Genomic DNA, 144179 nt, shown 5'->3' with positions numbered 1-144179 from the left:
CTGACCGCCTCGATTCCACCTCTGGTTCTTTAAATAGCCGCAGGGGGAGTGGGGGCACCGTCACCTACCCCCACTTCGGCCTCCTCATGACCTTCTTCTACCTCGTGCCCTTCGTCTTCCCCGTGCCAGCGCCTTGATAACCCACAAGTATAGGGGATCGCAACAGTTTTCGAGGGTAGAGTATTCAACCCAAATTTTTTGATTCGACACAAGGGGAAGCCATAGAATATTCTTGAGTATTAGCAATTGAGTTGTCAATTCAACCACACCTGAAAGACTTAGTATCTGCAGCAAAGTATCAGTAGCAGAGTAGTGTGATAGAAATAGTAGCAACAGTAACAGTACCAGCAGTGACAGCAGTAGCGATAGAGTAACAGTAGCAGAAGTGACAACAGTAGAGGCAAAGTAACAGTAGCAGCAGTGACAGCAGTAGCGGCAAAGTAACATAGCAAGGATCAGTAGGAAAAACTCGTAGGCATTGGATCAGTGATGGATAATTATGCCGGATGATATTCATCATGCAACAGTTATAACACAGAGAGATATGTAACTAGCTCCAGTTCGTCAATGTACTGTAGGCATGCATTCCGTATATAGTCATACGTGCTTAGGGAAAAGAACTTGCATGACATCTATTGTCCATCCCTCCCGTGGCAGCGGGGTCCTAATGGAAACTACGGGATATTAAGGTTCTCCTTTTAATAGAGAACCGGAACAACGCATTAGCTCTTAGTGAATACATGAACTCCTCATACTATGGTCATCTCCGGGAGTGGTTCCGGCTATTGTCACTCCGGGGTTGCCGGGTCATAACACATAGTAGGTGACTACAACTTGCAAGATAGGATCAAGAACACACATATATTGGCGAGAACATAATAGGTTCAGATCTGAAATCATGGCACCCGGGCCCTAGTGACAAGCATTAAGCATGGCAAAGTAGTAGCAACATAAATCTCAGAACATAGTGGATACTAGGGATCAATCCCCGTCAAAACTAACTCGATTACATGATAGATCTCATCCAACCCATCACCGTCCAGCAAGCCTACGATGAGATTACTCACGAACGGTGAAGAGCATCATGGAATTGGCGATGAATGAAGGTTGGTGATGACGATGGCGACGATCTCCCCTCTCCGGAGCCCAGAACGGACTCCAGATCTGCCCTCCAGAGGAAGAACAGGTGGTGGCGGCGCCTCCGTGTCGTAAAACGCGATGAACTCTTCTCCTTGATTTTTTTCTGGACGAAAGGGACTAAATAGAGCTGGAATTGGAGGCGGTGGAGCTCTGAGGGCCCCACAAGCCGGCTAGGCACGACCAGCGGGGCCCGCGCCTGGTGGGCTTGTGGGCTCCTTGCTCCACCCTCCGGTTGATTCTTGCGCCAGTATTTTTTATATATTCCACAAATAATCCTCATAAATTTCCAGTTCATTATGAGAACTTTTATTTCTGTGCAAAAACAACACCATGGCAATTCTGGTGAAAACAGCGTTAGTCCGGGTTAGTTCCATTCAAATCATGGAAATTAGAGTCCAAAACAAGGGCAAAAGAGTTTGGAAAAGTAGATACGACGGAGACGTATCAACTCCCCCAAGCTTAAAGCCTTGCTTGTCCTCAAGCAATTTAGTTGACAAACTGAAAGAGACAAAAGAAAAACTTTTACGAACTCTGTTTGATCTTGTTGTTGCAATTATGTCTAACTCATATTTAGATTTTCAGCAAGATCATAAGCTAACCACATAAGCAATGACATTTAGGTCTCAAGAGGAACTCATATCAATGGCATAATCAACTAGCGAGCAATAATTATAAGTTTCAAACGTCAACACTTCAATCAAAACAATCATGAAGCAATATGAACAGATGGTATCTCGCTAGCTCTTTCTGAGACCGCAAAACATAAATGCAGAGCACTTTCAAAGACCAAGGGCTGACTGAACATTGTAATTCATGGCAAAGAAGATCCAGTCACAGTCATACTCAATAACAATTAAAAGCAAAGCATAAGGATGACAAAGGTTCTCTCTAATTGGTGCTTTTATAAGAAGAGGATGACTCAACAAAAACATAAATAGACAGGCCCTTCGCAGAGGGAAGCATTGATTTGCAGAGGTGCCAGAGCTCAAGCTTTTAAGAGAGAGATAATAATTTTGGCTGGCATGCTTTCATTGTCAACGCAATGACCAAGAGTTTTCACCATCTTCCATGCTACACATACTATAGGCGGTTCCCAAACAGAAAAGTAAAGTTTTGACTCCCCCACCACCGATCAATCACACTCCACGACTAGCCGAATACTCGGGTGCCGTCCATACCAACAACAATCCAGGGGAGGTTTTTTTTGCAATTATATTTTCGATTTGAGCATGGAACTGGACATTCCAATTATCGTCCCCTTTCTCGTGAGTGATAGTGAATAAACACATATTGAGGATAACACGCCTAGCATGGAAGATAGTGATCGCCCCTTGTCACCACATGAGCGGTTCGGGCATGCAAAACAAATTATTTCTTGAAGGTTTAGAGAGTGGCACATGCAAATTTACTTGGAACGACAGGTAGATACCGCATATAGGTAGGTATGATGGACTCATATGGAAAAACTTTGGGTTTATGGAAGTGGATGCACAACAGTATTCCCGCTTAGTACAAGTGAAGGCTAGCAAAAGACTGGGAAGCGACCAACTAGAGAGCGACAACAGTCATCAAAAGGCATTGAGATTAACCAACATTGAGTACAAGCATGAGTAGGACATAAATCACCATGAACATGAATATCATAGAGGCTATGTTGATTTTGTTTCAACTACATGCGTAAACATGCGCCAAGTCAAGCCACTTGAATCATTCAAAGGAGGATACCATCCTATCATACTACATCATAATCATCTGAAAATTCATGTTGGCATCCAAGACAAACCATTATAAGCTCCTAGCTAATTAAGCTTGGCATCAGAAACTATGATCTCTAAGTTGTCATTGCAAACATGTTTCTCTCACAACAAAGCTGAATTAGGAACGATGAGTTAGTCATATTTAGAAAAACAAAATAGATCGAGTTCATACCAACTTTTCTAGGCTCAGTCACTTCATCATATATCGTCATTATTGCCTTTCATTTGCACGACCGAATGATGTGAACAAAAGTAAGAGTGCTCGTGCATTGGACTAAGCTGGAATCTGCAAGCAAAGAAAAAGGAGAAGACAAAGTAATATGGATCTTTGACAGATAAACAGATGTGCATGCGAGAACCACTAAACATTGTAACCATGGTCTTCTACCTTGACCCAAAGAAAAAGAAAACTATTTACACGGGAAAGCTCCCAACAAGCAAAAGAAGAACGAGAAATCTTTTTGGGTTTTCTCAAACTAGACAAACACACGAGAAGAAAACGAGAAAAAGAAATAAACTAGCATGGATGATACAGTGGCAAAGTGTGAACACCGACTATCAAAGTGAAAGTGTGAGCAAGAATATAAAGTCGGTGAGAAACACGTTCTCCCCCAAGCTTAGGATTTTGGGCTAAGTTGGTCTACTCCCATGGATGGTCCGGGCAATACCCAAAATCATAATGGGGGTTGTACGGGAGCGCTGCAGCTACCGCCTGAATAGCTGCCTCACGGAGGCGAGCAGCCTTTGCCTCCCTCTCATACTCCTCTGCCTCTCCTCTGGTTATGTAATATCTCCATTTTACCTGAAAGTCAAAGAAGGCAGGAGCAGGAAGGGTAATATGGAAAACACGCTGTCGGTTAAATATTAACCGGTATAGGAGGGATTCATTATCCCTCTCAAGGAACTGATAGCGTGTCATAGCGGCGCGATCAAGGAAAGTTGTATGGAGCGGGGGATCTCCTTCGCGGATGGGTACTCCAAGAAAATTTGCTACGCGAGTGGCATAGATCCCACCAAAGAAATCCCCTTCATTAGCATTATTATTCAGCCTCCTTGCTATTATAGCTCCCACGTTGAAACTTTTATCACCCGTTACTGCACTCTTAAGAATACTAAGGTCAGGTGCGCAAAGGTGGCAATGCTCGATCTTGCCGTTAATGCATCTACCTATGAAGAGGGCAACGTAATGCAAGGTAGGAAAACGAATGCTCCCCATGGTAGCCTGCGTAATATCTCTAGTTTCTCCAATAGTTATACTAGAGAAAAAAAATCTCTAACCGAAGATTTAGGAGGATCATTGAGACTACCCCAATCAGGTATCTTGCTAATTCTATTAAAATCCTCTAAATCCATGGTATAAGATTTGTCATAGAGATCAAATAATACAGATGTGTGACGGCTAGCTGAAAATTTGAATCTACGAACAAAAGAGGCAGTGAGAGTAGTATACTATTCACATTTATCGGAGATGAATTCTTCAAGTCCAACATTGTGAACAAGTGTATCAAACTTGTCTTTGAAACCTACATCAATCATGAATTCATCAGAAGGCCATTCACATGGTTGTAACTGTGCGTTCCTCGGTTGGTAAGGATCGGGTTCCCGAATCGCGAGGCGGGGACCCCTCTTGCCTGAGGAACCACCATGATAGTTTCTCCTGAACATCTTCCTTTTCTGAAATTTTCAGTGACTCAAAGAAAAAGTGAACAAGGCTCAACTAAACTCATAGCAACTACTCCTACAAGTGCCAAGAGCCATATCACACATCAAAACTACTTGGGACCAGATAAAATTAGCATGCAAAGCACAAGAACAGGGTCACCAAGGCAGCAAAAATACGCGACGTATAAGGCACTAGAGCAAAAACTAATTGGACCAATGGAGGAGTCACATACCAAGGAGCAATTTCCCCCAAAACAGTTTGGTGAATGGGGCTTTGCACGAGGAGATCGAAAATCGCAGCAAGAAGAGCAAGAACACGGGTTTGAGCTGTGAAACCATTTTTTCTCGAGGTAGGAGAAGGAGATGGGAGCTGGAATAAGTGGAGGGGGGACACGTGGGCCCCACAAGCTGTTGGGGAACGTAGCATAAATTCAAAATTTTCCTACGCCATATTCAGATCTTCCTATGGAGAGACCAGCAACGAGAGAGGGGTAAGAGCATCTTCATACCTTTGAAGATCACTAAGCGGAAGCGTTGCTAGAATGCGGTTGATGGAGTCGTACTCGCGGCGATTCAGATCGCGGTGTGATTCCGATCTAGTGCCGAACTACGGCACCTCCGCGTTCAACACACGTGCAGCCCGGTGACGTCTCCCGCACCTTGATCCAGCAAGGAGGAGGGAGAGGTTGGGGAAGAACTCCAGCAGCACGACGGCGTGGTGTCGATGGAGAGACGAGGTCTCCCGGCAGGGCTTCGCCAAGCACCGGCAGAGAGGAGGAGAAAGAAGGGCAGGGCTACGCCGAGGGAGAGGGAGAAGTCTATCTCCCAAGGGCCAAAATACCTCTCTATTTATATGAGGAGGGGGAGGGGGGTGCACCACCCCTAGGGTTCCCCCCTAGGTGGTGCGGCAACCACCAGATGGGAAGGGGCGGCGGCCAGGGCAGGGAAAGGGGGGGGTGCGCCCTAGGTGGGCCTTGGGCCTCCCCTGCGCCTAGGGTTCCCCCCTTCCCCTTCTCTGGTGCGCATGGGCTGGGTGGGGGGTGCACCAGGCCACCTAGGGGCTGGTTCCCTTCCCCACTTAGCCCATCTATCCTCCCGGGGTCGTTGTCCCCCTTCGGTGGACCTCCGGGGCCACCTCCGGTGGTCCCGGTACGTTACCGGTGATGCCTAAAACACTTCCGGTGTCCGAAACCATCCGTCCTATTCCGTAGCTCCTCGTGACGTCCGGGATCTCATCCGGGACTCCGAACAACTTTCGGTAACCTCGTATAACAATTCCCTATAACCCTAGCGTCATCGAACCTTAAGTGTGTAGACCCTACGGGTTCGGGAGACAGGCACACATGACCGAGACACCTCTCCGGCCAATAACCATCAGCGGGGTCTGGATACCCATGGTGGCTCCCACTTGCTCCACGATGATCTTATCGGATGAACCACGATGTCAAGAATTCAATCAATCCCGTATACAATTCCCTTTGTCTGTCGGTGTAGAACTTGCCCGAGATTCGATCGTCGGTATACCTATACCTTGTTCAATCTCGTTACCGGTAAGTCTCTCTACTCGTTCCGCAACACGTCATCGTGTGACTAACTCCTTAGTCACATTGAGCTCATGATGATGTTCTACCGAGTGGGCCCAGAGATACCTCTCCGTCACACGGAGTGACAAATCCCGATCTTGATTCGTACCAACCCAACAGACACTTTCAGAGGTACCCGTAGTGCACCTTTATAGTCACCCAGTTATGTTGTGACGTTGGATACACCCAAAGCACTCCTATGGTATCCGGGAGTTGCACAATCTCACGGTCGAAGGAAAAGACACTTGAGATTAGAAAAGCTTTAGCATACAAACAATACGATCTAGTGCTATGCTTAGGATTGGGTCTTGTCCATCACATCATTCTCCTAATGATGTGATCCCGTTATCAATGACATCTAATGCCCATGATCAGGAAACCATGATCATCTATTGACTAACGAGCTAGCCAACTAGAGGCTTGCTAGGGACACATTATGATCTATTTATTCACACATGTATTACGGTTTCCTGTTAATACAATTATAGAATGAACAATAGACTATTATCATGAACAAGGAAATATGATAATAAACATTTTATTATTGCCTCTAGGGCATATTTCCAACACAAGCCTGGTAGGCGCGGCCAAGGGGGTTCCCGCGCCTCCAGGGCTTGTGGCCCACTGGTGCATCCCCCTGACTAGCTCTCTGTCTCAGAATTTTTCAAAAATTCTGGAAAAAATCATACTTGATTTTCACGGCATTCGGGGAACTTTTATTTTCGGGACACTTTTCTATGGGACGCAAAAACAGAAAACAGGAAAAACTAAAGCTAAATCTATCATTTTTCTTCTAAGCAACCGAAGGTGAAAGCTTGGAACAAAGGGTTGTGACTCCTCGATTCATCCATCCCATGGTCATCGAAAGAAATCCGTCAATGAGGTTGATCAAGTCTCCTTGACAAACTTTTTCGAATCGCGTGAAAAAAAGAACGGAGAATTTTCGAATAGTCACTAGGTTACCTCAATGGGGATGTGCATATCCGCAACAAGTAAATCATACTTCATCTTAACAGTAGGTATAGGGCATTCAAAGCTCCCAATAAGAATCGATGAAGTTTTTTCAATAGCATTGATGCAATGTACTCGATATTGTTTCTTCGGAAAGTGCACCGTATGCTCATTACCGTTGACATGGAAAGTGACATTGCCTTTGTTGCAATCAATAACAGCCCCTGCAGTGTTTAATAAGGGTCTTCCAAGGATGACCGCCATGGCATCATCCTCGGGAATATCCAGGATAACAAAGTCCATTCAGATAGTAACGTTAGCAACCACAACAGGCACATCCTCGCAAATCCTGATAGGGAAAGCAGTTGATTTGTGTGCCATTTGCAAGGAGATTTCAGTGGGTGTCAACTTATCCAGTTCAAGTCTATGATAAAGAGAGAGAGGCATCACACTAACACCGGCTCCAAGGTCGCATAAAGCAGTTCTAACGTAGTTTCCTTTAATGGAGCAAGGTGTAGTGGGCACTCCGGGATCACCTAGTTTCTTAGGAGTTCCACCCTTGAAGGTATAATTAGCGATCATGGTGGAAATCTCAACCTCGGGTATCCTCCTCTTATTAGTCACAATATCCTTCATGTACTTAGCATACAGAGACATTTTGAGCATATCTGTCAAACGCATTTGCAGAAAGACAGGTCTAATCATTTCAACAAATCGCTCAAAATCCTCATCATCCTTTTTCTTGGATGGTTCGGGAGGAAAGGGCATGGGTTTCTGAACCCATGGTTCCCTTTCTTTACCATGCTTCCTAGCAATGAAATCATTCTTATCGTATCTATTATTCTTAGGCTGTGGGTTATCAAGATCAACACAAGGTTCAATCTCCACATCCTTATCATTGCTAAGTTGAGCAACAACATGGACATCACTATCGATATTATCATTAGGCTCATGTTCATCACCAGATTGCGTTTCAGCATCAGAAACAGAGACATCGTTTGGATTCTCAGGTCTAACAGCAACGGGGTTGCTAGCGTGCAAGTTCCTATCATCTTTCTTCTTCTTCCTAGGATGACTAGGTGCATCAGTGCTAACTCCTTGAGAATCTTGTTCAATTCTCTTAGGATGACCCTCAGGATACAAAGGTTCCTGGGTCATTCTACCGCCTCTAGTGACGACTCTGACAAAATTTTCATTCAACTCATTGAGCAAGTCATTCTGAGCCTTAAGTACTTGTTCTACCTGAGTAGTAACTATAGAGGCATGTTTACTCAAGAGCTTAAGATCATTGACGTTTCTGTCCACACAAGCACTTAAATGACTAAGCATTCGAGCATTCTGTTCCAATTGTTTGCTAACATAATTATTGAAACTTTGTTGTTTGGCAACAAAGTTATCAAATTCATCCAGGCATAAGCTAGCAGGTTTATCAAAAGGAATATCACTGTCACTGAATCTACGAAGAGAATTTACCTCTACTACCTGTACCGGGTTATCAAGACCATGGATCTCTTCGATAGGTGGTAGATTTTTGACATCTTTAGATTTAATGCCTTTCTCTTTCATAGATTTCTTAGCTTCTTGCATATCTTCAGGACTGAGGAATAGGATACCTCTTTTCTTAGGAGTTGGCTTCGGAGGAGGTTCAGGAATAGTCCAAGGGTTCTCATTGCACAAGATATTATTCAATTGAATCTCAGCTTGTTCCACAGTTCGTTCCCTAAAAACACAACCAGCACAACTATCTATGTGGTTCTTAGAAGCATCGGTTAGTCCATTATAGAAGATATCAAGTATTTCATTCTTTTCAAGAGGGTGATCAGGAAAAGCATTCAGTAGCTGGACAAGCCTCCCCCAAGCTTGTGGGAGACTCTCTTCTTGAACTTGCGCAAAGCTGTGTATTTCCTGCAAGGCAGCTTGCTTCTTATGGGCAGGGAAATATTTTTCAGAGAAGTAGTAGATCATATGTTGGGGACTACGCACACAACCAGGAGCAAGAGAAGTGAACCAAGTCTTAGCATCATCCTTTAGCGAGAAAGGAAACATCTTAAGGATATAGTAGTGGCGGATCTTTTCCTCACTCGTGAATAGGGTGGCTATATCGTGCAGTTTGGTAAGATGTGCTACAACCGTTTCAGACTCTTAACCGTGAAAAGGATCAAATTCGACGAGAGTGATTAATTCAGGGTCGACAGAGAATTCATAATCCTTATCGATCACAAAGATAGGCAAAGTAGCAAAGTTTGGGTCATATTTCATCCTAGCGTTCAGAGATTTTTCTTTCCACTTGCGCAGTAAATTCTCAACATCATAGCTATCCTTACAAGCAAGAAAGTCCTCAGGCATCTCTCCCTTCATAACATAACCCTCAGGCATATCAGGCAATTCATATCTAGGAGAGCTAGTTCTAACGGGCGAAATAGCAGGTTCTACTTCAATAATCTCAGCAGTTTCAGAAGTATCATCACATCTAGCAGCAACTCTAGCAATTTGTGCATCAAGGAATGCACCTAGTGGCAAAGCAGTATCAAGAAAAGCATCATCACAAGCATCATGGACAGCAAAAGTAGCATCATCAAGCACAAGCGACATATCAAAATTTGTAGTAGGAGGTGGTGTCGCAAACTTACTCATAACCGAAGGTGAATCAAGTGCAGAGCTAGATGGCAGTTCCTTACCTGTCCTCGTAGTTGAGGGGAAGACTTTAGTTTTTGGATCTCTCGGATTCCTCATAGTGATCAACAAACGTAAATCCCAAGTGACTCAGAGAATAGAGCTATGCCTCCCCGGCAACGGCGCCAGAAAATAGTCTTGATAACCACAAGTATAGGGGATCGCAACAGTTTTCGAGGGTAGAGTATTCAATCCAAATTTGTTGATTCGACACAAGGGGAAGCCAAAGAATATTCTCGAGTATTAGCAGTTGAGTTGTCAACTCAACCACACCTGAAAGACTTAGTATCTGCAGCAAAGTATCAGTAGCACAATAGTGTGATAACAACAAAAGCAATAGTAACAGTAGCAGCAGTGACAGCAGTAGCGACGGAGTAACAGTAGCAGTAGTGACAGCAGTAGCGGCAAAGTAACAGTAGCAGCAGTGACAGTAGTAGCGGCAAAGTAATGTAGCAAGGACCAGTAGGAAAAACTCGTAGGCATTGGATCGGTGATGGATTATTATGCCGGATGATATTCATCATGCAATAGTTATAACACGGAGAGATATGTAACTAGCTCCAATTCGTCAATGTAATGTAGGCATGCATTTCGTATATAGTCATACATGCTTAGGGAAAAGAACTTGCATGACATCTATTGTTCATCCCTCCCGTGGCAGCGGGGTCCTAATGGAAACTACGGGATATTAAGGTTCTCCCTTTAATAGAGAACCGGAACAACGCATTAGCACTTAGTGAATACATGAACTCATCATACTATGGTCATCTCCGGGATTGGTTCCGGCTATTGTCACTCCGGGGTTGCCGGGTCATAACACATAGTAGGTGACTACAACTTGCAAGATAGGATCAAGAACACACATATATTGGCGAGAACATAATAGGTTCGGATCTGAAATCATGGCACTCGGGCCCTAGTGACAAGCATTAAGCATGGCAAAGTAGTAGCAACATAAATCTCAGAACATAGTGGATACTAGGGATCAATCCCCATCAAAACTAACTCGATTACATGATAGATCTCATCCAACCCATCACCGTCCAGCAAGCCTATGATGAGATTACTCACGAACAGTGAAGATCATCATGGAATTGGCGATGAAGGAAGGTTGGTGATGACGATGGCACGATCTCCCCTCTCCGGAGCCCAGAAGGGACTCAAGATCTGCCCTCCAGAGGAAGAACAGGTGGTGGCGGCGCCTCCGTGTTGTAAAACGCGATGAACTCTTCTCCTTGATTTTTTTTCGGGCGAAAGGGACTAAACAGAGCTGGAGTTGGAGGCGGTGGAGCTCTGAGGGCCCCACAAGCTTGCTAGGCGCGGCTAGGGGGGCCGCGCCTGGTTGGCTTGTGGGCTCCTCGCTACACCCCTCCGATTGATTCTTGGGCCATTATTTTTTATATATTCCTCAAAAAATCCTCGTAAATTTCCAGGTCATTCCGAGAACTTTTATTTCTGCGCAAAAACAACACCATGGCAATTCTGCTGAAAACAATGTTAGTCCGGGTTAGTTCCATTCAAATCATGCAAATTAGAGTCCAAAACAAGGGCAAAAGAGTTTGGAAAAGTAGATACGATGGAGACGTATCACGCCTCGAGCACCTCACCGGCCCTCAAAGCTCCATCGCCAGCCGTGGGTTCCTCGGCGTCTTCGAACCAACCGAAGGCGCCAAGCTCTGCACGTCCATCTCAGGCGTCGTTCTCCTCTCCGAGATAAACACATTTCCCCATTAGGGTTAGAGTGAGAACGCCATTGCTCCTGCAAGTTAGCTTTGAAATGCAACGAACATCCTTTTTTGCTCCGGATCTGCTTCATATTCTTGCGGTAGATCTTTGCAGTAGCAAATCATGGTAACCTCATTGCATCTCTCCGCCACTTTAAGTTTTTACTCCGTAGATCCAGATAATAGTACTGCCGCATCTTTGTGTTCATAGCCTTCGCCATTTATCAAGTATTATCCTTTTAATTTGATATGCCCGTAGTCTTTAATTCAGTACCCAGTTTTAGAAACATGTTTGTCCTCCTCCAGGGAATATCCCTAAGGAAAAAGACCTTTGAGAGTCACCGCTCAGTTCTTTCCACCATAGCGAGTTAGATTATCACCATCGCCACGCCCTTTGCTCGTTCGAGGGGCGAGTCGCAATACCTTAAAGATACTTCATAAATCGCCCAACTGGCAAGTTAGAATGCCGTCACATCCATATTTTGTCACCTAATGGCGCACAAAGTCCTTCACACACACATCGTAGATCCCAAACTAGCGAGTTACCGTACTTCATGGTCCCCACTGAACCGCCTTGTTTCATCTCTCTCTCTTTTCGTAGTCATGGTCGTTGTTTCGAAATGCGATTGGTTACCAACCAAGATTGATGATGTTGTTCTTGAGAAATTTGTTAAGTCGGGTCACCTCGACAGTAAGGAAGTCATCGGTTGGCGAACCGCCCCAGGCGAGTTGATCCCCAACTCTGTCGAAGGAGAAGTAGTCATTTTCACCGACTATCTTGAACGAGGTTTTAAACCTCCCGGGTCAAAGTTTTTCAGAGACACTCTGCATTTCCTTAACGTTCATCCTCAAGACCTGGGACCCAATTCCATCAGCAATCTCTGCCAGTTTCAAGTGCTTTGCGAGGTATACCTGCAAAGAGAGCCCACAATTCCTTTGTTCTGGAACTTCTTTCATTTGAATCGCCAGACTGAATTCTCTAACGGACCCAATCATGAACTCAGAGGGGTCAACATCCAAAGACGCCGTGAGCGTCGGTTTCCATCAGTCCTTCTACCCAGCCATCCCAAAGGCTGGGCCGAGTCATGGTTTTATTATCGCGACACCTCTCCCCCTGGAGAGAACCCACTTCCGGGTTATAGAGAAGATCGCCTGTCCATGGATTTCAAGCTGCCCGAGAAGCTCATAGAAGAAGAAGAATCATAATTCATTCCCATCTTCTCCGAGTTATGGTCCTTGACCAATAACGGGCTCATTGGGATTGATTTGTTCTGTTGCTGGGTGGAATGGAACATTCTTCCTCTGAGTCACCGAGATGGATTGATGTGTGAATACGATGGTAGCGTGGATCATCCGCAATGCTTCCACCACAAAAACTCGCAGAGAGGGACATTGTTGGGATAATTAAGAAGCTAACCGACGAGTCTTTGGAAGACTGTGCCAAAATTGGGCTCAAGGCCTTCTGCCGCTCCAACCCGGCTCCGTTGGTAAGAATCTGAGCCGCCTTCCTTCACCTTATAAATACACGTGCCAACGCTCCGGGTTTGAAATTTTCTTCTGTCCATCAGAAAGATGATCCCTTTTGGCGAAGGGGTCCAAAAGTGACAGCCCAAAAAAACACCAAACCACCACCAAATAATAAGAAGAAAGCAAGCAAGGGAAAAGCCGTCATCAAAGATTCATCCATTGTCGGCGAGTCACAAGCTGTCGAAGAACAGTCAGAGGTAAAACTTCCCCTTTACTTATCATCTTTATATTCCGACTCATGCTTATACCATGTGTCTTTATGCGTAGGGAGACGACAACGAGAGGCAAGATGATGCGGTTGAGGTAATTTCTATTTCTTCCGACTCAACTTCCTCTTCACCTAGGCCAGCCAGGCGGATCTGTGGGAAAGTTCCCATGTCTCGCCCAGATGCTTATATGGAACCTGATTTCCTTTTGAAGAAGGCGAGATATACTCCCAAGCGCAAAACTCGGAGCCGCTCTGGCGACTTAATTTCCAGGTTGCCTGAGAAGACAACCGGTCGGAAGCGCACAAGCGAGGTATACTTTTCTTTAAACAAACTCTTCCTTGTGGAAAATACTATTCTCAACTCCCTCAGTCTTCAAACTTTTACTCTTTCAGACTTCTCCTCCTTCATCTGGAGACTCAGCGATGTCAGCTCTTCCGCCAATGATTCGTGTACAAGGGTGAGCTCCTTTATTAACTCTTTCTCTTCCCAATAATGATATTTGCCCTAATCTTGGTGCCTTCATCTCAGAGCACAATCAAAGAAAAGAAAGACTGACGACTCATCTTCTGCTCCTAAGACGTCTGAGGTCTTAGGCATGTTCCTGTGGATGATATCCCTGACGTCCGGGAAGACTCGCCAGGCATCTTAAAGGAAACTGCTGACAAGGTTAACCCGTCGAGCCCTCTCAAGGCGACTGAGGATCCAGATGCCGTCATAATCACTGGTACTGGCTACTGCCAACATGTGGTGGCGGTTTTATCTAAGCACACCTCAAAGGAATCCCATCCTTTCACCGAACAAGATGTTAGTAAGTTGAAACTTCCCCAGTATGAGAAGCTGGAATTTGATCAACTCTGCTCTGGCTTCGCAAGTCATCTGGAAACGAGTTATGAAATGAACAAAAGCTTGACTCACGTGATGAAAGTTAAACATGAGGTACGTCTATTATGTATTCTCTTCCACCCATTGGCCTTCCGATAGACTAGTCTTTGCTTAATGAAAGAATTTTTGTTGAAATGTCTGTCAGACCCGGATCTGTCCATAGCCCCCAAGGGCCGGATCATCTTTTAAAAGATGAGCCGGGTCTTGTATATAGTTTAAAATCTTCAACCTGTAGCCCCCAAGGGCCGGGTCATCTTTTGAAAGATGAGCCGGGTCTTGTATTAAGAAAAAATCTTCAGCCTGTAGCCCCCAAGGGTCGGGTCATCTTTTGAAAGATGAGCCGGGTCTTGTATTGAGAAAAATATTTCAACTTGTAGCCCCCAAGGGCCGGGTCATCTTTTGAAAGATGAGCCGGGTCTTGAATTTTGTATGACTTCGAATAGAATCATACATTAGCCCCCAAGTGTGAGGAATATTGCTTGCAATAGTTTTGAAACTTGTCTCCCCAAATTTTGTTTTGCAGGAATCTGTGACCCAGACTGAGTGAGCTTTAGCTGAATTAAGGAATAATCTAGCCGAACAGCAAAATGCACGGTCTCAGTCTGAGAAGAAATATCACTTGGTTCTGGCTGAACTAGAAAGAATGAAAGCTGATCACCAGAAACTAGAAAAGAAAGCCAAAGCCGACCAAGCCGCCATCCTGAAGCGGGCTGAGCAAGGCGAGGGAAAACTGGAAGCCGCCCAACAAGAGCTCTCCGGCTTGAAAAAGCACATCTCCAACATGACTCTAGCCATGTTTGGTAAGTATTAAACCTCTTCATCGAAAAATCAGTCTAGTTTCTTGAGGCTAACAAACACGGATGTATCCTTTGTAGGTCCACGAGCCACCAATATCCAAGATGACTCCATGCTGAAACGAAAGGCTATGTATACCTTCACCGAGTAGTTATATACAGGGAGCGTGCTGACGATTAAAGCAGTGATGGGCAGCAAAGAGCCAGTTAAATCCATCAAGAACATGCTCAGCTACCTGTCCACGTTGCCTCCTAAAATAGAGGAGCTGAAGAGATCAACCGCCCGGAAGGGAACCCTGAATACCCTAAGCTGGTGTTTGGCCTATGCTCCGGAGCTGAAACTAGAAGAGGTAACTGTTGGCTATCCTGAACTGAAACACGATGGGTCGGAGTTCATCGAAGAGGACTACCACCGAGTAATCAAGGAATCCCGCTTTGCGGCGACTCATCTGGCAGCCGGCTTGGATTTAAACAAATACCAAGCCACATATGATGATAAGAACAAGAAGGTGACTCCTCCCTTGTACGAAATTATTAGCTTGGCTCCTCGCCGGCCAAAGAATCCCTTTGACCTTGACGTAGATCTATCCATCTTCCTTAATGATGAAGATGAGTTCGTCGCCTTATCCAAGTGTAATGGGAAACTGGGCGACTTACAAATTGAAGGTGGAGAGAGCTCAAGGCAAGGTGATCCGGAGGCGGCTTGAGTCTTCTCAAGATGTAATCAGCGCCTTTAAAAGACAATCTGATCTTGTCTTTATCGGGGGATGACGCCCGACTTGGCCGTGTGAGCCATGTAATAGTTTGTTATGTTTTGTAGGGAAACAATCTGTCACCCGCGCCTTCTGCTCAACATTCCTGGATAACTTATCCTTTTAGTGTATCATGAATCGCCCTTTAAAATTCTTCGGCTTGATAAGCGAGGAAGTTTCGCTGTTTGACATAAAAGCCTTCAACCCATGTGTCAGGAAAAACATAAGCCGACTCAGTGAGTTATGGCAGAAGATAAACCAGTCCCCTGGGTTATGGCAAATCGTAGTTAAAAAACTAACCCAATGAGTTGTGGCGAGTTATGAACAAAAGCAGACTTAATGATATTATGAAACCTTGTGGTCGTGCCATCAAGAAATAAAATTCGTCGGCTCAATGATCTGCGACAGGACAAGACGAGTTTGCAAAACTCTAGTGTTACCCCGAGAAGGCTTTTGCAACAGCCCATATTGTTTAGACCGGCTGATCAGGCGCGAGTCAAGCTTCAGTGAAGCAGGTTCAGTGAACCAATGGTTTCTCTGTTTTTCATGTGTGGCTCCGGCCGGTACCTTTTATGTTTTCACCAAGGCGAGTTCAGGGTTCAAATGACGGATTGACTCGCCCAGAGTACATAGGTCCATGTAGCGACTTGTCCAACACATAGTCCAGTATAACTATTTGTAATGCGGTAATTTTTCGCTAGCCAAGAGGGTATTCAGGCTGAACTCAGTGAGTGGAAGCCCCCAAGTGACCTATGATTTAGGAAAAGGCGGGCATAGGATTGCAGAAGCGTGTACGTTCTTACTGCAAAACGACTTGGGAACTTGTAGCCCCCAAGTAAGCCGGCTTAATTATCAAAATCATATAAGGCGCCTATGTTTGAACCGTGCAACGTGCCGAATGATCCTCTTTGGCTTACCACGGCCTAGTTTTGAAATAAGTGCAGCATGGCGACTTATGCTCTTTGGCCCTGATAGCGTCCATGTTTGGATGACTCATAGAACAATAAAGACTCATGCTTTCCAGAAGCTGAAACGGCAAAGGACCCCGAAGTTCGTGGGTGCCGGCTTTATTGCTTTTATAAATAATGGATTACAATTTCTGAAATTTGGAAAAAAGAAGGGAGCCCATGGCTCTAGGTGTAGTAAGGCCGCAGGTGGGCTATATTCCAGGGGTGAGTTGTCTCAACCTCTGTGGTTGGCTGATCTGGGCGAAGATCCACCAAGTAGTATGAGCCGTTTCGAAGATTCTTGCTGATAACAAACTGCCCTTCCCATGGAGGTGATAGCTTGTGCATACCAGTGTGATCTTGAATCAACCGAAGCACTAAGTCGCCCTCTTGAAAAGTCCGGCTCTTGACACGGCGGCTGTGGTAGCGTCGAAAGTCTTGTTGGTAGATCGCCGACCGTGATGCGGCCAAGTCACGCTCTTCCTCCAAAGCATCCAATGAGTCTTGTCATGCCAGCTCGTTGTCTTGTTACACATAGGCGGCGACTCGTGGTGAATCGTGTCTGATGTCGCTTGGCAACATCGCCTCTGCCCCATAGACCAGAAAGAAAGGAGTAGAACCTGTGGAGCTATTTGGAGTGGTCCTGATGCTCCATAATACCGAGGGAAATTCTTCCACCCAACATCCTGGAGTACGTTCCAAAGGTACCATGAGCCGGGGCTTGATTCCCCGCAATATTTCCTGATTCTCCCTTTCTGCCATTCCATTAGACTGGGGATGTGCGACTGCAGAAACATCAAGCCGGATATGTTCTCGATTGCAAAACTCTTGCATTGCACCTTTTGATAGATTAGTACCATTTTCAGTAATGATACTATGAGGGTATCCAAATCGGAAAATCAATTTTTTTAAGAATTTGACAGCCGTATGTGCATCACAGCTACTAACGGGCTCCGCCTCAACCCACTTAGTAAACTTGTCAACCACCACCAATAGGTGAGTCTTTTTATTGGACGACATCTTAAAAGGGCCAACCATGTCAAGCCCCCACACTGCAAACGGCCAAGTGATTGGTATCATCCGCAACTCCTGAATCGACACATGCATCTGACGTCCAAATTTCTGGCAACCATCACATCGACGAACTATCTCCTCTGCGTCTGCATGAGCCGTCAGCCAATAGAACCCATGTCTGAAGGCCTTAGAAACCAAAGATCGTGACCCGGCATGATGACCACATTCGCCTGCATGAATCTCATTGAGGATCATACATCCTTCTTCAGGAGATACACACCTTTGAAATACCCCTGAAGTGCTTCGTTTGTGCAACTCGCCGTTGTGTATTGCCATGGATTTGCACCGACGGACGATTTGGCGAGCCAATAATTCATCTATGGGTAACTTTCCTCGGGTGAGATACGCCATATAGGGAGCCTCCCAATTCGGAGTAGCACGAAGAGCCGCCATGAGTTGAGACTCGGGGTCCGGCACCGCCAAGTCTTCCTCTGAAGGCAGTCTCACCAAAGGGTTATGTAATACATCCAAAAAGACATTGGGAGGAACCGGCTTACGCTGTGAACCAAGATGGGAAAGAGCATCCGCTGCTTCGTTAAGTCGTCGGTCGATGTGATCCACTTTATAGCCATGAAAATGGCCCGCTACATCTGACACAGCTCGCCTGTAAGCCGCCATCAAGGGATCTCTTGAATCCCACGTGCCAGAAACCTGTTGTGCCATGAAATCTGAGTCGCCCAAACATCTGACTCACATGAGGTTCCTCTCTTTGGCGAGTCGCAATCCATGGAGCAAAGATTCATACTCTGCTGCATTGTTGGTACATGGGAACATGAGCCGGAGGACATAGGAAAATTTGTCACCCTGAGGCGAAGTTATCACCACGCCAACCCCCGAGCCTTCCAGCTTCCTAGATCCGTCGAAATAGATGGTCCAATAGATATGACCGGGCCTATCCTCTGGGATTTGCAACTCGGTCCAATCATTCATGAAGTCCACTAGTGCTTGAGCTTTAATGGCCGTACGGGGAGTATACCGCACATGATGGGTGATGTCAGCTGTGCTTCCCTGGAAAAGGCGACAGGAATAGTCGTGTCGACGGCACCAGGAATACTTCTGCTGCGGCTACGCCTTAAGGCACTTCCTGGGCAAATATGCAAAGGATTTCCCCCGTGGCCTTGGAGCCTTGCATTGGTGTTCCCTTGAAGCGGAAAGGGTGATGTAGCACAGCGGTGGTAAGTATTTCCCTCAGTTTGAGAACCAAGGTATCAATCCAGTGGAGGAGTATCACAAGATCCTGCACAAACACAAAGAACCTGCTCGCAACGCTATGAAGGGGTTGTCAATCCCTTATAGATTGTTTGCCAAGTGAGAACTGAAAGCAACAAAGTAACAAAGCAAAGTAAAAGCGGAGGTGTAAACGATAGATGTGAATAGACTCGGGGGCTGTAGTGTTTACTAGTGGTTTCTCTCATAAAAGCAAGTAGACGGTGGGTGAACAAATTACTGTCGAGCAATTGATAGAACCGCGCAAAGTCGTGACGATATCTATGGCAATGATTATAACTATAGGCATCACGTCCAAAACAAGTAGACCGATACTGTGTGCATCTACTACTATTACTCCACACGTCGACCGCTATCCAGCATGCATCTAGTGTATTAAGTCCAAAAGAACAGAGTAACGCCTTAAGCAAGATGACATGATGTAGATGGACAATCTCATATCAACGACAGAGCACACCTTGTTACCCTTGATGGCAACTAATTAATGTGTGCCTTGCTGCCCCCACTGTCACTTGGAAAGGTCACCACATGGTGGAACCCAAAACCAAGCACCTCTCCCATTGCAAGAATCATAGATCTAGTTGGCCAAACAAAACACAAGACTCGGAGAGACTTACAAGGATATCAAATCATGCATATAATAAATCAGCAAAGACTCAAATATATATCATAGATAATCTAATAACAAATCCACAATTCATCGGATATCGACAAACACACCGCCAAAGAAGATTACATCGGATAGATCGCCATGAAGATCATGGAGAACTTTGTATTGAAGACCCAAGAGAGAGAAGAATCCATCTAGCTACTAACTACGGACCCGTAGGTCTGAAGTGAACTACTCACGAGTCATTGGAGGGGCGATGATGATGATGAAGAAGCCATCCAACTCCAAAGTCCCCTCCGGCAGGGCGCCGGGAAGGGTCTCCAGATGAGATCTCGCGGAAACGGAAGCTTGCGGCGGCGGAAAAGTATTTTCGAGGCTCCCCTCATTTTTTCTGTATTTTAGGGAATATATAGGTCAAAGATCTAGGTCAGGGGGCTGCCAGGCAGGCCACAAGCCCTGCCACCGCCGCCTTCCCCTGGTGGTGGAGTGGGGGCTTGTGGGCTCCCAGGAGCCCTCCTGGCTTGGCCCACAGGCCCCCTGATCTTCGTTCGTTCGGGAAAAAATCATTTCGGGGATTTTATACCGTTTGGACTCCGTTCCAAAATCAGATCTAAAAAGAGCCAAAAACACAGAAAAAACAGGAACTGGCACTTGGCACTAAATCAATAAGTTAGTTCCAAAAAAGATACAAAAAGTACATAAAACATCCAAAGATGACAAGATAATAGCATGAAACCATCAAAAATTATAGATACGTTTGAGACGTATCAAGCATCCCCAAGCTTAACTCCTGCTCGTCCTCGAGTAGGGAAGTGATAAAGAATGAATTTTTGATGCTTTCATGCTACCTATCATAGATGTCCTTTGTAACTCCTCTTATGTGACGTGAATGTTCAGATCCATTAGATTCAAAACAATAGTTTTCTATTGATGTGGAAACAATAATAATTCAAGCAAACTAGCAAGGTAATCATGAACTTTCAAAATAACAAGGCCAAAAGAAAGTTATCCCTACAAAAGCATATAGTCTCGCTATGCTCTATCATCATTGCACAACGAATTTAAATCATGCACAACCCCGGTATTGGCCAAGTAATTGTTTCACACCTTTACTTTCTCAAATATTTTCAACTCTCACGCAATACATGAGCGTGAGCCATGGTTATAGCACTATAGATGGTGTGGAGTGTACTGGAGGTTGGAAGACAAGAAGGAGAAGATAGTCACATTAACTAGGCATATCAATGAGCCGTGGAGATGCTCATCAATAGATATCAATGTGAATGAGTAGGGATTGCCATACAAATGATGCACTAGAGCTAAGAGTATGTGAAAGCTCTTAAAGAAAACTAGTGGGTGTGCATCCAACTTGCTTGCTCACGAAGACCTAAGGCAATTTTGAGGAAGCCTGTCATTGGAATATACAAGCCAAGTTATACAATGGAAAATTCCCACTAGCTATATGGTGGTGACAAAACGAGAGACTCTCAATCATGAAGATCATGGTGCTTACTATGCACAAGTGTGGAAAAAGTGGTAGCATTGTCCCTTCTCTCTTTTTCTCTCATTTTTTTGGTGGGCTCTTTGGCCTCTTTTTTTTTGGTGGCCTTCTTTGGCCTCTTTTATTTCCTCACATGGGACAATGATCCATTAATGATGATCATCACACTTTCAACTCAAAACTTAGAGCAACGATGACTCTATATGGAATGCCTTCGGTAGTGTACCATGGAAATGATCTAGCATGGCATAGACATCAATGCAAACATCATGCTAGCTATCTTACGATCATGCAATGGCAATGTAGACGTGGTGGCACATGTCATGGTGGTAGTTGCATGGCAATATATCTCTGAATGACTTTGAAAAATCCATAGTAGGTAAGTATGGTGGTTGTTTTGAGGGAGGCTAATGGTGGGTTTTGCGCACCGGTGAAAGTTGCACGACACTAAGAAGATAGTGATGGTGGAAGGTGAAAGTGCATGTAAACCATGGATTCAACATTAGTCATGAAGAACTCATATACTTGTTGCAAACTTTTTATTAGTGATTGAAACAAAGCATTCAACGCATACTCCTAGGGGAAGGGTTGGTAGGTATAAACCATCGCGCGATCCCGACCGCCACACAAAGGATGACAATCAATAGACTAATCATGCTCAGATTTCATCACATGGCGGTTCACCATACGTGCATGCTACGGGAATCACTAACTTCAACACAAGTATTTCTAGATCCACAACACCTTACTAGCATGACTTCAATATTACCATAACCACAACTCAAAACTAATTGAGATGAATCAAACTTCTCTAACTATTCAATGCACATGAAGGTGGAAGTTTTCGTATCCCTTTAGATAACTACCCCTTTTGAGACTACTTTCAAAGCATAGATCAACTACCAAGCCATGCACCACTGTGCTCTAAAAGATATAAGTGAAGCACATAGAGCAAAAGTATCTAGCTCAAAAGATATAAGTGAAGCACATGTGAGCTGAATTGTCTAACAAAATATATAAGTGAAGCTCGACAAAATCACGGTGAGTGCATGTATCTCTATCTAGGTGTGAAGCAAGGATGATTGTGACACAAAAAAAATAAAAGACTCCTACGAAAAAAGATGCTCCAAGCAAAAACACATGACATGTGGTGAATAAAAATATAGCCCCAAGTAACGTTATAGATGGATTGAAGACGAGAGAGGGGATGCCTTCCCGGGGCATCCCCAAGCTTAGGCTTTTACGGCATCCTTGAATCTCTTGGGGTGCCTTGGGCATCCCCAAGCTTGAGCTCTTGCCACTCTTTATCTTTTTGTCCATAAGAACTTCACCCAAAACTTGAAAACTTCACAACACGAAACTTAAACAGAAACTCGTGATAACATTAGTATGAGAAAGCAAACCACCACTTCCTTAGGTACTGTATCAAACTTAAATTCTACTTATGATGATGTTGGGTTACTGTATTTTCAATATTCCATGGCTAATACCCCCCGATACTATCCATCATTTCATCAAAATAAGCAACCAACACAAGAAAAACAGAATCTGTTAACAGCAGACCAGTCTGTAGCAATCTGTATATTTCGTATACCTCTGGTACTTCAAAAATTCTGCAAAATTACGACAGTCTGAAGAATCTGCGTAGCAATCAGCATAAAAAAGAATCAACTCAAAAGATCTTACATAAAAAACATTAAAATTCTTTTCGTGAGCAGAAAGTTTCTGTCTTTTCCAGCATGACCAAACGATCATCCCCAAGACTAATCATAACGGTTTTGCTTGGCACAAACGCAAAATGAAACACAAAAAACACAATCATAAAAGAATTATGGAAGTGTGGAAAACACAAAACAGAAAGAAAAAGGATAGATTCGTTGGGTTGCCTCCCAACAAGCGCTTTTGTTTAACGCCCTTAGCTAGGCATTCAATGATGCTCTCACAAAAGACAAGAATTGAAGCACAACGAGAGCATCCTAAAGCATGTGAAAACCACATCTAAGTCTAACATACTTCCTATGCATAGGCATTTTATAGGAAAACAGATTGTCAAGACGACCAATAGTTGCCAGATGCAAGGAAGAAGAAAGAGACAATAGCAATCTTCACAAAACGAGAGGTAACTTGGTAACATGAAAGTTTCTAACAAAATATTTCCTCTCTCACAGCAATTACATGTGGGGTCATATTCGAATTCAACAATGTAACTATCACATAGGATATTCTTTTCATGATCCACATGTATGCAAAGTTGACGCTCTTCAAAAATAGTGGGATTATCATCAACTAAAGTCATTACTTCTCCAAACCCACTTTCATTATTATTGCAAATATCATATTCATCATGAGGTTTAAATAAATTTTCAAGATCATAAGAAAGATCATGACCCCAATCATGATTATTGCAACAAGTAGTGGACATAGCCAAACTAGTGTTGGAATTTTGCCCTAGAGGCAATAATAAATATAGTTATTATTATAATTCCTGTATCAAGATAATCGTTTATTATCCATGCTATAATTGTATTGAATGAAGACTTATATACATGTGTGGATACATAGACAAAACACTGTCCCTAGCAAGCCTCTAGTTGGCTAGCCAGTTGATCAAAGATAGTCAGTGTCTTCTGATTATGAACAAGGTGTTGTTGCTTGATAACTGGATCACGTCATTAGGAGAATCACGTGATGGACTAGACCCAAACTAATAGACGTAGCATGTTGACCGTGTCATTTTGTTGCTACTGTTTTCTGCATGTCAAGTATTTGTTCCTATGACCATGAGATCATATAACTCACTGACACCGGAGGAATACTTTGTGTGTAACAAACGTTGCAACATAACTAGGTGACTATAAAGATGCTCTACAGGTATCTCCGAAGGTGTTTGTTGAGTTAGTATGGATCGAGACTGGGATTTGTCACTCCGTGTGACGGAGAGGTATCTCGGGGCCCACTCGGTAATACAACATCACACACAAGCCTTGCAAGCAATGTGACTTAGTGTAAGTTACGGGATCTTGTATTATGGAACGAGTAAAGAGACTTGCCGGTAAACGAGATTGAAATAGGTATGCGGATACTAACGATCGAATCTCGGGCAAGTAACATACCGAAGGACAAAGGGAATGACATACGGGATTATATGAATCCTTGGCACTGAGGTTCAAATGATAAGATCTTCGTAGAATATGTAGGATCCAATATGGGCATCCAGGTCCCGCTATTGGATATTGACCGAGGAGTCTCTCGGGTCATGTCTACATAGTTCTCAAACCCGCAGGGTCTGCACACTTAAGGTTCGACGTTGTTTTATGCGTATTTGAGTTATATGGTTGGTTACCGAATGTTGTTCGGAGTCCCGGATGAGATCACGGACGTCACGAGGGTTTCCGGAATGGTCCGGAAACGAAGATTGATATATAGGATGACCTCATTTGATTACCGGAAGGTTTTCGGAGTTACCGGGAATGACGAATGGGTTCCGGGTGTTCACCGGGGGGGGGGGGGGGCAACCCACCCCGGGGAAGCCCATAGGCCTTGGGGCTGGCGCACCAGCCCTTAGTGGGCTGGTGGGACAGCCCAAGAAGGCCCTATGCGCCATAGGAATAAAATCAAAGAGAAAAGAAAAAAAAGAGGAGGTGGGAAAAGGGGGAAGGACTCTCCTTCCAAACCTAGTTGGACTCGGTTTGGAAGGGGAGGGTTGCCCCCCTTGGCTCGGCCAAACACCTTTGGGGTCCTTGGACCCCAAGGCAAGGCTCCCCCTCTTCCCCCTATATATACGGAGGTTTTAGGGCTGATTTGAGACAACTTTGCCACGGCAGCCTTACCACATATCTCCATGGTTTTACCTCTAGATCGCGATTCTGCGGAGCTCGGGCGGAGCCCTGCTGAGACAAGATCACCACCAACCTCCGGAGCGCCGTCACGCTGCCGGAGAAGTCATCTACCTCTCCGTCTCTCTTACTGGATCAAGAAGGCCGAGATCATCGTCGAGTTGTACGTGTGCTGAACGCGGAGGTGCCGTCCGTTCGGCACTAGATCGTGGGACTGATCGCGGGACGGTTCGCGGGCAGATCGAGGGACGTGAGGACGTTCCACTACATCAACCGCGTTCACTAACGCTTCTGCTGTACGGTCTACAAGGGTACGTAGATTGAATATCCCCTCTTGTAGATGGACATCACCATGATAGGTCTTCGTGTGCGTAGGAAATTTTTTGTTTCCCATGCAACGTTCCCCAACAACTAGCATCCCCAAGCTTACGGTTTTGCATATCTTTAGCATGATTGTCACTAATAGAATTTATAGTGAAACCATTGCAATCATGCTTTTCATTCAAGGAGCCCTCGTGAATCAGTTCATAAGTTTCCTCATCACGATTTTCAGATTCACGCATCTCAAGCAAAACTCCATAAAGATAGTCAAGTGCTCTCAACTCACTAGCAATTCGTTCCACATAAGTGGGTCTCTTAAAGAGATTAGCTAGTGGATGAGGATCCATATCACTAGTTTTTCAGCAAGCGAAGATGCAAGCATATTGAAGGCACATGGCACACAAGCGAACAGAAAGCAAGCGAGAGAAAAGGGCGAATGAAAAAGGCAAAGGAGAAAGGCAAATGAAAACGGCAAATGTGAAGTGGGGGAGAGGAAAACGAGAGGCAACTGGCAAAAAAGTAAATGCAGGAGATGAGTTTGTGAGACCCACTTGGATAGATCTTGATCTCTCCTCCCCGGCAACGGCACCAGAAATACTTCTGATGTCAGATGTGCTTCCCTGGCAACGACAACAGGAATAGTCGTGTCGACGGCACCAGGAATCCTTCTGCTGCGGCTACGCCTTAAGGGACTTCCTGGGAAAATATGCAAAGGATTTCCCCCGTGGCCTTGGAGCCTTGCGTTGGTGTTCCCTCGAAGCGGAAAGGGTGATGTAGCACAGCGGTGGTAAGTATTTCCCTCAGTTTGAGAACCAAGTTATCAATCCAGTGGAGGAGTATCACAAGATCCTGCACAAACACAAAGAACCTACTCCCAATGCTATGAAGGGGTTGTCAATCCCTTATAGATTGTTTGCCAAGTGATAACTGAAAGCAACAAAGTAACAAAGCAAAGTAAAAGCGGAGGTGTAAACGATAGATGTGAATAGACCCGGAGCCATTGGTGTTTACTAGTGGCTTCTCTCATGAAAGCAAGTAGACGGTGGGTGAACAAATTATTGTCGAGCATTTGATAGAACCGCGCAAAGTCGTGACGACATCTATGGCAATGATTATATCTATAGGCATCACGTCCAAAACAAGTAGACCGATAGTGTCTGCATCTACTACTATAACTCCACACGTCGACCGCTATCCATCATGCATCTAGTGTATTAAGTCAACGCCTTAAGCAAGATGACATGATGTAGATGGACAATCTCATATCAACGACAGATCCACCTTGTTACCCTTGATGGCAACTACTTAATGTGTGCCTTGCTACCCCTACTGTCATTGGGAAAGGTCACCACATGGTAGAACCCAAAACCAAGCACTTCTCCCATTGCAAGAATCATAGATCTAGTTGGCCAAACAAAACCCAAGACTCTGAGAGACATACAAGGATATCAAATCATGCATATAAGAAATCAGCAAAGACTAAAATATATATCATAGAAGATTACATTGGATAGATATCCATGAAGATCATGGAGAACTTTGTATTGAAGATCCAAGAGAGAGAAGAAGCCATCTAGCTACTAACTACGGACCCATAGGTCTGAAGTGAACTACTCACGAGTCATTGGAGGGGCGATGATGATGATGAACAAGCCCTCCAACTCCAAAGTCCCCTCCGGCAGGGTGCTGGGAAGGGTCACCAGATGAGATCTCGCGGAAAGGAAGCTTGCGGCGGCGGAAAAGTATTTTCGAGGCTCCCCTCATTTTTTTTCCTGTATTTTAGGGAATATATAGGCCAAAGATCTAGGTCAGGGGGCGGCCAGGGAGGCCACAAGGCCTGCCACCGCCGCCTTCCACTGGTGGCAGAGTGGGGGCTTGTGGGCTCCCAGGAGCCCTCCTGGATTAGCCCACATGCCCCTTGATCTTCTATCGTTCGGGAAAAAATCATTTGGGGGGTTTATTCTGTTTGGACTCCGTTCCAAAATCAGATCTGAAAAGAGCCAAAAACACAAAAAAAACAGGAACTGGCACTTGGCACTGAATCAATAAGTTAGTCCCAAAAAAGATATAAAAGGTACATAAAACATCGAAAGATGACAAGATAACAACATGAAACCATCAAAAATTATAGATACGTTTGAGATGTATCAAGCATCCCCAAGCTTAACTCCTGCTTGTCCTCGAGTAGGGAAGTGATAAAGAATGAATTTTTGATGCTTTCATGCTACCTAGCATAGATGTCCTTTGTAACTCCTCTTATGTGACGTGAATGTTCAGATCCATTAGATTCAAAACAATAGTTTGCTATTGACGTGGAAACAATAATAATTCAAGCAAACTAGCAAGGTAATCATGAACTTTCAAAATAACAAGGCCAAAAGAAAGTTATCCCTACAAAAGCATATAGTCTCGCTATGCTCTATCATCATTGCACAACGAATTTAAATCATGCACAATGCCGGTATTGGCCAAGTAATTGTTTCACACCTTTACTTTCTCAAACCTTTTCAACTCTCACGTAATACATGAGCGTGAGCCATGGTTATAGCACTATGGATGGTGTGGAGTGTAGTGGAGGTTGCAAGACAAAAAGGAGAAGATAGTCACATTAACTAGGCATATCAATGAGCTGTGGAGATGCTCACCAATAGATATCAATGTGAATGAGTAGGGATTGCCATACAAATGATGCACTCGAGCGAAGAGTATGTGAAAGCTCTTAAAGAAAACTAGTGGGTGTGCATCCAACTTGCTTGCTCACGAAGATCTAAGGAAATTTTGAGGAAGCCTATCATTGGAATATACAAGCCAAGTTATATAATGAAAATTTCCCACTAGCTATATGGTGGTGACAAAACGAGAGACTCTCAATCATGAAGATCATGGTGCTTACTATGCACAAGTGTGGAAAAAGTGGTAGCATTGTCCCTTCTCTCTTTTTCTCTCATTTTTTTATATTTTTTTTGGTGGGCTCTTTGGCCTCTTTTTTTTGGGTGGGTTTCTTTGGCCTCTTTTATTTCCTCACATGGGCAATGCTCCATTAATTATGATCATCATACTTGCAACTCAAAACTTAGAGCAACGATGACTCTATATGGAATGCCTTCGGAAGTGTACCGTGGCAATGATCTAGCATGGCATAGACATCAATGGAAACATCATGCTGGCTATCTTACAATCATGCAATGGCAATGTAGACGTGGTGGCCCATGTCATGGTGGTAGTTGCATGGTAATATATCTCAGAATGACTTTGAAAAAGCCATAGTAGGTAGGTATGGTGGCTGTTTTGAGGTAGGCTAATGGTGGGTTTTGTGCACCGGCGAAAGTTGCACGGCACTAAGAAGATAGTGATGGTGGAAGGTGAAAGTGCATCTAAAACATGGACTCAACATTAGTCATGAAGAACGCATATACTTGTTGCAAAACTTTTACTAGTGATCGAAACAAAGCATTCAACGCATACTCCTAGGGGAAAGGTTGGTAGGTATAAACCATCGCGCGGTCCCGACCGCCACGCAAAGGATGACAATCAATAGACTGATTATGCTCAGATTTCATCACATAGCAGTTCACCATACGTGCATGCTACGGGAATCACTAACTTCAACACAAGTATTTCTAGATCCACAACACCTTACTAGCATGACTTCAATATTACCATAACCACAACTCAAAACTAATTGAGATGAATCAAACTTCTCTAACTATTCAATGCACATGAAGGTGGAAGTTTTTGTATCCCTTTGGATAACTACCCCTTTTGAGACTACTTTGAAAGCATAGATCAATTACCAAGCCACGCACCGCTGTGCTCTAAAATATATAAGTGAAGCACATAGAGCAAAAGTATATATCTCAAAAGATATAAGTGAAGCACATGTGAGCTGAATTGTCTAACAAAAGATATAAGTGAAGCTCGACAAAATCACGGTGAGTGCATGTCTCTCTCTCTAGGTGTGCAGCAAGGATGATTGCGACACAACAAAAATAAAAGACTCCTACGATACAAGACGCTCCAAGCAAAACACATAACATGTGGTGAATAAAAATATAGCCCCAAGTAACGTTACCGATGGATTGAAGACGAGAGAGGGGATGCCTTCCCGGGGCATCCCCAAGCTTAGGCTCTTACGGCATCCTTGAATCTCTTGGGGTGCCTTGGGCATCCCCAAGCTTGAGCTCTTGCCACTCTTTATCTTTTTGTCCATAAGAACTTCACCCAAAACTTGAAAACTTCACAACACGAAACTTAAACAGAAACTCGTGATAACATTAGTATGAGAAAGCAAACCACCACTTCCTTAGGTACTGTAGCAAGCTTAAATTCTACTTATGCTGATGTTGGGTTACTGTATTTTCAATCTTCCATGGCTAATACCCCCCGATACTATCCACAGTTTCATCAAAATAAGCAACCAACACAACAAAAACAGAATCTGTTAACAGCAGACCAGTCTGTAGCAATCTGTATATTTCGTATACCTCTGGTTTTGCATATCTTTAGCATGATTGTCACTAATAGAATTTATAGTGAAACCATTGCAATCATGCTTTTCATTCAAGGAGCCCTCGTGAATCACTTCATAAGTTTCTTCATCATGATTTTCAGATTCACGCATCTCAAGCAAAACTCGATAAAGAAAGTCAAGTGCTCTCAACTCACTAGCAATTCATTCCACATAAGTGGGTCTCTTAAAGATATTAGCTAGTGGATGAGGATCCATATCACTAGATTTTCAGCAAGCGAAGATGCAAGCATATTGAAGGTACATGGCACACAAGCAAACAGAAAGCAAGCGAGAGAAAAGGGCGAATGAAAAAGGCAAATGAAAAAGGCAAAGGAGAAAGGCAAATGAAAATGGCAAATGTGAAGTGGGGGAGAGGAAAACGAGAGGCAACTTGCAAAAAGTAAATGCAGGAGATGAGTTTGTGAGACCTACTTGGATAGATCTTGATCTCTCCTCCCCGGCAACGGCGCCAGAAATACTTCTGATGTCAGCTGTGCTTCCCTGGCAACGGCAACAGGAATAGTCGTGTCGACGGCACCAGGAATCCTTCTGCTACGGCTACGCCTTAAGGGACTTCCTGGGCAAATATGCAAAGGATTTCCCCCGTGGCCTTGGAGCCTTGCGTTGGTGTTCCTTCGAAGCGGAAAGGGTGATGTAGCACAACGGTGGTAAGTATTTCCCTCAGTTTGAGAACCAAGGTATCAATCCAGTGGAGGAGTATCACAAGATCATGCACAATCACAAAGAACCTGCTCCCAACGCCATGAAGGGGTTGTCAATCCCTTATAGATTGTTTGCCAAGTGAGAACTGAAAGCAACAAAGTAACAAAGCAAAGTAAAAGCGGAGGTGTAAACGATAGATGTGAATAGACCCGGGGGCCGTAGTGTTTACTAGTGGCTTCTCTTATGAAAGCAAGTAGACGGTGGGTGAACAAATTACTGTCGAGCAATTGATAGAACCGCGCAAAGTCGTGACGATATCTATGGCAATGATTATATCTATAGGCATCAAGCCCAAAACAAGTAGACCGATACTGTCTGCATCTACTACTATTACTCCACACGTCGACCGCTATCTAGCATGCATCTAGTGTATTAAGTCCAAAAGAACAGAGTAACGCCTTAAGCAAGATGACATGATGTAGATGGACAATCTCATATCAACGACAGATCCCACCTTATTACCCTTGATGGCAACTACTTAATGTGTGCCTTGCTGCCCCTACTGTCACTGGGAAAGGTCACCACATGGTAGAACCAAAAACCAAGCACTTCTCCCATTGCAAGAATCATAGATCTAGTTGGCCAAACAAAACCCAAGACTCGGAGAGACTTACAAGGATATCAAATCATGCATATAAGAAATCGGCAAAGACTCAAATATATATCATAGATAATCTAAACACAAATCCACAATTCATCGGATCTCGACAAACACACCGCCAAAAAAGATTACATCGGATAGATCTCCATGAAGATCATGGAGAACTTCGAATTGATGATCCAAGAGAGAGAAGAAGCCATCTAGCTACTAACTACGGACCCGTAGGTCTGAAGTGAACTACTCACGAGTCATTGGAGGGGCGATGATGATGATGAAGAAGCCCTCCAACTCCAAAGTCCCCTCCGGCATGGCGCCGGGAAGGGTCTCCAGATGAGATCTCGCGGAAACGGAACTTGCGGCGGCGGAAAAGTATTTTCGAGGCTCCCCTCATTTTTTGCTGTATTTTAGGGAATATATAGGGCAAAGATCTAGGTTAGGGGGCTGCCAGGGAGGCCACAAGCCCTGCCACCGCCGCCTCCCCCCTGGTGGCGGAGTGGGGGCTTGTGGGCTCCCAGGAGCCCTCCTGGCTTAGCCCACATGCCCCCTGATCTTCTTTCGTTCGGGAAAAATCATTTCATGGATTTTATTCCGTTTGGTCTCTGTTCCAAAATCAGATCTGAAAAGAGCCAAAAACATTGAAAAAACAGGAACTGGCACTTGGCACTGAATCAAGAAGTTAGTCCGAAAAAAGATATAAAAGGTACATAAAACATCCAAAGATTACAAGATAACAACATGAAACCATGAAAAAATGTAAATACGTTTGAGACGTATCAATGGGGCCCTAACTCAATGGCCCACTTAGCAATCCGTCCAGTTGTTTCTCGATTTTGTATGATGTCGCCAAGGGGAGCAGAACTGACAACCGTGATGGGATGTTCCTGGAAGTAGTGCTTCAGCTTCCGACTCGCCATAAACACCCCAAAGACCAGCTTCTGCCAACGCAGGTAGCGTTGTTTGGAAAGGGTTAGGACTTCGCTGATAAAATACACTGGTCGTTGGACCGGGTATTTCTTTCCTTCTTCCTTCCGCTCGACAACCACTGCCACGCTAACTGCTTTGGAATTGGCCGCGACGTACACGAGCATAGGCTCCTTATCCGTCGGAGCCGCCAATACTGGCGGGTTAACTAATTGTCGCTTCAAGGCTTCAAAGGCTTCGTTGGCTTCATCTATCCATACGAATTAATCAGTTTTCTTGAGCAGTGATACGTCTCCATCGTATCTACTTTTCTGAACTCTTTTGCCCTTGTTTGGGACTCTAATTTGCATGATTTGAATGGAACTAACCTGGACTGACGCTCTTTTCAGCAGAATTGCCATGGTGTTGTTTTTGTGCAGAAATGAAAGTTCTCGGAACGTCCTGAAAATTTAAGGAGAATATTTCTAGAAAATATGAAAAATACCTGCACAAGGATCCACCGGAGGGGATGGGCCAGTGGGCCACAAGCCCTGTAGCCGCCGCCCCGTGGTGGCGGCTACCAAGCTTGTGGGGCCCACGTGGCTCTGCCGCCCCCAATTCCAGCGCTATTTATTCCCTTTCGTCCGAGAAAAAATCAAGAGAGATGATTTCGTCGCGTTTGCGATACGAAGGCGTCGCCACATCCTGTTCTTCACCTGGAGGGAAGATCTCGAGTCCGTTTTGGGCTCCGGAGAGGGGAAATCGTCGCCATCGTCATCATCAACCTTCTTCCCTCTCCAATTCCATGAAGCTCTTCATCGTTCGTGAGTAATATATTCGTAGGATCGTTGGACGGTGATGAGTAGGATGAGATCTATCATGTAATCGAGTTAGTTTTGACAGGGATTGATCCCTAATATCCACTATGTTCTGAGATTGATGTTGCTACTACTTTGCCATGCTTAATGCTTGTCACTAGGGCCCGAGTGCCATGATTTCAGATCTGAAATTATTATGTTGTCACCAATATATGTGTGTTTTAGATCCGATCTTGAAAGTTGTAGTTACCTACTATGTGTTATAATCCAGCAACCCCGGAGTGACAATAACCGGAACCACTCCTGGTGATGACCATAGTTTGAGGAGTTCATGTGTTCACCAAGTGCTAATGCATTGGTCCGGTTCTTTATTAAAGGGAGAACCTTAATATCCCGTAGTATCCTTTTGGACCCTGCTGCCACGGGACGGATGGACAATAGATGTCATGCAAGTTCTTTTCCCTAAGCACGTATGACGACACACGGAATGCATGCCTATATCACATTGACGAATGGGAGCTAGCCACATATCTCTCCGTGTTATAACTGTTGCATGATGAATGTCATCCAAACAAATCACCGACCCATTGCCTATGAGTTTGTCCCACTCCTGCTGTTACTTGTTTTGCTCTGCTACTGTTACTTGTTTTGCTCTGCTACTGTTACTACTGTTGCTGCTACTGTTACTTGCTGCTGCTGCCACTGCTGTTACTTGCTACTATTGCTACTTGCTACTGCTGTCACTGCTGCTACTCGTTACACTGCTGCTACCTGCTACAATACTTTTTCTCGCACCGTTGCCGGGAAAGAATATTTCCTGTCCACGGGCAACTTCTGGCGCCATTGTTACAACAGTTAGGAATAGTCTGTCGTCAACAGATTGTTTCTGGCACCGTTGTTATCATACTACTTTGCTGTTGATACTTTGCTTGCAGATACTAATCTTTCAGGTGTGGTTGAATCTGACACATTCAGCTGCTAATACTTGAGAATATACTTTCACTTCCCGTCGTGCGAACCAACAAATTTGGGTTGAATTATCTACCCTCGAAAACTACCTCGATCCCACGCGTTGGTGGGCTATTGCAAGACAATTTCTAATTGTTGAGCAATCGAGAACAACATTTTTCTAGCCCTTGTCAGGGATCTGCTAACAACATTTTTCTAGCGCCGTTGCCGGGGAAGGAATTGCTATATTATCTGAGTCACTTGGGATTTATATCTGCTGATCACTATGAAGAATCTGAAAGATCCAAAAACCAAAGTTTTGCCCTCAACTACGAGGGGAGGTAAGGAACTCCATCTAGCTCTGCACTTGATTCACCTTCAGTTATGAGTAAGTTTGCAACACCACCTCCTGCTAGAAATCTTGATATGTCGCCTGTGCTTGATGATGCTTATGATGCTACTACTAGAGATGCTATGCCTGATACTGCTAGAGATGCTATGCCTGATACTGCTAGAGATGTTATGCCTGATACTGCATTGCCTGATGATGCTAGAGATGCTATTTTGCCTAATGATGCTATGCTTGATACTGCTAGAGATACTACTTTGCCTGATATGCCACTAGGGGTATTCCTTGATGCTCATATTGCTAGAGTTACTGCCAATGCTCGTGATGCTTCTGAAACTGTCGGTACTATTGAGATAGAACCTGATTTGCTCCTGCTAGATCTAGCTCTCCTAGATATGAATTTCCTGATATACCCGAGGGTTATGTTATGGAGGGAGAGATAGCTGAGGATTTTCTTGCGTGTAAGGATGCCTATGACGCTGAGAAATTACTTCTTAAGTGGAAGGAAAAATCTCTGAAAGCTAGGATGAAATACGACCCAAAGTTTGCCACTTCACCTATCTTTATCACCGATAAGGATTATGAATTCTCTGTCAACCCTGAGATAATCTCTCTAGTCGAATCTGATCCTTTCCACGGTTATGAGTCTGAGACGGTCGTAGCCCATCTTACCAAACTACACGATATAGCCACCCTTTTCACTAGTGAGGAGAAGATCCGCTACTACTATATCCTTAAGTTGTTTCCTTTCTCGCTAAAGGATGACGCTAAAGCGTGGTTCACTTCTCTTGCTCCTGGATGTGTGAGTAGTCCCCAGGATATGGTCTATTACTTCTGTGAGAAATATTTCACTGCCCATAAGAAGCAAGCTGCCTTGCAAGAAATATACAACTTTGCTCAACTCAAAGAAGAGAGTCTCCCATTAGCTTGGGGGGAGGCTCATCCAGCTACAGAATGCTTTGCCTGATCACCCTTTTAAGAAGAACGAGATACTTGATATCTTCTATAACGGACTTACAGATGCTTCTAGAGACCACCTAGATAGTTGTGCCGGTTGTGTTTTTAGGGAACAAACTATAGAACAAGCTGAGGTCCTTCCGAATAACATCTTGATCAACGATAATGCTTGGACTATTCCCGAACCACCTCCTAAGCCAACTCCTAAGAAAAGAGGTATTCTATTCCTCAGTCCCGAAGATATGCAAGAAGCCAAGAAATCTATGCAAGAGAAAGGCATTAGATCTGAAGATGTCAAAAATCTACCACCTATCGAAGGGATCCATGGTCACGATAACCCGATACAAGTAGTAGAAGTGAATTCTCTGCGTAGGTTTGATGAGAGTGATATTCCTTTTGACAAACCTGCTAGCCTATGCTTTGATGAATTTGACAACTTTGTTGCCAAACAAAAGAGTTTCAATGATTATGTTAGCAGACATTTGGAACAAACTTCTCGTATGCTTAGTCATTTAAGTGCTTGTGTAGACAGAAATGTCAATGATCTGAAGCTTCTGAGGAAACATGCCTCTATGATTACTACTCAGGTAGAACAAGTACTTAAAGCTCAAAATGACTTGCTCAATGAATTGAATGACAACTCTGTCAGAGTCATTACTAGAGGAGGCAAAATGACTCAGGAACCTTTGTATCCTGAAGGCCATCCTAAGAGGATTGATCAAGATTCTCAAGGAATTAATGCTGATACACCCAGTCATCCTAAGAAGAAGAAGGATGATAGAAACTTACATGTCAGTTCACCAAATACTGTCACACCTGAAGAACCAAATGATATTTCTGCGTCTGATGCAGAAACACAATCTGATGATGAACATGAACCTGGTGACAATATGGACAGTGATGTTCATAATGATGCTCAACCTAGAAATGATAAGGATGTGGAGATTGAACCTACGATTAATCCTGATAACACACAACCTAAGAGATATGATAAGAATGACTTCACTGCTAGGAAGCATGGTAAAGAAAGGGAGCCATGGCTTCAGAGACCCATGCCCTTTCCTCCTAAGCCATCCAAGAAAAAGGATGATGAGGATTTTGAGCACTTTATTGAAATGATAAGACCCATCTTTCTGCAGATGCGGTTAATTGATATGCTCAAAATGTCTCCATATGCCAAGTACATGAAAGATATCGTGACTAATAAACGGAAGATACCAGATCTTGAGATCTCCACCATGCTCGCCAATTATACTTTCAAAGGTGGAACTCCTAAGAAACTTGGTGATCCCGGAGTGCCCACTATACCTTGCTCCATTAAAGGAAACTACGTAAGAACTGCCTTATGTGACCTTGGAGCCGGTGTTGGTGTTATGCTGCTCTCTCTTTATCGTAGACTTCAACTGGATAAGTTGACACCCACTGGAATTTCTCTGCAAATGGCCGACAAATCAACTGCTTTCCCTATCGGCATTTGCGAGGATGTGCCTGTTGTCGTTGCTAACACCACCATCTTAAAAAACTTTGTTATCTTGGATATTCCCGAGGAAGATGCCATGGCTATCATCCTCGGAAGACCCTTTTTAAACACTGCAGGGGATGTTATAGATTGCAACAAAGGCAATGTCACTTTCCATGTCAACGGTAATGAGCATACAGTGCATCAATGCTATCAAAAAAACTTCATCGATTCTTATTGGGAGCTTTGAATGCCCTATTCCTCGTGTCAAGATGAAGTATGATTTGCTTGTTGGGGAGATACATATCCCCATTGAGGTGACTTAGTGGCTATTCAAAAATTCTCCGTTCTCTTTTGCGATTTGAGAAGGTTTTGTCATGAGGATTTGATCAACCCCATTGACGAATTTCTTTCGATGGCCATGCAATGGATGAATCAAGGAGTCACATACCTCTGTTTTAAGCTTTCACTTTCTGTTGAGTTTAGTTTTTCCTGCTTTCTGTTTTAGCGTCCCGAAGAAAAATACCCTAAAAATAAAAGTTCTCCGATGGTCCTGAAAATCTAATATCATTTTTTCTGGAATATTTGAAAATTACTGGGACTGAGAGCTGGCCTGGGGGCCACACCAGTGGGCCACAAGCCCTATAGCCGCTGCCCCCCTGGTGGCGGCTACCAAGCTTGTGTGGCCCACAGGGACCCCCTCCACTCATTCCAGCTCCCATCCTCTTCTTCCACCTCCAGAAAAAATCGTTTCGCACCTCAAACCCGTGTTCTTGCTCATTTGGCTGAGATTTTCGATCTCCTTGCTCAAAGCAACATTCTCCGAACTGTTTTGGGGAAATTACTCCTTGGTAAGTGACTCCTCGATTGGTCTAATTAGTTTCTACTCTAGTGATTTATCCTTCGAGTATTCTTGCTACCTTGGTGACCCTGTTCTTGAGCTTGAAATGTTGATTTTAGCTGATCCCAAGTAGTTTTAGCGCTTGATACGGTCTCTAGGCACTAGTAGGAGTAGTTGCTACGAGTTGGGTTAATCCTTACTCACTTTTCTTTCGAAGTCTCTAAAAATTGCAGAATTTTTCACAGTTAGAAAAGGGAAAAGAGGAGGAGGTTCTTGAGAGGCTCATCAAGCCATAACCCCAAGCAGGATGAGAAGAACCACCCCAAGTACGTGGTTTCTCGAGTCACAGAAGTTCGAGCGTGTGAGTGGCCAAGTGATGAATTTTTGTGCGCCGCTGGGCTTTATGAAGACTTTTATTACTTGGTGGAGAACGCAGGTCTTACCGCGTTCGTTGAAGATAAGTGCTCACAATACCTCCTCCTCACCAATATTTTCATTCAAAGCTTCAACTTTTATCCGAGGAAGAATCCTCCCATGGTTGAGTTCATGTTATACGACATCCCCCAGTGCATGACACTATAGGACTTTTGCAATGTATGCAAATTACCTTATGTTGGGGACATTCATGACCCTCGTCCATGGGACTTGGAGGATTTCATAGGTACTATTGCCGTTGGAGAGGAGAGAGGAGTGTCTCGCGCTAGAATTGCTAGCATACATTTTCCTGTGCTTCGGTACTTCTTATTATTTGTGGGAAAATGTTTGATTGGTCATGGGGAGGCTGGATCACTTAGCTCTCCAGACCTTGCGGTTTTGCGCGAAGGCCTTTATAACGATAAGACTTATAGCCTAGGTGCTATAGTAGCTCAGCGGTTGAACACAAACCGTTCCAAGGGTGTCGTCTATGGAGGTATCTATGCTACCCGTCTTGCCAGAAACTTTGAGATACCCGTTAGACTAGGGGAGGAAGGAGAGATGCTTCTTCCTGAGAAATATCTCGATTATGACAACATGGTTCGCCATGATTTTCTGGATAGAGATGCTAGTAGACGGATGATTTATAATCTGGTATTTAGTCAGGGTACTCGAGAGACTATTACTTTGCCTGCTCCTTCTTTGTTCGATCTTCATGCAGGCAGGTACACTATTATGCCCTCGGACATCTACGCATATTGGGGCTTGGCCCAACCACAGGTGCCCGTGCCTGAGCCGCCAGTCGAGTACCAGACGCCAGTTTATCAGTGGGAGCCAGAGGAGCTCACACAGCAATGGCATCCATAGTCCACTCTGGAGTATCCCGGAGCTGGTTATTTCCTGCCTTGGGAGTAGACCAAGCTAGGCCAAAAGCCTAAGCTTGGGGGGGGGTACGTGTTCTCACCGACCTTACATTCATGCTTATGCTTTCATTTTCTTAGTCGGTGTTTACACTTTGCCACTGTATTATCCATGCTAGTTTATTTTTGTTTTCTTGTTTTCTTGTTTTGTGTCCTTTTGAGAAAACCCAAAAAGATTTTCCTTTTCTTCTTTTGCTTGTTAGGAGTTTTCCCGTGTAAATAGTTTTCTTTTTCTTTTGGTCAAGGTAGAAGATATTGGTTACAATGTTTAGTGGCTCTTCATGCATACCTGTTTAGATTTCAAAGAGCCATATTACTTTGTCTTCCCCTTTGTGTTTGCTTGCAGATTCAGCTTAGTCCAATGCATGAGCACTCTTATTATTGTTCACCTCGTTCAATCGTGCAAGTGAAAGGCAACAATGATGATATATTATGAAGTGATTGAGACTGGAAAAGCTGGTATGAACTCTACCTATTTTGTTTTTGTAAATATGACTAGCTTGTAGTCCCAGATTCAGCTTTGTTGTGAGAGAACCATGTTTGCAATGACAACTTAGAGATCCTAGTTTCTGATGCCATGCTTAATTAGTTGAGAGCTTATAATGGTTTGTCTTGAATGCTAACATAGATTTTGAGATGACTATGATGTAGTATGATAGGATGGTATTCTCCTTTGAATGATTCAAGTGGCTTGACTTGGCGCATGTTCATGCATGTAGTTGAAACGAAATCAACATAGCATCTATGATGTTCGTGTTCATAGTGATTTATATCCTGCTCATGCTTGCACTCCATGTTAGTCAAACTCATTGCATCTTGATGACTGTTGCCGCTCTCTAGTTGGTCGCTTCCCAGTCTTTTGCTAGCCTTCACTTGTACTAAGCGGAATACTGCTTGTGCATCCACTTCCATTAAACCCAAAAGTTTTTCCATGAGAGTCCACCATACCTACCTATTTGCGGTATCTACCTGCCGTTCCAAGTAAATTTGCATGTGCCATTCTCTAAACCTTTAAGAAATAATTTGTTTTGCATGCCCGAACCGCTCATGTGGTGACAGGGGGCTATTGGTATCTTCCATGTTAGGCGTGTTATCCTCGACATGTGTTTATTCACTGTCATTCACGAGAAAGGGGCCGGTAATTGGAATGCCCAGTTCCACACTTAAATCAAAAACATAACTGTAAAACAAGACTCCCCCGGATTGATGTTAGTATGGACGGTAGCCGAGGATTCGGCTAGCCGTGGAGTGTGATTCACTACTGGAATTGAGAAATTTGCCATCTGCCATGCCTTTGCCGTCTGCTGACGCATGGCAAAGATCCTCTTTGCCGTCAGCTGGCACAAAGCAGACGACAAAGAGGTTGCTGATAGCAAAGGTTTTATTTGCCGTCGGCCACCTCTTTGCCGTCTGCTTACGCATGGCAAAGGCCCCAGAGGCGGACGGAAAAGAGAACCCAGACGGCAAAGGGGCGCCACCCTAACGGCCGAAGCCCGCCCCACCCCACCCACCCCTTTGCCGTCCGCCTCCCAGCTTCTGCAAACGGCAAAGGGGGGCTCCCCCTAACGGCACCCAGCCCCCACCCCCGCTCCCCTAATGGCACGCTGCACCCCCGCTCCCCTCGATCTCCTGACTCTACAGCGCCGCCGCCACTGCCCACTACAGCGCCGCCGCCACCACCCCCTTCACTGCTCCGGCCCACCGCCGCCGCCCACGACCGGAGCTCCCCGCTCCCCTCCTTCCCGCGTCACTCCTCCCTGCGGCCCTCCTCCCCACGGCCCTCCTCCCCGCCGCCCACCACTGGAGCTCCCCGCTCCCCTCCTCCCCGCAAAGGGGCGCCACCCCCACGGCCGGAGCTCGCCCCCCCTCCTCCCCGCGCACGTCCTCCCCATGCCCCTCCTCCCCGCCGCCCAGGGCCGGAGCTCGCCCTCCCCTGCTCCCACTGCCCTCCTCCCATTGCAGGTAAGTTTTTTTTTTCTTTTTTTCTTTTTTTCCTGTTTTTTCTTTTAAACTAGTAGATAGTATATAGTATAGACACTTTGTTCCCATTGATTATTACACACTTGATACACACTTGATACATTTTGTTCCCATTGTATGTAGTAGTGTTTTAGTGAAAATAATAAACACTTGATACATTTTGTTCCCATTGATTATTATATCGGCAAGTTCATCCTTGAAACAATAAGGCCAGCTCGTGCGGGCCGAGGGAAAAAAAGAACTGAGGGTTATATCGAACTCTTGTGCTCTTTAATAAAAGGCGGCAAAACATTTGATAAATGGCAGTCAAATAGCAGAGGAAGTACACAGAAATTTAGACAATGTATAAAATAAAACTTAGAGAGCCTATACAGTGAATATTGGACAACACCAACACTGAATTTTGTACAACAAAAATACTGAAATTGGGACATCACATACACTGAAATTTACATATGGAAATATGAATGAAATTCTGATAGAAAATAAAAGGGATTATGGACAACATCACATCAACAAGACTTTATTAGTGTCAAGAATGAGCTCACCAGGAGGAGGGGATCCAATTGGCCTGGCGTTTGGCTTTCAGGACTTAAGCTGTGCCATGTAGATCGAGCTTGACGATGTCCTAGACTCGTGGGCGGCACCACCAGCCCCAGAGGAAAGACAACTCGGTGAATCAGGCTAGGTCCCTGACGTTCCCGGTGGCTTCGTACAACAGGTCCTCCTCGGATGGAGCGGCGGGTGCGGCGCGGGATTGTACTTGTGTGCTGGATATGTAGCGTGTGCGTGGCGGCGGCTGCATGTATGTCGGTGCCCACACACTGGGCTTCTTGGACCAGCACCAGATTGATCTGTTGTGGGCTAGAGAGAGGAGCCAGCGATGGATCCATTTGATGGGCTGCGTGCTACCAAGTTGGGCCTTCTACAAAAAAAATGGGCTATAAGCCAATACTTTGTTTAAAAAATCTGGGGCCCCCAAAACTAGGGGCCTTGTGCGGATGCACAGGTTGCACACCCATGGGCCCGGGCCTGTATAGACATATAGTATATAGTATAGACATATAGTATATAGTATAGAAGAAAATAAGAGAATAATAAACTAGAAGAAAAAGGAAGAAGAAGAAGAAGAAGAAGAAGAAAGAGGAAAGGAGGAGAAAGATAAAAGAAAGAAGAAGAAGAGGAGGAGGAGGAGGAGGAGGAGGAGGAGAAAGAAGAAGAAGAAGAATAATATGATGATCAAGAAGAAGAAGAAGAAGAGGAGAGATGAGAAGAAGAAAGAAAAGGACCCCGACCCCCGGCCCACGACCCCCGATGCCCGACGCCACCAACCCCCGATCCTCGACCCCCGACCTCCGACGCCACTGAGAACCGACTCCCGACCCCCGACGCCCGACACCACTGACCCCCGACCCCCGACTCCCGACCCCTGACTCCACTAACCCCCGACCCCCGATGCCCGACGCCATTGACCCTCGACTACAGAAGCCACTGACCCTCGACCCTCGACCCCCAACGCCCGACGCCACTAACCCTCGACTCCCGACGCCACTGACCCTCAACCCCCGACGCCCCTGACCCTCGACCCCCGGCCCCCTACCCCCGACACCATTGACCCCCTACCCCCGACCCCCGACACCTCTTCGGCCTCTTGTTGACCAAAGAGACCCCAACCCCTGACGCGAGTGATCCTCGACCCCCGACAACACTGACCCCCGACCACCGACACAACTAACCACCGACCGCCGACGCCACCGACACCCGACACCACCGACCATCGACGCCACCGACACCCGACACCACCGACCACACGCCACTAAGCCGACGGGGTCATAATTTTGTAAATTATGAGTTAGGTCACATATTTTCCGATTATGTTAATTATAAAAACATCATATTTGTGTTGATCGGGTGAATTTCAATATGCAGTTGTTCGACGGCCTCCACGTTCATTGGACGAGCTCCGCCCTTGCGTTTGTTGGTGAGCACAAATGACTTCACCTCCTACCCCCTTAATTTGCTCTGTCCCGGTCTTCGTGCCGATGAAACTTGCTAGCTATAGGTTTCTTCAATCATGACTATGCGTGACCAGTATGTGTCTCCCGTTCTAAAGGGCGACATCTATAAATATGCATTTCTTTGCATATTTATAACCGCCATCCTTTCGAATTGTCCAACATTATCAATGGACAACCCGAGTATGTGTAGATTGGGTTTGTTTTCCTGTATGCTGTGCTCCGGATCCGATGCGGAATTTCGTCAGTGCCTCCCGTGTTGTTCTCCGGGTACACATCCTCTCTGCTTATTGCCGAGACGTGTATCAGGAGAACAGCGGGGAGGTGCTGCCGAAATTCTGCGTCGCATCTGGAGCAGAGCATGGGAAAACGAACCCAGTCTACACATACTCGGGTGGGATTAGGACCTACCTTTACCTATTAGCGTGTAGGTTGCATGGACGTAATAAAACTGACAAACATGATTAGCGTATGAATATAGATGATGAATTATATATTTATTTCTTGTGCCCCCATAGGTAGCTAGGCAACATGAGTGATCGTGCTTGGATGTACACTGGTCACCCTAGTCAGAAAGACATGACCCATGAATGGTTAACAAAAACTAGGGGGTTTGTGAGAGCCGCATTTGCAAATGGCCAGAATAAAACATGGTGCCCGTGTCCCAACTGCGACAACTCGAAAAAGCAGACAGAGTTTGAAATGGGTGAACACCTGCGGAAGTGGGGTTTTACGCCTAATTATACGGTGTGGACTTTTCATGGTGAGTCTGACCAACGAGCCAGAGCTGAGGTGATTCGTCGTCGCACCGACGAGCATGGTACCGGGATTGAAGACATGGTGCAAGACTTCGATGATGCTCGTGATTCGGACGATGAGATGGAGGAATCTGCAAAGGCCTTCTATGAAATGCTGGAGTCTTCAAAACGTCCTCTCCACGAGCAGACTGAGCTTTGTCAGCTGGATGCCATCGCGCAAGTAATGGCTCTGAAGGCTCAATTCAACCTAGGCAGAGAATGCTATGACGCGATGATGACGATATTTGGACGCTTTCTACCCAAAGGCCATGTACTGCCTGCAAACCTGTACCAGTCAGAGAAAATCCTCCGTGTACTTAAGATGCCCTATGAGAAGATACATGCCTGTGAGAATGGATGTGCCTTATTTAGGCTTGAGTATGCGGCCTTGAACTATTGCCCCATTTGCAATTCTTCCAGGTATATTGTGGTAGACAACGGCATGGGTGAGAAGAATCAGACCAAAATCCCCATTAGTGTTCTTCGATATCTGCCAATCGTACCAAGACTTCAATGTCTTTTCATGGTCGAAGAGACGGCCAGACATATGACATGGCACAAATTGGGCAAAAGAACCGAACTAGATGCGGATGGGAACAAGATGCTGGTACACACTTCAGATGGTTTTGCGTGGAAGCACTTCGATGCATTACATAAGGATAAATTGGAAGATCCAAGGCAACCTAGAGTTGCCATCAGCACGGATGGGTTCAATGTGTATGGTATGACGGCAGCACAATATAGTTGTTGGCCTGTGTTTTTCATTCCACTAAATTTGCCACCCGGAGAGATTATGAAAAGAAAGAACATTTTCCTCACGTTGATAATTCCAGGGCCCAACTATCTGGGGAAGAATATGAATGCGTACATGCAGCCGCTTAAGGATGAGTTGCAAGAAGGCTCGGATAATGGGATCAAGACCTACGACGCGGCTACCAAAACAAATTTAAAAATGCATGTGCGGTACATGTACTCGACGCATGATTATCCGGCGTTTGCGCTATTCACTGGCTGGTGTGTGCATGGAAGGTTCCCGTGCACCACATGCAAGGCAGCTCTTCAGTTTCGTTGGCTGCAGGCTGGTCGCAAGTATTCTTGCTTCGACATGCATAGACAATTCCTGGATCCTGACCATAAGTTCAGAAAAGACAAGAAGAATTTCATCAAAGGTAGAGTTGTCAAAAACACTGCACCAGCTGCGTTGACAGGCCAACAGACCCTTGATGAGTTAAACGCTCTCGAGCGTGATCCTTTGCGTCCAGGATACTTCAAAGGGTATAATACGGAACACGCCTAGACTCACAAGTCATGCTTATGGGATCTCCCTTACTTCAAAGACCTCCTTTGCCCACACAACATTGACGTGATGCACACTGAAAAGAATACCGGGGAGGCCATTTTTGGTACATTGTTCGGCATAGAGGGGAAGTCAAAAGATAATCCTAAGGCTAGAATCGACCTGGAGGCTCTATGTGATAGACCGTTGCAAAACTTGCGACAACGGAAAGGAAAGCAAAGCATAGCGAAGCCAAAGGCATGGTTCAATCTTGAAAGGCCAGCTATGAGGGAAATGCTATTCTCCTCCTCCTTCTTTTACTTCTTCTTCTCTTTCTCTTCTTCTACGTAGCTTAGACTCATCCAAGAAAGCCTAAATTGGCTAATTATCCATCTAAATGACATAATTAGCTAAGTTAGCTCCAAAATGACCTATTTAATAAAAATGACCTATACTTAGCTAATTATCCTCGAAATGACATAATTAGCTCCAAAAAGGCATTCTTAGCCAATTTAGCCCGAAGAAGCGGACGAGAGGAGAAGAAAGAGGAAAAATGAAAGGAAGGAAGGAACAAGAAGAGGATAAGAAGAAGAAGCAGAGGGAGGAGGATAAGAAGAAGGAGAAGAAGGAGGAGAAGAAGGAGAAGGAGCTCCTCCTTCTCCTTCTTCTTCCTCCTTCTTCCTCCTTCTCCTCCTCCTTCTTCTTTTCTTCTTCTTCTCCTCTTCCTTCTCCTTCTCCTCCTCCTCCTCCTCCTCCTTCTTTTACTTCTTCTTCTCTTTCTCTTCTTCTACGTAGCTTAGACTCATCCAAGAAAGCCTAAATTGGCTAATTATCCATCTAAATGACATAATTAGCTTAGTTAGCTCCAAAATGACCTATTTAATAAAAATATGACCTATACTTAGCTAATTATCCTCGAAATGACATAATTAGCTCCAAAAAGGCATTCTTAGCCAATTTAGCCCGAAGAAGGGGACGAGAGGAGAAGAAAGAGGAAAAATGAAAGGAAGGTAGGAAGAAGAAGAGGATAAGAAGAAGAAGGAGAGGGAGGAGGATAAGAAGAAGGAGGAGAAGAAGGAGAAGGAGCTCCTCCTTCCCCTTCTTCTTCCTCGTTCTTCCTCCTTCCCCTTCTTCTTTTCTTCTTCTTCTCCTCTTCCTTCTCCTTCTCCTCCTCCTCCTCCTCCTCCTTCTTTTACTTCTTCTTCTCTTTCTCTTCTTCTATGTAGCTTAGACTCATCCAACAAAACCTAAATTGGCTAATTATCCATCTAAATGACATAATTAGCTTAGTTAGCTCCAAAATAACCTATTTAATAGAAAATGACCTATACTTAGCTAATTATCCTCGAAATGACATAATTAGCTCCAAAAAGGCATTCTTAGCCAATTTAGCCCGAAGAAGGGGACGAGAGGAGAAGAAAGAGGAAAAATGAAAGGAAGGAAGAAGAAGAGGAGAAGAAGAAGAAGGAGAGGGAGGAGGATAAGAAGAAGGAGAAGAAGGAGGAGAAGAAGGAGAAGGAGGACTCCTTCTTCTTCCTCCTTCTTCCTCCTTCTCCTTCTACTTGTTCTTTTCTTCTTCTTCTCCTCTTCCTTCTCCTTCTCCTCCTCCTACTCCTCCTTCTTTTACTTCTTCTTTTCTTTCTCTTCTTCTACGTAGCTTAGACTCATCCAACGAAGCCTAAATTGGCCAATTATCCATCTAAATGACATAATTAGCTTAGTTAGCTCCTAAATGGTCTATTTAATAAATGACCTATACTTAGCTAATTATCCTCGAAATGACATAATTAGCTCCAAAAAGGCATTCTCAGCCAATTTAGCCCGAAGAAGGGGACGAGAGGAGAAGAAATAGGAAAAATGAAAGGAAGGAAGACGAAGAAGAGGAGCAGAAGAAGAAGGAGAGGAAGGAGGATAAGAAGAAGGATAAGAAGGAGGAGAAGAAGGAAAAGGAGCTCCTCCTTCTCCTTCTTATTCCTCCTTCTTCCTCCTTCTCCTTCTCCTTCTTCTTTTCTTCTTCTTCTCCTCTTCCTTCTCCTTCTCCTCCTCCTCCTCCTCCTTCTTTCACTTCTTCTTCTCCTTCTCTTCTTCTACGTAGCTTAGACTCATCCAACAAAGCCTAAATTGGCTAATTATCCATCTAAATGACATAATTAACTTAGTTAGCTCCAAAATGACCTATTTAATAAAAAATGACCTATACTTAGCTAATTATCCTCGAAATGACATAATTAGCTCCACAAAGGCATTCTTAGCCAATTTAGCCCGAAGAAGGGGACGAGAGGAGAAGAAAGAGGAAAAATGAAAGGAAGGAAGAAGAAGAAGAGGAGAAGAAGGAGAAGGAGGAGGATAAGAAGAAGGAGAAGAAGGAGAAGGAGCTCCTCCTTCTCCTTCTTCTTCCTCCTTCTTCCTCCTTCTCCTTCTCCTTCTTCTTTTCTTCTTCTTCTCCTCTTCCTTCTCCTTCTCCTCCTCCTCCTCCTCCTTCTTCTTTTACTTCTTCTTCTCTTTCTCTTCTTCTACGCAGCTTAGACTCATCCAACAAAGCATTAATTGGCTAATTATCCATCTAAATGACATAATTAGCTTAGTTAGCTCCTAAATGGTCTATTTAATAAAACATGACCTACACTTAGCTAATTATCCTTGAAATGACATAATTAGCTCCAAAAAGGCATTCTTAGCCAATTTAGCCTGAAGAAGGGGACGAGAGGAGAAGAAAGAGGAAAAATGAAAGGAAGGAAGAAGAAGAAGAGGAGAAGAAGAAGAAGGAGAGGGAGGAGGATAAGAAGAAGGAGAAGAAGGAGGAGAAGAAGGAGAAGGAGCTCCTCCATCTCCTCCTTCTTCCTCCTTCTTCCTCCTTCTCCTTCTCCTTCTTCTTTTCTTCTTCTTCTCCTCTTCCTTCTCCTTCTCCTCCTCCTTATCCTCCTTATTTTACTTCTTCTTCTCTTTCTCTTCTTGTACGTAGCTTACACTCATCCAACAAAGCCTAAATTGGCTAATTATCCATCTATATGACATAATTAGCTTAGTTAGCTCCTAAATGGTCTATTTAATAAAACATTACCTATAGTTAGCTAAGATCTCTCCTAAATGACATAATAAGGCTTATGTAGCTGCAACATGACCTATTCCCCCTAACTTAGGTATTAAATGGCCTATAATTAGCCTAGCTAGATCAAAAATGGCTTAATAAGCATAGTTTGCTCCGGAATGACCTATTTTACCCAAGTTAGCTCCGAAACGACCTATAGTTAGCTAGGGTTCCACCTAAATGACATAATTAGCTTAGTTAGCTCCTAAATGGTCTATACTTAGCTAATTTCTCTCTGAAATAACCCATATATACACTACTTCATCTAGTATTATTCTTCTAACTTTCTTATTTGTCATTTTGCAGATTACCTTCACTTCACGGGAAGCTTGGAAAATATTGATGGAATGCTTGAAGATGATTTCTTGTACCATGGGTTGTATTGAAACTATTGTAGTATATGAATATATGAAACTTTGTATGCACGTGGATGAAACTGGTGTAATATATGAAACTTTGTATGCACGTGGATGCAACTTGAAAGCTGGATATAAGAGGTTATTTTAATATGGTTATGAGTACGGAAAGGAATTTATTTATGTAATATATATATATATATCCTGATTATTGTTAAAAATGATGGATATTCCAAAAAATAAATAAAAAAGGGGCTGGTTCCCTTCTTTGTCGTCTGCCCCCACATGGCAAAGGGGGGGAGGCAGACGGCAAAGGGGGGAATCTGCCCCCTCTCTCTCCCCTCTTTGCCGTCTACCCACACATGGCAAAGGGGGGAGCCAGACGGCAAAGGGGGGAATCTGCCCCCTCTCTCTCCCCTCTTTGCCGTCTGCCCCCACATGGCAAAGGGGGGGAGGCAGACGACAAAGGGGGGAATCTGCCCCCTCTTTCTCCCCTCTTTGTCGTCTGCCCCCACATGGCAAAGGGGGGAGGCAGACGTCAAAGGGAGGAGGCCTGCCGTTAACACTTAACGGGGATGTTGCAATATAAGCCGTCCCAGTTAATTTGCCGTCTGCCCCCTGATGGCAAAGTTTCTTTGCCGCCCGCTTTGGGGAGGCAGACGGCAAAGGACCTCTTCACCGGATTTTTTTTACCGTCTACTTTGCCGTCTGCTGACCGACGGCAAAGCCTTTGCCATCTATGGTTTCACCCTTTGCCGTCCGCTTTGGCAGACGACAAATTTATGAATTTCAATAGTGATTGATTGGTGGTGGGGGAGTTCAAACTTTACTTTTCTGTTTGGGAACCGCCTATAGCATGAGTAGCATGGAAGATATTGAGAACTCTTGGTCATTGCGTTGACAATGAAAGCATGCCACCCAAAATTATTAGCTCTCTTTTCAAAGCTTGAGCTCTGGCACCTCTGCAAGTCAATGCTTCCCTCTGCGAAGGGCCTGTCTATTTACTTTCCTGTTGAGTCATCCTCCTCTTGTATAAGCACCAATTAGAGAGCACCTGTGTCATTTTTATGCTTTGCTTTTGATTAATATTGAGTATGACTATGACTGGATCATCGTTGCTATGAATTACAATGTTTAGTCAGCCCTTGATCTTTGAATGTGCTCTGCATTTATGTTTTACGGTCTCAGAAAGAGCTAGCGAGATACCACTTATTCATATTGCTTCATGCTTGTTTTGATTTAATTGTTGGTATCTGAAACTCATTATTATTTGCTCGCTAGCTGATTATGCCATTGATATTAGTTTACCGTGAGACCTTTGTGTCAATTGCTTATGTGGTTAACTTGTGATCTTGCTGAGATTCTGGTTATGAGTTAGACATAGTTGCAACAACAAGATCAAACAGAGTTTGTCAAAGTTTTTCTTTCTCTTTCACTTTGTCAACTGAGTTGCTTGAGGACAAGCAAGGTTTTAAGCTTGGGGGAGTTGATACGTCTCCATCGTATCTACTTTTCCAAACTCTTTTGCCCTTGTTTTGGACTCTAATTTGCATGATTTGAATGGAACTAACCTGGACTGACGCTGTTTTCAACAGAATTGCCATGGTGTTGCTTTTGTGCAGAAATGAAAGTTCTCAGAACGTCCTGAAAATTTACGGAGAATATTTCTGGAAAATATGAAAAATACATGCGCAAAGATCCACTGGAGGGGACGGGCCAGTGGGCCACAAGCCGTGTAGCCGCCGCCCCCTGGTGGCGGCTACCAAGCTTGTGGGGCACACGTGGCTCTGCCGCCCCCAATTCCAGCGATATTTATTCCCTTTCGTCCTAGAAAAATCAAGAGAGAAGATTTCATCGCGTTTGCGATACGGAGGCGCCGCCACATCCTGTTCTTCACCTGGAGGGCAGATCTGGAGTACGTTTTGGGCTCTAGAGAGGGGAAATCATCGCCATCGTCATCATCAGCCTTCTTCCCTGTCCAATTCCATGAAGCTCTTCATCGTTCGTGAGTAATCTATTCGTAGGCTCGCTGGGCGGTGATGAGTAGGATGAGATCTATCATGTAATCAAGTTAGTTTTGATGGGGATTGATTCCTAGTATCCACTATGTTCTAAGATTGATGTTGCTACTACTTTGCCATGCTTAATGCTTGTCACTAGGGTCTGAGTTCCATGATTTCAGATTTGAAATTATTATGTTGTCACCAATATATGTGTGTTTTAGATCCGATCTTGCAAGTTGTAGTTACCTACTATGTGTTATGATCCGGCAACCCCGGAGTGACAATAACCGGAACCACTCCCGGTGATGACCATCGTTTGAGGAGTTCATGTGTTCACCAAGTGCTAATGCGTTGTTCCGGTTCTTTATTAAAAGGAGAACCTTAATATCCCGTAGTATCCTTTTGGACCCCGCTGCCACGGGAGGGATGGACAATAAATGTCATGCAAGTTCTTTTCCCTAAGCACGTATGACGACACACGGAATGCATGCCTACATCACATTGACGAACGGGAGCTAGCCACATATCTCTCCGTGTTATAAGTGTTGCATGATGAATGTCATCCGAACAAATCACCGACCCATTGCCTATGAGTTTGTCCCACTGCTGCTGTTACTTGTTTTGCTCTGCTGCTGTTACTACTGTTGCTGCTACTATTACTTGTTGTTGCTTCCACTTCTGTTACTTGCCACTGTTGCTACTTGCTACTGCTGTCACTGCTCCTACTCGTTACATTGCTGCTACCTGCTACAATACTTTTTCTCGCATCGTTGCCGGGAAAGAATATTTCCCGTCCACGGGCAACTTCTTGCGCCATTGATACAACAGTTAGGAATAGTTTGCCGTAAACAGATCGTTTCTGGCACCGTTGTTATCATACTACTTTGCTTTTGACACTTTGCTTGCAGATACTAATCTTTCAGGTGTGGTTGAATCTGACACATTCAGCTGCTAATACTTGAGAATATACTTTCACTTCCCGTCGTGCGAACCAACAAATTTGGGTTGAATACTCTACCCTCAAAAACTTCTTCGATCCCACACGCTGGTGGGCTATTGCAAGACAATTTCTAATTGTTGAGCAATCGAGAACAACATTTTTCTAGCCATTGGCAGGGATCTGCTAGAAAACAACTGATAGAGAGGGATGGCCTTCTCCTCGAGGCGACTTATAAAGCGGCTTAGAGCTGCGATACGACCCGCCATGCGCTGGACTTGGTTAATGTTAGCCATCTTCCTCAGCGAAGTAATTGCTTCAATTTTGTCCAGGTTAGCTTCGATGCCGCGATCTGACTCCAAAAACCCAATAACTTTCCTGCAGGAACACCAAACACACACTTGGTGGGATTAAGCCTCATCTGGTAGATGCGCAAGTTGTCAAAAGTCTCCTTGAGATCCTCCAAGAGAACCTCCTTCTTCTGAGATCTGACCACGATGTCGTCCACATAAGCATGGATATTACGACCGATCTGGTTAGGCAAACAATTCTGGATGCAACGCTGATAAGTCACCCCGCACTCTTGAGCCCGAACGGCATAGACACGTAATAGAAGGCTCCGAAGGGGGTTATGAAGGATGTCTTCTCCTGGTCCACCACCACCATCTTGATCTGGTGGTACCGTGAATAAGCATCCAAGAAACACAAACGTTTGCAACCCGCCGTTGAATCAAAGATTTGATCAATGCGGGGAAGGGCGAAGGGATCCTTCGGACAGGCTCTCTTGAGGTCAGTGTAGTCGATGCAGATGCGGAAAGTGCTGTTCTTTTTTAGCACCAGGATCGGGTTAGCCAACCATTCAGGATGGAAAACCTCGATGATAAACCCATCGGCAAAAAGCTGGGCGACATCCTCTCCGATCTCCTTACGACGCTCTTCATTAAACCTGCAAAGGTACTGCCGGACTGGCTTTACTTTGGGGTCAGTATTAATATGGTACTCATCGAATTCTCTCGGTACACTTGGCATGTCAGAAGGTTCCCATGCGAAGATGTCCCGATTCTCACGGATGAATTCGATGAGCGTGCTTTCCTATTTGGGATCCAGACCCATCCCAATAGTGAACTGCTTGGTGGAGTCGCCACGCGTGAAGTCTATGACCTTGGTATCGTCCGCCAGTTTAAACTTCAGGGGCGGCTCAGAGTCGATTGTTGGCCTCTTGAGGGGCGTCATGTCTGCCGGATCAACATTGGCTTGGTGAAACTTGAGCTCTTCGGCCGCGCAAGCCGACTCGGCATAAGCTGCGTCTCCCTCTTCGCATTCTTGGGCTATCTTCCTGTCTCCGCTGATCGTAATAGGTCCCTTAGGACCAGGCATCTTGAGCTTGAGATAAACATAACATGGGCGAGCCATGAATCGGGCATAAGCCGGCCTCCCAAACAATGCGTGGTAGGGGCTCTTGATTTTGACAACCTCAAACATGAGAGACTCGCTCCTGTAATTGGACTCTGTGCCAAAGGCCGCGTTAAGTTTAATCCGCCCAATCTGATATGCTTACTTACCGGGGACGATGTCGTGGAAGACCGTGGACGATGGCATCAAGTCTTTCTCCAAGAGATTCATTCGTCGGAAAGTATCGAAGTATAAGATGTTAATGCTGCTGCCTCCATCCATAAGGACATTGGAAAGGGTGTATCCTCCGACTTGGGGAGCCACGACCAAAGCCAAGTTGCGAGTGTTATCCACTCGAGGCGGGTGATCCTCCCTGCTCCAGGTTATGGGTTGTTCAGACCAGTGAAGGTACCTGGGGAGCACCGGCTCAACCACGCTGAAGGTTCTATGTTTCACCTTCTGATCCCATTTGCAGGTGCTGGTGGTAAACACATGATATTGCCCGCTGTTCAGTTGCTTAGGGTTATTCTGGAAACCGCCACGATCATCCTGTCGCTTGATACGTCCATTTTGCATCATGCTTTCATGTTGATATTTATCGCTTCTTGGGCTATTATTTCACTTCACGGTACAATTCTTATGTCTTTTCTCTCTTATTTTGCAAGGTTTACATGAAGACGGAGAATGTCGGCAGCTAGAATTCTGGCCTGAAATTGGAGCAAGTGTGAGATACCTATTCTGCGCAACTCCAAACGCCGTAAAAATCAACGAGGTTTTTTTTCGGATTTATAAAAAATACTGGGCCGGAGAAGTGCCAGAGGGGCGCCAGCAGGTGGCCACAAGCCCCCTGGTCGCGCCTAGGGGGCTAGTGGGCACCCAGCTGGCCCTCTGGCCCCCCTCTTCAGCTATATGAAGGGTTCCGTCCGGAAAAAAAGCAAAAGGAGGAGCTTTTTCATGGTTTAGCCGCCGACATGAGGCAGAACTTGAGCAGAACCAATCTAGAGCTCCGGCAGGACGATCCTACCGGGGAAACTACCCTCCCGGAGGGGGAAATCTTCGCCATCGTCATCACCAACACTCCTCTCATCGGAGGGGACTCGTCACCATCAACATTTTCATCAGCACCATCTCATCTCCAAACCCTAGTTCATCACTTGTAACCAATCTCCCTCTCGCGACTCTAGTAGTGTTGATTACTCTTTGTAGTTGATGCTAGTTGGATTATTTGGTGGAAGAGTTTATGTTCAGATCCTTGATGCTACTCATTACCTCTCTGGTCATGAATATGATTATGCTTTGTGAGTAGTTACTTTTGTTCCTCAGGACATGGGATAAGTCATGCTAATAGTAGTCATGTGAATTTGGTATTCGTTCGGTAATTTGATATGTTGTATGTTGTTTTTCCTCTAGTGGTGTTATGTGAACGTCGACTACATAACACTTCACCATTATTTGGGCCTAAAGGAAGACATTGGGAAGTAGTAAGTAGATGATGGGTTGCTAGAGTGACAGAAGCTTAAACCCTAGTTTATGTGTTGCTTCATAAGGGGCTGATTTGGATCCACTAGTTTAATGCAATGGTTAGACTTTGTCTTAATTCTTCTTTCGTAGTTGCGGATGCTTGCGAGAGGGGTTAATCATAAGTGGGATGCTTGTCCAAGTAAGGGCAGTACCCAACCGCCGGTCCACCCACATATTAAACTATCAAAGTAACGAATGCGAATCATATGAACATGATGAAACTAGCATGACAGAAATTCCCATGTGTCCTCGGGAGCGTTTTTCCTCCTATAAGACTTTGTCTAGGCTTGTCCCTTGCTACAAAAGAGATTGGGCCACTTTGCTACACCGTTGCTACTGTTGTTACTTGTTGCTTCCTGCGAATCATCTCACCACACAATCACTTGTTAACGACAATTTCAGTGCTTGCAGATATTTCCTTGCTGAAAACCACTTGTCAGATCCTTCTGCTCCTCGTTGGGTTCGACACTCTTACTTATCAAAAGTGTCGGGGAGTGAAGCGTCTTTGGTAAGTGGAATTTGGTAAGGAGACATTCATATAGTGTGCTGAAATTTATTGTCACTTGTCACTATGGATACTAATCCTTTGAGGTGCTTGTTCGGGGTATCTTCACCTCGAACGGATGCACAAAGAGTTGCTCCTCAACTTGCTGCACCTACTGAAAATATTTTCTTTGAATTTCCTTCGGGTATGCTTGAGAAACTGCTGGCTAATCCTTTTATAGGAGATGGAACATCACATCCAGAGTTGCATCTGATCTATGTAGATGAAGTTTGTGGTTTATTTATGCTTGCAGTTGTGCCCGAGGATGAGGTCAAGAAGAAGGTCTTCCCTCTATATTTGAAGGATAAGGTGTTGACATGGTATAGGCTATGTGATGATACAGGATCATGGGACTACAATTGGTTGAAATTTGAATTTCATCAAAAGTTTTATCCTATGCATTTAGTACATTGTGATCGGAATTATATTTATAATTTTTGGCCTCGTGACAGAGAAAGCATCGCTCAAGCTTGGGGAGGCTTAAATCAATGCTATATTCATGCCCCAATCATGAGCTCTCAAGAGAAATTATCATTCAGAACTTCTATGCTCGGCTTTCTCATGATGATCGCACCATGCTTGACACTTCTTGTACCGGTTCTTTTATGAAGAGAGATATTGACTTCAAATGGAATTTATTGGAGAGAATTAAACGCAACTCTGAAGATTGGGAGCTTGAAGAAGGTAAGGAGTCAGGTATGAATTTCACGTTTGATTGCGTTAAATCCTTTGTTGAGACAAATACCTTTGGTGATTTTAGCGCTAAGTATGGACTTGACTCTGAGTTAGTTGCTTCATTGTGTGAATCCTTTGCTGCTCATATTGATCTCCCCAAAGAGAAGTGGTTTAAATATCACCCTCCTTTAGAAGTCAATTAGTTAAACCCATTCCAGTTGAAGAGAAAGTCATTGCCTATAATGATCCTGTTGTTCTCAGTGCTTACATTGAGAAACCACCTTTCCCTGTTAGGATAAAGGATCATTCTAAAGCTTCAACTGTGATACGTAGAGGCTATATTAGAACACCTACACCCCCTTAGCAAATTAGAGTTGAACCTAGCATTGCTATTATCAAAGATCTTCTGTCTGAAGAAGTTGAGGGACATAATATTCACTTTTGTGAAGATGTTGCTAGAATTGCTAAACCTCACGCTAGAGACAAACATAGGCCTGTTGTTGGCATGCCTGTGGTTTCTGTTAAGATAGGAGATCATTGTTACCATGGTTTATGTGACGTGGGTGCTAGTGTTAGTGCAATACCCCAATCCTTATACGATGAAATCAAAGATGAGATTGCACCTGTTGAGATAGAACCTATAGATGTCACTATTCAGCTTGCCAATAGAGATTCTATCTGCCATGTGGGAATTGTTAGGGATGTTGAAGTCTTGTGTGGTAAAATGAAGTATCTTGCTGATTTCCTCGTTCTTGCTACTGCACAAGATAGCTTTTGTCCCATCATATTTGGTAGACCTTTTCTCAATACTGTCAATGCTCATATTGATTGTGAGAAGAAAATTGTCATTGTTGGCTTTGAAGGTGTGTCACATGAGTTCAATTTCTCTAAGTTTGGTAGAAAACCTCATGAAAAGGAGTTGCCTAGTAGGGATGAAACTATTGCCTTAGCCTCTATTGCCGTGCCTCCTACTGAACCCTTAGAGCAATACTTGCTTGAGCATGAAAATGATATGCATATGGATGAAATGGATGAGATAGATAGAGTTGTCTTAGAACAATATCCTATCCTTAAGAATAACTTGCCTGTTGAACTGCTTGGGGATCCACCCCCGCCAAAGGGTATCCTATGTTCGAGCTTAAATAGTTGCCTAATACTCTTAAGTATGCCTATCTTGATGAAAAGGAGATATATCCTGTTATTATTAGTGCTAGCCTCTCAGAGCATGAAGAAAAGAAGCTACTAAAAACTCTGAGGAAGCACCGTGCTGCTATCGGATATACTCTTGATGATCTTAAGTGCATTAGTCCTACCCTATGCCAGCACAAGATTAAAACCAATCCTGATTTCAAACCAGTTCCTGATCATCAAAGGAGGTTCAATCCTAAGATGAAAGAAGTAGCAAGAAAAGAAATACTAAAGCTCCTGGAAGCAGGTATTATCTATCATGTTGCTCATACTGATTGGGTGAGTCCGGTGCATTGCGTCCCTAAGAAGGGAGACATTACCGTTGTCCCTAATGATAAGGATGAATTGATCCCACAGAGGATTATTACTGGCTATAGGATGGTGATCGATTTTAGGAAATTGAATAAAGCCACTAGGAAAGATCATTACCCTTTGCCTTTTATCGACCAAATGCTAGAAAGTCTGTCTAAACACACACACTTCTACTTTCTAGACGGTTATTCTGGTTTCTCTCAAATACCAGTTGCACAAGGTGATCAGGAGAAAACCATTTTCACCTGTCCTTTCGGTACCTTTGCTTATAGACATATGCCTTTTGGCTTGCGTAACGCACCTGCCACCTTTCAAAGATGTATGATGGCTATATTCTCTGACTTTTGTGAAAAGATTGTTGAGGTTTTCATGGATGACTTCTCCGTTTATGGGTCTTCCTTTGATGATTGCCTCAGCAACCTTGATCGAGTCTTGCAGAGATGTAAAGACACCAATCTTGTCTTGAACTAGGAGAAGTGCCACTTTATGGTTAATGAAGGCATCATCTTAGGACATAAAATTTCTGAAAGAGGTATTGAAGTCGATAAGGCTAAGGTTGATGCGATCGAGAAAATGCCATACCCCATAGATATCAAAGGTACAAGAAGTTTCCTTGGTCATGCTGGTTTCTATAGAAGGTTCATTAAAGACTTCTCTAAGATTTCTAGGCCTCTTACCAATCTCTTGGAAAAGGATATTCCTTTTGTTTTTTATGATGATTGTGAGGAAGCCTTCGAAATACTTAAGAGGGCTTTGATAACTGCACTATTGTTCAACCACCTGATTAGAATTTACCTTTTGAGATCATGTGTGATGCTAGTGATTATGCTATTGGAGCTATCCTAGGGCAAAGAGTTGATAAGAAGTTGAATGTTATTCACTATGCTAGTAAACCTCTGGATAGTTCCCAAAGAAACTATGCCCCTACGGAAAAGGAGTTTTTAGCAGTCGTGTTTGCATGTGAAAAGTTCAGGTCTTACATAGTTGATTCCAAAGTCACTATTCACACTGATCACGCTGCTATTAAATACCTCGTGGAGAAGAAGGACGCTAAACCTGGACTTATCAGATGGGTTCTCTTGCTACAGGAATTTGATTTGCACGTTGTCGACAGGAAGGGTGCTGATAACCCAGTAGCAGATAACTTGTCTAGGTTGGAGAACATTCTTGATGACCCACAACCTATTGATGATAGCTTTCCCGATGAGCAATTGAATGTCATCAGTACTTCCCGTAGTGCACCGTGGTATGCTGATTATGCAAACTATATTGTTGCCAAATATTTACCACCTAGTTTCACATACCAGCAAAAGAAGAAGTTCTTCTTTGACTTGAGACATTACTTTTGGGATGATCCTCACCTTTATAAGCAAGGAGTAGATGGTGTTATTCAATGTTGTGTACCTGAACATGAACAGGGACAGATCCTACAGAAGTGTCACTCCGAGGCCTACGGAGGACACCATGCAGGAGATAGAACTGCACACGAGGTATTGCAATCAGGTTTCTATTGGCCCACTCTCTTCAAAGATGCCCGTAAGTTTGTCTTGTCTTGTGACGAATGGCAAAGAGTAGGTAATATAGGTAAACGTCAGGAAATGCCTATGAACTATTCACTTGTCATTGAACCATTTGATGTTTGGGGCTTTGATTATATGGGACCTTTTCCAAAATCCAATGGGTATACTCATATCCTAGTTGCTGTTGATTACGTCACTAAGTGGGTAGAAGCTATCCCCACTAGTAGTGCTGATCACAACACTTCTATCAGGATGCTTAAAGAAGTTATCTTCCCTAGATTTGGAGTCCCTGGATATCTAATGACCGACGGTGGTTCACATTTCATTCATGGTGCTTTCTGTAAAACGCTTGCTAAGTATGATGTCAATCATAGAATTGTGTCTCCCTATCACCCTCAGTCCAGTGGTCAAGTAGAGCTAAGCAATAGAGAGATTAAACTAATTCTGCAAAAGACTGTCAACAGGTCTAGAAAGAATTGGTCTAAGAAGGTCGATGATGCATTGTGGGCTTATGGAACTGCCTATAAGAATCCCATGGGCATTTCTCCGTACAAAATGGTGTACGGTAGCGCATGTCATTTTCCTCTTGAGCTAGAGCATAAAGCTTATTGGGCAATCAAAGAGCTCAACTTTGATTTCAAACTTGCTGGTGAGAAGAGGTTATTTGACATTAGCTTGCTTGATGAGTGGAGAACTCAGGCATATGAGAATGCCAAGTTGTTCAAAGAGAAGGTTAAGAGGTGGCATGATAAGAGGATACAAAAGCGTGAGTTTAATGTAGGTGATTATGTCTTGCTATATAATTCTCGTTTAAGATTCTTTGCAGGCAAGCTTCTCTCTAAATGGGAAGGTCCCTATATTGTTGAGGAAGTATATCGTTCCGGTGTTATCAAGATCAACAACACGGAAGGTAATTGTCCGAGAGTTGTAAATGGGCAGAGAATCAAGCATTATATCTCAGGTACTCCCATAAATATTGAAAGCAATATCATCAATACCATAACTCTGAAAGAATACCTAAGGGATATTTATAAGCCTCTTTCAGACTCTGAAAACGAAGAGGTATGTGATTCAGTAAGAAAACAAACTCCAAAACTTTTCCAGTAGGATTTTTTCTCCGTTTTGGAATATTTGAATAAATAGAAAAATTGGAAGTAGTCCGGAAAGCGCACGAGGAGGCGACAAGCCTGCTAGGCGCGACCACCCCCTGGTCGCGCCTAGGGGGCCTGTGGTCACCTCGTGTGCCTCCCGGACTCCGTTTTCATGCGGAGTACTCCTTCTGGTTTGGAATAAATCAATATATATTCTCCCGTAAGGTCTGACCCCTGTATCACGCAGATTTCCTCTGTTTTTCGTTTCTTGCCTATTTCTGTTGCAGATCTAGATCGCTATGACTTCCCCAAAAGCTTCGAAGGACAAGATCTTTGAGAAGGTCATCAATCCCTACCTCACGGGAGTGCTGCAACACCCTCAATCTATCGAGATGCGTGAGCGGATGTTGCACATCTATGATGTTGAGGGGCCCAAGAAGACCGGAAGCATGGAGACGAGGCTCGAAGCAATGGAGCAACAAGTCTTCAAGTGCCAAGGGATGGTGGAGCGTGGAATCAACGCCAACCACATGATGATCATGGAGTTCACCAACAAGCACAAGATTTATGCCAATGACATTGGGAAGCACCTCTCCAGGCTCTATGACAGGATTGATCAACTCCAGGCCCAGATCTATGACTTGCAGAACCAAAACTGTGAGTATGAGTATAGATTTAAATAAATATGGTTGGCTGCAGATTTGTGGATTCGGGAGACTCGTTCATCTTTCCATGATGGAGCATCTATGCCTTGGAAGACGGAGGATCAAGCCCATGTTGCAACAACTCCACCACCATCACCTCCAAAGGAAGACAACTAAGCGTGGGTATGGGCAATCCCCTTGGCTTTTGCCAAGCTTGGGGGAGTTGTCCCGGTATCGTATCACCATCACATCTTTTGCCTTTACCTTTGTTTTAGTTTGTTTCTTTTCAGTTTTCTCTTTTTCTAGTAGTATAAAAGTCTTAGTGTTTTAGTCTTGAGTTTTGCTTTATGTCACCCCCGATGTATTCGAGCTCGTGATCCATATAATAAAGAGTGTCTTAGTTGAAGGGCTTTGCCTCTTGCCATGATCAAAGAGTGAGAAAAGAACAAAAGCATGAGAGATCATGTAATGATCTTATGGGAAGTGATGGCTTCACATATGAAAAGAATGTTGATTGAAACTTGTTGAGGGTAGACAAACGTAGACCTCGGTCATTGTTGCAATTAATAGGAAGTGGTAAGGAAGGATAGGTTCAAATATAAATACATCATCTTTAACACCATCTATGATTGTGAACACTCACTAAACTATTGCATGCCTAGAAGTAGATGTTGGACAAGGAAGACAACATAATGAATTGTGTTTGCCTGGCTCCGAACAATGTTATATGACTAGAGATCCCTTAGCATGTGACGATTGCTTCCATCTCATATTAGCCAAAACTCCCGCACCAAGTAGAGATACAACTTGTGCATCCACAAACCTTCAACACAGTTTTGCCATGAGAGTCCACCATACCTACCTATGGATTGAATAAGATCCCTGAAGTAAGTTGTCATCGGTGCAAGAAATAAAAATTGCTCCCTAATATGTATGATCTATTAGTGTGTGGAAAATAAGCTTTGTACGAACCTGTGATGAGGAAGACATAAAAGCGACAGAGTGCATAATAAAGTTCTTTATCACAGGAGGCAATATAAAGTGACGTTCCTCCGCACTAAGAGGACACGCATCCAAACCTCAAAAGCGCATGACAACCTCTGCTTCCCTCTACGAAGGGCCTATCTTGTACCTTTACTTTTTGCCCTTGAAAGAGTCACGGTGATCTTCACCAATTCCTTGTTTCGCCTTTATCTTGGCTAACGTCATATGCTTGGGAAAGATATATATTCATATGTCAACTTGGAGGTAAGCATTCATGAATTATTATTGTTGACATTACCCTTGAGGTAAGCAGTTGGGAGGCAAAACTATATGCCCCTATCTTTCTCTGTGTCCAACTGAAACTTTGATCTCATGAGTACCACGCGAGTTGTAGCAATTGTAGAGAACGAACGGATGATTGAGTATGTGGATTTGCTTTACAAGCTCTTGTTTGACTCTTTCTGATGTTGTGATAAATTTCAATTGCTTCAATGACTAAAGGCTATCGGTTGTTACTTCTCGGTAAGGTTCTTGATCCATGCTTTACTTTGTGAAGGAATTGTCACTATAGCATGAGAGATTTTATGTTGGTATTGCTGTTTCGATCATGATCATGATGCATGCATGTTCGTATCTTGTTTTGTCGACACCTCTCTCCCTAACCATGGGGACATATTTATTGAGCTAGGCTTTCGCTTGAGGACAAGCGAGGTCTAAGCTTGGGGGATTTGATACGTCCATTTTGCATCATGCTTTCATGTTGATATTTATCGCTTCTTGGGCTGTTATTTCACTTCACGGTACAATTATTATGCCTTTTCTCTCTTATTTTGCAAGGTTTACATGAAGAGGGAGAATGCCGGGAGCTGGAATTCTGGCGTGAAATTGGAGAAAGTTTGAGATACCTATTCTGCGCAACTCCAAACGCCGTAAAAACAACGAGGATTTTTTTCTGGATTTATAAAAAATACTGGGCCGAAGAAGTGCCAGAGGGGCGCCAACAGGTGGCCACAAGCTTGCTAGGCGCGGCCACCCCCCTGGCCACGCCTAGGGGCCTTGTGGGCACCCAGCTGGCCCTCTGGCCCCCCTCTTCTGCTATATGAAGGGTTTCGTCTGGAAAAAAATCAAAAGGAGGAGCTTTTTCGTGGTTTCGCCGCCGCCATGATGTGTAACTTGAGCAGAACTAATCTAGAGCTCCGGCAGGACGATCCTACCGGGGAAACATCCCTCCTGAAGGGGGAAATCGTCGCCATCGTCATCACCAACACTCCTCTCATGAGAGGGGACTCGTCACCATCAACATCTTCATGAGCACCATCTCATCTCCAAACCCTAGTTCATCACTTGTAACCAATCTCCGTCTCGCGACTCCGATTGGTACTTGTAAGGTTGCTAGTAGTGTTGATTACTCTTTGTAGTTGATGCTAGTTGGATTATTTGGTCGAAGAGTTTATGTTCAGATCCTTGATGCTACTCATTACCTCTCTGGTCATGAATATGATTATGCTTTGTGAGTAGTTACTTTTGTTCCTGAGGACACGAGATAAGTCATGCTAATAGTAGTCATGTGAATTTGGTATTCGTTCGGTAATTTGATATGTTGTATGTTGTTTTTCCTCTAGTGGTGTTATGTGAATGTCGACTACATAACACTTCACCATTATTTGGGCCTAGAAGAAGGCATTGGGAAGTCGTAAGTAGATGATGGGTTGCTAGAGTGATAGAAGCTTAAACCCAAGTTTATGCGTTGCTTCGTAAGGGGCTGATTTGGATCCACTAGTTTAATGCTATGGTTAGACTTTGTCTTAATTCTTCTTTCGTAGTTGCGGATGCTTGAGAGAGGGGTTAATCATAAGTGGGATGCTTGTCCAAGTAAGGGCAGTACCCAAGCGCCAGTCTACCCACATATCAAACAATCAAAGTAACGAACGCGAATCATATGAACATGATGAAACTAGCATGACAGAAATTCCCGTGTGTGCTCAGGAGCGTTTTTCCTCCTATAAGAATTTGTCCAGGCTTGTCCCTTGCTACAAAAGGGATTGGGCCACTTTGCTGCACCATTGATACTTTTGTTACTTGTTGCTTGCTACGAATCATCTCACCACACAATCACTTGTTACCGACAATTTAAGTGCTTGGAGATATTTACTTGCTAAAAACCACTTGTCAGATCCTTCTGCTCCTCTTTGGGTTCGACACTCTTACTTCTCGAAAGGACTACGATTGATCCCCTATACTTGTGGGTCATCATCGCTGGAGATCCCCTTGCGGGGGTGGTTGCTGAAACACTCCTGACAGGTTGTACTGCTGGTTGTGAACTTGGTTTTGAACTTGGTATTGTCTAGTGTTGGGTTGCGACCCGCTCTGTGGACCCAGGTTAGGAAAGCCGCCGAACAGGTTCTGGCATGACCCGGGCGCGCCGAGCTGCTCCTGTCGCTGGCCCTGATCACCGCCCTGACCTTTTCTGAGCGCCTCGGCCCGGAACTCCTGCATCACGTAGCAATCCTCCCAAGAGTGAGTCATCGGTCCCTCAGTCATGGCATGATGCGGACAAGGGCCTTTGGGCATCTCGTGATAATTGCGCGGCTTCTTCCCGCTGAAGCCCCACTTCTACTCGCACTAGTTTCCGTTGCCGGTATTGGTATTAGCGACGAAATCTGTAGGACCTTCATGTTGTCTCTTTTTCCCTTGCCCACCGTGATGGTGGTTGCCCCGGCCCTGAAACTGAGAATGGCCCTTCGACGACTCACCTTTCCTGGCAGTGCTAGCTTTGTCGTCGTCCTTGATACGTCTCCAACGTATCTATAATTTTTGATGATTCCATGCTATTATCTTGTCAACTTTGGATGTTTTCTATGCATTTTATATATTTTTTGGGACTAACCTATTAACTCAGTGCCAAGTGCCAGTTCCTGTTTTTTCCGTGTTTTTGACCTTTTTCAGAGGAGAATATTAAACGGAGTCCAAACGGAATAAAACCTCCGGAAAGAATTTTTTTTCTAGAATGGAAGATACGCAGGGAACTTGAGAACCAAGGAAAAGGACTCCGGGGAGGCCACAAGCCCCCTAGCCGTGGCCTGGGGGCGCGCCTAGCAGGCTTGTGGGCCCCCATGGCTCCTTTGCCCTAGTTTTTCCGCCTATAAATCCCCGAAAAATCTGAAACCACAGGAGAGAGCCACGAAAATACTTTTCCGCCGCCGCAAGCTTCTGTCTCCGCAAGATCCCATCTGGGGCACGTTCTGGTGCCGTGCCGGAGGGGGAATTCGGACACGGAGGGATTCTTCTTCAACACCATTGCCTCTCAAGTGATGCGTGAGTAGTTCACCACAGACCTTCGGGTCCATAGCTAGTAGCTAGATGGCTTCTTCTCTCTCTTGGATCTTCAATACAAAGTTCTCCATGATCTTCATGGAGATCTATCCGATGTAATCTTCTTTTGCGGTGTGTTTGTCGAGATCCGATGAATTGTGGATTTATGATCATATTATCTATGAATGTTATTTGAGTTTCCTCTGATCTCTTATATGCATGATTTCGTATCCTTGTAATTCTCTTCGAGTTGTGGGTTCCGTTTGGCCAACTTGATCTATAATTCTTGCAATGGTAGAATTGCTTGGTTTTGGGTTCATACCGTGCGGTGTCCTCACCCAGTGACAGAAGAGGTAGCGAGGAACGCATCATGTTGTTGCCCTCAAGGGTAAAAAGATGGGGTTTATATCTATTGCATGAATTTATCCCTCTACATCATGTCATCTTGCTTAAGGCGTTACTCTGTTTGTTATGAACTCAATACACTAGATGCATGCTAGATAGCGGTCGATGTGTGGAGTAATAGTAGTAGATGCACAAAGTATTGGTCTACTTGTCTCGGACATGATGCATATATGTATGATCATTGCCTTAGATATCATCATGACTTTGAGCGGTTCTATCAATTGCTCGACAGTAATTCGTTCACCCACCGTAATATTTGCTATCATGAGAGAAACCTCTAGTGAACACTATGGCCCTCGGGTCTACTTCACTTCATATTTTCAGCTCTACACTTTCACTTTGTTGCACTTTCCGCCTTCACATCTCACCTTGCAATCAATCGTGAAGGGATTGACAACCCCTTTATAGCGTTGGGTGCAAGTTTGTTTGTTTTTGCGCAGGTACATTGGTGACTTGCCTTGATACTCCTATTGGATTGATACCTTGGTTCTCAAACTGAGGGAAATACTTACGGCTACTGTGCTGCATCACCGTTTCCTCTTCAAGGGAAAAACCAACACAAGCTCAAGAGGTAGCAGTCCTCTCCAGGATCCTTGGTGTCATCTGACTCGGCATATCTAGTGAGGGTATCCATCAACTCGCCCATGTCCTGTACTTTTCGCTTAAGTCGCCCCAGCTTCAGTACCAGAGGCTCGTAATGGCAGTTTTTCTCCAGGATTAACACTGTCTGAGCCGCCGAGAGGCCCTCTGATTAGTGAATAACTTCTACGACTCGCCGAGTCCAATGATGGGCCGACTCATCCGGCCGCTGAACGCAGTGTTGCAGGTCGATAATTGTCATCGGGCGTTTGAAAGTCCCTCTGAAATTTTGGATGAAGCGCTCCTTTAGCTCTGCCCCCCGTGTGTTGATGGAGTTAGGCGGTGCTACCTCTTGAGCATGCGTTGGTTTTTCCCTTGAAGAGGAAAGGGTGATGCAACAGAGTAGTTAAGTATTTCCCTCAGTTTGAGAACCAAGGTATCAATCCAGTAGGAGTATCAAGATGAGGCACCAATGTACCTGCGCAAAAACAGCAAACTTGCACCCAACGCTACAAAGGGGTTGTCAATCCATTCACGATTGATTGCAAGGTGAGATCTGAAGGCGGAAAGTGCAACAAAGTAAAAGTGTAGGGCTAAAAATATGATGTGATGTAGACCCGGTGGCCATAGTGTTCACTAGAGGCTTCTCTCAAGATAGCAAATATTACGGTGGGTGAACGAATTACTATCGAGCAATTGATAGAACCGTGCAAAGTCATGATGATATCTAAGGCAATGATCATACATATATGCATCACGTCCGAGACAAGTAGACCGATACTTTCTGCATCTACTACTATTACTCCACACATCGACCGCTATCCAGCATGCATCTAGTGTATTGAGTTCATGACAAACAGAGTAACGCCTTAAGCAAGATGACATGATGTAGAGGGATAAATCCATGCAATAGATATAAACCCCATCTTTTTACCCTTGATGGCAACAACATGATGTGTGCCTCGCTACCCCTTCTGTCACTGGGTGAGGTCACTACAACGGTATGAACCCAAAACCAAGCTCTTCTCCTATTGCAAGAATCATAGATCAAGTTGGCCAAACAAAACCCACAACTCGAAGAGAATTACAAGGATATGAAATCATGCATATAAGAGATCACAAGAAACTCAAATAAGATTCATTGATAATCTGATCATAAATCCACAATTCATTGGATCTCGACAAACACACCGCAAAAGAAGATTACATCGGATAGATCTCCATGAAGATGATGGAGAACTTTGTATTGAAGATCCAAGAGAGAGAAGAAGCCATCTAGCTACTAGCTATGGACCCGAAGGTGTATGGTGAACTACTCATGCATCATCGTAGAGGCAATGGTGTTGATGAAGAAGCCCTCCGTATCCGAATCCTCCCTCCGGCAGGGCACTAGAACGTGCCCCAGATAGGATCTTGCGGAGACAGAAGCTTGCGGCGGTGGAGAAGTATTTTCGTGTATCTCTCTCGTGGTTTTGGATTTTTTTCGGGGATTTATAGGCGGAAGAAGTAGGGAAGAGGAGCCATAGGGGGCCCACAAGCCTGCTAGGCGCGCCCTCCCAGGCCACTCCTAGGGGGCTTGTGGCCTCCCTTGGCGCCCTCTGCCTTGGTTCTCAAGCTCCCTACATATCTTCTGTTCCGGAAAAAATCTTTTCGGAGGTTTTATTCCGTTTGGACTCCGTTTAATATTCTCCTCTGAAAAGGGTAAAAAACATAGAAAAAACAGGAACTGGCACTTGGCACTGAGTTAATAAGTTAGTCCCAAAAAAGATATAAAAGTTATACAAAACATCCAAAGTTTGACAAGATAATAGCATGGAACCATCAAAAATTATAGATACGTTGGAGACGTATCAAGCATCCCCATGCTTAACTCCTGCTCGTCCTCGAGTAGGGAAGTGATAAAGACTGAATTTTTTATGTGGAATGCTACCTAGCATATTTGTCCTTTGTAACTTCTTTCACGTGACATGAATGTTCAGATCCGTAAGATTCAAAACAATAGTTTGCTATTGACATGAAAACAATAATACTTCAAGCAAACTAGCAAGGTAATCATGAACTTTCGAAATAACAAAGCCAAAGAAAACTATCCCTACAAAATCATATAGTCTGGCTATGCTCCATCATCCCCACACAACTAATTTAAATCATGCACAACCCCGGTATTGGCCAGGTAATTGTTTTCGCACTCTTACTTTCTCAAATCTTTTTCAACTCTCACGCAATACATGAGCGTGAGCCATGGATATAGCACTATAGGTGGAATAGAGTGTGGTGGAGGTTGTGAGACAAAAAGGAGGAGATGGTCACATCGACTCAGCGTATCAAAGGGCTATGGAGATGCCCATCAATATATATCAATGTGAAAGAGTAGGGATTACCATGCAATGGATGCACTTAGAGCTCACTACAAGAAATATGCTCATACTTGACGTTTTTTAAAATGTCGTTGATGAATTCATCATAAATCTATGACGATTTCATCCGAGATTGTCGTAAACCGTTTGAGGGGATCAAATCTACATATAAATTACGACGATGTGAGTCAAAAACATCGTAACCGCATAAGATGAGATCGTCATAACTTTTACGATGATTATAAAAATGTAGTAACATGTTCTAACCAATCAAAACTCTTTCCATGGATCGATGACATGGCGTCCATCCATCCATCCATCCACCTCACCATCTCACATCCATCCATTCATGTATCTAAAAAAATGAAAAAAAATTAACCCCACCCACAGCCCAAACCTAGCTCAGATCCCATCGACCCCTCCTCGCCATGTCCTCGCCGCCGCCACCTCCTCCCCGTCCCCGCGCCCACCCGATCCGGTCCTCCCTCATCCCCATCTCCTCGCCGCTGCCACCTCCTCCCTCGTCCCCATCTCCTTGCAGCCCGGCACCAAGCTTCCTCCGCCCGCACCCACACCAAAAAGCTCCAGGGAAACCCCCCGCGTGCCCACCTGGTGCTGGATCGGATCGGAGATGTGGTCGGCGCCGCCGCCAACAACATCGACAAGGTCCTCCAGAAGAAGGGCACCCTCATCCCCCCTCCCCTCTCCTTCAAGCTAAAGGCAACCCTCCCTCCCTCCCTCTCCCCTTCCTCCCACCCTTATCCATCCCCTCCGGATGCCGCTACTGCGCGCCGGACCCGGAGGGGGACCTCGGCGCTGGCTACCGCGGGCGCGACGTGGTGCTGGAGAACCTCCGGCAGCTGTGCGTGCATCGGGTGGCCAACGCCCGGAACGCGTTGTGGGCGTGGTGGGACTTCGTGGCCGACTACCGCATCCGGTGCTCCATGCGGGAGAAGAAGTACTCCCGCAGGTGTGCCGAGAAGGTGGTGGCGTCGCTCAGCCTGCCGGCGGAGCTGGTCGAGCAGTGCATGGGCGACCCCGACGGCGACCCCTCGCCGGCGCCGGCCAGGTTCTCCGACGACGTCCGCGGCACAGTATTTGGACTATCATCCTTATCCTGTTATCAGGTAGCAGACTTTGGCTAACTTGAGCTTTCCCCTGTTGATGGAAGGACATTGACATATTTCATGCACACCAGAGGCCTCCAGATGCGCTCACTGGGACAATTGGTACATACCATGTAGTTCCGTCAAGTTCAAGAACATATCTTCATTTAGCTGAATAAATAAAAGAACATAAAATAGCTGATGAAAATCACAACTGAAGCACTCTTTTATTTTGCTGTGTTTCAGGTTGAGCTTTCTCATAAGCTCCCGCACATACAGTTACTGTGTATACACGAGATGGTAGTTCGAGCATTTAAGCACATAGTTCATGCAATTATTGCAGCCGTCGATGATATAAATGACATGGCTCAATCAGTTGCATCATGTTTACATATATTGCTGGGACCATTTCCAGAAGAAAATAATGATGGCAAGTGCGGAGAGGATCATAATCTCAGGCAGAAGTGGTTGGAGGTCTTTTTGATGAAGAGATTTGGCTTGGCATGGACGCTTTTGTTGAGCAAAACAAAGTGAGATTCGCTAATGCTTGTTTCTAACCAAAATCAAAATGTAATCAGATGCGCTTCAACATGTGAAACATTTAGAATCTGAACCAGTATTTTTGGGCAAGTGGGGGTGTATGCTTGTTTCATATCAAATAGAATTCGCATCTGCAATTTGGAAGTTTGCTCTTTAATTCTCATTTCTTTCTAGTTTGGAAATCTTCCTTACGGACTCCGGTCTAAAGAAGTACTTCATCTTCTCTACAGGATACTTCTACTCTTGGTGTGGTTGTTGTGAAGCATTGTGGGTGTACAGCTGTTGTCCAAGTTCCACTAGATGCTCAACTGACAACCGTTGTTCCAGCACATCAGGACATTCACATTCAAGATCAGCCGGAGGGAGGTAGCAATGCTCTCAGTGTCAACAGGTCAGTACTGGCAACATTTGTATGATATACGGTTATTTCCTTGTGTTTATTTAACACCATGAGTTCACCCAAAACCAATTCCAAGTAATTTACTTCAGCTCCCGTGCACTTGGTCCTTTTTTATTTTATTTCTCTGCCGCTGTATTGGTTAGATAAAACCAGCAATGACCGATTTTCTCTTTGTCAGCTTAAGGATGCTGCTTCAGAAGTCATGTGCTCAGTCACCTGGAGAAGTTCAGCGGTTGCAGAGTTCTGATCCTGAAGAGAACGAGGCTACCACAAATTTTGTTCGGAAAATAATTACAGATAGCATGCAGAATCTTGAAGGTGAGGCTCCAAGAGAAACAAGAGCAATCAGATGGGAGCTTGGTGCTTGCTGGGTACAGCATCTACAGAATCAAACTTCTGAGAAGGCCGATGGTAAGAAAGGCGATGAGACTAAGGATGTTCCTACAGTAAAAGGCCTGGGAAAACAATTTGGTCAGCTTAAGGATATCAAGAAGAAGTCAGATGACAAGAGTGGAAAGAATGCATCCACAAAAGACAGTACTGCGTCAAATACAAATGATGCACATTCAGACAACACTGCTGGCACAAAGGAGGATAAAGAGGCTATTTTGCAGAAAGCGCTAACAGAAGCTGCTTTCCGAAGACTAAAAGAATCTGAAACTGGACTTCATGCTAAGGTTTTTCCCTCATCATGTTGGCATTGGAGTTTCCTTAAATATTTTCAGGCGAAATGAACTAATTTTGTACTAGATCCCACTTCTCCAAAGTCCAAACAACAGCACACCAAGTAGATGTCCAAACGAAAATTTACATTAGTCCACGGGTGGCCTTGCTGTGACTCAACTATCATTGTAGTTAGTTTGTTCATAAATTATGTTTCTATAAGGACGCCTAGCCCCTCAGCAGTTAGTGAAGAATTTGCCCATTTGTTGATTGTTGCGTTGCTACATGAAACATACTGATATGGTACTCTATATCGGTGGCGTTTATGTCTCTCAACATGCTCTTCCCATTCTTTAACGTTATAGTATGCTTTACGATCAGATGTTTTTTGTGTGCGGTCCCCGGATGAATTGACTAAGATGGCCTACAAATATTATGATGATACTGCCCTGCCAAAATTTGTAATCAGACGATCTTTAGACACAGGTAAACAGAAAGAAAAATACTTCCTGATGATGAATTTTTCCACTTAGTATTCAGTTTTTTTTTCCAATGATCTGCCTTTCTCATAGCAACAAGGAAATCTGATGACCCATATTTTGCATAGGATGCTGCTTCCTGGCTGGAATACTTCAAGTCCAAGGCACTAGAGCAGCAGGAAGCAGCACACAATGGTACTCCAAAGCCTTTCAGGTAGTCGAGGCCGTTCAGGTCGTGAGCTAAGAAAAGATGGTCTTCTCAGCCTCTCAGGTAGTTACAGGAAATTTTATTCTTACACAGATGAGCCTTTCTTATGGACAATAAAAGCATGCTGAACGAAACCAACATGATGTTGTTTTTTGTAGTGTTTTCTGCATGGTTTCGTATCACTAGTTTCATGTTGCCTTCACATTTGAGTATATTACTTGTTTTCGTTTTTATCCTTGATTAGTATCAATTGGTGTATTGTACTTAAAATTGTGTTGGTTCCTCTTTTACAGAAGCTCAAGTGTGAAGTGTGAAGCCATGAAGTGTGAACCCGAGTGTGAAGCTGTGAAGTCTTACTCAGTTTAGAGTAGCATATTGTAGCACATCTATGTTGTAAAGATTGTAATAGATTTATTTAGTCGTATATTTAATCAATTTTATGTGTTATTAGTTTTTGAAATTCATTCTTGGATTGAAAGTGGTCAAAAAGACAATATATTAGTATTAAATTTAGGTTGATTCTAAGTTGTGTTGTCACCTGTATTGGATCAGATATATTTGTGCCTTCATAATGCTACAGATCAAAATGTAAAAATCTCGAGGCCTAAAATTTGACAAAATTTTGAGATCAACATGACATGTTGGACCAGTACAAAAATAAAATGGCCAAAAAAGAAAATAAATAGAAAGTAAAAGGCCACAAATCAAAATTCGAAAAAATAAGATTATAAGTGGCTATAAATAGGCTAAGGCCCAAAAAAGCCCAATCAGAAAAAGGCCAAAAAATGAAATCAGCCCATGTGACCAATTGAAATGGGCTGGGCTGATTTCATCCATGACGTTTTGATTTTGTCGTAATTTTTCCACATAGGACTGCCACGTAGGACTGGCTTTGATTACCAACGACGATTTAGGATCGTCGTAAAGGTTACGACAATCCAGGAATCGTCGTAAAGTTACGACGATTTTGATCAAAACGTCGTTGCTGTTCATTTCTGACGCTCCATTTTCGACGCTTGGTTTTTCATCGTGCGATCTTCGTAAATTAAAAACCGTGATGATGTAGCGACGAAAAAATAGCAACGTGTACTAGCATATTCCTTGTAGTGGCCATAAGTATGTGAAAGCTCAAAAGGAGAACTAGTGGGTGTGCATCCAACTTGCTTGCTCACGAAGACCTAGGGCAGTTTTGAGGAAGCCCATCATTAGAATATACTAGCCAAGTTATATAATGAAGATTCCCACTAGTATATGGTGGTGAAAAAACAAGAGACTCTCAATCATGAAAAAAATGGTGCTATTATGAAGCACAAGTGTGGAAAAGATAGTAGCATTGTCCGTTCTCTCTTTCTCTCTCTTTTTTTTGTTTGGGCACTTTGGCCTCTTTCCATATATATTTTTTTGTGGGAAACTTTGGCCTCTTTTTTTTATTTCCTCACATGGGACAATGCTCTAATAATGATGATCATCACACTTTTATTTACTAACAGCTCAAAGCTTAGAACAATGATGACTCTTATAGGAACTACCTTCGGCTGTGTACCGGGATGTGCAACGATCTAGATTGGCGAATGACGTTGAAACATCTAGCTAGCTATCTTACGATCATGCAATGGCAATATGAAAGTGACGGCACATGTCACGAGACGGAACAGTGGGAGTTGCATGGCAATATATCTCAGAATGGCTACGAAAATGCCATAATAGGTAGGTATGGTGGCTGTTTTGAGGAAGGTATATGGTGGGTTTGTGCACTGGAAAAAGTTGAGTGGCACTAGAGAGGCTAGCAATGGTGGAAAGTGAAAGTGCATCTATACCATGGACTCACATTAGTCACGAAGAACTCACATACTTATTGCGAAAGTTTTTATTAGTAATCGAAACAAAGTTCTAAATGCATACTCCTAGGGGAAGGGTTGATAGGTGTTAACCATCACGTGATCCCGACCGCAACACAAAGGATGACAATCAATAAATCAATTATGCTCCGACTTCCTAACATAGCGGTTCACCATACGTGCATGTTACGGGAATCACTAACTTCAACACAAGTATTTCTAGATTCACAACACCCTACTAACATAACTCTTAATATTACCAAGTCCATGTCTCAAAACTAATTGAGAGGAATCAATCTTCTCTTTCTAATCAATGCACAAGAATATGGAAATTTTATTGTATCCTCTTTGGGTGCCTATCATCTTTAGGACTACTTTCATAGCACAAGCCAACTACCAAGTTACTCAGAGAAAGCTCTCTCAAAAAGATATAAGTGAAGATCGAGAGTTCTTATTTCTCCAAAATATGACACCGCCGTGCTCTAAAAGATCTAAGTGAAGCACTTAGAGCAAAGTTATCTAGCTCAAAAGATATAAGTGAAGCACATGTGAGCTAAATTGCCTAACTCAAAAGATATAAGCGAAGCTCAATGAGTATTCTAGCAAATTCACGATGAGTGCATGTCTCTCTGAAAAGGTGTGCAGCAAGGATGATTGTGACACAACGAAAAGAAAAGACTCCTATAATACACGACGCTCCAAGCAAAACACATATCATGTGGTGAATAAAAATATAGCTCCAAGTAATATTACCGATGGATTGAAGACGAAAGAGGGGATGCCTTCCCGGGGCATCCCCAAGCTTAGGCTTTTTGGTGTCCTAGAATTTGGCTTGGGATGCCTTGGGCATCCCCAACTTGAGCTCTTTCCACTGTTTATCCCTTTGTCCATGAGAACATCACCCAAAACTTGAAAACTTCACAACACAAAACTTAAACAGAAACTCGTGATATCATTAGCACAAGAAAACAAACTACCACCTCTTGAGGTACTGCAGCAAAATTTATTTCTATTTGTATTGGTGTTAGATTACTGTATTCTCACTTTTCCATGGCTAGTACCCCCCGATACTATCCATAGTTTCATCAAAATAAGCAATCAACACAACAAAAACAGAATTTTTCAAAAACAGACCAGTGTGTAGCAATCTGTATACTTCGTATACTTATGGTATCTCAAAAATTCTGAAACATTAGGACAATTTGGCAAATTAGCATATCAACCAGCATAAAAAAGAATCAGCTCAAAATCTCTTTCTGGATAAAAATGAAAAATAATTTCGTGAGCGAAAAGTTTCTATCGTTTTCCAGCATGATCAAACAACCATCACCAACCTAGTCATAAAGGTTTTACTTGGCTCAAACACAAAAAGAAACACAAAAGACACAATCATAACAGAATTACGATGGTGTGGACGCAACAAAACAGAAAGCAAAAAGCAAAGATAAATTCATTGGGTTGCCTCCCAACAAGCGCTATTGTTTAACGCCCTTAGCTAGGCATAAGGCGATAGAATCACGTATCGTCGTCTTTGGTACTCAAACCATAAGTAGCCCTCATCATGGATTCATAAGGCAATCTTACTTTATTTCTAGGAAAATGTTACATGCCCTTCTTTAGTGGAAATTGAAATTTAATATTCCCTTCCTTCATATCGATGACAACACCAATAGTCCTTAGGAAAGATCTACCAAGAATGATAGGACATGTAGGATTGCAATCAGTATCAAGAACAATGAAATCTATGGGTACATAGTTCTTATTTGCAATAATAATAACATCATTGATCCTTCCCATAGGTTTCTTAACAGTAGAATCCGCAAGATGCAAATTAAGAGAGCACTCATCAATCTCATTAAAGCCTAGAACATCGCATAAAGACTTTGGAATCGTAGAAACACTAGCACCCAAATCACACAAAGCATTGCATTCATAGTTTTTGATCTTGATTTTGATAGTAGGTTCCCACTCATCATGAAGTTTTCTAGGAATAGAAACTTCCAATTCAAGTTTATCTTCAAGATATTTCATCATAGCATCGACGATATGATCGGTAAAGGCCTTGTTTTGGCTATAAGTGTGTGGAGAGTTTAGCATGGATTGCATCAAGGAAATACATTCAATCAAAGAGCAACTATCATAATTGAATTCCTTGAAATCCAAAGTAGTAGTTTCATTACTACTCAAAGTTTTGATATCATTGGGGAATTTTTCAACCAAGGTGGATTCATATCCAGCCCCATCATCATTAGGTTTGACACTAGAAAACAAGGATTCAATGGGAGTCATACCAAGCACTTTAAGATCTTCGTGATTCTCATCACGAGAACACGCCTTTTTAAGCCATTCATGTCTAGCATGAATTTGGGTGGTTCTTTCTTTACTCTCATTCATGGAAACACGCATAGCTTTCAAAGTTTCATCCATATTGATCTTGGGAAGAGCACATCTAACTTTCAAAGCATCAATATCAAGAGACATTCTATCAACGCTCCTAGCCAAATCATCAATTTTGAGTAGATTTTCTTCTATGGATGCATTGAAAATCTTTTGCAAGTTGACAAACTCTTTAATATTACTCTCTAGTTCAGAGGGTAATTTATTGTAATTTCCATGAGCATTGTTGTAGGAGTTGCCAAAGTTATTAGAGGGATTACTAGGAAAAGGCCGAGGAATATAGTTTCCTCTAAAAGCATTGTTGTTGCCAAAATTATTCCTACCAACAAAATTAACATCCAAGCTCTCATTGCTACTCTCAATCAAGGAAGACAAGGGCATATCATTTGGATCTAAAAAGCACCTTTACTAGCAAACAATTTCATTAACTCATCCATCTTAGCACTCAACGAGTTAATTTCTTCTATAGCGTGTACTTTTTTACTAGTAGGTGACCTTTCAGTGTGCCACTAAGAATAATTTGTCATGATATTGTCTAGGAGTTTTGTGGCTTCTCCTAAGGTGATTTCCATGAAAGTTCCACCGGAGGCGGAGTCCAATATATTTCTAGAATCAAAATTCAAACCAGCATAGAAGATTTGTATAATCATCCAGAGACTCAAGCCATGAGCGGGACAATTTCTAATCATCAATTTCATTCTCTCCCAAGATTGTGCAACATGTTCATGATCTAGTTGCTTAAAATTCATGATATCATTATGGAGAGAGATAATCTTAGCCGATGGGAAATACTTGGATATATAAGCATCTTTGCACTTGTTCCAAGAATCAATACTATTTTTGGGCAAAGATGAAAACCAAGTTTTTGCTCGATCTCGCAATGAGAACGGAAATAGCTTCAATTTAATCACATCATTATCCACATCTTTCTTATTTTGCATATCGCATAACTCAATGAAGGTATTAAGATGGGATGCGGCATCTTCACTAGGAAGGCCGGAGAATTGCTCTTTCATAACAAGATTCAGCAAAGCAACATTGATTTCATATGATTACGCACTAGTGGCGGGAGCAATCAGAGTACTAATAAAATCATTATTATTAGTATTCGAGAAGTCACAAAGTTTGGTGTTTTCAGTCATGGTGACTTCAGCAAGCAGACAAGTACACAAGTGAACAGAAAGCAAGTGAAAGAAAAGGGCGAACGAAAAAGGCAAATATTTTTGTAAATTTTTGTTTTTCAGAAGTTGGGGAGAGGAAAACGAGAGGCAAAAAAGTAAATGCAAGAGATGAGTTTGCGACACTTACTTGGATAAGCTTCACTTGATGCTCCCCGGCAATGGCGCCAGAAATTGGCACGTTGACAGGAGACTATTCTTGACTTGATCCTCCCCGGCATAGGCGCCAGAACATGGCACGTTGATGGGAGAATATTCTTGACTTGATCCTCCCCGGCAATGGTGCCAGAAATTCTTCTTGCTACATCTTGAGCATGCGTTGGTTTTTTCCCTTGAAGAGGAAGGGGTGAGGTAGCATAGTAGCAGTAAGTATTTCCCTCAGTATGAGAACCAAGGTATCAATCCAGTAGGAGTATCAAGCCAAGTTTCTAAAGTACCTACGCAAAAACAGCAAACTTTCACCCAACGCTACAAAGGGGTTGTCAATCCCTTCACGATTGATTGCAAGGTGAGATCCGAAGGCGGAAAGTGCAAAAAAGTAAAAGTGTAGAGCTGAAAATATGATGTGAAGTAGACCCGGGGGCCATAGTGTTCACTAGAGGCTTCTCTCATGATAGCAAATATTACGGTGGGTGAACGAATTACTGTCGAGCAATTGATAGAACCGCGCAAAGTAATGACGATATCTAAGGCAATGATCATACATATAGGCATCACGTCCGAGACAAGTAGACCGATACTTTTTGCATATACTACTATTACTCCACATATTGACCGCTATCCAGCATACATCTAGTGTATTGAGTTCATGACAAACAGAGTAACGCCTTAAGCAAGATGACATGATGTAGAGGGATAAATTCATGCAATAGATATAAACCCCATCTTTTTACCCTTGATGGCAACAACACGATGTGTGCCTCGCTACCCCTTCTGTCACTGGGTGAGGTCACCGCATGGTATGAACCCAAAACCAAGCACTTCTGCCATTGCAAGAATCATAGATCAAGTTTGCCAAACAAAACCCACAACTAGAAGAGAATTACAAGGATATGAAATCATGCATATAAGAGATCAGAAGAAACTCAAATAAGATTCATAGATAATCCGATCATAAATACACAATTCATTGGATCTCGACAAACACACCGCAAAAGAAGATTACATCGGATAGATCTCCATGAAGATCATGGAGAACTTTGTATTGAAGATCCAAGAGAGAGAAGAAGCCATCTAGCTACTAGCTATGGACCCGAAGGTCTATGGTGAACTACTCACGCATCATCGGAGAGGCAATGGTGCTGATGAAGAACCCTCCGTATCCGAATCCCCCTCCGACAGGGCACCAGAACATGCCCCAGATGGGATCTTGCGGTGACAGAAGCTTGCGGCGTCGGAAAAGTATTTTCGTGGATCTCTCTCGTGGTTTTGGATTTTTTCGGGGATTTATAGGCGGAAGAAGTAGGGCAGAGGAGCCACAGGGGGGCCACAAGCCTGCTAGGCACCCCCCCCCCCGAGGCCGCGGCTAGGGGGCTTGTGGCCTCCCCTCGCGCCCTCTGCCTTGGTTCTCAAGCTCCCTGTGTATCTTCTATTTCGGAAAAAATCTTTTCGGAGGTTTTATTCCGTTTGGACTCCGTTTAATATTCTCCTCTGAAAAGGGCAAAAACATGGAAAAAACAGGAACTCGCACTTGGCACTGAGTTAATAAGTTAGTCCCAAAAAAGATATAAAAGGCATACAAAACATCCAAAGTTTGACAAGATAATAGCATGGAACCATCAAAAATTATAGATATGTTGGAGACGTATCAGGCGGTAAGTTTTTTAACCATGCATGTGTCATTCCTTCGAGCATCATAGTGAAATACTTGGTGCAAACCGCCTCGTTTATGTCGAGCATGTCCATCGCAAGTTCGTAACTCTCGATCCATGACCCTAGCTTGAGATATGGCAAGTAATTAGGTACCTTCCTGGGTCCTTTAAAGTCCTTTGGCATCCGCTCATTACGTAGAGCGGGCGCGAGGCATGACACTGCGATGTGCTTGCCTCCGGCGTCGAGAGGCGCGGGAGGCGCCTGGGTGTAAGCCGGATAACCCTGACCCGCCGCGACTGTCGTTTCCATCTGACGCGTGGCTCGTGCTGCGTCCACAAAGTCTTGGGCTCGTGTGTCGGGCATCCCAAGTGGGTCGTTTTGAGGAAGGTGTCGTTGCCCGCTGGTTACTGCGGGTAAGTCCTCGTGGAGACTTCCGGTGTGACTCGCCTGGGGCATGCAGTGTAACCGGTCGAGGCTATGAGAATATTGCGCGTGTTGGACCACGACCGTCTTTAGCATCTCGATGGCGTTTCTCGCCTACATCTCGGCTAGGGAGTTTCCGTAAATCGGGAGGGACTCCAGGTGGCGGGTCGCTGCTAGCACATTATCCACGGGATTTGAGAAGTGGCCTCATGGCGTCTCGAAATGAGTCGCATGGGCATCCGTTGGTTGAGGCGGCGGCGGGTTAGGTGGTTGAACCGGACCTCCCCTCAGAACAGCTTGTAAAGGTCGGTCAGGACCCGCCCCAGGGGTGCGCGGGGTGTCGAAGAGGCGAGTTGGGTGTAAGTCGGGTGGGATGCGTCCGTGGTGTCTCCTTTGGTGAACGGCGTCAGACGCATGCTGTTGTCTCTCGAGCCGCCAGCCTTCGGCATTCAGCCATTCCGTCTCTGCTGTGATCGCAGTCTACTCCGTCTCTACCCTGGCTGCTTCTGCTTCCATGTCCCGCTGAGCTTTGGCCATCGCCTCCCGCAGCTTCGCCAGCTTGGCGTTTGATCGACTCCTGATTCTCGGGCATCACGGCGGTTGCCATGAGCCTGGTGACCTCCGCCGCTAACTCCGCCATGGCTTGAACTGGGGTTTTCGACATTCCACCGGTCTCGTTGTTGCTGGCCGGGTTTGGCTGAGACTCTGCCGCCCCTTCCATGTAGATGGCGATTTTTCGGTGGGATCACTCAAGGATCTTGGGGTCCATCGAGAGTGACAGCCCTCCGAGTTGTCCTTCGTGAAGAGGATGAATTGAATCTGTCTCGCCCATGGACGACTCGCCGTCAGAATTGACGGCGGTGACTGATAACCCACAAGTATAGGGGATCTATCGTAGTCCTTTCGATAAGTAAGAGTGTCAAACCCAACGAGGAGCAGAATGATCTGACAAGTGGTTTTCAGCAAGGTATTCTCTGCAAGCACTCAAACTATCGGTAACAGATAGTTGTGTGACAAGATGATTCGTAGCAAGTAGCAAGTAACAATAGTAACAAAGGTGCAGCAAAGTGGCCCAATCCCTTTTGTAGCAAGGGACAAGCCTGGACAAACTCTTATAGGAGGTAAAGCCCTCCCGAGGACACACGGGAATTTCTGTCAATCTAGTTTTCATCATGTTCATGTGATTCGCGTTCGCTACTTTGATACTTTGATATGTGGGTGGACCGGTGCTTGGGTGCTTCCCTTACTTGGACAAACCTCCCACTTATGATTAACCCCTCTCGCAAGCATCCGCAACTACGAAAGATGAATTAAGACAAAGTCTAACCATAGCTTTAAACTAGTGGATCCAAATCAGCCCCTTACAAAGCAACGCATAAACCAGGGTTTAAGCTTCTGTCACTCTAGCAACCCATCATCTACTTACTACTTCCCAATGCCTTTCTCTAGTCCCAAATAATGGTGAAGTGTTATGTAGTCGACGTTCACATAACACCACTAGAGGAAAAATAACATACAACGCATCAAAATATCGAACGAATACCAAATTCACATGACTACTTATAGCATGACTTATCCCATGTCCTCAGGAACAAAAGTGACTACTCACAAAGCATAATAATATTCATGACCAGATAGGTATTGAATAGCATCAAGGATCTGAACATATAATCTTCCACCGAGTAATACAACTAGCATCAACTACAAAGAGTAATTAACACTACTAGCAACCTTACAAGTATGAATCGGAGTCGTGAGACGGAGATTGGTTACAAGAGATGAACTAGGGTTTGGAGATGAGATGGTGCTGATGAAGATGTTGATGGTGATGAGTCCCCTCCGATGAGAGGAGTATTGGTGATGGCGATGGCGACAATTTCCGCCTCCGGGAGGGAAGTTTCCCCGGTAGGACGACCCTGCCGGAGCTCTAGATTGGTTCTGCTCAAGTTCCGCCTCGTGGCGGCGACGATTCCTCCCGAAAGCCTCCTCTTGATTTTTTTCTGGAACGAAACCCTCCTTATAGTAAAAGAGGGGAGCCAGAGGGCCAACATGGAGCCCACAAGCCCCCTAGGCGCGGCCGGGGGGTAGGCCGCGCCTAGCAGGCTTGTGGCCTCCTGGTGGCTCCCCTCTGGTACTTCTCCGGCCCAGTATTTTTATAAATTCCAAAATAATTCCTCATTGATTTTCACGGCTTTTGGAGTTGCACAGAATAGGTATCTCAAACTTGCTCCTTTTTCAGGCCAGAATTCCAGTTGCCGGCATTCTCCCTCTTCATGTAAACCTTGCAAAATAAGAGAGAAAAGGCATAAGTATTGTACCGTGAAGTGTAATAACAGCCCATAAAGTGATAAATATCAACATAAAAGCATGATGCAAAATGGACGTATCAACTCCCCCAAGCTTAGACTTCGCTTGTCCTCAAGCAAAAACTGAGATCAATAAATATGTCCACATGTTTAGAGAGAGAGGTGTCGACAAAATAAAATACGGACATGCACGCATCATGATCATAATCAGAACAACAATATCATCATATAATCTCTTATGCTAAAGTGATAATTCCTTCACAAAGTAAAGTATAGATCAAGAACCTTATTGAGAATTAATAACCAATAGCCTTTAGTCATTGAAGCAATTGCAATTTATCATAACATCGGAAAGAGTCAAATAAGAGCTTGTAAAGCAAATCCACATGCTCAATCATCCTTTCATCTTCTACAATTGCTACAACTCATGTGGTACTCATGAGATCAAAGTTTCAGTCGTACACAGAGAAAGATAGGGGCTTATAGTTTCGCCTCCCAACTATTTACCTCAAGGGTAATGTCAACAATAATAATTCATGAATACTTACTTCCAAGTTGACATATGAATATAGATCTTTCCCTAGCATATGAAATTAGCCAAGATAAAGGGGAAATAAGGAATTGGTGTAGATCACCATGACTCTTTCAAGGGCAAAAAGTAAAGGTACAAGATAGGCCCTTCATAGAGGGAAGCAGAGGTTGTCATACGCTTTTGAGGTTTGGATGTGTGGCCTCTTAGTGTGAAGGAATGTCACTTTATATTGCCTCCTGTGATAAAGAACTTTATTATGCAGTCTGTCGCTTTTATGTCTTCCTCATCACAGGTTCGTACAAAGCTTATTTTCCACACACTAATAGATCGTACATATTTAGGGAGCAATTTTTATTGCTTGCACCGATGACAACTTACTTGAAGGATCTTCTTCAATCCGTAGGTAGGTATGGTGGACTCTCATGGCAAAACTGGGTTGAAGGTTTATGGATGCACAAGCAGTATCTCTAGTAAGTGCGGAAGTTTTGGCTGATATGAGGTGGAAGCAAGCGTCACATGCTAAGGGATCTCTACTCATATAACTTTGTTCGGAACCAAGCAAGCATAATTCATTATGTTGTCTTCCTTGTCCAACATCTACTTCTAAGCATGTAATAGTTTAATGACTGTTCACAGTCATAGATGGTGCCCAAGATGATATATTTATATGTGAACCTCTCCTTCTTTATTACTTCCTATTAATTGCGACAATGACCAAGGTCTATGTTTGTCCACCCGCAACAACTTTCAATCAACATTCTTTTTATATGTGAAGCCATCACTTCCCATAAGATCAATACATGATCTTTCATGCTTTATTTCTTTTATCATTCTTTTCTTTAGATCATGGCATGAGGCAAGGCGCTTAACTAAAGCACTCTTTATTATATGGCTCATGAGATCGATTACATCGTGGGTGACACAAAGCAAAACTCAAGCCTAGAACATACTAAGAGCTTTATTCTACTGGAAAAATATAAAAACAAAAAGGGTTGAACTAAAAAAAGGTAAAAGCAAAAGATGTGATGGTGATACGATACAGGGGCAACTCCCCCAAGCTTGGAACAAGCCAAGGGGGTTGCCCATACCCGTGCTTAGTTGTCTTCCTTTGGAGGTGATGGTGGTGGAGTTGTTGCAACTTGGGTTTGATCCTCCGTCTTCCAAGGCATAGGTCATTGGCATCGATCTTGTGCTTGTTGCTGAAATCCGTGATCATCATGTGGTTGGCGTTGAGTCCGCGTTCCACCATCCCTTGGCACTTGAAGACTTCTTGCTCCATTGCTTCGAGCCTCGCCTCCATGCTTCTAGTCTTCTTGGTCCCCTCAACATCATGGATGTGCAGCACCCCCTCACGCATCTGGATAGATTAAGGGTGTTGCAGCAATCCCGTGAGGTAGGGATTGATGACCTTCTCGAAGAACTTGTCCTTCGGAGCATTTGGGGACGCCATAGCGATCTAGATCTGTCTGCACAACAGCTCGAAGCGAAAACAGAGGAAAATTGCGTGATACGAGGATCAGACCTTTCGGGAGAATATATAATGATTTTTTTCCAACCAGAAGGAGTACTCCGCAAGAAATCAGAGTCCGGGAGGCACACAAGGTGGTCACAAGCCCCCCAGGCGCGGCCAGGGGGTGGCCCGCGCCTGGCAGGCTTGTCGCCTCCTCATGTGCTTTCCGGACTACTTTAAATTTTTCTAATTTTCTAAAAATTCCAAAACGGAGAAAAATTCCTACTGGAAAAGTTTTGGAGTCGGTTTACTTACCGAATCACATACCTCTTCGTTTTCGGAGTCTGAATTAGGCTGATAAATATCCCTTATGTACTCCTCCAGAGTTATGGTAATGATAATATTGCTTTCAACATTTATGGGAGTACCTGAGATATAGTGCTTGATTCTTTGCCCATTTACCACTCTCAGAAAATTACCTTCTGTGTTGTTGATCTTGATGGCACCGGAACGATATACTTCCTCAACAATGTAAGGACCTTCCCATTTAGAGAGAAGCTTGCCTGCAAAAAATCTTAAACGAGAATTATATAGCAAGACATAATCACCTACATTGAACTCACGTTTTTGTATCCTTTTATCATGCCACCTCTTAACCTTTTCTTTGAACAACTTGGCATTTTCATATGCATGAGCTCTCCATTCATCAAGTGAGCTAATACCAAATAACCTCTTCTCACCAGCAAGTTTGAAATCAAACTTGAGCTCTTTGATTGCCCAATAAGCCTTATGCTCTATCTCAAGAGGTAAATGACATGCTTTATCGTAAACCATTTTGTACGGAGACATGCCCATGGGATTCTTATAAGCAGTTCTATAAGCCCACAGTGCATCATCGAGCTTCTTAGACCAATTCTTTCTAGACCTATTGGCAGTCTTTTGTAGAATTAGTTTAATCTCTCTATTACTTAGCTCTACTTGACCGCTGGACTCAGGATGATAGGGAGATGCAATTCTATGGTTGACATCATACTTAGCAAGCGTTTTACAGAAAGCACCATGAATGAAATGTGAACTACCATGAGTCATTAGATATCTAGGGACTCCAAATATAGGGAAAATAACTTCTTTAAGCATCCTGGTAGAGGTGTTGTGATCAGAACTACTAGTTGGGATAGCTTCTACCCACTTAGTAACGTAATCAACAGCAACTAGGATGTGAGTATACCCGTTGGATTTTGGAAAAGGTCCCATGTAATCAAAAACCCAAACATCAAATGGTTCAATGACAAGTGAATAATTCATAGGCATTTCCTGACGTTTACTGATATTACATATTCTTTGACAATTGTCACAAGACAAGACAAACTTATGGGCATCCTTGAAGAGAGTGGGCCAATAGAAACCTGATTGCAATACCTTGTGTGCAGTTCTATCTCCCGCATGGTGTCCTCCGTAAGCCTCGGAGTGAAACTTCTATAGGATTTGTCCCTGTTCATGTTCAGGTACACAACGTCTAATAACACCATCTACTCCTGCCTTATAAAGGTGAGGACCATCCCAAAAGTAATGTCTCAAATCAAAGAAGAATTTCTTCTTTTGCTGGTATGTAAAACTAGGTAGTATATATTTTGCGACGATATAATTTGCATAATCAGCATACCACGGTGTACTACGTGAAGTATTGATGACATTCAATTGCTCATCAGGAAAGCTATCTTCAATAGGTTGTGGGTCATCAAGAACATTCTCCAACCTAGACAAGTTATCTGTTACTTGGTTCTCAGCACCCTTCCTATCGACAACATGCAAATCAAATTCTTGTAGCAAGGCAAACCATCTGATAAGTCTAGGTTTAGCGTCTTTCTTTTCCATGAGGTACTTAATAGAAGCGTGATCAGTGTGAATAGTGACTTTGGAATCAACTATGTAAGATCTGAACTTTTCACATGCAAACACGACTGCTAAAAAATCCTTTTCAGTAGTAGCATAGTTTCTTTGGGCACTGTCTAGAGTTTTACTAGCATACTGAATAACATTCAACTTCTTATCAACTCTTTGTCCTAGGATAGCGCCAACAGCATAATCACTAGCATCACACATAATTTCAAAAGGTAAGTTCCAATCAGGTGGTTGAACAATAGGCGCAGTTATCAAGGCCTTCTTAAGTATTTCGAAGGCTTCCTCACAATCATCATCAAAAACAAAAGGAATATCCTTTTGCAACAGATTGGTAAGAGGCCTAGAAATCTTAGAGAAGTCTTTAATGAACCTTCTATAGAAACCAGCATGACCAAGGAAACTACTTATACCTTTGATATCTGTGGGGCATAGATCGCATCAACTTTAGCCTTATCGACTTCAATACCTCTTTCAGAAATTTTATGTCCTAAGACGATGCCTTCATTAACCACGAAGTGGCACTTCTCCCAATTCAAGACATGATTGGTATCTTTACATCTCTGCAAAACTCGATCAAGGTTGTTGAGGCAATCATCAAAAGAAGACCCGTAAATGGACAAGTCATCCATGAAAACCTCAACAATTTGTTCACAAAAGTCAGAGAATATAGCCATCATACATCTTTGAAAGGTGGCAGGTGCATTACATAAGCCAAAAGGCATACGTCTGTAAGCAAAGGTACCGAAAGGGCAGGTGAAAGTGGTTCTCTCCTGATCAGATTATGCAACAGGTATTTGGGAGAAACCAGAATAACCATCTAGAAGGCAGAAGTGTGTGTGTTTAGACAGTCTTTCTAGCATTTGGTCGATAAAAGGCAAAGGGTAATGATCTTTCCTTGTGGCTTTATTCAATTTCCTAAAATCGATCACCATCCTATAGCCAGTAATAATCCTCTGAGGGATCAATTCATCCTTATCATTAGGGACAAAGGTAATACCTCCCTTCTTAGGGACGCAATGCACCGGACTTACCCAATCACTATAAGCAACAGGATAGATAATACCTGCTTCCAGGAGCTTTAGTATTTCTTTTCTTACTACCTCTTTCATCTTAGGATTTAATCTCCGTTGATGATCAGCAACTGGTTTGGAATCAGGATCGGTTTTAATCTTGTGCTGGCATAGAGTGGGACTAATGCCCTTAAGATCATCAAGAGTATATCCAAAAGCAGCACGGTGCTTCCTCAGAGTTTTTAGTAACTTCTTTTCTTCATGCTCTAAGAGGCTAGCACTAATAATAACATGATATATCTTTTTTCATCAAGATAAGCATACTTAAGAGTATCAGGCAACTGTTTAAGCTCGAACACAGGATCACCCTTTGGTGGGGGTGGATCTCCAAGCAGTTCAACAGGAAAATTATTCTTAAGGATAGGATGTTGTTCAAAGATAACTCTATCTATCTCATTCCTTTCATCCATATGCATATCATTTTCATGCTCAAGCAAGTATTGCTCTAAAGGATCAGTAGGAGGCACATCAATAGAAGCTAGGGCAATAATTTCATCCTACTAGGCAACTCTTTTTCATGAGGTTGTCTACCAAACTTGGAGAAATTGAACTCATGTGACACACCTTCAAAGCCAACAGTGACAGTTTGCTTCTCACAGTCAATATGAGCATTAACAGTATTGAGGAAAGGTCTGCCAAATATGATAAGACAAAAGCTATCTTGTGTGGCAACAAGAACGAGAAAATCAGCAGGATATTTCGTTTTACCTCACAAGACTTCAACATCCCTAACAATTCCCAAAGGGCAGATAGTATCTCTATTGGCAAGCTGAATAGTGACATCAATAGGTTCCATCTCAACAGGTGCAATCTCGTCTTTAATTTCATCATATAGAGATTGAGGTATTGCACTAACACTAGCACCCACGTCACATTAACCATGATAACAATGATCTCCTATCGTAACAGAAACAACAGGCGTGCCAACAACAGGCCTATGTTTGTCTCTAGCATGTGGTCTAGCAATTCTAGCAACGTCTTCACAGAAGTGAATATCATGGCCCTCAACATCGTCGGACAGCAGATCTTTGATAATAGCAATGCTAGGTTCAACTCTAATTTGCTCAGGGGTTGTAGGTGTTCTAATGTAGCCCCTACGTATCACAGTTGAAACTTTAGAATGATCCTTTATCCTAACAGGGAAAGGTGGTTTCTCAATGTAAGCACTGGGAACAATAGGATCATTATAAGCGACTTTCTCTTCAACTGGATTGGGTTTAACTACATTGGCTTCTAAGGGAGGATGATATTTAAACAAATTCTCTTTAGGGAGATCAATATGAGCAGCAAATGATTCACACAATGAAGCTACTATCTCAGAGTCAAGTCCATATTTAGCGCTAAAATCACAAAAAGTATTTATTTCGACAAAGGATTTAATGCAATCAAACTTGCAATTCATATCTGACTCCTTACCTTCATCAAACTCCCAATCTTCAAAGTTGCGTTTAATTCTTTCCAATAAATTCCATCTGAAGTCAATATCACTCTTCATAAAAGAACCAGTACAAGAAGTGTCAAGCATCGTGCGATCATCATGAGAAAGCCGAGCATAGAAGTTCTGAATGATAATTTCTCTCGAGAGCTCATGGTTGGGGCATGAATATAACATTGATTTAAGCCTACCCCAAGCTTGAGCGACGCTTGCTCTGTCACGAGGCCAAAAAATTTAAATATAATTCTGATCATGATGTACTAGATGCATAGGATAAAACTTTTTGATGAAATTCCAATTTCAACCGGTTGTAGTTCCATGATCCATATCATCACATAGCCTATACCATGTCAATGCTTTATCCCTTAAAGATAAGGGAAAGACCTTCTTCTTGGCCTCATCCTCGGGCAAACCTGCAAGCTTAAATAAACCACAAACTTCGTCTACATAGATTAGATGCAAGTTGGGATGTGATGTTCCATCTCCTGTAAAAGGATTAGCGAGCAGTTTCTCAAGCATACCCGAAGGAAATTCATAGCAAATATTTTCAGTAGGTGCAGCAGGTGGAGGAGAAACTCCTTGTGCTTCCGTTCGAGGTTAAGATACCCCGAACAAGCTCCTCAAAGGATTAGTTTCCATAGTGACAAGTGACAATAAATTTCAGCACACTATATAAATTTTTCCTTACCAAATTCCACTTACCAAAGGCGCTTCACTCCCCGGCAACGGCGCCAGAAAAGAGTCTTGATGACCCACAAGTATAGGGGATCTATCATAGTCCTTTCGATAAGTAAGAGTGTCGAACCCAACGAGGAGCAGAAGGATCTGACAAGTGGTTTTCAGCAAGGTATTATCTGCAAGCACTGAAATTATCGGTAACAGATAGTTGTGTGACAAGATGATTCGTAGCAAGTAGCAAGTAACAATAGTAACAAAGGTGTAGCAAACTGGCCCAATCCCTTTTGTAGCAAGGGAGAAGCCTGGACAAACTCTTATAGGAGGTAAAGCGCTCCCGAGGACACACGGGAATTTCTATCAAGCTAGTTTCCATCATTTTCATATGATTCGCGTTCGCTACTTTGATAGTTCGATATGTGGGTGGACCGGTGCTTGGGTGCTTCCTTTACTTGGACAAACCTCCCACTTATGATTAACCCCTCTTGCAAGCATCCGCAACTACGAAAGAAGAATTAAGACAAAGTTTAACCATAACATTAAACTAGTGGATCCAAATAAGCCCCTTACGAAGCAACGCACAAACTAGGGTTTAAGCTTCTGTCACTCTAGCAACCCATCATCTACTTACTACTTCCCAATGCCTTCCTCTAGGCCCAAATAATGGTGAGGTGTTATGTAGTCGGCGTTCACATAAGACCACTAGAGGAAAAACAACATACAACGCATCAAAATATCGAACGAATACCAAATTCACATGACTACTTATAGCATGACTTATCCCATGGCCTCAGGAACAAAAGTGACTACTCACAAAACATAATAATATTCATGACCAGAGAGGTATTGAATAGCATGAAGAATCTGAACATATAATCTTCCACCGAGTAATCCAACTAGCATCAACCACAAAGAGTAATTAACACTACTAGCAACCTTACAAGTACCAATCGGAGTCATGAGGGGAGCCAGAGGGCCAACAGGGAGCCCACAAGCCCCCTAGGCGCGACCAGGGGAGTACGCCGCACCTAGCAGGCTTGTGGCCTCCTGGTGGCCCCCCTCTAGTACTTCTCTTGCCCAGTATTTTTTATAAATTCCAAAATAATTCCTCGTTGATTTTCACGGCTTTTGGAGTTGCGCAGAATAGGTATCTCAAACTTGCTCCTTTTTCCGGCCAGAATTCCAGCTACCGGCATTCTCCCTCTTCGTGTAAACCTTGCAAAATAAGAGAGAAAAGGCATAAGTATTGTACCGTGAAGTGTAATAACAGCCCATAAAGCGATAAATATCAACATAAAAGCATGATGCAAAACGGACGTATCAGTGACCTCCTGGGTCGCCGGTTCATCTTGTATGTCGTTTCCCTGCATAAAACCGATGAAAACGCGGCGACTCCTGTCCTGTCGTGTGATGGGGAGGACGTGCGTGGCCGGCTCGACGATGTCGGTGGAGATATCCGGCTCAGGCACGGGTGTTCCAATCATGCCGATGAAGATGTTGATTTTCCAAAGAGGACACCGTAACCAGATTCGACTGAATCGGCTTTTGGCCCCCACAGCGAGTTGTCGATGTAGTACCTTCTGCGGGGCTCTTCGTCATGATGCCGAATGCATAGCTTTATGACCCTGGTAGGGCTACCTTTGAGAACTCAAATCCACCGTGCATTAGCCCCACGGTGGGCGCCAACTGTCGTGGTTTTGTCATGGAAGATGTCTTCGTGAAAGGACTTAAAGATGGAGCCATCGCACCTTGGTGGCGACTCAAAGGGGGTGAGCGAAAGAGAGACTCGGATTTACCCAGGTTCGGCCCCTCGTGTGGAGGTAAAAGCCTACGTCCTTCTTTGTGTAGATTGATGATGGTTTCGATTACAAGGAGGGCGTAACTCGCCTGACCTGGCTCTCGATGATTTCTAACTTGCCCTATCTTTCCCAGGGACTTGCCTTTATATACAGGTCGAGGCCCTAGGGTTTACAAGAGTCCTGGCTATGCCATAAATTGTAGCTTTCCCTATCTCTAAGTTGCCGTGCCATCCAAGACTGGAAACCTCCTTGGCAGTCTATCCTCTGTATAGCTCTTGAACCGCCATCCGTCTCCTGGGCCAAGGGTTGTACTACCAATGGTTGAGTCGCCCTTACAATGACCCGGCCCATCTAGGGCGGGTTATCCCACAGGTAATATCCCCAACACACAGGATGGCTACTGTAAGTTCGAGCCCGTGCGATCATATCCACGAAGATATCGGATGGAATCTCTATCATACGTTTGTTCCAAGAAGTTCTAGCTCATACTTGGTTTTCAAGTGGTCTTTAATCAGATTTTGTCGATAGTCACCTTGAGAAGCATTCTTACTATTTTGTTCGAGTGCAATTGCTAAATATTGTTGTTCAGATATTCCTGCCTTTTGATTCAGCTTTACCTTGAATGTTATTCTCTGGTCTAATGTGTTGTCCATCTTCAGGATGGCTCCACCAACTCGCCAGCATCCGGGTCGCGAGGGTGCTGATGTTCCGCCACCACCTCCTCCGCCTCCCCCTGTAGAGGCTTGGCAAGCGGTGATGGCTGCAACAAATGCTAACACCCAGATGTTAATCCAGTTGTTGCAAGAGAGGACCAATCAGCAGCAGGGCAATTTCAACCATGGTGGTAATCAGTTTGCATCTCTGAATCAATTCCTCGCAAACCAGCCGAAGACCTTCACGTCGTGTGATCAGCCGTTTGACGGTGAGGACATGAGCAAACATTTTGAGTGCAGCAATGTCCGTCCGGAGGACTTCGTCAAGTTTGCAATGTCTCAGCTCAAGGGGTAGGTAGCAGTTTGGTGGCAGCAGTTGAAGGACTCGAGGGGTGGCAGATTGATCAGTTGGGATGAGTTCTGTAGAGATTTCAGGTCTCACTATATCCCGTCTAGCTTTGTGGAAGAGATGCGTGAGAAGTTCAGACGCTTGAAGCAAGGTGGTTCCTCTGTGTACAAGTACAACGTCAAGTTACATGAGCTGGCTCGATATGCCTTGCAGGACATTCCAGATCAAAAGAGCAAGATCTATCAGTTCAGAGGTGGTCTGAGAGAGGACTTGCAGCTGGCCCTTGCCTTGCACGATCCTGATGAGTTTGATAAGTTCTATAACTTGGCTCTCAGGGCTGAGGCAGCTTTTCTCAAGGTGGAGAATTCGAGGAAGCGTTTCAGAGAGTCCATTTCGTCGCCCTCAACTCAGGTGGTTCCGTAGCAGCGGAAATACTGGGTGTCTCCTCCTCCTCCTCGGCAGACTCAGCAATTCAAGCAATCAGGTGGTCGTGGTTCTTCCCACCCACCCAACCCAGCTTTCCAGCAGAGGTTTCAGCAGCAGAAGCAAGGAAATCCTCAGGTGCAGTTCTGTCAGCCGGGAGATGTTACTTGTCACAAATGTGGGCAGAAGGGTGACTATGCCAACAAGTGCACCTCTCAGCTGCGTCTTCCTCCTCCTCCTCCAGGGAAGCCTCCAAGCAATGCTATGGTAAAGTTCAACCCCAGGACTGCGAGAGTCAATATGGTGAATGCAGCTGAAGCAGACAACTCCTCATACGTGATTATGGGTAATCTCTCAGTTAATGATATTCCTGCAAAAGTGTTGTTTGATTCTGGTGCATCGCATTCTTTCTTATCTTATCCATTTGTGGCAAAGCATGATTTGCATCTTGAAGAGTTGCCTAAGTCTTTAGATATTGTTTCTCCGGGGATGCTTATGAGTTCTCGTTGGGTTGTTCAGGATGTCATTGTCAAGATGGGTAATTATGCTTTTCTGGCTTCTCCTATTGTCCTTGGCAACTCTGATATTGATTTGATCCTTGGAATGGATTGGTTGGCTATGAACAAGGCGTCTATTGATTGTGAAGCTAAAGAAGTGAAGCTAACTCATTCTTTGGAGGACGTGATTGTCTTCGCAGCGTGTGATGACACGGTCCGTCTGTTTTCCTTGAATGAGAAGGGTGAGATCTCTCCAATTTCGCAAGTCCCAGTGGTCTGCGAATATGAAGATGTTTTTCCGGAAGAACTGCCAAGAATGCCTCCGCACCGAGCAGTTGAGTTCGTAATTGAGCTTGAACCGGGTACTCAGCCTGTGTGTAAACAGCCGTACAAACTAGGTCTAGAAGAGCTGAAGGAGCTGAAGAAACAACTTGATGAGCAAGAGCGTGTGGGTCTGATCAGACCAATCTCATCTCCTTGGGGTTGTGGAGTTCTTTTCGTCAAGAAGAAGGATGGTACGGAACGACTCTGTGTCGATTACCGTCCATTGAATAAGAAGACGATCAAAACAAGTATCCACTTCCTAACATTAATGAGTTGTTTGAGCAATTGAAAGGGGCTAAGATCTTCTCGAAGCTTGATCTCAGGATGGGTTATCATCAGATTCGCATTTGCAAAGAGGACATTCCAAAGACTGCATTCAGAACAAGCTTTGGCTTGTATGAGTACACGGTGATGTCTTTCGGTCTGGCCAATCTTCCACCGACCTCCTGTCGGATGATGAATTATATCTTCTCCCCATTCAAGAATGAATTCATCTTGTTGTATCTTGATGATATTCTGGTCTTTTCAGAAACTAAGGAAGAGCATGAAGAACATCTCAGGCTTGTGCTTGATAAGCTAAGAGAGCATAAGTTCTATGCTAAGGTTTCCAAATGTGAGTTCTGGTTGAAAGAAGTTGTCTACCTTGGGCACATCATCTCTATCGAGGGCATCAAAGTTGATCCATTGAAGGTGCAGGCCATTGTTGAGTGGGAACCTCCGAAAATGTGACGCAGCTTCGAAGCTTTCTCGGGCTTGCAAGATATTGTAGAAGATTCGTTGAGAATTTCTCCAAGATTGCTTAGCCTCTCTCAAGTCTTCTTCAGAAGGGCGTGAAGTATGTCTGGTCTCTAGAGTGTCAGTTGGCTTTCGACACACTCAAAGAGAAGATCACTTCTACTCTAGTCTTGGTTCCTCCTGATGACTCCAAACCTTATCAAGTGTTCTGCGACGCCTCTCTTCAAGGTCTTGGTGGAGTGTTGATGCAAGACAAGAAAGTGGTAGCTTATACCTCGAGGCAGTTGAAGCCAAGTGAGAAGAATTACCCCACTCATGATCTTGAGTTGGCGGCAGTGCTACATGCTCTGATGACTTGGAGACACCTCTTGTTGGAAAGAAAGGTTGAAGTGTTCACCGATCACAAGAGTCTCAAGTACATCTTCACCCAGCCTAACCTCAATATTCGGCAAACTCGTTGGGTGGAAATGCTCCAAGATTTTAATTCGAGCGTTGAGTACACTCTAGGCAAAGCTAATGTCGTCGCAGATGCCTTGAGCAGGAAGGCTTACTACAACAGTCTCATTCTGAAGCCTCTCCAACCTGATCTTTGTGAATCTTTCAGAAAGCTCAACCTTCAGTTAGTACCTCGAGGATTTCTTGCTAATCTTCAGATTTCTCATACCTTGGAAGACCAGGTCCGACAAGCCCAACTTCATGATGCAATGGTGAAGAAAGTTAAGATTGGCTTGGCAAAGGGAGTCCCCAAATATAAGTGCTTCAGTGTTGATGCCAGAGATATGTTGTTCTTTGAGGATCGCCTTGTCGTTCCGAAAGGGGATATGAGAAAGGTTATCATGGAAGAAGCTCATAACTCTCTTCTCTTCATACCTCCAGGAAGTTCCAAGATGTATCAGGATTTGAAACAGACCTTCTCGTGGACTCGCATGAAGCGTGAGATTGCTCAGTTCGTAAATGAATGTGATGTATGTCGAAGGGTGAAAGCACAACATCAACGTCCAGCAGGTCTTTTGCATCCCTTGACCATTCCCGAGTGGAAGTTCAACCATATTGAGATGGATTTTGTCACCGGGTTTCCGAAGTCCAAGAAAGGTAACGATGCCATCTTTGTCGTCATCGACAAGTTGAGAAAAGTCGCTCATTTCCTTCCATTCAAAGAGTCTATCTCGGCAGCTCAGCTTGCAGAGCTGTATACGTCAAGGGTAGTCTCATTGCATGGTGTTCCAATGCTGATTTCTTCGGATTGAGGAAGCATCTTTACTTCCAAGTTCTGGGACTCATTTTAGTCTGCGATGGGTACTAAGATTCGATTCAGCACACCCTTTCATCCTCAGACTAGTGGGCAAGTTGAGAGAGTCAATTAGGTCCTCGAGGATATGCTAAGAGCCTGTGTCATTTCCTTTGGCATGAAGTGGGAACACTGCCTACCGTTTGCTGAGTTTTCTTATAACAACAACTATCAGGCAAGTTCAGGCAAAGCTCCGTTTGAGATTCTCTATGGCAGGAAGGGTCGTACCCCGCTCAACTGGTCCGAGACTGGCGAGCGACAGATTCTTGGGAATGACATGATTGAAGAAGCTGAAGAAATGTTTCGCGTCATTCGGGATAATCTCAAAGCAGCGCAGTCCCGTCAGAAGAGCTACTACGATAGCAAGCATCGTGACATAGCTTATCAGCTCGATGACTTCGTCTATCTTAAAGTGTCTCCTATGAAGGGCACTCTGTGTTTTGGCATCAAAGGGAAGCTTGCTCCTCGTTTTGTTGGGCCTTTCAGAATTGTTGGCAAGAAAGGCAACCTTGCATATCAATTAGAGCTCCCTTCAAACTCCGCACATGTGCATGACGTGTTACATGTCTCTTAGCTCCGGAGATGCTTCAAGACTCCTGAGCACACAGTTGATCTTCAGGATATCGACCTTCAACCCGACCTATCCTACCGTGAGCATCCAGTTGTAGTTCTTGAGACGACTGAGCGCAAGACCCGCAATAAGTCAATCAAGTTTCTCAAGGTGCAATGGTCACATCATTCCGATAAAGAGGCCACTTGGGAGCGCGAGGATCACCTCCGTTCCGAATTTCCACAGTTCTTTCAGTCCTAGATCTCGGGTCGAGATCTTCTTGCAGTGTGGGAGAGTTTGTCATGCCCCAGATGTAATCCTTGCCATATTGGGATCCTTCCCTTCTTTGGAACCATGTTTTGAATGTTATGAAGTCATCATTTCATGTCATCATCTTTGCATCATGGCATCATTCTTTTCTTTTGCTTTGTTTCATTCTTGTTGGTTTGGTAGCTTGCTTGTGGTGGTGTGTGATGATGTGGGGGTTAGCAAACTATGCTTGCAAACACATTGCTTTCATTCTATGTCAAAACCTTCTCCCCCTTTCTATTTATTTAACTTGTGTGTCAAACCTTCCTAGAACCTGTTTTAAAAATGTTAAACATTTAGTGTATTACCTTGTGATTGAGGGGGTATTGTCTTCGGGTTTTTAAACTTAAGTCATATGGGGATTTATTTACAAAACAACATATAAAATCCTTGTTCCGGATATAAATTAGTTGCTCCAAAATTCAGTTTTATATTTTATTTAAACAGGGCATAATTCCCTCATGCCCTGCTACCTCAAAAAGATCCCTCGCAACGGCGCCAGAAATACTTCTGATGTTTGTTGTGTATCCCTTGCAACGGCGCCAGAAATAGTTGTGTCGACGGCACCAGGAATCCTTCAGCTACGGCTAGGCCTTAAGGGACTTCCTAGGCAAGTATGCAAAGGATTTCCCCCATGGCCTTGGAGCCTTGCGTTGGTGTTGCCTCGAAGCGGAAAGTGTGATGTAGCACAGCGACGGTAAGTATTTCCCTCAGTTTGAGAACCAAGGTATCAATCCGGCGGAAGAGTATCTCAAGATCCTGCACAAACACAAAAGCTTGCACCCAACGCTATGAAGGGGTTGTCAATCCCGTATAGATTGTTTGCCAAGTGAGAACTGAAAGCAACAAAGTAAAAAAGCAAAGTAAAAGCGGAGATGTAAACGATGGATGTGAATAGACCCGGGGGTCATAGTGTTTACTAGTGGCTTCTCTCATGAAAGCAAGTAGACGGTGGGTGAACAAATTACTGTCGAGCAATTGATAGAACTGTGAAGAGTCGTGACGATATCTATGCAATGATTATTTCTATAGGCATCACATCCGAAACAAGTAGACCGATACTTTCTGCATCTACTAATCTCTATCCAGCATGCATCTAGTGTATTAAGTCCATAAGAATAGAGTAACGCCTTAAGCAAGATGACATGATGTAGAGGGATAATCTCAAACCAATGATAAAAACCCCATCTTTTTACCCTTGATGGCAACTGCTTGATGTGTGCCTTGCTGCCCCTACTGTCACTGGGAAAGGTCACCACATGGCAGAACCCAAAACCAAGCACTTCTCCCATTGCAAGAATCATAGATCTAGTTGGCCAAACAAAACCCAAGACTCGGAGAGACTTACAAGGATATCAAATCATGCATATAAGAAATCAGCAAAGACTCAAATATATATCATAGATAATCTGATCACAAGTCCACAATTCATCGGATCTCGACAAACACACCGCCAAAGAAGATTACATCGGATAGATCTCCATGAAGATCATGGAGAACTTTGTATTGAAGATCCAAGAGAGAGAAGAAGCCATCTAGCTACTAATTATGGACCCGTAGGTCTGAAGTGAACTACTCACGAGTCATTGGAGGGGCGAAGATGATGATGAAAAAGCCCTCCAACTCCAAAGTCCCCTCCGGCAGGGCGCCGGGAAGGGTCTCCAGATGAGATCTCGCGGAAACGAAAGCTTGCGGCGGCGGAAAAGTATTTTCGAGGCTCCCCTGATTTTTTGCAGAATATTTGGGAATTTATAGGCCAAAGACCTAGGTCATGGGGCGACCAGGGAGGCCACAAGCCTGCCCACCGCCGCCTCCCCCCTGGTGGCGGAGTGGGGGCTTGTGGGCTCCCTCGAGCCCACCTGGCTTGGCCCAAAAGCCCCTTGGACTTCTTCCGTTCGGGGAAAAAATCATTTCGGGGTTTTTCTTCCGTTTGGACTCCGTTCCAAAATCAGATCTGAAAAGAGTCAAAAACACGGAAAAAACAGGAACTGGCACTTGGCACTGAATTAATAAGTTAGTCCCAAAAAGATATAAAAAGGTACATAAAACATACAAAGAAGACAAGATAACAGCGTGAAACCATAAAAAATTATAGATATGTTTGAGACATATCAAGCATCCCCAAGCTTAACTCCTGCTCGTCCTCGAGTAGGGAAGTGATAAGAATGAATTTTTTATGCTTTCATGCTACCTAGCATAGGTGTCCTTTGTAATTCCTCTTATGTGACGTGAATGTTCAGATCCATTAGATTCAATACAATAGTTTGCTATTGATGTGGAAACAATAATAATTCAAGCAAACTAGCAAAGTAATCATGAACTTTCAAAATAACAAGGCCAAAAGAAAGTTATCCCTACAAAAGCATATAGTCTGGCTATGCTCTATCATCATTGCACAACGAGTTTAAATCATGCACAACCCCGGTATTGGCCAAGTAATTGTTTCACACCTTTACTTTATCAAACATTTTCAACTCTCACGCAATACATGAGCGTGAGCCATGGTTATAGAACTATAGATGGTGTGGAATGTGGTGGAGGTTGCAAGACAAAAAAGGAGAAGATAGTCACATTAACTAGGCATATCAATGAGCTGTGGAGATGCTCATCAATAGATATCAATGTGAATGAGTAGGGGTTGCCATACAAATGATGCACTAGAGCTACAAGTATGTGAAAGCTCTTAAAGAAAACTAGTGGGTGTGCATCCACCTTGCTTGCTCACGAAGACCTAAGGAAATTTTAAGGAAGCCTATCATTGGAATATACAAGCCAAGTTATATAATGAGAATTTCCCACTAGCTATATGGTGGTGAAAAAACGAGAGACTCTCAATCATGAAGATCATGGTGCTCAAAATGCACAAGTGTGGAAAAATTGGTAGCATTGTCCCTTCTCTCTTTTTCTCTCATTTTTTTATTTTGGTGGGCTCTTTGGCCTCTTTTTTATGGGCTTCTTTGGCCTCTTTTATTTCCTCACATGGGACAATGCTCCAATAATGACGATCATCACACTTTCAACTCAAAACTTAGAGCAACAATGACTCTATATGGAATGCCTTCGGTAGTGTACCGTGACAATGATCTAGCATGGCATAGACATCAATGGGCACATCATGCTAGCTATCTTACGATCGTGCAAAGGCAACGTAGATGTGGTGGCACATATCATGGTGGTAGTTGCATGGCAATATATCTCAGAATGACTTTGAAAAAGCCATAGTAGGTAGGTATGGTGGCTGTTTTGAGGGAGGCTAATGGTGGGTTTTGTGCACCGGCGAAAGTTGCGCGGCACTAAGAAGATAGTGATGGTGGAAGGTGAAAGTGCATCTAAACCATGGACTCAACATTAGTCATGAAGAACTCATATACTTGTTGCAAAAGTTTTATTAGTGATCGAAACAAGGCATTCAATGCATACTCCTAGGGGAAGGGTTGGTAGGTATAAACCATCACGCGATCCCGACCGCCAGCAAAGGATGACAATCAATATACTAATCATGCTCAGACTTCATCACATAGCGGTTCACCATACGTGAATGCTGCGGGAATCACTAACTTCAACACAAGTATTTCTAGATCCACAACACCTTACTAGCATGACTTCAATATTACCATAACCACAACTCAAAACTAATTGAGATGAATCAAACTTCTCTAACTATTCAATGACATGAAGGTGGAAGTTTTCGTATCCCTTTGGATAACTACCCCTTTTGAGACTACTTTCAAAGCATAGATCAACTACCAAGCCACGCACCGCTGTGCTCTAAAAGATATAAGTGAAGCACATAGAGCAAAAGTATCTAGCTCAAAAGATATAAGTGAAGCACATGTGAGCTGAATTGTCTACCAAAAGATATAAGTGAAGCTCGACAAAATCACGGTGTGTGCATGTCTCTCTCTCTAGGTGTGCAGAAAGGATGATTGTGACACACACAAAAAAAGACTCCTACAATACAAGACGCTCCAAGCAAAAACACATAACATGTGGTGAATAAAAATATAGCCCCAAGTAACGTTACCGATGGATTGAAGACAAGAGAGGGGATGCCTTCCCGGGGCATCCCCAAGCTTAGGCTTTTACGGCATCCTTGAATCTCTTGGGGTGCCTTGGGCATCCCCAAGCTTGAGCTCTTGCCACTCTTTATCTTTTTGTCCATAAGAACTTCTCCCAAAACTTGAAAACTTCACAACACGAAACTTAAACAGAAACTCGTGATAACATTAGTACAAGAATGCAAACCACCACTTCCTTAGGTACTGTAGCAAACTTAAATTCTACTTGTGCTGATGTTGGGTTACTATAATTTCAATCTTCCATGGCTAATACCCCCCCCCCTGATACTATCCATAGTTTCACCAAAATAAGCAACCAACACAACAAAAACAGAATCTGTTAACAGCAGACCAGTCTGTAGCAATCTGTATGTTTTGTATACCTCTGGTACTTAAAAAATTCTGCCAAATTACGACCTTCTGAAGAATTTGCGTAGAAATCAGTAAAAAAAAGAATCAACTCAAAATCTCTTACAGAAAAAAATGAAAATTCTTTTCGTGAGCAGAAAGTTTCTGTCTTTTCCAGCATGACCAAACGATCATCCCCAAGACTAATAATAACGGTTTTTCTTGGCACAAACGCAAAAAAGAAACATGAAAAACACAATCATGAAAGAATTATGAAAGTGTGGAAAACACAAAACAGAAATAAAAATGATAGACTCGTTGGGTTGCCTCCCAACAAGCGCTTTTGTTTAACGCCCTTAGCTAGGCGAAAGTGATGGAATCACGTATAGTCATCTTTGGTGCTCAAACCATAGGTAGCCCTCATCATAGATTCATAAGGCAATCTTATTTTCTTTCTAGGAAAGTGCTCCATTCCCTTCTTTAAGGGAAATTGAAATCTAATATTCCCTTCCTTCATATCGATGATAGCACCAATAGTCCTTAGGAAAGGTCTACCAAGAATAATGGGACATGAAGGATTTCAATCTATGTCAAGTACAATGAAATCGACGGGTACATAGTTCTTATTTGCAACAATAAGAACATCATCGATCCTCCCCATGGGTTTCTTGACAGTAGAATCCGCAAGATGCAAATTAAGAGAACACTCTTCAATCTCATGAAAACCAAGAATATCACATAAAGACTTTGGAATCGCGGAAACACTAGCACCCAAATCACACAAAGCATTGCACTCATAGTTTTTGATCTTGATTTTGATAGTAGGTTTCCACTCATCATGAAGTTTTCTAGGTATAGAGACTTCTAATTCGAGCTTCTCTTCAAGAGATTTCATCATAGCATCTACGATATGCGCGGTAAAGGCTTTGCTTTGGCTATAAGCATGTGGAGAGTTTGCAATGGATTGCATCAAAGAAATGCATTCAAACAAGGAGCAATTATCATAATTGAATTCCTTGATATCCAAAGTGGGAGTTTCATTACTACCCAAAATTTTGACTTCTTCTACTCCACTCTCCACACCTTTATCATCAAGATAGGTGGACTCCGAATCATTGGAGCGTTTTTCAACCAAAGTGGATTCATATCCAGCCCCTCCATAAGTAGGTTTGACACGCGAAAACAAAGATTCAAGAGGAGACACACCAAGCACTTTAAGATCTTAGTGATTTGCATCACTAGAACGCACCCTTTTAAACCATTCATGTCTAGCGTGAATTTGGGCGGTTCTTTATTTGCTCTCATTCATGGAGATACGCATAGCTTTCAAAGTTTCATCCAAGTTGATCTTGGGAGGAGCGCATCAAACTTTCAAAGCATCAATATCACAAGACATCCTATCAACGCTCTTAGCCAAATCGTCTATTTTGAGTAGTTTTTCCTCTATGGACGCATTGAAAATCTTTTGAGAGATGATGAACTCTTTGATATTACTCTCTAGATCAGAGGGTAATTTGTTGTGATTTCCATAAGTGTTGCCGTAGGAATTGCCATAATTGTTAGAGAAGTTCCAAGATAAAGTCCTAGGAGCATAGTTTCCTCTAAAAGCATTGTTGTTGCCAAAATTGTTCCTACCAACAAAGTTCACGTCCAAACTAGCGTTGCTACTCTCAGTCAAAGAAGATAGTGGCATGTCATTAGGAGCTACGGTAGCGTTTCTGCTAGCAACCAAATTCATCAACTCGTCCATCTTAGCACTAAGCGAGTTAATCTCTTCTATAGCGTGCACCTTTTTGCTAGCAGGCGACCTTTCAGTATGCCACTGAGAGTAGTTGGTCATGATATTGTCTAGGAGTTTTGTAGCGTCTCCTAACGTGATTTCCATGAACGTTCCACCTGAGGCGGAGTCCAAGATATTGCGAGAAGTGAAATTCAAGCCTGCGTAAAAGATTTGTATAATCATCCACAAACTCAAGCCATGAGCAGGACAATTTCTAATCATAAGCTTCATCCTCTCCCAAGATTGTGCAACGTGTTCATGATCAAGTTGCTTGAAATTCATGATATCATTGCGTAAGGAGATGATCTTAGCCGACGGAAAATACTTGGATACGTAAGCATCTTTGCACCTATCCCAAGAATAGATACTATTTTTAGGCAAAGAAGAAAACCAAGTTTTTGCGCGATCTCGCAAAGAGAAAGGAAAAAGTTTCAACTTAATCACGTCATTATCCACATCTCTTTTCTTTTGCATATCACAAAGCTCAATGAAGGTATTGAGATGGGATGCAGCATCTTCACTAGGAAGGCCACAGAATTGCTCTTTCATAACAAGATTCAGCAAAGCTGCATTGATTTCATATGATTCCGCACTAGTGGCGGGAGCAATCGGAGTACTAATAAAATCATTATTAATAGTGCTCGAGAAGTCACGAAGTTTGGTGTTTTCAGACATGATGACTTCAACAACCAAACAAGCACACAAGCAAGCAAGAAAACCGTCAAAGGCAAAAGAAAACGGCGAAGGTGAAAGGCGAATGAAAACGACAAATGTGAAGTGGGGGAGAGGAAAACGAGAGGCAACTAGCAACAAAAGTAAATGCTAGAGAAGAGTTTGTGAGACCTACTTGCATAGATCTTGATTTCTCCTCCCCGGCAACGGCGCCAGAAATACTTCTGCTACCTCAAAAAGATCCCTGGCAACGGCGCCAGAAATACTTCTGATGTTTGTTGTGTATCCCTTGCAACGGCGCTAGAAATAGTTGTGTCGATGGCACCAGGAATCCTTCAGCTACGGCTACGCCTTAAGGGTCTTCCTAGGCAAGTATGCAAAGGATTTCCCCTGTGGCCTTGGAGCCTCGCGTTGGTGTTCCCTCGAAGCGGAAAGGGTGATGTAGCACAGCGATGGTAAGTATTTCCCTCAGTTTGAGAACCAAGGTATCAATCCGGCGGAAGAGTATCTCAAGATCATGCACAAACACAAAAGCTTGCACTCAACGCTATGAAGGGGTTGTCAATCCCTTATAGATTGTTTGCCAAGTGAGAACTGGAAGCAACAAAGTAACAAAGCAAAGTAAAAGCAGAGATGTAAACGATGGATGTGAATAGACCCGGGGGTCGTAGTGTTTACTACTGGCTTCTCTCATGAAAGCAAGTAGACGGTGGGTGAACAAATTACTGTCGAGCAATTGATAGAACTGTGAAGAGTCGTGACGATATCTATGCAATGATTATTTCTATAGGCATCACGTCTGAAACAAGTAGACCGATACTTTCTGCATCTACTAGTATTACTCCACACGTCGACCGCTATCCAGCATGCATCTAGTGTATTAAGTCCATAAGAACAGCGTAACGCCTTAAGCAAGATGACATGATGTAGAGGGATAATCTCAAACCAATGATAAAAAACCCATCTTTTTACCCTTGATGGCAACTGCTTGATGTGTGCCTTGCTGCCCCTACTGTCACTCGGAAAGGTCACCACATGGCAGAACCCAAAACCAAGCACTTCTCCCATTGCAAGAATCATAGATCTAGTTGGCCAAACAAAACCCAAGACTCGGAGAGACTTACAAGGATATCAAATCATACATATAAGAAATCAGCAAAGACTCAAATATGTATCATAGATAATCTGATCATAAGTCCACAATTCATCGGATCTCGACAAACACACCGCCAAAGAAGATTACATTGGATAGATCTCCATGAAGATCATGGAAAACTTTGTATTGAAGATCCAAGAGAGAGAAGAAGCCATCTAGCTACTAACTACGGACCCGTAGGTCTGAAGTTAACTACACACGAGTCATTGGAGGGGCGATGATGATGATGAAGAAGCCCTCCAACTCCAAAGTCCCCTCTGGCAGGGCACCGGGAAGGGTCTCCAGATGAGATCTCGCGGAAACGGAAGCTTGCAGCGGCGGAAAAGTATTTTCGAGGCTCCCCCGATTTTTTGCGGAATATTTGGGAATTTATAGGGCAAAAACCTAGGTCAGGGGGCGGCCAGGGAGGCCACAAGCCTGCCCACCGCCGCCTCTCCCCTTGGTGGCGGAGTGGGGGCTTGTGGGCTCCCTGGAGCCCACCTGGATTGGCCCAAAAGCCCCCTGCACTTCTTCCGTTCGGAAAAAATCATTTCGGGGTTTTTCTTCCGTTTGGACTCTGTTCCAAAATCATATCTGAAAAGAGTCAAAAACACGGAAAAAACAGGAACTGGCACTTGGCACTGAATTAATAAGTTAGTCCCAAAAAGATATAAAAGGTACATAAAACATACAAAGAAGACAAGATAACAGCGTGAAACCATCAAAAATTATAGATACGTTTGAGACGTATCATGCCCCAGGTGTTCTTATTTTTATTTTCAAAACCCTGTGTTGATGTGGGTATTTTGTTTTGTTGTGAGGTTCATTTTAAAAGAAAACCCTTTTGTTTCTTATTTCAGAGAGACCCAGGTGGGTTGGCTCCCTCCTCTTACATGGGCCTTTCCCTTCTCTTCTTTCCTTCACGCAGAAGCCTGCTCGGCGTTCCTCTTCTTCCCCTGATGTCGTCCCTTTCCCCCCTCCTTTCCCTCAGAGGGATCGTCGTCGTGTGAGAGAGAGCTCCCGACGCCGTGGCTTCACAGACGTCGAGGCCATTCCCCCCATCGCCTATTTAATCCCTCGACGTGCGGGCCGCGTCCTTGGGTTCCTCTCCCCGCCACCACCTTGTTTCCATCTCTCTCCCTCTCCTCTGCAGGTAAGGCTCCAGTGAGATTCACACAGAGCAAGTAGTTCAGAGAGAGCGCCGCTCATCGCCGTCATCCCTCCCCTCGTCGCCGACGCATCCCCGTGGAATCCGAGCATGTGGGGAGGATGCTGGATCCTCCCTCGCTCCATTCCCGGCACTAGGAAGGGGGATCCCTTCCTCTGTCGGCCCCTCCTCGCCGTCGTCGTCTCGGGCGCAAGGAGTAGAGGGTCAGCGCCACGTCGCCTCTTCTTCCTCTCCGTCCAGCCGCTCGTCCTCCTCTTCGTGTCATAGGGTGATCCTCCGACGTCTCCTCTCCCTCTCCCGTGTGCCTGTCCGCTCGTGGTGCCGGAGTTGCACCGCCGTCGTTGTCCTACGCGGTAGGTTGCGCAGCCGCGTCGAGCCGCTGTCATAGGGTCCCTCCACGTGGGTTAGCCACGGGAATGGGTTCTCCATTCCTCCCGCGTCCCACACCGTAGCCGCCATTCAGTTTAGATCGCTGGAGCCTCGCTGGAGAACCTCCCCTGTTCTGGCGGTCGTGGGTGTGTGCAGTAGGAGCAGAGGGGACTGCTCAGAAGAGCATCTCCCCCCTCTCTGTTAAGTTCCTTCCCCATAGCGCAGTGGCAACCGAGCCAGGGCACGCGCAGCGCGTCGCGGGTTCGATCCCCGCAGGCCCCCTTTTTTCATTTCTTGTTTTCGCTAGTGGCACATGCTTGCGAGAGAGGTTTAACCCCCTTCCTTCCTCTTCTCTATCGAGAGCCGAAGTGGTAGCCGAGTGGTGCATAGGTGTGTCGTGTCGTAGGAGGTTGTGGGTTCGAAACCAGGGCCTCCCCATTTTTTCATTTGTGTCATTTTTTCCTTTTCTTTTCTTTTGCTGCATTTTGCTGTTTTGTTTCTTTTAAAAACCAGGGGGTGTTTTATTTCTTTTAAGGCCTAGAGTGCATGTGTGAGCACATGAGTGTATGTGTATGTGCATGATAGTATGTATGTGTGTGTGTGCACATGAGTGAATATGTGCACACATGTGAGTGTGTGTGTGCATGGGGGTGCACATACACATGTGCAAGAGGGCCTAACCCTCATGTTGCACCTATTCTTGTAGCGTGTGTGTGCGAGCACATGTATGTGTGTGTGTTTGCTCATGCATGTGTGTGTGTGAGTATGTGTGCATATGCACTTGTGCATGAGGGCCTAACTCCTCATGCTTGCCACTATGGAGTGGTGTAGTTGTGTATAGTGCTTGTGTGTGTGCATGTGTAGGTGTAGATGTTGCAACATGTGCTAACTTTACATGTGATGTTATTCATTTATAGCTTATTGGATTCTAGGTGATATTTTTTGAGCTAGCTTTGTGCCTTGATGTTACATGCAAGTACCCATGTATTATATATGATTTTGGGGTAGAATCATCCCAGGAATCCATTGGTGCAATCAGATTTCACTTTAGAGCAACTTCATAAAAATTGTTATTTTCTGTCATGATGCCATGTTTAGTGTTTTGTATTAGGTGGCGCCTTGACCCTTTGAGGATGTATCCTTGATGTAGTGGTAGTGGGTGAACCCCTCTACAGCATGGGGTGTTTGTTTTGTTCTTAGGAATTTGTATGCACCTATTGTGCCCTGTCTAAGTTGACACTTGGCTGAAACTGAAAGATTTGTGAAACCTTGTGATTTTCACTAAGTCTAGGAATGTGATGTTATTTTCTTCCCCTCTTGTCTTGGATGAATTAGCTCATGTGTTGGGAATCAGCCCATGCAACAAACTAAAGTTTGTGAGCTTTTATGTTTGTCTAGGTCCGTGTTAAATTTCATGCTTTTTCACTTCCTGTAGATATCATTTTGGAGGCTGCCAAAATGCTTCAGAGCATAAGCAGCTGGTGAAAATCTGTGATTTTCACCAAGTCCCAGAATCTGTGATATTTTGTCTAAGTTAGTGCCTATAGATCTGCTCATGGGTGATTCCTTTGCATTAGCTTCTTGTTCAGGGTTGTAGATCTTTTGGATGGCTTCTGCATCATATCTTGTTTGACTCTTTTAGAAGGCTGTGGCTACTTTAAATATTGTAGACAAACTCCTATGTTGTTGTTGAAAACAGATTGCATGTTTTTGTTGATTTGAAGCTTGTGTGGGCATTGTTGATGGTGTGCTGTGTTCCCATGCACCACCCCACTTATATTTGGTTGCTTGATCATGTGGCAACCTGGTAACACCAGGGAGTGCCCATTGGAGTGTGTTTGTGGCTGATTTGAACCGTAGGTCTCCATAACTTGTTTTGTAGTTTCCGGTTGATCTGTAACTCCGTTCTCTATGTTCTTTATATGTTTTTGCATCGTTTTCTCGTGATGCACATGTTCATTCCATATACATGCATGTCAAGATAACTTAATATGAGGTTCTGTCCAGAATTCACTTAACTCAACTAATGCATATGAAAGTGACTAGAATAGTGATGCATGCTTCCTTCTTCACACATGCATCATATTGCTTGTTGCATCATGTTGTGTTGGTGTTCATTGGATGTTATCTTATCTTGGGTAGCATCGGGATCGTAGAGTGAGTACGTGATTCTGGAGAGTACGTGCAGGAAGATCAAGAGCATTTCCAGCAGGAAGATCAAGAGCATTTCCAAGCTGAAGACATCACAGGCAAGATGATCGTGACCTTGATACCGTATCTAGCTTTGTTATGCTTAGAATCATGTTTCCTTCGATACATGCTCGCTGCCTACCACTTGATATAATGCCACCTATCTTTGCCATGAACCCAAACACTTTCCTCTCCTAGCAAATGTTGTTTGGCTAAGTAGGCTTGCTCAACCTCTAATGAGTAGCTTTGCTAGTTGTAGGTGTCAGCTGTCTCATGTGATAACATGAGTATTTTGATATCATTATGTTTAATCTTCTATTAATTAATGCACCTATATACTTGGTAAATGACGGAAGGCCTAGCCTTTTGCCGGGCGATTTGTTCCGTTATTGCCGCCTTAGTTTCGGTTACCGGTGTTTGATTCCATAACTGATCGCTCCTAACACATTCGGGGTTGTTATGGGGACCCACTTGATAAACCGTGTAGTGTTAAGACTTGTCCGGCAGGACCCAACATTGGTTTTAATCTGCTAATCACCTAATAATAATTTGCATAGGGAATAGCTACCCCGAGGATTTAATCCACAACTCAGGCCAATGCTCCTCATGAGTGTTGGTCCAAATTGAGCAGACTAGGGGGCCACCACGGGGCAACTCGAGGTTTGGTTTAACCCGTAGTGTGACTCATCCGTCGTGTCCTGACACTGAGATACACGGCTCTTATCGGGGTCGTCGACACAACGGGAGGTCCTGCTCGATTCGTCTTAACTTAGCGATATATCTTATGTATAGGAATCCCGGTGAAACTTTGGGTCTCCTCAAAGTTGAGGTTTTCCTCTAAGGAATCCGACAAGATCACGAGTTTCGTGATAGACTACTTTGCGGCCCGTGGCAGTTTGTGATGGACTAGTTGGAGCACCCCTGCAGGGTTTAATCTTTCGGAAAGCCGTGCCCCTGGTTATGTGGCAAATGTGGATATTTTGTTAACATCCTGGTTTAGACAACTTGAATTAACTCTAATAAAACTGCCAACTGTGTGTGTAACTGTGACTGTCTCCTTCGGAGATTGCTCTTCGATCGAGAACACGGAGGGGTTGTGTTCAACGTAGGTAGGTGTTCAGGATCACTTAGTGATCAATCTAGTCTTCAATCGCTCGCGTAGAACACCATATAATTACTCTGATCATCGTAAGTTAGCCACCATAAATGCTTAAGTTGCTGCAAACCCATACGCTAAACCTTCCTCACCTAATAACTTGACTAGATTCAGTACCAAGGTCATTAGATTGTTGATTCCCCGTGGCTCACAAATTACTACAAACCCCAACAGGTACAGGTACGCCTGACGCAGGAGATCCTGATGACAACCAGCTGAAGTGGGAGTTTGTTGAGGACGCTGGCCGTCTTTATGTGAACTATCGGGAACACTGAGGTTGTGGTTGTGATCGTGGGCTAGCATACGGGATGTGTTAGATCATCTGTTTTTCTGTTTAAGTCTGTAGCTGAACTGTTGCTTCTCTGAATAATGTGTGTCTGTAAGCTATGTGATATATTCTTAACGGATGGCAATTGTATGCCCTACTTGTTACTCTTTTAATTATGTATTGTGATGATTATCCCGTTTGCAAAACGCATACATGCGCCCCTTTCCCCTTTTGAGGCCTCGCCCCCAAATAAGGAAAGGGTCGCATCTTAGTCGTTAGAATATTCTCCGAAGATCTTATCGGTTGAACCTCAGTGTCAAGGATTCATACAATCTCGTATGTCATTCCCTTTGTCCTTCGGTATGTTACTTGCCCGAGATTCGATCGCCGGTATCCGCATACCTATTTCAATCTCGTTACCGGCAAGTCTCTTTACTCGTTCCGTAATACAAGATCCCGTGACTTACACTTAGTCACATGGCTTGCAAAGCTTGTGTGTGATGTTGTATTACCGAGTGGGCCCCGAGATACCTCTCCGTCACACGGAGCGAAAAGTCCCAGTCTTGATCCATACTAACTCAACGGACACCTTCGGAGATACCTGTAGAGCATTGATGACCCACAAGTATAGGGGATCAATCTTAGTCCATTCGATAAGTAAGAGTGTTGAACCCAACGAGGAGTAGAAGGCTCTGATAAACGGATTTCAGCAAGGAAATAATTGCAAGCACTGAAAGTAGCGGTAACAAGTGATGGTGTAGTGACGTGAAACGTAGCAAGCAAAGAGTAACAAGTAACAAGTAGTATCAACGGTGCAGCAAGTGGCCCAATCCCTTTTGTAGCAAGGGACAAGCCTGAACAAAGTCTTATAACAGGAAAAACGCTCCCGAGGACACACGGGAATTTCTGTCATGCTAGTTTCATCATGGTCATATGATTCATGTTCGTTACTTTGATAGTTTGATATGTGGATGGACCGGCACTTGGGTACTGCCCTTACTTGGACAAGCATCCCACTTATGATTAACCTCTCTCGCAAGCATCCTAAACTACAAAAGAAGAATTAAGACAAAGTCTAACCATAGCATTAAACTAGTGGATCCAAATCAGCCCCTCACGAAGCAACGCATAGACTGGGGTTTAAGCTTCTGTCACTCCAGCAACCCATCATCTACTTAGTACTTCCCAATGCCTTCCTCTAGGCCCAAATATGGTGAAGTGTTATGTAGTCGACGTTCACATAACACCACTAGAGGAAAAGACAACATACAGCATATCAAAATACCTAACGAATGTCAAATTCACATGACTATTATTAACATGACTTATCCCATGTCCTCAGGAACAAAAGTAACTACTCACAAAACATAATCATAATCATGATCAGAGGTGTAATGAATAGCATCAAGGATCTGAACATAAACTCTTCCACCAAGTAATCCAACTAGCATCAACTACAAAGAGTAATGAACACTAGTAGCAACCTTACAAGTACCAATCGGAGTCGCGAGACGAAGATTGGTTACAAGAGATGAACTAGGGATTGGAGAGGAGATGGTGCTGATGAAGATGTTGATGAAGATGCCTCCCCTCCGATGAGAGGAGTGTTGGTGATGACGATGGCGACGATTCCCCCCTCCGGAGGGAAGTTTCCCTGGCAGGATCATCCTGACGGAGCTCTAGATTGGATCTGCTCAAGTTCCGCCTCGTGGCGGCGGCGAAACCATGAAAAAGCTCTCATATGATTTTTTCTGGACCAGGACGCTTCATATAGCAAAAGAGGGGGGCTAGTGGGCCGTTAGGGATCCCACAAGCCCCCACTCCGCCACCAGGGGGTGGCGGTGTCAGGGCTTGTGGCGCCCTGGCAGCCCCCCTCTTGTAGTTCTTTCTCCCAGTATTTTTTATATAATCCAGAAAAAATCCACGAAACTTTTCAGGGCATTTGGAGATGTGCACAATAGTGGACTAGGATTTGCTCCTTTTCCAGTCCAGAATTCCAGCTGCCTGAATTCTCCCTCTTCAAATAAACCTTGCAAAATAAGAGAGAAAAGGCATAAATATGGTACCACAAGTAATATAACAGACCAAAAAGCAATAAATATCAACATGAAAGCATGATGCAAAATGGACGTATCAACTCCCCCAAGCTTAGACCTCGCTTGTCCTCAAGCGAAAACCAAGTTCCATAAACATGTCCACATGTTGAGGGACGAAGGCATCGATAAAACATAATACGGACATGAGGGCATCATGATCACACATAGAACAGCAATACATCATAAAGATTCTTATGGGAAAGTAACAATTCCTTCACAAAGCAAAGCATGAAGCAAAAAACCTTACCGAGAAGTAACCAACAATAGTCCATAGTCATTGAAGCAATTGCAATTTATCACAACATCAGAAAGAGTCAAATAAGAGCTTGTAAGGCAAACCCACATACTCAATCATCTCTTTTGTTTTCCATAATTTTTACAACTCACGTGGTACTCATGGTGTCAAAGTTTCAGCTGGACACAGAGGAAGATAGGGGCTTATAGTTTTGCCTCCCAACGGTTTACCTCAAGGGTAAAGTCAACAACAATAAAGCATAAGTACTCAACTCCAAGTTGATATATGAGTATAGATCTTTCCCAAACATGTGACGGTAGCCAATACAAAGGCAAAAATAGGGAATTGGAGATGATCACCATGACTCTTACAAGGGCAAAAATTAAAGGTACAAGATAGGCCCTTCGCAGAGGGAAGCAGAGGTTGTCATGCGCTTTTGAGGTTTGAATGCGTGTCCTCTTAGTGCGGAGGAACGTCACTTTATATTGCCTCCTATGATAAAGAACTTTATTATGCAGTCTCTCGCTTTTATGTCTTCCTCATCACAGGTTCGTACAAAGCTTATTTTCCACACACTAATAGATCATACATATTAGAGAGCAATTTTTATTGCTTGCACCGATGACAACTTACTTGAAGGATCTTATTCAATCCATAGGTAGGTATGGTGGACTCTCATGGCAAAACTGGGTTGGAGGTTTATGGATGCACAAGTAGTATCTCTACTTGGTGCGGGAGTTTTGGCTAATATGAGGTGGAAGCAATCGTCACATGCTAAGGGATCTCTAATCATATAACATTGTTTGGAACCAAGCAAACACAATTCATTATGTTGTCTTCCTTGTCCAACATCTACTCCTAAGCATGTAATAGTTTGGTGAGTGCTCACAATAGTAAAAAGTGGCTAAGATGATATATTTATATGTGAACCTCTCTTTCCTTCTTACTTCTTATTAATTGCAACAATGACTGAGGTCTATGTTGATTTATTCTCAACAAATTCCAATCATCATACGTGTCATATGTGAAGTTATCACTTTCCATAAGATCGTCTCATGATCTTTCATGCTATCGTTCTTTTCATACTTTTGATCATGGCACAAAGCAAAACCCTTGACTAAGACACTCTTTATTGTATAGCTCGTAAGCTCGAATACATCGGGAGAGAGACAAAAGCAAAAGACTCAAACTAAAAACTAAAGACTTATTCCTCTAAAATAAGAAATAAAAACTGAAAAGGAAAGAACTAAAACAAAGGTAAAAGCAAAAGACATAAAGGTGATACGATACCAGGGCAACTCCCCCAAGCTTGGCAGAAACCAAGGGGATTGCCCATACCAATGCTTAGTTGTCATCCTTTGGTGGTGATGGTGGTGTTGTTGGAGCAATCTTGAGTGTCTAATTTCCACTTGAGCAAAAAGTTATGCTCCCTTAGATCGTCATTTTCCTCCTCAAGTTTCAAAACTCTATGGCAAAGCTCCTGCTTCCTCTCCTGCAAGAAACGAGAAGGGATAAACAAGGTCTTAGGCTTCTTCCTATGGTCGGGGAGGCTTGACTTCTTGAACTCCACATGGGTGTTTGCAGGTTGAGGTAAAGGAGCCTCCTCTTCATCGGAACTCGTTTGCTCCTTCCCTTTGGGCTCATAGTCTTCTTCCTCATCAGTGGTCCAGCCATATGGTTCCAAGTCCCCATAGACCTTGGGGTTAGCAAGGTAGTCATCCACATAGCTCTCTCCCTATGAATCTTGAGAAGACATCTTGACCTAGATCTGCGGCAGAACAAGCTCGAAACGAAAACAAAGGAAAACTGCGCGATACGGAGATCAAAACCTTCGGGCAACTATATATTGATTTTTTCTGGGCCAGAAGGAGTCCTCCACAAGAAAATGGAGTCCGGGAGGCACACGAGGTGCCCACAAGCTTGCCCCCCGCCACCAGGGGGTAGGGGGCGGTGGCAGGGCTTGTGGCCGTCTCGTTCGCTCTGCGGACTGCTTTTTATTTTTCTAATTTACCAAAAATTCCAAAACGGAAGAAATTTCCTATTGGAAAAGTATCGGAGTCCAATTTCTTAACGAAACAGATACATCTTCGTTTTCAAGGTATGAAACAGGCTGATAAACATCCGTTATGTGCCCGTCTGGAGTTATGACATTGATGATATTGGTCTCAACATTTATGGGAGTACCAGAGATGTAATGCTTGATTCTTTGCCCATTTACCACTCTAGGAAAATTTCCTTCCGTGTTATTGATTTTGATGGCACCGGAACGATATACTTCCTTGATAACATAGGGACCTTCCCATTTAGAGAGAAGCTTGCCTGCAAAGAATCTCAAACGAGAATTGTATAGCAAGACATAATCACCTACATTGAACTCTCGTTTCTGTATTCGTTTGTCGTGCCATCTCTTAAACTTTTCCTTGAACAACCTGGCATTCTCGTATGCCTGGGCTCTCCATTCATCTAACGAGCTGATATCAAACAACCGCTTCTCGTCGGCAAGTTTGAAATCAAAGTTGAGCTCTTCAATTGCCCAATAAGCTTTGTGTTCCAGCTCAAGAGGGAAATGACATGCCTTACCGTAAACCATTTTATACGGTGACATGCCCATGGGATTCTTATAAGCAGTCCTATAAGACCATAGTGCATCGTCAAGTTTGCTAGACCAGTTCTTTCGAGATCTATTAACGGTCTTTTGTAGGATCAACTTGATCTCCCTATTACTCAACTCCACTTGACCACTAGACTGAGGATGATAAGGAGATGCAACTCTATGGTTGACATCATACTTAGCTAGCATCTTGCAGAAAACACCATGAATGAAGTGTGAACCGCCATCAGTCATCAAGTATCTAGGGACTCCAAATCTTGGGAATATGACTTCTTTAAGCATCTTAATCGAGGTGTGGTGATCAGCATTTTTAGTGGGGACAGCTTCTACCCACTTAGTAACATAATCCACAGCAACTAAGATGTGAGTGTACCCATTGGAACTCGGGAAGGGTCCCATATAATCAAAGCCCCAGACGTCAAATGGTTCAATGACAAGTGAATAGTTCATAGGCATCTCTTGACGCTTACTGATGTTCCCTATCCTTTGGCATTCGTCACAAGACAAGACAAACTTACGGGCATCCTTGAAGAGAGTGGGCCAGTAGAAACCTGATTGCAATACCTTATGGCCGGTTCTATCTCCAGCATGGTGTCCTCTGTAGGCTTCGGAATGACACTTCTGAAGGATCTGTCCCTGTTCATGTTCAGGCACACAACGTCTAATAACACCATCTACTCCTTCTTTATAAAGGTGAGGATCATCCCAAAAGTAGTGTCTCAAATCAAAGAAGAATTTCTTCTTTTGTTGGTAGGTGAAACTGGGTGGTATGTATTTGACTATGATATAGTTTGCATAATCGGCATACCACGATGCACTAAGTGAAGTGCGAATGACATTTAATTGCTCATCAGGAAAGCTGTCATCAATAGGTAGTGGGTCATCAAGGACATTCTCTAGCCTAGACAAGTTATCTGCTACAGGGTTATCAGCACCCTTTCGGTCAACGACGTGCAAATCAAATTCAAGTAGGAGGAGAACCCATCTGATCAGCCTAGGCTTAGCGTCCTTCTTCTCCATAAGGTACTTAATAGCAGCATGATTAGAGTGAATAGTGACTTTGGAGTCAACTATGTAAGATCTGAACTTTTCACATGCAGACACGACTGCTAAAAATTCCTTCTCCGTAGTGGCATAGTTTCTTTGGGCACAGTCTAGAGTTTTACTAGCGTAGTGAATGACATTCAACTTCTTGTCAACTCTTTGTCCTAGCACAGCACCAACAGCATAATCACTAGCGTCACACATGATTTCAAAGGGCAAGTTCCAGTTAGGTGGTTGGACAATAGGTGCGGTTATCAAAGCCTTCTTAAGTATTTCGAAGGCTTCCTCACAATCCTCATCAAAAACAAAAGGAACATCCTTCTGCAAGAGGTTGGTAAGAGGCCTAGAAATCTTAGAGAAGTCTTTAATGAACCTTCTATAGAAACCAACATGACCTAGGAAACTTCGTATACCTCTGATATCTGTGGGGCAAGGCATTTTCTCAATTGCATCAACCTTAGCCTTATCAACTTCAATGCCTCTTTCACAGATTTTGTGTCCTAAGATGGTACCTTCATTAACCATAAAGTGGCACTTCTCCCAATTCAAGACGAGGTTGGTTTCTTCGCATCTCTGTAAGACTCGATCAAGGTTGCTGAGGCAATCATCAAAGGAAGACCCGTAAACGAAGAAGTCATCCATGAAAACCTCAACGATCTTTTCACAGAAGTCAGAGAATATAGCCATCATACATCTTTGGAAGGTGGCAGGTGCATTACATAAGCCAAAAGGCATACGTCTATAGGCAAAGGTATCGAAAGGGCAGGTGAAAGTGGTTTGCTCTTGATCAGATTGTGCAACGGGTATTTGCGAGAAACCTGAATAACCGTCTAGAAAGCAGAAGTGTGTGTGCTTTGATAGCCTTTCTAGCATTTGGTCGATAAACGGCAAAGGATAATTTCCGGAAGTCTATCACCATTCTATAGCCGCTAATAATCCTTTGTGGGATTAGTTCATCCTTATCATTAGGAACGACGGTGATACATCCCTTCTTAGGTACGCAATGTACTGGACTTACCCAATCACTATGAGCAACAGGATAAATGATTTCTGCTTCCAGAAGCTTTAATATTTCTTTTCTAACGACCTCTTTCATCTTAGGATTTAATCTCCTTTGATGATCAGCAACTAGTTTAAAGTCAGGATCGGTTTTAATCTTGTGCTGACATAGAGTAGGACTAATACCCTTAAGATCATCAAGAGTATATCCAATAGCAGCGCGGTGCTTCCTCAGAGTTTTTAGTAACTTCTTCTCTTCGGGCTCTGAGAGGAGAGCACTAATAATGACAGGATATATCTCCTTCTCATCAAGATAGGCATACTTAAGAGTATCAGGCAACTGTTTAAGCTCGAACACAGGATCACCCTTTGGTGGGGGAGGATCCCCAAGCAGTTCAACAGGCAGATTATTCTTGAGAATAGGATATTGTTCTAAGACAATTTTATCTATCTCATCTCTCTCCTCCATATGCATATCATTTTCATGCTCAAGCAGATATTGCTCTAAAGGATTCGTATGAGGTACGGCAATAGAGGCAAGAGCAATGATTTCATAACTACGAGACGACTCTCTTTCATGGGATTGTCTTCCAAACTTGGAGAAGTTAAATTCATGAGACACACCCTCGAAACTTACTGTGATAGTCTGCTTAATGCAATCAATGTGAGCATTGAAAGTGTTGAGAAAGGGTCTACCAAATATGATGGGACAAAAGCTATCTTGTGCAGTACCAAGGACGAGGAAATCAGTAGGATACTTCGTCTTACCACACAGGACTTCTACGTCTCTCACAATTCCCAGAGGGCAGATAGTATCTCTATTAGTTAGCGTAATAGTGACATCAATGGGTTCTAACTCACCAGGTGCAATCTCATCTTTAATTTCATCATATAGAGAACGGGGTATTGCACTAACACTAGCTCCCATATCACATAAACCATGGTAACAGTGATCTCCTATCTTAACAGAAACAATGGGCAGGCCAACTACAGGTCCGTGTTTGTCTTCCGCGTGAGGTTTAGCAATTCTAGCGGAGTCCTCACAGAATTTGATAACATGCCCATCTATGTCTTCGGCTAAGAGATCTTTGATAATAGCAACACTAGGTTCAACTCTAATTTCCTCAGGGGGTGCAAGTGGTCTAATGTAACCCCTACGTATCACAGTTGGATCTTTAGAATAATCCTTTATCCTAGCAGGGTATGGTGGTTTCTCAGTGTAAGCACAAGGAACAACAAGATCACTAAAAGCAATGACTTCCTCCTCAACTAGATTGGTTTTGGCTATGTTGCTTTCTACAGGAGGATGATATTTAAACCACTTCTCTTTGGGAAGATCAACATGAGCAGCAAAAGATTCACATAGAGAAGCTACTATCTCAGAGTCAAGTCCATACTTAGCGCTAAAATCTCTAGAAGTGTTTGTCTCAACAAAAGATTTAACACAATCAAACTGGAAATTCATACCTGACTCCTTACCTTCCTCCAGCTCCTAATATTCAGAGTTGCGTTTGATTCTCTCCAATAAATTCCACTTGTGATCAATATCCTTCTTCATAAAAGAACCGGCACAAGAATTGTCAAGCATGGTACGATCCTCATGAGAAAGCCGAGCATAAAAGTTTTGAGTGATGATTTCTCTCGAGAGTTCATGATTGGGGCATGAATATAGCATTGATTTAAGCCTCCCCCAAGCTTGAGTTATGCTTTCCCTGTCACGAGGCTAAAAGTTATAAATAAAGTTCCGATCACGATGTACTAAATGCATAGGATAGAACTTTTGATAAAATTCCAATTTCAACCGATTGTAGCCCCATGATCCAGTATCATCACATAGCATATACCATGTCAACGCCTTATCTTTCAAAGATAAAGGAAACAATTTCTTCTTTACCTCATCCTCGGGCAAACCTGCAAGCTTAAATAAACCACAAACTTCATCTACATAGATTAGATGCAAGTCTGGATGTGAAGATCCATCTCCTGTGAAAGGATTAGCCAGCAGTTTCTCAAGCATACCCAAAGGAATTTCATAAAAGATATTTTCAGTAGGTACCTCAGGTTGAGGAGCAACTCCTCGTGCTTCCGTTCGTGGTGAAGATACCCCGAACAAACTCCTCAAAGGAACAGTTTCCATAGTGACAAGTGACAATAAATTTCAGCACAGTATAAAAATGTTTCCTTACCAATTTCCACTTACCGAAGGCGCTTCACTCCCCGGCAACGGCGCCAGAAAATAGTCTTGATGACCCACAAGTACAGGGGATCAATCGTAGTCCTTTCTATAAGTAAGAGTGTCGAACCCAACGAGGAGCAGAAGGCTCTGAGAAACGGATTTCAGCAAGGTAATAACTGCAAGCACTGAAAGTAGCGGTAACAAGTGATGGTGTAGTGAGGTGAAACGTAGCAAGCAAAGAGTAACAAGTAACAAGTAGTAGCAACGGTGCAGCAAGTGGCCCAATACCTTTTGTAGCAAGGGACAAGCCTGAACAAAGTCTTATAGGAGGAAACACGCTCCCGAGGAAACACGGGAATTTCTGTCATGCTAGTTTCATCATGTTCATATGATTCGCGTTCGTTACTTTGATATTTTGATATGTGGGTGGACCGGCGCTTGGGTACTACCCTTACTTGGACAAGCATCCCACTTATGATTAACCTCTCTCGCAAGCATCCGCAACTACAAAAGAAGAATTAAGACAAAGTCTAACCATAGCATTAAACTAGTGGATCCAAATCAGCCCCTCACGAAGCAACGCATAGACTGGGGTTTAAGCTTCTATCACTCCAGCAACCCATCATCTACTTACTACTTACCAATGCCTTCCTCTAGGCCCAAATATGGTGAAGTGTTATGTAGTCGACGTTCACATAACACCACTAGAGGAAAAGACAACATACAGCATATCAAAATACCAAACGAATATCAAATTCACATGACTATTATTAACATGACTTATCCCATGTCCTCAGGAACAAAAGTAACTACTCACAAAACATAATCATAATCATGATCAGAGGTGTAATGAATAGCATCAAGGATCTGGACATAAACTCTTCCACCAAGTAATCCAACTAGCATCAACTACAAAGAGTAATCAACACTAGTAGCAACCTTACAAGTACCAATCGGAGTCGCGAGACGAAGATTGGTTACAAGAGATGAACTAGGGATTGCAGAGGAGATGGTGCTGATGAAGATGTTGATGAAGATGCCTCCCCTCCGACGAGAGGAGTGTTGGTGATGACGATGGCGACGATTCCCCCCTCCGGGAGGGAAGTTTCCCCGGCAGGATCGTCCTGCCGGAGCTCTAGATTGGATCTGCTCAAGTTCCGCCTCGTGGCGGCGGCGAAACCACGAAAAAGCTCCCGTATGATTTTTTTCTGGACCAGGACGCTTCATATAGCAAAAGAGGGGGGGCTAGTGGGCCGTTAGGGACCCACAAGCCCCCAATCCGCCACCAGGGGGTGGCGATGTCAGGGCTTGTGGCGCCCTGGCAGCCCCCCTCCGGTAGTTCTTTCGCCCAGTATTTTTTATATAATCCAAAAAAAATCCATGTAACTTTTCAGGGCATTTGGAGATGTGCACAATAGTGGACTAGGATTTGCTCCTTTTCTAGTCCAGAATTCGAGCTGCGTGAATTCTCCCTCTTCAAATAAACCTTGCAAAATAAGAGAGAAAAGGCATAAATATGGTACCACAAGTAATATAACAGCCCAAAAAGCAATAAATATCAACATGAAAGCATGATGCAAAATGGACGTATCAAGCACCTTTATAGTCACCCAGTTACGTTGTGACGTTTGATCCACACAAGGCATTCCTCCGGTGCCAGTGAGTTATATGATCTCATGGTCATAGGAATAAATACTTGACACGCAGAAAACAATAGCAATAAAACGACAAGATCAATATGCTATGTTCATAGTTTGGGTCTAGTCCATCACATGATTCTCCTAGTGATGTGATCCAGTTATCAAGTGACAACACTTGCACATAGTCAGAAAACCTTGACTATCATTGATCAACTAGCTAGCCAACTAGAGGCTTGCTAGGGACATTGTTTTGTCTATGTATCCACGCATGTATCTATGTTTTCATTCAATACAATTATAGCATGGATAATAAACGATTATCTTTAAACAGGAAATATAATAATAACTATTTATCATTGCCTCTAGGGCATATTTCCAACAGTCTCCCACTTGCATTAGAGTTAATAATCTAGTCCTCACATCGCCATGCGATTTACATTGTAATAAATCGAACACCCATACAGTTCTGGTGTTGATCATGTTTTGCCCGTGGAAGAGGTTTAGTCAGTGGTTCTCCTACACTCAGATATGTGTGCACTTTGCAAATATTCACGTCCTCTCCTTCGACGTAGTCGCGGATAAGGTTGAAGTGTCGTTTGATGTGTCTGTTCTTCTTGTGACGAGCTCTTTGTCACCTCCATAAACGACGAGCTCTTTGTCACCTCCATAAACGAGAAACATTTCCTTAGTCCTTTTCAGGTACTTCAGAATATTCTTGATCACCGTCAAGTGATCCACTCCTGGATTACTCTGAAACCTGCCTGCCATACTTAAGGCCAAGGTGACGTCTGGTCTAGTGCACAACATTGCATACATGATAGAACCTACGGCTGAAGCGTAGGGGACAGAACTCATTTGTTCTCTATCTTCCGTAGTTGCTGGGCACTGAGTCTTACTCAATTTTATACCTTGTAATACTGGCAAGAACCCTTTCTTGTACTGATCCATTTTGAACTTCTTCAAAACTTTATCAAGGTATGTGCTTTGTGAAAGTCCTATCAGGCGTCTCGATCTATCCCTATAGATCTTAATGCCTAGAATGTAAGCAGCTTCTCCTAGGTCCTTCATAGAGAAACTTTTATTCAAGTAATTATTTATGCTCCCCAAAAGCTCCACGTTGTTTCCAATCAGCAATATGTCATCCACATATAATATTAGAAACACCACAGAGCTCCCACTCACTTTCTTGTAAATACAAGATTCTCCAACCACTTGTATAAACCCAAATTCTTTGATCACCTCATCAAAGCGCTTATTCCAACTCCGAGATGCTTGCACCAGTCCATAAATGGATCGCTGGAGCTTGCATACTTTGTTAGCATTCTTTGGATCGACAAAACCTTCGGGTTGCATCATATACAACTCTTCCTTAAGAAAACCGTTAAGGAACGTTGTTTTGACATCCATCTGCCAGATTTCATAATCGTAAAAGGCAGCTATTGCTAACATGATTCGGACGGACTTAAGCATCGCTACCGGTGAGAAAGTCTCTATAGTGCCCCAAGTGAGAAGCTTTCCCTTCTTGTAACCTTCCATGTGGGACCACCTTGACATTGTCATGAGAGCTATCTATGCATGTGTGATTTCATGTGTTACCTTGTGTTCTTCTTTTGCATGCATGCATCCATGCCATACCATCCTTGCCATACCTTATGATTCTATGTCATGTTATGATTGCATGTGATCTTGCTAGGTGTGATTTAGTGATCTTGTGGTTTCATGTGTTGATGCACGTGTGAGGATGTGGTGTGAAGTGGTGGAGAGTGGTGCTTGAAATTATTTTCAAACCCCCCTTGTTAGTTTCAAACCTTTTCTCTCTTTTATTCCAAGCTCAAAATTTCACTTGCTCTTTACCTGGTTTTAAAATGTCCTCTGTTTGCTGAATATTGTGGGTATATTGTTGTGCAAGATTTGGTGTTTTGTTAGGTGTTCTAAAGGTGCAATAAACCACAAAAGAGCTATTATAATTGCTGTTTTGTATTTATTTAATTGCCCCATAACATTCCTTTTGCATTTTATCTAAAAAGCTTATGTATTTTCAGGCCCAGGGGCATTTTTGTTTTGATTTTATAATCAGTAGTTAGTCCTATGGGCCTTTTTCCTTTCTCTGTAATTAATCTAATTAGATAATAACATGTCCAGGGTTGTTTCTCTATTTTTTTCTCTAGTGGGCTTCCTCCCACTCAGAGAGGCCCAGCGCCTCCTCCCCCCCCCCCTCGCGACAGCAGCCCATCTCGCGTCCCTCTTCCTCCTCCGTCTACGTCACTGTGTACGACTCCACCTCCTCCACCGATTCTCCATGGCTTGATCCTGTGGCTCAAGCGCCTCCCCCGAGGTAATATAAGATGGAGGGAACCTTCCTCCTTCCCTAGGGTTCCCTCTCCTTCCCCCAGCACCGCCGCCACCTCCCTCCTTTTCTCCTCCCTCTCCCTGGTAAGTTCTCTGTAGAGTAGGAGCAGAGAGAGAGAAAACCCCTCGCCGTCGTCTACCCCGTCTTCTCCGTCGAGCAGCGCCGGCGGCCATGTCCAGGGGCACGGGAACGGTGCCCGCGCCCCATTTTCGTCCATGGTAGGTCGAGGGACGTCTACAACGCCGGCCAGGAGCACGTCAAAGCGTCTGCTCCGGTGATCTGCTTCGTCTACCTCCGTTCGACATCAATCTGCAGCAGGGCCTTCTCCCGCGCGTCTCCCTCCTCTCCGGTCGGCCTCCTCCACCATGCGGCTCCCCTTTCTTCCCCGAGGTGAGTCGGTCCTCTTTCTCCCTTCTCCCTCGTAGAGATCCGGCGATCTTTGTGGTAGCCGTCTCTGTCCCGAGCTGGAGTAGCATAAGTGGCCGTGGGCGTTATCTAGTGTAGACTGATGGTGTTGCAGTAGTGGTGCGCGCCCGCAGTGTTTGGGTAGCCGGCGTGCAGTAGCAGGGGTGTTTCCCTCTCTTCGTGCAGCAACAACAGCAGTTGAGAGCACGACGACCTCTCTGTCGTCGGCTCGCTGTGTAGAGCCGAGCTGGGTGTCATAGTAGTTTACTTGTTTCAGGCCTCCCCCTCTGTCAGACGTCGTAGCATAGCGCAGTGGCAAGTGTGTGGGGTTGTTCTCGTGAGATCCAGGGTTCGAGTCCTAGAGGCAACAAGCCCCCCTTTTTGTTGATTTTGCTTGCCCAGTAGCACAGTAGCTGCACGTAGTAACCTACCTTGCTTGGTCCTCTTTGTTCTGTCGAGGTAATGATAGTAGCAGAGTGGTATGAGGTGGAGGTGGTGTCCAGGGGATCTGTGGTTCGATCCCCCCCCCCAAACCTTTTATTTATTTCTGTCTTTTCCTTTGCTGTTTTGTTTTAATCACTTCCTTACTTGCATGTGGTAGGCTTGCACCTTGTGGTATTTTTTTTCTCCCCTCAAACAACATGTTGTTCATATTGTTTTCGCCAGTGATGTGAATAGATGATGGTGTAGGCTTGAGGGCATGTATGTAGTGTTCATGTGTGTTAGGGTAGATGTGTAGATTTATGTGTGTGTGAGTGAGTGCTTGAGGGTGAGTGTGTGTGCAAGTGTGTGTGTGACCCTACACACATGCTTGTGCAATTGCACAAGCCCTTGAGTTTAAGCGTTGTGTGTTAGTAGTTTTGTACATGTGTGTGTGTCTCCCCACACACTTATGCATACACACCCATGTGAGTGTGTATGTGTAGGTGAGTGAGTGTGTGTGCTTGTTCTTGCTAAATTGTGTTGTGAGTGGGTGTGTCCATGAGCTTGGTGTTGGAATCATGCCACCATTTGCCTTGTGATAGGGTGCAATGGAGCATGTGGGAGTTGTTCTAGTAATTTTGCACATGTGATGATGCACTAATCTCTATAGGTGATTCTATGTAGATTTTCTTTTCTAGTTTGTGTTCACTTGCTCCAAGTAAGTGGCCACCAATTATATATGTTTTGGGGGTAGAATCTCCCAAAGAATCCAGTGGTGAAGCTTGTTTTGCCATTAGGATACTTTATGGAGTTGACATATTCAGATTTGTTGCAAGTTTGTTCCTTGATTCCATGGAATAGGTGGAGCCCAAGGGCATGAGTTTTTGTGTGATAGTAGTAGGGGTTTTGCTCTACACCATAGTGGTGTCATTTATCACTTGGTGTTGTGTGTGTGCAAACTATGCCTAGACAAAGTGGGCATGTGGCTGAAAAAATCGAGTTTAGTGAAATCTGAAATTTCACTAAGTCTGGGATGCTGGAAACATTTTATTCTCTTATAGATGAGGATGTGCTGGTCATTGTGTTGAGAACTAGCCTTATTTCAGTGCTAGGAGTTTGAACCTGATATGTTTTTTAAGCTGCCTGTAAAATTGCAAGTCATTTGGAGTCCAGTAGGTTGTGTTTTGGTTGCTGTAAAAAGGCTTCAGAACAAAGACAGAAACTCAGGTGCAGGAATTTTCACTAAGTCCCTGAGATCTGATGGTTTTGGGAAAGTGTGTGGCCTTGTATCTTCTAGATTTTAATTCCTTTTGCTGTGATTCTTGCTGGTGCTTGTAGTGTTCTTGGTTGGCAACAGCGACATATATTATTTATCATGTATGGAGACCTGTAGCTATGTTGCATGTAGCTCCCAAAGAGCTAAGATGCAGATTATGGCAGATTATGTAGTTTTGTCATCTTGGTCAATGTGTGTGCTTAGTTGATGTTGTGGTGTTCTTCCTTGCTCCAATCCGTTCATGTTGGGTTGTTACATGTCTTGGCAACCTGGGAATACCAGATTTGTGCCATTTTAGTGTGTGGTGTTGATTCTTCCACGTAGAGCTTCATATCTTGTTTCGTTGATTCCCGTTGATCCGTAGCTCCGTTTGCAATGTTCTTTATATGGTTTTGCACCATTTTCACGAGCCGCATCTTTTCATGTCATTCTCATGCATGTCAAAATAGCTTAGTGTACAGTTCTGTCCAGAAACTTGCAGTAGTTTATTTTGCTTGTGCTAGTGATAGAAATAGTGGTGCATGCTCAATTTTCATCTCATGCATCATGTGATTGTTGCATCTTGTGGTGCTGCTGTTCATTGGTTGTTATTCTTGTGTTGGGTAGCACCGGGATCAGAGAACGAATACGTGGAGTCAGGAGAGTACGTGCAGGACGAACCAGAATCATTCCAAGCTGAGGATATCACAGGCAAGATGATATGACCTTGATTCCATCTCTAGACTTGTTATGTTAGTTTCGTTTCCATGTCATATTGCTCGCTGCCTACCACTGAATTAAATTGCCTCTTGAAATGCCATGATCCCAAACACCGTTCTCCTTCCTAGCAAACTTGTGTGGCTAAGTAGGCTTGCTCATCTACTAACGTTAGCATTGCTAGTTGCAGGTGTTTTTGACTCATGTGATAACATAAGCTTGATAACATTATCTTAAATGTTGTTATTTAATTAATGCACCTATATACTTGGTAAATGACGGGAGGCCTAGCCTTTTGCCGGGTGCTTTGTTCCGTTATTGTCGCCTTAGTTACCGGTTACCGGTGTTTGATTCCAGAATGATCGCTCCTAACACGTTCGGGGTTGTTATGGGGACCCCCTTGATAAATGGCGTAGTGCTAAGGCTTGTCCGGCAGGACCCAACTTTGGTTTTAATCTACTAATCACATAATAATCTGCATAGGGAATAACTACCCCGAGTAATTTAATCAACAACCCGGGTCAGTGCTCCTCATGAGTGTTGGCCCCACCTGAGCAATGTCCGGGGCCCCACTGGTCACCCAGAGGTTTAGCCATCCCGACGTCTAGCTCATCAGTCGTGTCCTGAGACTGAGATACACGGCTCTTATCAGGGTCGTCGACACGACGGGAGGTCCTGCTAGCCTTGTCTTACCTTAGCGGTATATCTTGCATATAGGAATCCCAGTGAAGCTTTGGTTTCCCCTAGAGTTGAGGTTTTCCTCTAAGGAATCCGACGAGATCACGAGATTCGTGATAGAGGATGCCTTTGCGGCCTGTGTTCGTTTGTGCTGGACTAGTTGGAGCACCCCTGCAGGGTTTAATCTTTCGGAAAGCCGTGCCCGCGGTTATGTGGCAACTTGGAATATTTTGTTAACATCCGGTATTAGAGAACTTAAACATAAACTACTAAAACTACCAACGGTGTGCGTAACCGTGACTGTCCCTTCGAAGATCTCTCTTCGATCGGGAACACGGTGGGGTTATGAATGCCGTAGGTAGGTGTTCAGGATCACTTAGTGATCAAGTAATCCCGACCGCTAGCGTAGACCACCTTCACTTCTACTTTGCGTAAGTTAGCCACTTAATCAAGCATAGGATGCTGCAGCCTGATACACTTCACCCCTACTCTACCTAATAACATGATTAGTTCTGGCACCAAGGTCTTAGATTGCTGAGTCCCCCGTGGCTCACGGATTCCTCCGAAACTCCCAGCAGGTACAGGTACCCCAGAGACAGATGATCCCGACGGCACCCAGCTGGAGTGGCAGTACGACGAGGAGACAGACCGCCTCTACGTGAACTATCCAGAGGACTGAGGCGTGGTCGTGATCGTGGGCCTGCAGCAGGGTAGCATAGCATTTTCAAGGTTTTGTAGTCCGTAGCGGAACTACCTTGTTTGTATCTGTGTTGTACTCTGAGTTATTAATAAGAAGACAGTTGAATCCCGAATTGTCTACTTTTATTATTATTTGTGCTATGTTACTTGCTTGTGAAACGCTTAGATGCGCTTATTTCCTATTCGGGGGCCTCGACCCCCAGATCGGAAAGGACCGCATCTTGGCCGTTACAAGTTGGTAATCAGAGCCTTACGACCATAGGATCCTTTGTGTGATCGTACTTGGCCGAGTCGAGTCTAGAAAATGTTTTGAGACTTAGTTATATCGGAGTGTAGGATTCTTTTTTCTCCTCTTCTATGCTCTGGTGAGGTTCCCGTCTTAGGATATCTTTAACTCTACTCCTTTTCTCGCTCAAAAAAATTTTAGGATCACGCGGGTATTTGTGAAATCTATATGATTTCGATGTGACGGAATCCTGTCCTGGTGCCTCCTATCTGCTCTAAGTATCAGGGGAGTTGAGCTCCAGGGATTATCGCGCACATCGCCATCATTCAGATTTCTGAGTATCTAAGAACGGTGGGTGTTCGTTATTGCTTCAATACGGGTAGTGGTGAGATAACCCCGATGTCCCTAGTACTGGTGTAGATTGTTCGGGGGTATTACCGCACTTTGTATCGTTGTGATCACGAGGATCTGTTGTAGATGAAGGTCCGAGATGCTGGTTGTGTGTTGAAGGATGTGATATAGGTGACGGGTTAGTTTAGGAGTTGTGTGAAATACTCCTTGTATCCGTGTACCTGATTGCATGACCAGTTATTTCGGGAATTCATAGGTGGGATATCTAGTAGTATCTTATAGGACTATCTTCCCACAGACGCTTGATTGAGGTTTGGGAAATCTCGGTCATATGTTTGTTCCGAGCGGTTCTAGCTCACACTTGTTTGCGGCGGTCCTTATCGGAATTTTGTCGTCTGTTACTTTGAGGTTGCACTCTTGCTATGTTGTTCGAGCACAATGCTAAATGCTGTTCAGATATTCTGTCTTTTGATTCAGCAATATCTTCAATTATTCTGTGGACTAATATGTTGTCCGTCTTTAGGATGGCTCCACCGACTCGTCAGACCCCAGCGCGTGAGGATATGCCGCCTCCACCTCCTCCTCCTCCGCCGCCGCCTCCTCCTCCTGTAGAGGCCTGGCAGGCGATGATGGCAGCTACTAATGCAAACACTCAGATGTTGTTGCAGTTGATCCAGGAGAGAGCCAATCATCAGCACGGCAATTTCTAGCAGGGTGGCAATCACTTCGCCAATCTGAGTCAGTTCCTGTCAAACCAGCCTAAGACATTCACTTCTTGCGACCAGCCGTTTGATGCGGAAGATTGGATCCGTGATATGAACAAGCATTTCAAGTGTAGCAATGTGCGTCCAGAGGACTATGTCAAGTTTGCAATGTTTCAGTTGAAGGGGCAGGCTTCTATTTGGTGGCAGCAGCTTAAGGACTCCAGAGGTGGCAGGGTGATGTCTTGGGACGAGTTTTGTCGTGACTTCAGGTCCCACTACATTCCTTACAGTTTTGTTGAGGAGATGTGTGAGAAGTTCACGCGCTTCAAGCAGGGCAGCAATTCTGTGTACAAGTACAATGTCGAGTTCCACGAGCTGGCCCGTTACGCGTTGCAGGATGTCCCGGATCAGAAGAGCAAGATCTACCAGTTCAGGGGTGGCTTGAAGGAGGATTTGCAGTTAGCACTTGCTTTGCACGATCCTGAGGAGTTTGACAAGTTCTACAACTTAGCTCTCCGAGCAGAGGCAGCCTTGCTCAGGGTGGAAAACTCCAAGAAGCGCTTCAGAGATTCCAGCTCTTCCTCGACTCAGGTGGTTCAGAAGCAACAGAGGTTTTGGGTTTCTCCTCCTCCTCCTCCTCGGCACTCGTAGCAGCTGAAGCACTCAGGTGGACGTGGTTCTTCCCACCCACCCAACCCTGGCTTCCAGCAGAGATACCAGCATCAGAAGCAAGGGCCTCCTCAGACTCAGTTCCGGCAGCCAGCAAATGTCACTTGTCACAAATGTGCGCAAAAGGGTCACTATGCCAACAAATGTACTTCTCAGCTCCGTCTGCCGCCTCCTCCTCCAAGCAAACCTCCAAGCAACGCTCTTGTCAAATTCAACCCCGGATCAGCTCGAGTCAACATGGTGAATGCAGCTGAAGCAGACAACTCTGATGTGATCATGGGTAACCTCATTGTCAATGATAGTCCTGCTAAAGTGTTATTTGATTCTGGTGCTTCGCATTCGTTCCTATCCATTCCATTTGCATCCAAGCATAATGTTCCTGTTGAAGAGCTTCCTAGTTTGATGTCAGTAGTTTCACCAGGCAAGTTCATGCATGCTAGTACCCGTGCTCCCGATGTTTCTATCAAGATGGGCAATTATTCTTTTCTGGCCTCTCCGTATGTCTTGGGCAAGTCCGACATCAACTTGATTCTTGGTATGGACTGGTTGGCCATGAACAAGGCGTCAATTGATTGTGAAGCTAAAGAATTCAAGCTTACCCACTCTTCGGAGGATGTGATTATATTCGCGGCGCGCGATGATACAATCCGTTTGTTCTCCTTGAATGAAAAGGGTGAGATCAATCCTATTGAGCAAGTTCCAGTGGTCTATGATTATCAAGATGTGTTTCCTGAAGAGCTACCAGGCATGCCTCCGGACCGTGAAGTTGAGTTTGTCATTGAGCTTGAGCCAGGCACAGAGCCAGTGTGCAAACGGCCGTACAAGCTAGGTCCAGAAGAGTTGAAGGAACTCAAGAGGCAACTCGATGAGCAGGAGCATTTGGGTTTGATCAGACCAAGCTCGTCTCCGTGGGGATGTGGTGTTCTATTTGTCAAGAAGAAGGATGGTTCGGACCGGCTGTGTGTCGATTACCGCCCATTGAACAAGAAGACAATCAAGAACAAATATCCACTTCCGAACATAAATGAGTTGTTCGAACAGTTGAAAGGTGCTAAAGTATTCTCCAAGCTTGATCTCAGAATGGGCTATCATCAGATTCGCATTCACGAGGAAGACATTCCGAAGACGGCATTCAGGACTAGTTTTGGCTCGTATGAGTATACGGTCATGTCTTTTGGTCTGGCTAATGCTCCTCTGACTTTTTGTCGATTGATGAACTATATTTTCTCACCATACAAGAATGAATTTGTCTTGCTCTATCTCGACGACATTCTGGTATTTTCTGAGGATGAGGAAGAACATGAGAGACATCCCAGGTTGGTGCTTGATAAACTGAGAAAATACAAGTTGTATGCCAAGTTTTCCAAGTGCGAGTTCTGGCTGAAAGAAGTGGTTTATCTTGGGCATATTATCTCTGCCGAGGGCATTAAGGTTGACCTGTCCAAGGTTCAAGCCATTGTTGAATGGGAACCTCCGCAGAATGTGAAGCAGCTTTGAAGCTTTCTCGGTCTTGCCGGATATTGCAGAAGATTCGTTGAGAACTTCTCCAAAATCACCAAGCCGCTCTCTAGTCTTCTTCAGAAGGGTGCCAAGTATGTTTGGTCTCCAGAGTGTCAACTGGCTTTCGATACACTCAAAGAGAAGCTTACCTCCACTCCGGTATTGGCCCCTCCGGATGATTCCAAGCCGTACCAGGTCTTTTGCGATGCTTCTCTCTAGGGTCTCGGTGCAGTCTTGATGCAAGATAGAAAGGTGGTTGCTTATACCTCCAGGCAGCTGAAGCCTGCGGAGAAGAACTATCATGTGCACGATCTTGAGCTAGCAGATGTTGTGCACGCCTTGATGACTTGGAGACATCTCTTGTTGGAACGTAAGGTTGAAGTTTTCACCGATCACAAGAGTCTCAAGTATATCTTCACTCAGCCTAACTTGAATCTTCGGCAAACACGTTGGGTGGAAATGCTCCAGGATTTTAATCCGAGTGTTGAGTACACGCCAGGCAAGGCAAATGTTGTGGCAGATGCATTGAGCAGGAAGGCATATTGCAACAGTCTGATTCTGCAACCTCTCCAGCCGGGTCTTTCTGAGTCTTTCAGGAAGCTTAATCTTCAGCTAGTTCCTCGGGGTTTTCTTGCGAACCTTCAGATCTCTCCTACCATGGAAGATCAGGTCAGAGCAGCTCAGCTACTTGACGCTATGGTGAAGAAGGTCAAGATTGGTGTGGGAAAGAGTCTCCCTAAGTATAAGTGTTTCACTGTTGATGCTAGGGACACATTATTTTTCGAGGATCGCCTTGTCGTCCCGAAAGGTGATCTCAGGAAGGTGATCATGGAAGAAGCTCATAACTCTCTGCTCTCTATTCATCATGGAAATTCCAAAATGTACCATGACTTGAAGCATACTTTCTGGTGGACTCGTATGAAACGTGAAATTGCACAATTCGTAAACAAGTGTGATGTATGTCGAAGGGTGAAAGCAGAACATCAAAGACCAGCAGGCCTCTTGCAGCCTTTGCCGATTCCCGAGTGGAAGTTTGATCACATTGAGATGGACTTCGTCACCGGGTTTCTGAAGTCCAAGAAGGGCAATGACGCTATCTTCGTCGTCATCGACAAATTGAGTAAAGTAGCGCATTTCCTTCCAGTCAAGGAGTCCATTTCAGCAGCTCAGTTGGCAGAGTTGTACACCTCCAGGATTGTCTCTTTGCACGGCGTACCTATGATGATCTCGTCAGATCGCGGAAGTATCTTCACTTCCAAGTTCTAGGACTCCTTTCAGTCTGCTATGGGCACGAAGATCCGCTTCAGCACAGTGTTCCATCCTCAGACTAGTGGTCAAGTGGAGAGAGTGAATCAAGTTCTTGAGGACATGCTGAGAGCCTGTGTTATCTCTTTTGGCATGAAGTGGGAGGATTGTCTGCCTTTCGCGGAGTTCTCGTATAACAATAGTTATCAAGCTAGTTCTGGCAAGGCTCCGTTTGAAATTCTCTATGGCAGGAAGTGTCGTACTCCGCTCAACTGGTCCCAGACAGGCGAGTGTCAGATCCTTGGCAATGATATGATAGAAGAAGCTGAGGAGATGCGTCGGATCATTCGCGACAACCTCAGAGCAGCGCAGTCCCGTTAGAAGAGCTATTACGATAGCAAGCATCATGACATTTCGTATGAGCTTGATGATTTTGTCTATCTCAAGGTGTCGCCTATGAAGGGTATGCAGCGTTTTGGCATCAAAGGCAAGCTTGCGCCTCGTTTCGTTGGTCCGTTCAGAGTGGTTGGCAAGAGGGGCAACCTTGCGTACCAGCTCAAGCTTCCGTCAACCTTTGCAAATGTCCATGATGTGTTCCATGTTTCTCAGCTCCGGAGGTGTTTCAAGACCCCCGAGCGCACTGTGCATCTTCAAGATATCGACCTTCAGCCTGACCTTTCTTATCGTGAGCATCCAGTTGCGATTCTCGAGGCAACTAAGCGCAAGACCCGTAACAAGACTGTCAAGTTTCTCAAAGTGCAGTGGTCACACCATTCCGATAATGAGGCTACGTGGGAACGCGAGGATCACCTCCGTTCCGAATTTCCCGATTTCTTTTAGTCTTAGATCTCGAGGGCGAGATCTTCTTTGTAGTGTGGGAGAATTTGTAGTGCCCCAAGTGAGAAGCTTTCCCTTCTTGTAACCTTCCATGTGGGACCACCTTGACATTGTCATGAGAGCTATCTATGCATGTGTGATTTCATGTGTTACCTTGTGTTCTTCTTTTGCATGCATGCATCCATGCCATACCATCCTTGCCATACCTTATGATTCCATGTCATGTTATGATTGCATGTGATCTTGCTAGGTGTGATTTAGTGATCTTGTGGTTTCATGTGTTGATGCACATGTGAGGATGTGGTGTGAAGTGGTGGAGAGTGGTGCTTGACATTATTTTCAACCCCCCCCCCTTGTTAGTTTCAAACCTTTTCTCTCTTTTATTCCAAGCTCAAAATTTCACTTGCTCTTTACCTGGTTTTAAAATGTCCTCTGTTTGCTGAATATTGTGGGTATATTGTTGTGCAAGATTTGGTGTTTTGTTAGGTGTTCTAAAGGTGCAATAAACCACAAAACAGCTATTATAATTGCTGTTTTGTATTTATTTAATTGCCCCATAAAATTCCTTTTGCATTTTACCTAAAAAGCTTATGTATTTTCAGGCCCAGGGGCATTTTTGTTTTGATTTTATAATCAGTAGTTAGTCTTGTGGGCCTTTTCCTTTCTCTGTAATTAATCTAATTAGATAATAACATGTCCAGGGTTGTTTCTCTATTTTTTTCTCTTGTGGGCTTCCTCCCACTCAGAGAGGCCCAGCGCCTCCTCTCCCCCTCGCGACAGCATCCCATCCCGCGTCCCTCTTCCTCCTCCGTCTACGTCACTGTGTACGACTCCACCTCCTCCATCGATTCTCCATGGCTTGATCCTGTGGCTCAAGCGCCTCCCCCGAGGTAATATAAGATGGAGGGAACCTTCCTCCTTCCCTAGGGTTCCCTCTCCTTCCCCCAGCACCGCCGCCACCTCCCTCCTTTTCTCCTCCCTCTCCCTAGTAAGTTCTCTGTAGAGTAGGAGCAGAGAGAGAGAGAACCCCTCGCCGCCGTCTACCCCGCCTTCTCCGTCGAGCAGCGCCGGCGGCCATGTCCAGGGGCACGGGAACGGTGCCCGCGCCCCATTTTCGTCCATGGTAGGTCGAGGGACGTCTACAACACCGGCCAGGAGCACGTCAAAGCGTCTGCTCCGGTGATCTGCTTCGTCTACCTCCGTTCGACATCAATCTGCAGCAGGGCCTTCTCCCGCGCGTCTCCCTCCTCTCCGGCCGGCCTCCTCCACCGTGCGGCTCCCCTTTCTTCCCCGAGGTGAGCCGGTCCTCTTCCTCCCTTCTCCCTCGTAGAGATCCGGCGATCTTTGTGGTAGCCATCTCTGTCCCGAGCTGGAGTAGCATAAGTGGCGGTGGGCGTTATCCAGTGTAGACTGATGGTGTTGCAGTAGTGGTGCGCGCCCGTGGTGTGTGGGTAGCCGGCGTGCAGTAGCAGGGGTGTTTCCCTCTCTTCGTGCAGCAACAACAGCAGTTGAGAGAACGACGACCTCTCTGTCGTCGGCTCGCTGTGCAGAGCCGAGCTGGGCGTCGTAGTAGTTTACTTGTTTCAGGCCTCCCCCTCTGTCAGACGTCGTAGCATAGCGCAGTGGCAAGTGTGTGGGGTTGTTCTCGTGAGATCCAGGGTTCGAGTCCCAAAGGCAACAAGCCCCCCTTTTTGTTGATTTTGTTTGCCCAGTAGCACAGTAACTGCACGTAGTAACCTACCTTGTTTGGTCCTCTCTGTTCTGTCGAGGTAATGATAGTAGAAGAGTGGTATGAGCTGCAGGTGGTGTCCACGGGATCTGGGGTTCGATCCCCCCAAACCATTTATTTATTTCTGTCTTTTCCTTTGCTGTTTTGTTTTAATCACTTCCTTACTTGCATGTGGTAGGCTTGCACCTTGTGGTATTTTTTTTCTCCCCTCAAACAACATGTTGTTCATATTGTTTTCGCCAGTGATGTGAATAGATGATGGTGTAGGCTTGAGAGCATGTATGTAGTGTTCATGCGTGTTAGGGTAGATGTGTAGATTTATGTGTGTGTGAGTGAGTGCTTGAGGGTGAGTGTGTGTGCAAGTGTGTGTGTGACCCTACACACATGCTTGTGCAATTGCACAAGCCCTTGAGTTTAAGCGTTGTGTGTTAGTAGTTTTGTGCATGTGTGTGTTTCTCCCCACACACTTATGCATACACACCCATGTGAGTGTGTATGTGTAGGTGAGTGAGTGTGTGTGCTTGTTCTTGCTAAATTGTGTTGTGAGTGGGTGTGTCCATGAGCTTGGTGTTGGACTCATGCCACCATGGGCCTTGTGATAGGGTGCAATGGAGCACGTGGGAGTTGTTCTAGTAATTTTGCACATGTGATGATGCACTAATCTCTATAGGTGATTCTATGTAGATTTTCTTTTCTAGTTTGTGTTCACTTGCTCCAAGTAAGTGCCCACCAATTATATATGTTTTTGGGGTAGAATCTCCCAAGGAATCCAGTGGTGAAGTTGTTTTTGCCATTAGGATACTTTATGGAGTTGACATATTCAGATTTGTTGCAAGTTTGTTCCTTGATTCCATGGAATAGGTGGAGCCCAAGGGCATGAGTTTTTGTGTGATAGTAGTAGGAGTTTTGCTCTACACCATAGTGGTGTCATTTATCACTTGGTGTTATGTGTGTGCAAACTATGCCTAGACAAAGTGGGCATGTGGCTGAAAAATTCCAGTTTAGTGAAATCTGAAATTTCACTAAGTCTGGGATGCTGGAAACATTTTCTTCTCTTATAGATGAGGATGTGCTGGTCATTCTGTTGAGAACTAGCCTTAGTTCAGTGCTAGTATTCTGAACCTGATATGTTTGTGAAGCTCCCTGTCAAATTTAAAATCATTTGGAGTCCAGTAGGTTGTGTTTTGGTTGCTGTCAAAATGCTTCAGAACAAAGACAGAAACTCAGGTGCAGGAATTTTCACTAAGTCCCTGAGATCTGATGGTTTTGGGAAAGTTTGTGGCCTTGTATCTTCTAGAGTTCAATTCCTTTTGCTGTGATTCTTGCTGGTGCTTTTACTGTTCTTGGTTGGCAACAGCCACATATATTATTTGTCATGTTTGGAGACCTGTAGCTATGTTGCATGTAGCTCCCAAAGAGCTAAGATGCAGATTATGGCAGATTATGTAGTTTTGTCATTTTGGTCAATGTGTATGCTTAGTTGATGTTGTGGTGTTCTTCCTTGCTCCAATCCATTCATGTTGGGTTGTTACATGTCTTGGCAACCTGGGAATACCAGATTTGTGCCATTTGAGTGTGTGGTGTTGATTCTTCCACGTAGAGCTTCATATCTTGTTTCGTTGATTCCCGTTGATCCGTAGCTCCGTTTGCGATGTTCTTTATATGGTTTTGCACTGTTTTCACGAGCCGCATCTGTTCATCTCATTATCATGCATGTAAAAATAGCTTAGTGTACAGTTCTGTCCAGAAACTTGCAGTAGTTTATTTTGCTTGTGCTAGTGATAGAAATAGTGGTGCATGCTCAATTTTCATCTCATGCGTCATGTGATTGTTGCATCTTGTGGTGCTGCTGTTCATTGGCTGTTATTCTTGTGTTGGGTAGCACCGGGATCGGAGAACGAATACGTGGAGTCAGGAGAGTACGTGCAGGACGAACCAGAATCATTCCAAGCTGAGGATATCACAGGCAAGATGATATGACCTTGATCCATCTCTAGACTTGTTATGTTAGTTTCGTTTCCATGTCATATTGCTCGCTGCCTACCACTGAATTAAATTGCCTCTTGAAATGCCATGAGCCCAAACACCGTTCTCCTTCCTAGCAAACTTGTGTGGCTAAGTAGGCTTGCTCATCTACTAATGTTAGCATTGCTAGTTGTAGATGTTTTTGACTCATGTGATAACATGAGTTTGATATCATTATCTTAAATGATGTTATTTAATTAATGCACCTATATACTTGGTAAATGATGGGAGGCCTAGCCTTTTGCCGAGTGCTTTGTTCTGTTATTGCCGCCTTAGTTACCGGTTCCCAGTGTTTGATTCCATAATGATCGCTCCTAACACGTTCGGGGTTGTTACGGGGACCCCCTTGATAAATCGCGTAGTGCTAAGGCTTGTCCGGCAGGACCCAACTTTGGTTTTAATCTGCTAATCACATAATAATCTTCATAGGGAATAGCTACCCCGAGGAATTTAATCAACAACCCGGGCCAGTGCTCCTCATGAGTGTTGGCCCCACCTGAGCGATGTTCGGGGCCCCACTGGTCAACCAGAGGTTTAGCCATCCCGACGTCTAGCTCATATGTCGTGTCCTGAGACTGAGATACGCGGCTCTTATCAGGGTCGTCGACACGACGGGAGGTCCTGCTAGCCTTGTCTTACCTTAGCGGTATATCTTGCGTATAGGAATCCCAGTGAAGCTTTGGTTTCCCCCAGAGTTGAGGTTTTCGTCTAAGGAATCCGACGAGATCACGAGATTCGTGATAGAGGATGCCTTTGCGGCCTGTGTTCGTTTGTGCTGGACTAGTTGGAGCACCCCTGCAGGGTTTAATCTTTCGGAAAGCCGTGCCCGCGGTTATGTGGCAACTTGGAATATTTTGTTAACATACGGTATTAGAGAACTTAAACATAAACTAATAAAACTACCAATGGTGTGCGTAACCGTGACTGTCCCTTCGAAGATCTCTCTTCGATCGGGAACACGGTGGGGTTATGAATGCCGTAGGTAGGTGTTCAGGATCACTTAGTGATCAAGTAATAGTGATCAAGTAATCCCGACCGCTAGCGTAGACCACCTTCACTTCTACTTTGCGTAAGTTAGCCACTTAATCAAGCATAGGATGCTGTAGCCTGATACACTTCACCCCTACTCTACCTAATAACATGACTAGTTCTGGCACCAAGGTCTTAGATTGCTGAGTCCCCCGTGGCTCACGGATTCCTCCGAAACTCCCAGCAGGTACAGGTACCCCAGAGATAGATGATCGACGGCACCCAGCTGGCGTGCCAGTACGATGAGGAGACAGACCGCCTCTACGTGAACTATCCAGAGGACTGAGGCGTGGTCGTGATCGTGGGCCTTCAGCAGGGTAGCATAGCATTTTCCATGTTTTGTAGTCCGTAGCGGAACTACCTTGTTTGTATCTGTGTTGTACTCTGAGTTATTAATAAGAAGACAGTTGAATCCCGAATTGTCTACTTTTATTATTATTTGTGCTATGTTACTTGCTTGCGAAACACTTAGATGCGCTTCTTTCCTATTCGGGGGCCTCGACCCCCAGATCGGAAAGGACCGCATCTTGGTCGTTACAGTCTCATCGTAGTCAACTCCTTGAACTTGTGAAAAACCCTTTGCCACAAGTCGAGCTTTATAAACGGTCACATTATCGTCTGCATCTGTCTTCTTCTTATAGATCCATTTGTTCTGAATAGCCTTGCGGCCTTCAGGTAGTACTTCCAAAGTCCACACTTTGTTCTCGTACATGGATCCTATCTCGGACTTCATGGCCTCCAGCCATTTGTTGGAATCCGGGCCCACCGTTGCTTATTCATAATTCATAGGTTCATTGTTGTCCAAAAACATAATTGTTAAGACAGGATTACCGTACCACTCAGGAGAAGTACGTGATCTTGTCGACCTGCAAGGTCCGATAGCAACTTGATCCAAACTTTCATGATCATGATCATCAACTTGCTCCTCAACCGGCGCCGCAGCAACAGAGGTTTCCCCTTGCCCTGTGCCACAACCTCATCAAGTTATATCTTCCTCCTACTCAATACTTTTCTCAACAAAAGCTCCATTTTTAGCAACAAACACTTTGCCCTCGGATTTGAGATAGAAGGTACACCCAACTGTCTCTTTTGGGTAACCTATGAAGACGCACTTTCTCGCTTTGGGTTCCAGCTTTTCAGGCTGAAGCTTTTTGACATAAGCATCACATCCCCAAACTTTAAGAAACGACAGTTTTGGTCTTTTGCCATACCACAGTTCGTATGGTGTCGTCTCAACGGATTTTGATGGTGCCCTATTTAAAGTGAATGCAGATGTCTCTAATGCATAACCCCAAAACGATAACGGAAAATCGGTAAGAGACATCATAGCTCACACCATCTCTAATAATGTACGATTAAGACGTACGGACACACCATTACGTTGTGGTGTTCCACGCGGTGTCAACTGTGAAACAATTCCACATTGTCTTAAGTGAGCACCAAACTCAAAACTCAGATACACCCCCACGATCAGACCGTAGGAACTTGATCTTCTTGTTATGATGATTTTCAACTTCACTCTGAAATTGCTTGAACTTCTCAAACATTTCAGACTTGTTCTTCATCAAGTAGACATAACCATATCTACTCAAATCGTCAGTGAAGGGGAGAAAATAACGATATCCGCCGCGCACCTCCACACTCATCGGACCGCACACATCGGTATGTATGATTTCCAACAAGTCACTTGCACGCTCCATTGTTCCAGAGAACGGAGTCTTAGTCATCTTGCCCATGAGGCATGGTTCGCACGTGTCAAGTGAATCAAAGTCAAGTGACTCCAAAAGTCCATAGGAATGGAGTTTCTTCATGCGCTTTACACCAATATGACCTAAGCGGTAGTGCCACAAAAACATGGCGCTATCATTGTTAACTCTAACTCTTTTGGTCTGAATGTTATGTATATGTGTATCATTGCTATCAAGATTCAATATGAACAATCCTCTCACATTGGTTGCATGACCATAAAAGATATTACTCATAGAAATAGAACAACCATTATTCTCTGACTTAAACGAGTAACCGTCTCGCAATAAACAAGATCCAGATATAATGTTCATGCTTAACGCAGGCACTAAATAACAATTATTTAAGTTCATAACTAATCCTGATGGTAACTGAAGTGAAACTGTGTCAACGGTGATTGCATCAACCTTGGAACCATTTCCCACGCGCATCATCACTTCATCCTTCGCCAGCCTTCGCTTATTCCGCAGTTCCTGTTTCGAGTTGCAAATATGAGCAACAGAACCGGTATCGAATACCCAGGCACTACTACGAGAGCTAGTTAAGTACACATCAATAACATGTATATCGAATATACCTGATTTTTCCTTGGCCACCTTCTTATCAGCCGGATACTTGGGACAGTTGCGCTTCCAGTGACCTAGACCCTTTAAACAATAACACTCCGTCTCAGGCTTAGGTCCAGCTTTGGGTTTCTTCGTCGGATTGGCAACAGGCTTGCCGATCTTCTTGGAATTACCCTTCTTTCCTTTGTCGTTTCTCTTGAAACTAGTGGTGTTATTCACCATCAACACTTGATGCTCTTTACAGAGTTCTGACTCTGCGACTTTCAGCATCGCGAATAACTCGCTGGGTGACTTGTTCATCCCTTGCATGTTATAGTTCAACACAAAGCACTTGCAGCTTGGTGGCAGTGATTGAAGAATTCTGTCAGTGATAGCCTCTTGTGGGAGTTCAATCCCCAGCTCAGCTAGACGGTTTGAGTACCCAGACATTTTGAGCACATGTTCACTGACAAACGAATTCTCCTCCATCTTGCAAGCATAGAATTTATCGGAGGTCTCATACCTCTCGATCCGGGCGTTCTTCTAAAAGATAAACTTCAACTCCTGGAACATCTCAAATGCTCCATGATGCTCAAAGCGACGTTGAAGTCCCGGCTCTAAGCCATACAAGACTGCATATTGAACTACTGAGTAGTCATCCTTACGTGTTAACCAAGCGTTCTTAACATCTTGGTCAGCCGTAGCGGGTGGTTCATCTCCTAGCGCAACATTAAGGACATAATCCTTCTTCCTAGCTTGCAGGAGCAACTTAAGATTACGAGCCCAGTCTACAAAGTTGCTTCCATCATCTTTCAACTTTAGCTTTCTCTAGGAACGTATTAAAATTCAGGGTGACTGTCGCGTGAGCCATTGATCTACAACACAAATATTTTCAAAGTGGACTTAGACTATGTTCAAGACAATTAGAGTTTAATTAATCAAATTACTTGCTAAACTCCCACTCAAAAAGTACATCTCTCTAGTCATTTGAGTGGTACATGATCCAAATTCACTAACTCAAGTCCGATCATCACGTGAATTGAGAATAGTTTCAGTGGTAAGCATCTCTGTGCTAATCATATCAACTATACGATTCATGCTCAACCTTTTGGTCTCATGTGTTCCGAGGCCATGTCTGCACATGCTAGCCTCGTCAAGCTTAACCCGAGTGTTCCGCGTGTGCAACTGTTTTGCACCCGTTGTATGTGAACGTTGAGTCTATCACACCCGATCATCACGTGGTGTCTCGAAACGACGAACTGTAGCAACGGTGCATAGTCGGGGAGAACACAATTTCGTCTTGAAATTTTAGTGAGAGATCACCTTATAATGCTACCGTCGTTCTAAGCAAAATAAAGTGCATAAGAATTAACATCACATGCAATTCATAAGTGACATGATATGGCCATCATCATGTGCTTCTTGATCTCCATCACCAAAGCACCGACACGATCTTATTGTCACCGGCGCCACACCATGATCTCCATCATCATGATTGCCATCAACGTGTCGCCATCGGGGTTGTCGTGCTAATTATGCTATTACTACTAAAGCTACGTCCTAGCAATATAGTAAACGCATCTGCAAACACAAACGTTAGTTTAAAGACGATATTAACTATTACAACATGATCATATCATACATCCAATATATCACATCACGTCATTGGCCATATCATATCACAAGCATACCCTGCAAAAACAAGTTAGACGTCCTCTAATTTGTTGTTGCATGTTTTACATGGCTGCTATGGGTATCTAGTATGATCGCATTTTACTTACGCAAAAACCACAACGGAGATGTGCAAATTGCTATTTAACCTCTCCAAGGACCGCCTCGGTCAAAACCAATTCAACTAAAGTTGAAGAAACCGACACCCGCCAGTCATATTTATGCACGAGGTCTTTCGTAAGCGTACGAATAATGTCGGTCCGGGCCGCTTCAATCCAACAATACCGTTGAATCGAGAAAAGACTAAGGAGGGCAGCAAATCAAACATCACCGTCCACAAAACCCTTTGTGTTCTACTCGAGATAACATCTACGCATGAACCTAGCTCATGATGCCACTGTTGGGCAACGTTGCATGGGAAACAAAAAAATTCTACGCACATTAAGACCTATCATGGTGATGTCCATCTACGAGACGAGATTTGGATCTATGTACCCTTGTAGATCGCACAGCAGGAAGCGTTAAGAAACGCGATTGATGTAGTGGAACGTCCTCACGTCCCTCGATCCGCCTCGCGAACCGTCCCACTAACCGTCCTGCGATCCGTCCCATGATCTGTTCCGATCTAGTGCCGAACGGACGACGCCTCCGCGTTCAGCACACGTACAGCTCGATGATGATCTCGACCTTCTTGATCCAGCAAGCAAGACGAAGGAGTAGATGAGTTCTGGCAGCGTGACGACGCTCTGGTGGTGGTGAGGATCTACTCCTGCAGGGCTCCGCCCGAGCTCCACAGAAATACGATCTAGAGGTAAAACTATGGTGTCAAGATCTAAGTTGCACGTGGCAAAAGTTGTCTCAAATCAGCCCTAAATCGCCACTATATATAGGAGGGAGGGGGAGGAGGCTTGCCTTGAGGGCCAATCCCTCAAGGGTGCGCCGGCCAAGGGAGAGGAGGAGTCCTACGCCAATCCTACTCCAATTAGGATTGGAAAGTGGAGTCCTTCTCTTCCTTCCCACCTCTCTTTTTTTTTCTTTGTTTTCTTTCCTTGGCGCCAAGGCCCTCTTGGGTTGTCCCACCAGCCCACTAAGGGCTGGTGCGCCACCCCTAGGTCCATTGGGCTTCCCCCGGGTGGGTTGCCCCCCTCCCGGTGAACTTCCGGAACCCATTCGTCACTCCCGGTACATTCCCGGTAATGCCCGAAAACCTTCTGGTAACCAAATGAAGCCATCCTATATATTAATCTTCGTTTTCGGACCATTCCGGAAAACCTCGTGACGTCCATGGCCTCATCCGGGACTCCGAACAACATTCTGTAACCACACATATAACTCAACTATACTAAAACATCGTCGAACCTTAAGTGTGCAGACCCTACGGGTTCGAGAACTTTGTAGACATGCCCCGAGGCACTCCTCGGTCAATATCCAATAGCGGGACCTGGATGCCCATATTGAATCCTACATATTCTCCGAAGATCTCATCGGTTGAACCTCAGTGTCAAGGATTCATATAATCCCGTATGTCATTCCCTTTGTCCTTCGGTGTGTTACTTGCCCAAAATCCGATCATCGGTATCCGCATACCTATTTCAATCTCGTTACCGGCAAGTCTCTTTACTCGTTCCGTAATACAAGATCCCGTGACTTACACTTAGTCACATTGCTTGCAAGGCTTGTGTGTGATGTTGTATTATCGAGTGGGCCCCGAGATACCTCTCCATCACACGGAGTGACAAATCCCAGTCTTGATCCATACTAACTCAACGGACACCTTCGGAGATACCTGTAGAGCACCTTTATAGTCACCCAGTTATGTTGTGACATTTGATGCACACAAGGCATTCCTCCGGTGCCAATGAGTTATATGATCTCATGGTCATAGGAATAAATACTTGGCACGCAGAAAACAATAGCAATAAAACGATACGATCAATATGCTACGTTCATAGTTTGGGTCTAGTCCATCACATGATTCTCCTAATGATGTGATCCAGTTATCAAGTGACAACACTTGCACATAGTTAGAAAACCTTGACTATCATTGATCAACTAGCTAGCCAACTAGAGGCTTGCTAGGGACATTGTTTTTTCTATGTATCCACACATGTATCTATGTTTTCATTCAATACAATTATAACATGGATAATAAATGATTATCTTTAAACATGAAATATAATAATAACTATTTATCATTGCCTCTAGGGCATATTTCCAACAGTACTTGCAAATGGAACCCATTGTTCCACTTTTTTTGGAATTCTTTTATCTAAACCGCCAGACTGAGTGCACGGATGGCCCTAGCCAGCAATTAGGTGGTATTTCAATTCAAAGACACAGAAAGGGCGGCTTTCCTTCTGCTGCCTTGCCAAGTCATCCCAAACGGTGGGCAAAAACTTGGTTCTATTGTCAAAATGCTGCCCCAGCAAACGAACACCCCTGCCAGGTTATAGACCAAATCATCTCTCGGCGGATTTTGAGCTTCCTGGCCAAGTTTCCCAGGAGGAAATTGATAAGTTTGCTTTTGTATTCCAAAAATTGGCGGCTCTCCAGTCTCGGGGTCTCACTAGAGTGGACTTGACCCGTTGCTGGGTATCATGGATGATCCTCCTACCGAGCCACCGAAGCACTCTTATGTGCAAATATTATAGTCGTGTGGATGACCCTCAAATATATAGTGCAGTAATTTTGACAGAAGATGACATAAATAAGGTTGTAAAGAAGTTGCTAGGAGAAACTCAAGCAGCGTGTGACCAAACTGGCTTAAAGCCCTTCAATGCTCTCAATCTGGCTCCTCGAGTATGAATATTACCCAAATATTCCCTGATTATCTTTGTGACAGCCTTTCCAAGTTTTAAGTACTTTGCTTTTATCCAATTCGCCCAAATCTTACATGCTTCTTCTTTGTTTTGGAAAAGGAAGAGGAAAGTCTTGGCTAGCAAGTTTAAAGCCGCCCCATCAAGAAAAAGAGTAAGGCGTTTGCCATTACTTCGTCATTTCAGGGCGAGTCTCCATCAGTCGGTGTATCAATGGAGGTAAAATTTGACTTCTTTAGTTGTTCCCTTATTGAACTTGCAAATGCTCTTTTTTCATCAGGTAAAATTTGACTACTTCTAAAATAACTTATATTTAAAAACAAAGAGAGTACATCCCAATGTTCATGTACATTCTTTCTGAATTTTTTGAAACCTTTAAATTCTGTTTTCAAACTTTTGAGAAACAGGGGCTCCGTAGAGCTCGGAGCAAAGAAATGAGAAATCCACCGCCGGAGCACGTCGCCACGGGTGCGAGGTGTCGACAACACACAACTCTGGTGGAGAGCGGCACGGTCAAAATGGCAAATATCTACGGAGCTTTTTATCTTCTCCCAGATCCCCAAAGGGAAGGAAACCCGAAAAGAGAAGCGAGCGGAGGCGAGATGGAGATGGCGACGGGCGGCGAGGCGGCGCCGGAGGAGGGGGAGAGGAGGGACTGGGCGGACCTGACGCCGGTGTGCCTGGCGGAGGCGTTCTCGCGGCTGGAGCCGGAGGACCTGTGGCGCGGCGCTATGGCGTGCTGCCGCTCCTGGCGGGAGGCCGCGCGGTCCCGGCCGGCGCTCTTCGCCGCGCTCGACCTCGAGCCGGCCTTCGAGGCCATCGGCGCCGACGCCGCCGAGTGGTGGACGCCCGCCTTCCAGCGCCGTGTCGACGCCATGCTCCGCTCCGCCGCCTCGCTCGCCGCGGGGGGCCTCCGCGAGGCCCGGGTCCGGCACTGCTCCGACGACGCCCTCGCCTTCGCCGCCAAGAGGTTCGCGCAGCCCCCCTTGTTTGTTACAGCCTCGTGGTGGGGCGAGGCGGCGAGCTCGTGCGCCCATGGATGCGCTTGCTAGAATGAACCCTCCTCCTCTTGCTCGTTGCAATGAACTGAAAGTCAAATGATAGTTTGCCAAAAAAAACTGAAATTTAAGGCCGATGATGGGGCTTGTAAACTATGGGGCAAATATTATCCTATTCTCCCGATCAAGTATATGATCCACGACTATCCGTCGAACTTAACTGATCCCATGAAAAATCATAAACGCTGTCCATCCATGCTAAATTTTGTCGCCAACCCAACCCAACCCAACTTGTTTCATCCATCCTGGTTGTCTGAAAGCATTAGGAGGATGGGAACACCATCATGCCTGTGACCCTGCCGTGTTGGCCGGAGGATAACCACCCTTGCAACATGAAAACCAGTAACCACGCCATTGTGGCCATCCACTTGCTGTGAGAATTTAGAAAGTGGTACATGAACCATAGCAATGAAGTATAATCCACGACTATCCGTCGAACATGACTAATCACCAGGAAAATCATGAAATGTTGTCCATCCATGCTGAACTTTGTCACCAACCCAGCCTAACTTGTTTCATCCTGGCTGTCTGGAAACATTTATGAGGATGGAAACACCATCGTGCCTGTCACGCTGCCAGTTTTGGGGGTCGTCTACATTAGATTGGTGAACATCCCGTCTCTTTGTCCC

The 144179-nt window shown here is 44.2% G+C and overlaps 1 protein-coding gene across 1 annotated transcript in view; it reads left to right on the top strand.

Moving 5' to 3' along the window:
- The first annotated feature begins 143027 nt into the window (after positions 1-143027).
- LOC123402824 (F-box protein SKIP1-like) overlaps positions 143028-144179 on the top strand; it is a 2512-nt gene continuing 1360 nt past the window's right edge. The window contains exon 1 of the mRNA XM_045096816.1: positions 143028-143462. Coding sequence (XP_044952751.1) covers positions 143095-143462 — 368 coding nt within the window. The 5' untranslated portion in view covers positions 143028-143094. The remainder of the gene's footprint in view (positions 143463-144179) is intronic.

Source organism: Hordeum vulgare, chromosome 1H (assembly GCF_904849725.1).
Source record: "Hordeum vulgare subsp. vulgare chromosome 1H, MorexV3_pseudomolecules_assembly, whole genome shotgun sequence".
Lineage (NCBI taxonomy): Eukaryota > Viridiplantae > Streptophyta > Magnoliopsida > Poales > Poaceae > Hordeum > Hordeum vulgare.
Note: the sequence above shows the minus strand (reverse complement) of the source record. Positions and strands in the feature narration are given on the sequence as shown.